This window comes from Tinamus guttatus, unplaced genomic scaffold, assembly GCF_059628265.1.
Source record: "Tinamus guttatus ecotype Peru unplaced genomic scaffold, ASM5962826v1 Tinamus_guttatus_pri_ptg000490l, whole genome shotgun sequence".
NCBI lineage: Eukaryota > Metazoa > Chordata > Aves > Tinamiformes > Tinamidae > Tinamus > Tinamus guttatus.
The window spans coordinates 316,404-460,582 of NW_028289024.1; the positions used below are offsets into that span (position 1 = coordinate 316,404).

Below are 144,179 nucleotides of genomic sequence, written 5' to 3' on the forward strand. Positions count from 1 at the left end.
CATATTCAGTGTGCAAGGCCTGGAAAGACATAGACAGGGAGTAATTTCTGCTTTTAGACTGGAAATCAGGAAGATTTCAGTTGCAGGTGAAGATTTATAAAATGTTCTCCCCAAACCCATACCAATATATGGGAAGACAGAAGTGAGGATGTACAAGAGCAATGTAGGACTCTCTAAACTAAATACAAGAGGGGCAAAACCTCTGACTATCACTGTAATTGGATGAGGGACTAAGGGAAAGGTATATTTTCAGCAAACCTTTTGAAACATGTCAGATGTTTAACTTCTTTTTTTTCTTTCAGATTCAGAATGCAACAAATACATTTTCCTAACCATGCAGATCAGGGTTCTGTGGCACCAGGCTGGCAGATAGAAATCTACCAAAATAATTAGTGCAATGATAAACAAGAATAATCATATTGCATTGGTTCAATCCCTCCAGATTAGACACGTGTCTTCTTTTCTTTAACTTCTTTTCTTTCCAGGAACTCCCCCAGAATAACTCACACTCCCCACCAGAGCACATTGCCAGTTCTTGTAAGTTTATCACAGGTTTCCCAAAAACTGGCTTTTTCCTCTCAGGACTCCACTTCTGAAATCCTGCGGTTACCAGAGAAGCCAGCTTGCTTTCAAAACCAAAATTAAATTTCCAGTCCTCATGGTTGTGGAGAGAAACTAAACATGGCCCAAGTCTAGCCTGAAGTCAAACATAATATAATACAATATTTTTATTCCCATCCTCCCAAAAGTAAAATATTGGGAATATGTTTTACAGACCTGATTCTGGTGTGTCGATTCAAAGTAGTTATCAGGAGCACAGGAAAGCTGTTAAATTTTTGAATAGCATTTGGTGAGTTCGTGAGTGAATTTACATCTACAGCAGCCTTGGACATGCTCTACACTCTCTGTCCCTGTGTTACTATAGGACAATGTTCCCTTTTCCCGGGTTTTTGCACTTCCAGGGCACAATTTGCAGCAGTCGCTACTGCTTTTGTGGTGGTTATCACAGAGTGACACCAGAAACAGCAGCACCCTCTATTTGGGGAAACAGAAGTTTTGCAAGCAAATACAGATTAGGGAAGTAGAGGTATCACTTGTACCCGGACATGGCACAATGTAAGAAGTCAGAATTAAAAAAAAAAATGAATGAAATAAATGAAATGTCAGCTGTTGTTTTAATAAAGCAAAGCATAATGTGCTGCTTTACCTTGCTGCCATAGGACCTCTGATAAGTACATCCAGAAGAAGCGAGGAGTGATGAATGGGAGGGAAAACCCTGCCAAGGTCTGGTGCTTCTTGTGGACCTGTGAGCTTCAGCTATCTGGTGTTTCTTGTGGAGTGTTTTAGCTTGCTTGGCCCACAGGTAAATCTGCCCCATTACAACTTTGGGGCAAAAGAAGGGTTTTGGGGCAGGAAGGCACCTGCTCCGTATTGCAAAATTGTTGCAAAAGCCCCGGAGGTTATGAGGGAGCTGGTGATATGCTGACCATTGCAAAGACAAGTGAAAATGCTTCAGAAGGCTCCACTTAGCCTTTTTTTGCCACGATGACATGCACCAGGAAGGACCCTTGCTTCATGCCACAGACCTTTTACACCTTGTGGTCCTAGTAAATCTTCCTCCTCCTTTTTTTTGAACCATATTCTGGCCAGCAGCCTAAGTGCCTCACTATTAATTGAAGATGTGACACGCTTGTGTAAATCAGTGTCCCTTTAAGCTCAGTGGCGTTGGGTTGATTTACTTGCATGCAGGGCCTGGCCTTGCTGTTGTGTGTGATTTAAACAAGATGTTCCTCAGGCTTAGACATAAGTTAACAAATGACATTCGACATTTTTGGAGCTCATGTTCACCAAAAGGCAATTTCTTGTTCTAACAGACTCATCCTGGTTATTTATTCACTTAGTTCCTCTGCATGCTTTCTCCTGCTCCTCTCCTCAGAGTCTGTGAGTCTCCCAACCAGAGGTTTTATTTTGCAAGGGAGCTAAGTCTTTCTTGGTGCCCTCTCAGATTCCTTCTGCACTTTCTCTGCAAATACCTTCTTCTAACTTAACTCTTAGTGAATCTTTGATTATTTACTGACAGGTAGGACTAAAACCTTCAGGAAGAGCCATCAGGATTGGCATTTGGATAGTGACGCCTCTCCCATTGAGATGTGGCTCCCATCTTTCTATTGGGAAGGCCAATATTTTGTGGACTTTCAGCATCATTTCACCTTCCTACTCAGTGAACCCAAGGGCCTTGTGCAACCAATAGGTGAAATCAACTCACCAATATTGACTGCCAATCACTTGGGTCTAGACTATAGTGTCAAGGTGTAGAAATGAGGCCACAAGATTGGGTTGATTTTGTCTGGTCTAGTGATGTCAGGAGTAAAAAAGAATTCCTACTAAGGGGTAACATTTCCCAGCTATAGCCTAATTCCTGGCCACTTGCCAGCAAAGACCTCTTGCTCCAGATGAGCCCTCCAGCACAAAGGCCCAGATGGTGCAATCCAGCGCCTTAGAGGTACCGTTACTCAAGAGTTTGGCTTTGTACCCAGGGTGATGCCGTGGCTCCTCTACATAGCTTACTCTTGGCATTACGGCAGGTCACTTCAGCTTCTGGTGAGGTGAGATGTCCTCCAAGGGTTGGTTATTCCTCTAGGAGAGGTGGAGGGCCAAAGCAGCATTGAGAGAAACTTGGAAAAGGATCAACACCTTATAAAATCAAGTTTGAAATTTAAAGTTGAAAGGAAACTTCTGTTTAATTTCTTCTGAAACGAATAGGAATTGTGCATCAAATAGGAATGAGCAGCCTTTAAAAATCTGAGTTTCAGGCTCCTACTTTATGATGGTGATTTTGCTACTTTATTCTCTCCTAACCAGTCCATAAAGAACATTCAAGAATTACAGGAGAAATTCCAGCAATGGGATAAGTACATGTGCTCTGGATAGACTCACTGAGTAGCCTAATTGGCTCAGGGCACTGGCTACATCCAACTGCATAGGTGGCCACATTTTACCACTCGCTGAGCCCCCTCGCCCACACACACTTGCACACAGAATACAGTCCGAAACGCAGCTTGCAATGCACCTGCTGCTGCAAATAAATCACCCACCACTGTTGCATCCAGTATTCCTCCTACAGAAAATTTATATAGTAGTGCATATAAAAAACATCTGTTAGCACTTTGGCAGATATCAATCCTTCCTCCTTTCCAAAGGGGTATTGCTTCCAAACAGGCATATTTTGGGTTTAATTTCTTTTTCTTGCTCGAAGTTTGGATGCTTATATGTCCTCTATGTTTCCTTGAGCAGAGCAGAGATACTTCAGCAGAGCTAATATTACTTGTTAATCTTTGTGGCATTCAGGGTAGTGCCGAGAAATGGAAAATTCTTTGCAGTTTTTGTTCTTTGGGACAGGACTGAAGTGATTTGGAACTGCCAATTGCTCAGCCAGCTGCAAACTGAGACTTCTGCTTCTCATGGGAAAAAAATAACGGGGCATGTTTTTATGTCAGTCCAGATCTCTCTTGTCTAGTAACCCTGTCTCCTTTCCAAGGTTCACCTAGATGACATCTAAGGGCACTTGAGATCTAATCTGCCCCAGGCAGATCTAACCATTGGCTCAACGTAAAGAAAAGAGTTAAAGGGTAAAAACCATTTCAACAGTGACGGTTCATCTCATTCTTGGATACATTAGGTGACCACCCCAGGACGGGCAGAGATAAAACTGTTTGCTTTAACCTTACAAGCTCTCCTTGCAAACAGAAGATGTCCAAGCTAGGGACATGGTTAGGTGCTCACTAGGAGAGGGTGACATTTTTGGCTCAGCCCCCTCAAGGCAAATTGCATCTAGGGCCACTTCTAGTCCCTCAGCAAATCCCAGCACCAGTCCTCTCTTGTGGGAAAACTTCCAACTCTGCTGGTTTTCTGTTTCATTGGAAAATCATTCTGGCTATGTAGATATCCTGTATATGATCAACATGGGACATGGACCCACTGACGCATAACATGGGCAATGATTGCCAGTTTAATGCACACAGTTTGTTTGCAGTGGAGGGTCTGATCAGAGGTAAGGCTGCAGAAGGGAAGAGCCACCATTCATTTTAGCATAACATAGTAAAGCAATTTCGTATGTTGCAAAAATTGAGAACTTAGGTGTGGAATTTGCCAAAGCATTTAATTTTGGAATATATAAATAAATAAATACTTTATCTTTCGGAGACAGGAAAAGCAACAGGGGGAATGGTCTGAGGCCCAAAGAGAGCTTGAGAGCACTGAGCTAGAGGGCATGACCTTCAGTGAAGGTCCCCCCAAGTTAGGTTTTATGGTGATTATATTTCACACCCGTGAAGAGCGACATTTGCTCGTGCCCGGCCAAAGACCTTGTGCCCTGTAAGGGCAGCGATGCAGGGAGCCACCCTGCGTTGTGTGTGCTGTGCTCAATGACGGCACCGCATACCTCTGCGTGGAATGAGGTGCCCCCACGGACACTGTGCGAGTGTCAGGTGGCATGAGAGCATCCTCCAAAATAGCCACCGCAAGCGCATTAGGAGAACGACACAGCAAAGGGGCAGCTCTTTCAGGGGACAGGGCTGTGGGCTGGAGAGGAAAGGGTGGTTTGTCCATTTTTGCCTTCCCCAAATGTGCTATTATTATTATTATCATTTTCTGCAATTATCTATTGCATTCTGCTTGACATGTTAGGCCAGGGGTAAGCAGTGCATATGTCATGCGCACTTTTAATCCAATGAAGATTATTGCAAATGAAATTGGAAAAAAAATCAATTGTAATGTGGGAAGGACAGGTTTAGACTTACTGAACTTCAATTCCCAAGCAATTTTAGCTGGTCATTTACCTGCTGATATTGGGGCTCAAAACCTCTGTGCTGTGCTGGGGAAGTACTGAGGCCGGGGCATCCAGAGGTGGGTGGGCTGCAGTGAGCTCAGACTTGCTCCTGTCCATTCAGGTGAAGGAAATCTTGATTGAAAGCAAACATTTGGGCTATACCTGGCCCTATATATATATATATTTATATGCGCCTGACTATACCTATCTCTGGAGAGCTCCAGAGCTCAGATTTAATGAGAGCTGAGCTGATGGTTTACTGCTACTTCTTTGTAAATGGGAGAGCAACTGGGATGAAGTTGGCTGCCCTCAGTTTCTTTCTCCTGGATGCTATCAAGTGGGATCAAGGTGCTCAATGTGTATGGCAACCCATCTCATGCACAGCCAAAACTCACGGAGCTCCGTCTGGAACAAGTGTTTGTGCAACTGCCTTGCTCCCACTTCTTGCTGTTGGGGCTTTCTGGAATCAGGCCAATCACTCAATGTTTATCTATCTAAAAAAAGCAGAAGGAGGTTACTCCCTATTTCCCTCAGCAGTCCCTGGCTGTTTAGGCTGGCCAGGAGCTCTGGCATGCTTGCATGAGCACCACAGTGTTTTTCTGGAGGTATTACTTGAGTGAAATTGCTGCTGGAGTCGTGATAGGCGACTCATACAATATATGCAACATGTTTTTTTTGCCCATTTCTTTCTCCTGGGCAAAGTATAGAGTTTCACCATACCAAATGTCATTGCCCAATCCTTGGCTGCTGGAGCAATGGCCTTAGACTTCAGCTGCTCTAAATCAGCTTAATTCTTTGGAAGCGGTTGGAACTAAACTGTTTTCCAGTAGTGCCCAGCATCTCTATGGAAGCTGCCATCCAGAAGGAGCTAGAGATGTGAAGTAATTGGTTTTGTTCCTAGCTCTCATGACAACTACAATGTTAAGTGGGTTATTTAAGCCATCTTGTACGATGTCTCCCTAAGAGGCTTCTTGAGACATACTAGCAACATGATTCACAACCATCCTTCTGTGTGCTTATTGGTAGGGGAGGATCTCATGAAGCTTCATGGACCCATAAGAATATGCATCCCATGTCCGTCTAGGAGTGTCCCTGAAGGTGTCTGAATGCACTGAGGCAAGGAATGACACACTGAACATTTGCCAGTTTGTTAGAATCAATAAAGGTTTCTTTTTATTTTAATTCCCTTTTTACATACACTTGTGGTTTGTCATTTTCCGCTCATTACTTTGGTCCATACAGAAAGCAGAAGTGGAGGAATGTAAACCAAAAGCCTGCTTGACGACACACACAAGGCAATGTCCCCTTAACACATAGAAAGAAATCACAGTTTTGTCCTTTAGTTTTTCAGTTTTGTCCCTCTTCTGGAGTGAAACGTGATCTTAAAACCACTCATGTGGGAGGGAAAACACACACCCCCAGCTCCCTTCCTCCTGCTCAAACTAGAAAAAAAGGAGCCAATAACCCGAAAGCAGTATGGACACAGCCCAGCACACCACTGAGGATGGCCCGGTGTTTCCTCTAATGCCCAGGCTCCTTCACTTAATGGTGACCACCGTGGCTTGGTCACACTTAAGCTTCTGAGAAGAAGCAACGAATTTTGGTTTTAGCAGCCGGCCTGTTTCTTCGTGCATGTCCCCAGCTCAGGAAAATGGCAGAAGGTTGACATGGTGTCTCCCACTGTGCAGATGGTCTGAGGAGATGGGTTAGAATTACGATGTTTGGCTTTGTCTCTCCTGCCACCAAACAAATGAGCTCTACCTCAGCAAACCTGTCCTTGGAGGCATTTCACCTGTAAGAGCAAGGTACCTCTTGCTCATCCTCTCCTGAAGCCCTCAGAGTGATTCATTTAGATGGAGAAACATTAAAAAATCAAAGCATAGCTTGACAGGGAATATCCAGCTCCATACTTAGAGGGATTCATGCCTGCTGTAATGCTCTCATTTAAATAGCTGCTGCTTCCCTGGTGAAGTCATTATTTTCCCTTTCTGCATTAGGCACCTAATGTTTGCACTGTTTAGAGAATACCCTTCATTTAAGCTTATCTTTTAAGCAGCCTTCCATTGTAGCTCTATTTTGGAAGAGGTAGGCCCAGGAATTTGGAAAGTCAGTGAACCATAACCAATTCCATCCATCCCAAACATCTTAATCCCATGCCTTTTCCTATCTAAATATCTTTCATGTCCTAAATCGCTAGCTTTTGTAGAGACTCCAATATGAAAGTCAGAACTTTGTCACCCATGAAGTAATTCAGACCATTCAAGACCAGAATTACTGCCATTCAGACCACTTTCTCCCTTTTTGTTTCTACTTTCTGCTCCTGTTGGTGCTATTTTTTTCAAAAGCAAAAAGCCGACACGGAAAATACAGGTAGAACATAAGGTATCTGGGTCAGAGGGAAGATCATTATGCTTTTTTCAGCATTTATGGTGAATGCCACTCCAAGGAAATCAACAAACATTTTGGTGTCAATTTTCATGGGGTTAGGATTTCACCCCAAACTCGATGCCAGCACATCTGTGTTTTTGTACTCCCCACCACTAGCCCAGAACGATTAACCCTTGGTCACAGGAAGATAATCAAATGCCACCAAATCCCTCAGTTCATATGCCAGGATAACAGTCACAGAGAGAAGTTGCTCTGTGGGAACCAAGAAAAAAGTATCCGAGTCCCTGGTTCTCATGCTGAGGTTGCTATAATGTGCCCCTTTTATTAATCTGGCAAGAAAAGGAAGGGAAAAAATGCCAATGAGGATGAAGAAGAAGAGAAAGTTGTATAGCTTTGCTAAAACTCTAATTTGCATTTTCAAGACATCCCGTGTTTAGGAAAGAGCATAATTGTGCACAAGAGTCCATCTAGAGGTTCCTTCTAACCTTCAGTATTCTATGATTCTATGATCTCTGTCAAATCTGTACTGGAAAGAGAGGCCTGCATGAAAAGCAGCCAGGTGGTAGGACTCCCTAATTGCTAATATTCACCTGGGGCAGCTATTCCTTAACTTTTCCTTTAGTTCCTGCTCCTTGTGCTCATGGCCAGACCAGGAGCTGACTTCTAGCCCTGCCCTCGCTCCATGGAATATTGCAAATCTATTCTGAGTTCGGACAGAGCCTTTGCACTCTGATCTTGCAAACAACAGCCTTTTGGCCCTCTTACAAAACAACATCACTGTCTGTCATTGGCAAATGATATCGAAAGCTTGTTCAAGCAGGAGACACTCCAGATGGGTGCACACCATAGCTACAAAACACCAAATATGTGTTGGGACACACACATGTGTTGGGACAGTTGTGCCCCCGTGCAGAACTGGGGTATCAACCTAGAGAAAGACACATAAAACCCTTCAGCAGATCGCAGCATCAGACTTTGGCTATTGACATCTGCAGCCCTTGCTCTGGGAACAGGCTATTTAAGAGCAGTGTGTGTACCAGCTCTAATCCCAAGTACCTCTGAAGCCAACAGAAAGTCATTGCTTGAGCTTTGCAGGTCATCCCGAATGACTCATGCTCTTCTATGAGACAAAACACGAACAAGTTCAGTTTGAAGCTGAAGCGCCGTGCCAAGATTTGCAAAACTTCTCCTGGTCTGTGGGAAAGGTTTCACAGGAACCTTGTTTGATTTTTATTTTAATGCTCCCCTGTGGCTCCCATTAGCTTCTCACATGCTTCTTTCCACCTGCCTCCTGAACGCCTGGCAAAATGTTGAGATATTATCTTAAACTTTGCAAATTGTGGGGTTTGCTCAAACCTGGAAGCTGGCATGAAAACTTGGATGATTTTAATTCACGTGCAAAGAGGACAGGGGAAAAATAAGGCTAAAAAAATCCCTACTAATTGATACAGCTGAGTATGGTTTAGTGGCTACAGTGTAGGGCAGTGGGGAAAACAGACTAAGACACCTAAAATGGGATTTTTTTTATGTCATGGATGATGTCTTGGGTGTCCTTCTATTTAATCCCAAACAGCAAGCTCAGTCTCTAATTCTCTGCAGAGCATTTCTGTAGTTAGAGTAAGAAGATTTATTTTCATTCCATTATGCAAATTGTACATGAATCCTGAAGATTCATATCTGTGTTGCCCTGGCATTAGACCTAGTTAACTTGATTAACTTCACTGGCTCTTGCCTTCTGCCAATGAATATAAAATCAGCATCAGGTCTGTTCCTAACTGTCCTGCCCTAGAGAGCAGCTTTGAGTAACTCCATCTGCTTATTATATCTCTTCTGCATATCACAGAGAAGTCCTTCCACTTCAGAGACATCAGAAAGCCAGATAGTAGGCAGAAAACATCAGAGCGCTCAACAGAACCTTATGAAATAAACAAAAAATAACTTATAATTACCGATTGATTGCTTATAATCAATCGCTAGTATGGTTTAAAGGCAACAACTCCTCTTCTTCTTCTCTAAGCCCTTTTCTTGCAGATAGACCAAAGCTCAAGACAGTTTGGGCAAGTGTCTACTAACTCTGAAGTCACCATAATGGGTATGATGTGACCGGAATCTAAGCATATTATGTTCCTTTTCTCAGGCTCTGGATTGCCTTGGCATTGAGGAGTTGAGATTGACTTCTACTAATTGAGCCTTTAGACAGATTTTTTGAGGTTGCTTTGTAGAGCCAAACTAGGGAAAAAGGTAAGTGTAGAGAAAGTAGTCCAACCCCCTTGGGTCTGGGATAGATGTGTGCGTGCGTGTTTGTCCACCCTGCTGGTGTCCTTTTCCTGAACTTCTAATCATGGGGGAGAGAAACCTCAAAGATCACAAATGGTTTCTGGTCTTATCTTGTCCTATGTTCTTCAGGGCTACCACCCAGCCTGGTGCTACAGGTGAGTTAGATGTGCAGGAGGGTCTGTCAGCACTGCAAAAAACAGAATAACAACAATAACTGTAATACAGCTGGTTTGCTACTTCAAACCATAGGACGTTATTTTTGGCCAACAGTCTGTGCTGTCCAGTAGCTTCAACCTATCAAGTCCATGGGCAGAAACAGGAAAACTGTCTTCAAGTCAATGTCCGCAGAGATGGATGCTCTTCCTTTTATTTATACAATTTATGAACCATCATGTTTTCCAGGCAAATCCAGTCAGTCCTGGCCTAACATGATGCAAATTTATTTATAGAGTGAGTCTTTCGCAAACTCATTTCCTTTACAATTTAATATTCTTCTCATTTCAAAATACCCTAGAGGAATGGGATATAAAATCTACTCTGTCTAGAAAATTGCACTGAATGCTTGAAGAGCTCTGTAGCTGGCCAGGGATATCATATATGTCCTCCACTTTGAAGAACATAGCAAGACATCAGGAATAGCAGTAAAATTTAAAAGAAGATCAATCAACAAATCTGTTCCAGCATGAAACTTGCTCAAGAAAGTCTCTTCTTCTAGACAAGCCTTGGGTGCTACATGATTTGTCCCCGTGAAATGCAGATCAAGCCAGAGAGAGTGTTGACATGCGTTAGGAGGGAATATTAACAAAACAGATCAGTTTTGCTTGGTCTCAAAAGGCCCTGGAATCTTCTTCCTTTGGCTCCCTGATTCTGAAACTCAGACACTCAGCCTTCCTTCTGAAGAAAACTCTCTGTCCTGCTCCATCCCCAAAGATGGGCAGAGAACTGAGACCATCAGAAAAAATTGCAGAAACCAGGGCAAAGCAAGCCAACACCTCACAATTTATGTTACTGCAATAAACCTTTTCCTGACAAGGCACAAACTGTTCTTCAACTCAGGTGAAAAAGCCATTGGCCAACTCAGTTGAGTTAAGGGATATAGTGATAATTCCCTCCTCAGTAATCCTGTTTGAAGCTTGTAATGAATTCTAGGCAGAAACTGCGCATAAAAATCAGCCAGTGAAAAGGCAAGAAAATTGAACTTATAACTAGAGTTTCTTAACATTTTGAAATATCATATTCTAAAATTTGAAACCTTTTAAGCCAGTTGTTAAGCTGGTCAAAATAACAAACAGCAATAAAAAAATGGAGGTCTCCACACTTAATTATTTTCAGAGTTTTAAAAATGAAAAATTCCTTCCAGCACTGTAGATGTTCTACATCTTTCAGCCAATTGTCTATAAACAAACAACTTAAAGCAATCCCTGGCTGAAGAGTTTATTTTGGGGGAATTTGGTCAGCTGATTTGGCTTTAATTTGTTTCCAGATGAGAAGAACAAAGTCGAAGGATGGAATAAGAAATGAGAACAGACCTGATCTCATCTAACCAAAACCATCTACAGGAGTTGTAAAAACCCTCATCTGCACACATCCAGGCAAAGCAGAGCCAGCAAAGCTGCCAGAGGCAATCCTCAAGAAACACAAAGCTGAGGAACATCAACAACGCTATGTCTATCCAGAAAAGAGGTAGATAAAAGAGGAAAGGCTCATGGGGATAAGTTGACTGTGTTGTTGCAGATGGGAATAGAAAGGGTGCTTGGTTGGGTACGGGACTTCTTGTCAGAAGCCCTTGAGATGAATCTGCCAGAGAGTGAAATTCTCCTCCCGACCTCGACATCTCAGTGGAGTAGGAGAGGAGACTCCTTCTCAGGTGAGAAGTAGAGAGAATGGTAGGATGGTCTATAGGACTTCTGAGTGTCTCCAGGTGTTTTGGAACTTGGGGGTGGAGGAAAGAGACACAAAGCTGACAGACACCACGGAGGAGGGACAACTTGAAAAATATAGACAACTAACACCTTTAGCCCTTTACCTCCTCCTTGAAGTGAGCTTGAGATTGCCTCTGACCATGGGCTTTTTGTACCCTGATCCCAAAGCCACCTCCTCTCTCTGCTCCTCTGTTCCATCTTGGACCTGAATCAGGACAACTGGCAGTAAAGAGAGCTGTCCCACCTGCAAGGTTTGCAATGGTCACCAGGTGAATCACAGAAGAATTCATCCTCACCTTGTCATTTTCCTGTTTTCTGAAGCCCTCAGCTACCAGTGTCTACACTGGTAAATCAAACAGGACTTAGTCTGGGAGTCCCCCTGGATCCTATCTGATCTGTCCCTGGATCCTGTCTGATCTGTCCTGTCCCCAGGCTGTCCTGTTTTTGTTATTGGCATGTTCCTAATTTTTACATGCAATTTAGTTCATGCATCTGAACACTAACAGAAATAATCTATTATGTATGGTTTGTAATTGAAATATACAAGAAAAGATTTCTTCCCCTGTACATTCCTTGCGCATGTAAAGTTCAGCTATATTTAACCATGAGAACAATTTCGAGGTATCTAGTCTACGCAATCCAGTGATTAATGCAATTCAATTTATGAGGACTGTTTTATTTATTTATAAATAATTTGATGACTCTTGAGCCTCACTAAGTGATTTTTCAACCATGTTATTAATCTTGAGCTCTCTGTAACAAACAGAAGTAAATATTGAGTCACTGGTGGGTTTTTTTCTTTCTTTTTTTCTATCCCTTTATTTATTTATTTTTTTTGCTTCAGACCATTAGGGAAATGATACTGAGAAACTCTTTGAATGAGAAAGTCAGGAGGATCATTGCATCTCCTTGCAGGATCTAAGCATGAGGTACTTCTGAAACCGTGGGAAGCCGGAGCCGGCGTATTTAATGTTCTTCTCTCTCACTGTCTGATCAGCTGCATAAGATGGCAAATAACGCAGCTGTACATGCTCTGATTATCAACTGGTAATAATTCCTTTGATTCCCTCCAGGGGCCATGCCAGCATGTGAGAAGAAAAGGCAAGCAGAAGGCTGACCCGGATTTCTGCAGAGTTGGCTTGCTCTCCACGCCAAACTTTCTCTTGAGCTGACTTCTCTTGTGAGATTGCTTAACTTCCCTATAGCACTGTTGTTATTATTGTCATTATTATTCATAATAACAGCAACAACAACAGTGAGAGCATGGAAAAATATTGTTCTTTGAAAATTGGATGTCTCAATAGCTGCCATGTGGTGGTAAATGATTAAGATGGGTCATGACTAATTCTAACAATGTGTAACAAGGAAACAAACATCACAATTTATGGTTTGTAAAGACTCTTTTGGGTGCAATAAAGTAAAGACTGCCATAGGTGGAGAGGTGCTGGACAGGGGTCTGCCTTTCAGCCACCACTTCCCCTCCCAGGTCTCAATCCAGAACTCGGAGATGGATCCAATGCTCTTCCTCACCTCCTACAGGATCTGGGGGAAATTAGACCTTAATTTGTCCTCAGAAGATGGCAAAGGCGGTTCCTGTGACTGAGTGCATTTCAAGAGTGCAGTCTGTGTACCTACCATCCATCTTTAAAAGATCAGGACAGACTCCAGCTTTTCCCATATACCCCAACCACCTCCTAAAGGATTTCTACAAATTCTCACAAAACCTCTTTCCTATTGCATTTAAAAACAGGCAGGTGGAGTCAAGAATGCTTCAGATGCTAGAAAAAAAGGAAAAGAGCACCATGAACAGCTGGCTTTTAAGCTGAACCAAGGGAATAGTAGTGTTGTGATGGGGGCTCACAAGAGGATTCAGGCTGGCTCACTCAGAGTTCTTCCTCTGTCCATGTAGGACGTTTGGTTGCAGTTCCTAATTGCCTACCCCGGGGCAATTCTGAATCCTGCCTGGGGGCTCACAGAGACACGTCACTAAATGCTCAGCTTGTATGAAATGCCTTCAACGCAGTGTGCTGGGCCAAAGGACCAAACCTCCTTGATGCTACTCAACACAATGTGTATCAGAAAATGACCTTCTGGCACTTCTTCCAAAAAAGTTTTGGCATTTCTACCAAAACTGCCAGATAGGGAAACAAAATATTTCTGGTCTTTCCTTCCCATAGGAAACAGGCATTTCCTTGTGCTCATCCCTTCTGAGACAACCACAGCAGTGGTTCCTCATATGAACATCTTTGGTTGAAGATACATGTTTGCACGAGCTGAGAATCTGGCCCTATGTACACGTGTGCATGTGTGGCTAATTTGAGGATCAAACCACAGAGAAAGATAAAGCTAAAAAGATGTTCAGAAGGTGACCATCCATGAGCAATCCCTGTGCTTTTGTTCAACAGCTTGGCCTTCAGTTCTCATGAAACTGCCTATGAATGTGGCAGATCATGCTTTTGGGTAGAATGGGCACACTTCCAAATAAATCTTTCTCTTTGTGAGGGTTTGGACCAGTGAGAAACAGGAAATTTGAGAGGAGAGTGAAAAGCAATTCAAAGATTTTTTTAAAATGACTGAAGGTTTTTTTTTTTTTTTTTCATGAGCCCTCACAAGAAAGGAGGTCTGAGTTAGTGATCCTGATTTCAGCCACACACACACCCATGCACACACATGCTGAAGGCCGGCTGACTTCCCTCCTTGCCTCAACTGGCTTTGCAGCAAACAGGGTGGGCCCCTCTCCCAACCTGGAAGAATGAAAATGTCACACACTGTGATAACCGCATTTTCCATCCTAAAATTGCACTAGTTTTTGGCTTGCTCCTAGGGCTCTGGTCAGGGCAAGGTGAAGTCAGCTCTCTGCCTGCACACAGCAGCCGCACGCTGTTAATTCTGCCCATCCCAGAGGAGCCTCGTTGTGATAACAAGTGACATCACCCATGGGAAGAACACGCCGCAAGTCATCGGTCCTACTGAGTTGCCCATGACATGTGTGAGGCTGCATGAACAGGCAGCTACAGCCCCCGAGGGTTGAGTGTGCTACCGGACAGACTTTAAAAGGAAAGAGCAAATTGAACCAAAGCGGTGACCATGATGCCCAGGGTGGCTTGTACCCTCTTGAGAAGATGGCATGGACCATCCCCATCAGACTTTTTGCTCTACTGGGTGAGACTCTCCTCCTCCTTGGTCTGCAAAGGGTGAAAGGACCACGTGCTGCTGTGCAGCCCTCCCTTGCAAACTCTCAGTATCTCTGCTGTTCGGCAGGGAGCAAGCAAGGCCCGCCTGGATAGCCCTGCCTCCGTCAACACCAGGGAGACTTGGATCACTGAGTCTATGGATGTGATCAACAGCTGGCCACATTGGTGGCTCACTTTTTTTTTTCTCTCCATATAACTTAACCTCCTGTTCAACAGAACAGAGAAACTGTATGGAAACCCTTGGCATCCGATGCGTGGCCTGATATTCTTTAGCCCACTAAATGCACTCCAGGAACCTTTTTCATCCTTTTTGCTTCTTCTACTCTCCTTCCTCCTCTCTTTACATCACTGTCTCTCTTTCTTCTTCAACAAGTACTGTGGGTCTGTCTCCATCGTAAAGCCCAGAGCCGTTCAGGTACTCCTCATCTTTGTTGTACTGCTCTGGTCCAGAAGAAGGCATGGAGTTTTCAGAAATTGAGCCATTTTTTACATAACCTGGCAAATTCCGGTGTCCATTGAGGGTCCCTGGTATAAGTCTCGTATTGAGGTGGAGGGCAAGTGCCCCTCTCGTGGCTACATTTGTGATGCTGGTGTGGGAAACCATTGGTCCATAACTGTAGGTTGTACTCCCACTTCGTGCTTTCCTTTTAAAGTCAAGTGCTAATGTCCATCTGCTCCATGACTTCTTTATTTCTGCTTGGACCTGGAAGAAGGGAGAGGCAAGAAAAAAGGTGAGTGGGAGGAAAGAAATATAGAGTCATCAGAAGGAAAGACTATCCATAGGCAAAATGGGTGAGGAACTTTCTGAGAATTAAATTGTAAGGAATAGAAAAATCATGTTAGATCCTGGTAAATCCCCTGCTGAAAACTTCACTGGAGACGTTTAGGGAAGAGCAGATTAACAGGAGATTGACATGGATTTCATTTTGGGATTATATTTAAGGGCCTAAGCAATTTGCCTGTAATTACATTTACACTTAAAATGGGCAAGTTAGATCAAACCAGGTTTATTCTGGGCCATAAAAGTAGCTCTACTCTTTCCCAATATGCTTGTACTAACCATCTGTGTTTTTAGTTTGCTACACTGAGACAAATGAAGTAAACAGGTAGCTTGGGAGTTGTGTGAAACCTAAAGCATGTCACTCTTTAAAGTAAAAAGTCAAAAAAGCTTAAACAAACAAAAGAGTTTGTTTGAATAGGCAGTTGCTCTATTCTTACACTTTTCTTCTTGCCACAGATCAGAAATTTAGCAGCACTTAGCAGCACTTGAGCTAGGAAAAATAGAAGATAGCATTTTTTTTCCATCCTTTTTCCAGTAGCTACTTCCAGTAGCTCGTTTAATTGTGGCAGATTGTCCTGGATGTCTCCTATAACCAAAAAAGAACTTGCAGACTTACTACATGAACTGACAGATCATTCAGGGAGTGAAAGACAGGGCTGCTTCTCTGTAATAAGTGGAGTTACACTGTTATGTGTCCACCTAGCCCCCCAAATTTAGAATGAGTCTAGCAAAGAAGGGAAAGAAAGACTCACCTCTCCATTGCAAAAACAGTATATGATGGCAACAAAAAATCCCTGGAAGGAAGAAGAAACAATACATTAATGTCAATCTTATTGCATCTGAGTATCTCTTCCCTGATGCTGCTGCTCAGCATCACTGTGCTCCTGTGAAGTTATCAGCGTTTATAATATGACAAATATTATATGAGTAAGAAATTTCTCAGTGCTCTGTAGTGCAAAAGAGATGGATGGACATAACCATTTGCCTGCAGACTATCTACAAAGTAGATAGATGATATAATAACTTCATTAAAATATCTGCTTGCCCTCCACCCTCAGAGCTTTTGCAAAGGCTCTGGGATGGTGGGTGGGAAGGTGGTGAGTTTATGGATAAAATCAATGGACATTTCCAATGGTTTACACGGAGGTGATTCTGCTGTAGGACTGTAGGCTGGAAAATGGCCCTGATGGGACTCTTCTAGCTCTGCTTGCCACTACAGTACCTGCACACATGGCAGAACCAGTAAGAGAATCCAAGCACGAGTAAATCATACACATCTTCCTGCTGGGCAATATTTTAACATGATTTTGGTGAGGTAACCCATTACTTTATTCCATTGGTACCCAACAGTTTCTCTAAACTTTCATCAGGCCAATCCTACTGTCTGCCTTTTGTCATCCATCCCAAGCATCCACAGTGATAGATAGTGAGCCAAAAGTTAATCTCTCAGGGAAGGGGGTGCAGTAACTACAATGCCCAGCTTGTAGTGAGATGCTAATTCTTCCTGCAGTGTCTTCTATAGGACCAGGCTTGGAACTGAATCACCATTATGCCCAAACCCAGAACTGAGAGATCTATCCACAGGTTTGAAACAGAGCTTACGACAAGCAGGCAGCAAGGTGATATAAAACAGCGTGTCTCTGTGGAGCTCTACCAGACCTACCTTTAACCTTAACCCGAAGGGAATTTATGGGGTAAGTTACCTTTCAACAGGAACAATTTTGTTGGACACATTGCCCCTTTTTTTAATCTTGTGCTTTGTAAATGTAAATCATGTTCAATGCTAGAATAGAGTCAAATCATCTCGTGAATGAAATCTGACATACTGAGAAAAAAAAATCTGCTTCCAAAGAGAACACCTTGCACTCTAATGTCACTCTTTTCTTCATCTAAATTCTTATAGTTTGCTCTCCTTAAATTAACAGTTATAGTTAATTTAACAGTACCTGGAAAGAGTTGAACAGCATTTCATAGTGCATTTGAACTTGCCAAAGAATCCCTGACACATCTGTGTATGGCATAGCCATGAAAACAATATAGTGAACGCCAAACAGAGGCATAAGGACGAGGGTAGATTTCAGCAGCTTCCTGTAAGAACAAGGAGAGAGAGTTAGGGGATGGGATGAACTTCTGAGTCTGGTGGGTCCACCTACACCTTGGGTGTTTGTGGCACATAATTTTGTTCTGAGTACCTCACATTTGCACTGGTGGTGTGGCCGTCCACAGCTTCAAGCTGTTGAACTTGCAGCATGTGGACCGAAGTGGTCCATCCTCCAGTACAGATAGTCTAACCCTCTCCGTGGTTAGAGTGGTGGTAGGTCACTGGTCTTAGGGGCATCTGGAGTTTCAATATTCCCTGGAAAGCCCCTTTTTGAAGGACCTACTCCATCTCAGGATCAGACTACGGCAGGACAGGAAGGGCATGTACAATGTGGCCCCCAGCACTTGACTGACTTTGTCCCTGAGGGAACCTGCCTTGCCTGGAAATGAGCTAATTGAAGGATTAAACCCCTGGCCAAGAGTTACAACAAGTCACTGAGTTCAGGCAATCATTGGGAAGGGTGGACATCACCAGCAGAAAGACCTGGTGCCTCCTCTGTCTGTCAATTGGCAACTACCAAGGGAACCAAAAACATTAAAAGGAGCAGGGCCCATCCAAACCATAATTAATAACAAAGTTGAGCCAGGGAGAAATAAATAAATAGACAAATCAGAGTCCTGACATGGTAGTTAAAAAAAAAAAATTGCTTCTCCAGCCAAATCCCATTCCTGCTTCAAACGAAACTCCTTGTGTTTGGAGAGGGAGATGGTAGCAGTGAGCTCATGGTTGGCAGACAAGCTCCTTCTGCCCTCCTTCATCTCAGACTTGATGTTGATCAGTCCAGTCTGAAAGACTGAGAAGCTGGAGGAACTCTCATGAAGCCAAGGGTCTCAGCAATCTACTTTTTCTCTCCAGTTTTGATTATGCTACAAATATCCTAAATTATCAAGGGAGAAGAGCTGGCAGAATGAAGTAAAATAAAACAAATGAGGAAATGCCAGATTTCCTGTGAAGAGTCAGAGATTTTTTTTTTCATTTCATCAAATACACTGAAACACTAGATGAATGGCATATTTAACAAATACACCAAGTTTTACAAAAATACACCAAGTTTTACAGAGGAAAATAAGTAAATTTGTAAAGGTTTAGTGCTTCAGCAGTATAAGCATGGCTTTTAAATTTTTGCATTGTTGGTTCAAATCTGGCAATGATGAAAAGTCTCTGGGTGGAATGAACATTTTGACACAGCAGTTTAAACAGCTCGAGAAAGGGTCTAGCTGCTGTCTCAGTACAGCTCGTGGTTGATAAATGGACAGAGAGCACCTGAGAAGACAAGGTCAGCCTCATTTTAAATGTCTAGAGTCATTTCATCTGAATGGGTCACCCTGGCTTTGTTGTGCAATCAGTAGGTAGAAACAGGTATTTTTGACATCTCCCAGAGAAGTGGGGAGGAAATGTGGCTCACCTGTACTGTTGTCTTGAATCACACCTCCCTGCATTTGTCTCCCGTAGCTTGGTTGCTAGGACTCTGATAATATTGATAAAAAGAATAAAATTTACCTGGAAGAAAAAAAATAAGATAACTTAAAAAATATCCCATCCAATGCGAAAGTCATCCAGTCAGTTATTTCCCCTTGTCAAGATGAGTCAAGGGAATGTAGGAATCTACTCCTGCTATGTGTCTACCTCCTTCTGGGAGAGTTTCTGCTGTGAGTGATGAACTCTTGGGAAAGACTCAGTGTTTCCCTAGATCAGGCCAGGTTCAACCTGATTCACTCTTCAGTTTGCTCTTCTGCAAAGGAGATAAAGAAGGATTTCTTTCTTTTTCTTCTTCATTTCTTTTCTTTGCTATTCTCCCATAGTCCTCATCCTGTCCTGTCCTGCAGTAGAGTTTGTCATGTTGTAAGCAAAGCCTGTGGAACTAGTTACAGGGAAATTTATTGAGACACCCCATAAAATGATCCCAGCTGCTCATAAGCAGCAAATTACCCTTGGCTAGGGTACTAGAGGGTAGCATCAAGAGCAACTTGATGTTGCTGTGAGCTGGCAATGCCTGAATTTTATTCTTACAGCATTCGCAGCAGCAGCTCATGCAAAAGAGAATTTCTGGGTCTGGGCTAATGCTGATGCCTATGGCTTCTCTGGAGACCTGTGGCTGTCATTTGACTTCACAGTTGCCAATACGGTTTTTGGAGAAAACAAATTATCTTGCTGCACAGACTCGCAGTTTTATGCCAGAAGGAACCATTGTGGACTTCTAGTTTCAGCTCCAGCAAAACACTCCCCATAAGACCTCCTTGTATTCATTTTCATTTGAGCTCCTGGAGACTGGGATTTCAGTATTTCCATGACAGAGATCCTACCACAACCATTGGTAAGTTGTTCCAATGGTTAATTATCCTCACTGGTAAAACAAGCAGTTCCCTGAGCAACTGAATGAACGTGGCCTCATTTGCTATGGCTTTGTCTTCTGCGGTTGGATTCTTTCTCTTTTAACAAGGTGCAAGTTCTTTGGGAACAGCTTCCCCCTGTTTAAAACACAGGGTGAGTTGGCACTACACCCTTTTCCTCAAAGGGGCTTTGGTAGAACTCGTCTCCTGTATCTCTTTGGCTGTTTTCATGAGGTTTGTGGGAATTTAACATCTATGCAACCCTAACCCCTTTGGTTACATTTGGTTGGAATTTACTGACTGACACAACAGTTAGAGGGAGGGATGGATAGATGGACAGGCAAGGAAACCCACAGCCTGGGGGCACATAATTCATTTTGGTTGGAAACCAATCTGAGAGAAAATGCGTGCTTTGTTTCTCAGAGGAGCCTTTCTAGCTTCAAAGCCTTAACAATGGGATCTTGTTCCACATTTGTCTGCTCAATTGAAGGTGTCCAACCTTACCAAAGTCAGGGGAGAAACTCCTTTGACTTTTACTAAAACGAGTACTTAAAAAAAAAAATCCAGACAACCAAATGACATCAAAGTTAGCAGTAGAGTGGAGGGATTTTAAACCCCTCAGATTTCAATTTCTCTGCAAACTCATCCAGAAAATGCATAATTTCATCCAGCAACATATGACCAGCCAGTATGAGAACTGAAAAGGCAGCCAAGTGAACAATATGAACCCACAGAAATTAAACAAAAAACCCACAGAATATTTTTGCATGATAAATAGCTGCATTTGCAAATAGCCAGGGTACAAGCACAACAGAGCCTCATGGAGAAACATTATTTTTACAAGGACAAGCCTCAATTGAGCTCTTTCTCTTCTGCTAATTGGGCTTTAAATTAAACGCAATGAGGTTGCTGGCATTCATCTATTTGAACTATAGGAACTTTCTCTTCTATCCTACTACTCCTTTTCCAATTACCACAATGTGGGCTTGGTGATTTGTTTCTTCCAAGGTGCATACGTAATTGCTAGAGCCAGGTGGAGAAATTCCATCAAAATTAAAATTTGATGAAGAGAAAAAGAACCCTCAAAGTCCAAAGCAGCTTGCCTAATTGTATATAAGAGCACATTCCCCTCAGAACTTCTCCTGATGTTTGTAGGCAAATGGTCTGGTTTTCTTCTCACCCACAGTGATCATCTTCCAAGGCCTCCTGGTTTGCAGGTCAGACCAAGGTTTATGTGACCTGATGCAATGTGACTCTATGTGACTCTAATGGCTACAGAAAGATTCATATTGACTCCACTCAGCTGCTCATGGGTGGATGTGCAAATGGACTAAGACAAGCAGGTGAAAAGCTCTTTCACATGCAATCATGTACCCGTCAGAAGATGGAGTAAAGGGAAATCATAGGGAAAAGACAGAGGGCAGAAACAGGATAATTAACAAAATCTCTTAAGAACAGGTTCCCTAGCGAATTGGCACCCTCCTCAACCAGGTGTGTAACCATCTGCTGAATTTCCCTTGGACGTGTGTATAATGACCTCCCTAGCTTGCGAGAGGTCATTCTTGCATCTGAATAATGTCATTTCCATTCCGTTTTTGACCCCTCTCACTCTCATATGTGGACTGAATTGGTTTTCTGTGAGTGCTCGAGATTGTGCCTGCCAGCGGATCCATGGATCGTGGCTGGGATGGTCTATCTTTTACTTCCTTTGAAAAGCTATCTTTGAGATATATCAAGCTTTTACTGGATCAGGAAAGAGAGTCTGAAATGATCCGATGACACTGAAGCATCCCTAGGGAAAAAAGTTTTTTTTTTTTTTTTTAATGAAGCCCTCATTCTAATTCCAAACTAAAATGTCTCCTTTTAACATATTGTGTTTGCACATTTTACACACCCATTGTTATGAACCAGTACTCACCACGATAGCTGCCAGGATGGGCACCTGAACAATCCATTTTAAATTGCCAGCACTCAAGTCCCAACACCTGAGAAGAGATTGACATCCCATCAGGAAGTCATCAGTTGCACAGGGAAACAGTCTCAGTGTCCTGTTTGCTAAACCCAACCCGGGAAGCTGGGTTCTTCCAAGGTCTGGTGTGTTGGAAGGACCTAGCTCTAATTCTCCCTTCAACCAGCACAGGCACAAAGTCGCCCTCTTTCCGTTGTCATACCATCCCCAACTGAAAGCCATGTTAAGTACATTTAGAACTATGTTCTCCAGATTTCAAGGATCTTCCCTTTCTGCAATAACAATCATCCTCTTATGTAGACATGTTTACCTTGAGCTTATGGCCCAGCAGAATACTTTGGCTGTTGAATTATTGCTCAGCAGCTATGGGGGTAGAAGGGGTGTTTCTCTGTTTGCATAAATTATTCTGAGTTGACTTAAAGGGGTTTGCAGCACACAGCTTATGCTCACAATTGGGCTGGAGAGGTACATTGGGTACATTGACAAACAGTGAGATGTCCTATAAAGATGCAATAACATCTGTCTATGGGCACCATATCAGAAAAAATATAGTGAAAGTAGTCAAATTTGGGGGAAAACCAGAGAAACCATGCTGGGATTTGCTGAACTGGCCTTATATTACCCCTTGAAACAAGCCAGCAGAGATTTGCATGAGGACCAACCCTGACCAACTGCAGGGCATGGTTGAGTGTTTTTACATTCAATTACTGTGATTCTTTCAACTCTGCTCTCATGGTGAGCCCCATCCGTGCCCCAAAGAAGTCTTTACCACCTCTGCATCTTCAGCCCATATCCTCTGCTCCCAACAGCAGCAAGCATGGGGAAGGACAAACTGTTGGTGGGCACGGATGCTTGTCTCTGGCCATCTGGCTGCTGAGTGTGGGCTGAACATTGCTTCCTTGCAGGCTTTTCCAACAGCTATTGAATAAGGTCACTCAGTGTTAATTACTCTGAATTCTCTCCAACCACAGGGAGAGAAGAGTGTCACAGGCCTTTCTTTATCTAAGCCAACCAGCCTCCACATGGCAGCTGCAGTTCTTATATTATGGGCCAAATTCTGCCCAGGCAGTTATTCAAGGAAGGTGAGAGATAGAGGCAGAAAAACCACCGATGCTGACTTAAGGGCTCTGCAAATGTGAACCTTTGCCAACGCAGATGCGTCATACTAAAGTAAAAGGGTTGTGCTACTAGTTTCTTCCAAGCCAGAATTGAAAATTCACTTGGAGAACAGTCTTCTTCCTAGGCAAAGCCATTTGAAATCTTGCCTGGGGAACCCCATGCTCTTGCTGGGAGACCATTAGCAGATTAATGCTGTTGTGAAGTCAATTTTGGGCTTGCTTTACTGAATGATTGTATTGGAGTGTGAAGATTAGGTGCTATGGATGTTTCATTCACCAGAACATGAGAACATGAGGCCATCAGGGTGTCTGTGCTGGGCCAAACCAAAGAATCAGCTAGTACAGTGTCTTGTTTCATACAGTAGCCAAAAAGTGAAGTCTAGAGAGAAAAAGGCAAGCAGGCCGCAATATTTTTTCTGATTATCCTTCCAACTGTCTGCAGTTCAGGAGAACTTTCTGAGCCAGAATACTGTCTTAGTATTTAATACATCTGGAGGAATTTATCTTCAAAGATTTAGTGCAAACGCTTTTTAAACCTAAGCGCATGTTGAAGTCCACAACATCCTACGGCCAGGCATTTGCAACTCAGATTGCTACTCTACCTGACCAGTGACAAATCACTTTCTCTGCACTATGATGAATCTACTGTCTCCCAACTTCATGTCATGCTTTCTAGTTCAACTACTGAAAGAGTCTGTGAACAAGCCAACATCTCTATCCATGATGTACAGGTTATTCAGGATTTTATGGGCCTCCATCCTGTCCCTCCCAGTGACATGATGCCTATACTGTCGGCATTAAACTGCTGGAATTTTACTCTAACCACCCCCTTGGATCTCCAAGGGATACTGGTGTATCAGCTGTGAGCACTCACCTATGCCAAATTCTGTAAAATGGAAGGAAAGCCAAGCAAGTTGCATTCACCCTATCCCTCTCTGCCACACACCCAATAGGTTTGCAAACTTCATACTAGAAGTGGCTTCTGGCCTTGCCTCGTTTCTCTTTTCCTTTCTGTTCATCCGCAAAGTCACCAGTGCTAGAAGCACCCCAAAGGCATCGCATGTGAAAAGAAAAAAAATTCACTGAGACTTACTCTGTGTCGGCTAGAATGGCTCTCACGCTGGCCCACGCTGTAACAAATACAGCAGGGAGTCCTGCAAAGAAATAGAAATCAAATTGAGTGAGTAAGCTGGGGGGCGGAAGGCTCCCTTCTGCACAAACACAAGTGGAGAGGACAAGTGCAAGGGTGAAAGACAGAGTTTTTAAATATTCAAGTATAATTTGGATTTTGGTCCTGCATCTTTTAAGTAATCCAAACATAGTAAACTAGGCTGTGGCAGGAACTGTATTCTGAGGCCAAATGGCATGGATATATCCATCCTCTTCCCAGCTTTCAAAAGAGTCTGTATTCCCTACCTGTCTACCAGGAGCAGGTAGGGCTCATGCTACCTTATGAATCATGCTTAGGTCCAGCTGGCCTGAACCTGAAGTACCTGGTGGACTTGACAGAATAAACCAGCAAGTTCCTGTGCCCTTGCTCTGGGGCTGCTTTATGTATGAATAGAGACATAGCCTGGAGAATGTGGACTTGGGCCAATAATCCCTCCTCCAGCCAACAGGTCCAGCTTGATCCAGAGACGGGTTTCATGCAGCATGTCATTCCCAAGACATTTTTTCCCTTCCAATGACTCCAAGGAAAGATGGATCTGGAGTCAGGTTTGGACCAATATCTCCCAGGGCATAGACTTGAGTACACCGGGAAGCTGTGAGCAGAATCCAGAGCGCTTGGTGGCAGCTCTGTCAGCAAGGGAACAGGGTTATGGCATGGCCTTGGCAACTTCTGATAATCACATGCAGTTTAGGCTGCCAGCCAGGTCCTAACGCACTTAGGACCAGCCATACGTCCCCAGGCATCCTTGAACAACATTCATTCTCCCTCCCTTTTCTTGGGAGAAGAGAGAGGTTGGAGAAATAGTTCGGCTGTAGAGTTGTGAGCTGTGCCATGCCAGCTGGCTTGAAGACTTCAGAGCAAATCCTGACTCATTCAATTTACAGGAAAAGATGCAGCATGTAGGGCAAACACCCTATGGATTAACTGAACTACTATAAGAACTGCACCACACTGTGCACCATGGATTCAGCAAATGTCCTTCATGGGGGCACCACAGTAGAGCCTGAGTGATGTTTTGACTAAGGAAATAAGTGGTAGCAATGATATGAAGGAGAAAGTTTTGAAGGGTGAGGTTGACGGCCAAATATTTTGGAATAAATGGTCAAGGAGCCTTTCACAGATTATAATTCACCTCAGGATTTTCTTGACTCAATTCTGATCTCAGACAGAATGGATTAAGGTAAGAAGGATTCACTGCAGAAAAGATTACTGGTGGAATTCAGGGTAATACTTGCAAAATATTTTAGCCCAAGATTTGCTCCTGAATGAACCATCTTCATTTCAGCACAGCTACATTGGGCATCATCCTTTCCCTGCAGAAAGTAACAGAGTCGCCAATATCCAAATGGAATCTTTTATTTATTTTTTTAGGGTCCAGTTCTGCTTTATTTGTACAACTGAGTCCCCTACTGGCTTCCCTTAAAAGGTAGGATCAAATCCACAGTAGCTTCCACAAATTCGAGAAGAATAGTGCCTTTCAGGTAAAAAAAAATTAAAATTAAAAAATAAATAAAGGCGACATTTATCACCGATGACTGTAAATATGCTGTTCACAGCCTAAGCTCGTTGGAGCTCGGCATGCAAAAGCACACGCTTAACTTTCAGCATGCACTTAAGTCTCATTAGAGTGCTTAAAGCCTTTCCTGACCACGGGCGCTTTCCTGCGCTGGGGTGTGGAGAGGGGACGCCTGTCTCATACACACGTGGACAACGGGGCCGTTATCTTGGTTGGAACCTTTAAATGCCACGGTAATATAAGAAAGCATAAATAATTAAACACAGAGCCTCTCTCAAGGCCAGCGGAGCACCGCTGCCTACAAAGACACATTTATAAGGAATGTGTCCTGCTGTACAATCCCATGCGATAGCTGGCCTTAGAGAGAAAATACTTAACCTATTGCACTGGAAATGTGTGAGCGTGTTGGAGTGATGAGGGGGGATGTGATGATTTCTGTTGCAACATTCGCTGTCTGCTTCCTCCTCAGTGTTAATCACCCATCTATGAAAAATGCATGCGGGGGTTGAACTACTGTCTGCATCAGCAAAGGTTTAAGCTCCTATGACTTTGCTGGTATCGCTGGTGATATTCCAGTTTATACCAGCTGAGAAACTGGCCTTATTCAGAGGTTCGATATTCACTCGCTCTTGTGGGACTCTAATTTTGGAAAACAGGCAGCCTCAGAGATTTTTGAACGTGTTTGACACGTACTTGATCATCCCTAGCTCGTTCTGTACTTTGGAAAAGGGACTGCTCTCATTCCTGCTAATCCTGTGCTGTGTCCGAGGTTCCTAGCAACAATAAAACATACAGGACAAAATGCTTATATCTGGGAAGCTCTATGTGTAGATTTATTGTGTCCTGTATGCTGGTGCTTCACTGCATTCAGGCAAGTTTAGGAAAAGGCTCTTTGACATTTTCTGCACGGAGTGGATTCCTGGCACCAGTTTTATTGCTACGTTTGTCTTTCTGCATGTCCAACACGGTCAAGTTTTAGACTAACTCTACACCAATATAATGTGCACAGTTTGGGCTGTCAGGTAATTTCCAGCATTGACTCCTTCCTTCTCATTCTGGCAAATTAGTCTTAAAACTTGAAGAATATCTAGGCTTAACTTTGCATCCAACATCCCTTTAAATTTTGTCTGGGGGAATAAATTTCAGTGTTCCCACCCAAAAAAATTTGATGCTCTGGGATAGGCAGCCCCTTGTGCTGAATCTACTAAAGGGAGAGCCAGGACATCACCACCGAGATCCTCAAGGTCAGCAATTTCAAGAGACTCATGAAGCAAAGAAGCAGATACCCAGGAGGATGTAGCTCCGCAAGCAGGAAGGTCACCCATGGTGAGACACATTTGGCCAATGCTCTAGGGCATGCAAGTCTCCAAAGAGCTCCCGATCTCCTGGGTACAGGGATGCAGATGTGTGTGGAAGGATGGGTGCACCCTGTGTGCGTGGCCAGTGTGACAAGGGCAGATCGGCGCCGGGCGGCGATGCCGTCAGTGACTTCTACAGAATCCACATTGTATGCGCTGTGCATTTCCAGCTAACACACACAGTGTGTACAATGCAGGTGCTATAAAGTCGGGAGTCTCCACAGCAGCTGGGAAAGGTGCAAACCTCTCAAGCTAAGGCAATGCCTTTTTGACCACCCCAACTTCCCGCTTGCCTTCCACGTGTAATGATAAGAAACAGCAAAGAAGTGCACATAGCTAGTGCACTGTGCATGTGTCTCCAGCACTTGGAAAAGGGGTTTTCATGCATGTGTTGAAGCTATGTGTAAGAGAGGATGTTGTAAAGCTACTGCTAGGAGAAGATTAGACACATCAATCTCGGGGCTCCCTGCTACACTAATTTCCATCTAGCTGAGTGCCAGCACTGCCCATTGAAGGGGTAAATTAATGCAATGTGAAGGAAAAATGCCACTGGAATCAGCTTGGGTTTTCTAGCTACTGGTCATGTTTCTTAGGCTTCCATCATAAAACAGCTGTAGGGAACTTGAAGTTTGCTACAGAATTTGTTGTTGCCCATAATATATTTTTTCACCTTTTTGATAGCTCTTGGCAATAAAAAATGTTCTTTCTGTCACCAGTGAATCCCTTGTGACTACCTGAGTGCCATGGACCTTCAAGGAGCTGTGCTTGGTCATGTCGGTGAGGATATGGCCTAAAAAGGACTGACCAAAATCTTTGGGTCCAATATCAAAGTGTACCTCTGTGCTCTGTTTTTCTCAGCATTCTGGAAATAAGTTTTTATAGAGTGATTTTTGCTTTTCCTTGCCTTGGAAATTTCCAGGCAGGATAAATCCTCAGTTATTTATTGTTACACAAGGAAGACGTCCCAGCTTTTGGGGCAAACATGTCTTTTTTTTTCTGTACCAATGAGGAATGTCGTAATTATTTATCACCGACTCCATGTTGTTCCTTGCTGTGGTATGGGCAGGATCCAGTGCCCACTGCAGGGAACTGGAGTTTTTCCACCGCCTCCAGTGGGTCTTGGATTGGATCACCCTTCCCCGTTCCCAAAAGCTATCAAAGCAATACGTCCGTGCGGGCACGCGTGTGTACATTATCATGCTAATCAAAACAAAGCAAAAACAAATGCAACCGGAGGGATCGTATGTTCTCATTCCAAAGGAATTTAAATGAAGGCAGCCTCAGACTTTTGGAAGCGCATTGATGATTGCTGTTGTGACAGGTGTGACTTGAGCTCTGTGGTTGCCCCGATAAAATGATTACACTCTGGCAATGGTTGGAAGAATTAACGAGAGGAACCCCTGCCCGTTAGACTGTTTTTCTCTGGCGGCAGCATGAGCAGCACCAAGCTGATTTTTTCCCGTTAAACCTTGGGCATCGCTTTTCAGCTGCTTCTCTGTCTCCCAGAATTTGCTCAAGGGAATTGCTTCCTCAAGTCTGCCCTGTACAATTTCATGTTGTTCTCTGGGAAGCAAATTTTACCTGGTGTGAAGGCTTTGAAGAGGGTCTGAAGGGAATTGTTTTTGTGACTTTTATTTTATTTTATTTTATTTTATTTTATTTTATTTTATTTTATTTTATTTAAGGAATAACATTTACAGTCCTCTCTGTCTTGCAGCAGCTGAGGTAAGAAATGAAATGCTTTCTGGAGAGATCCTCCAAAGGATCTCTCTTGATTTATTTATTAATTTCCTTCAAACCCACTGTCTGGTGGGGATTCGGCTTCACCAGCGCTGGGAGATGGGTGCCCGTTCTGGCATTCTTGTTGCACCTTTACCATGTGGAAGCACCAGCAGTTGTGGCTTAGGCACCACATGAACAGGGCATCAGGGATAGAGGGTATTCAGCTTTTGGGATCTTTCTCCTCCATAAGCCCAGTGGGGAAAAAGGGAGGTTGTAGAGAGCTGTCCTGCTGGCTGGGCTGCCTGGACTGGTGAACCACTTGCTAGATGTGATGGCAAAGCAAAACAGTAGCTTGCCATTTATCTCCTGGCACCTTGCCTAATCCTTTTCTTATGCAATATGGCTTGCATTTATTTCTAAGTGATGTCCACAGGCTCTTCCCAAGCTGGGAGTAGCTAAGGCCCTTGTTCTCCAGAGCTTTGATTACGCCATGGTTCACTCAACACCCAAGAGCTCAGGTTTTCTTACTGAAGAAATCAAGTCCTGGAGCAGAGATGGGGCAGTGTATATATTAGTTCTTGCTCTAAAATGCAGCCAGGATGTGGCTTGGTGCATTTTGGACCTGGGAGCTGGGAAATGATCCTGGGCCATCCAGTCTAGATGTAACCACAGGCACCTCTGAAGGAGTGTTCCTGATGTAAACTCCTGTATGGACTTGCACCCTGTTATTCTTAGTTATGTCCTTGAGGATCATCCAATATTTCCCCTTCTCCCTTACGATCCACACACTCTGGACAACCGTTGGTAGTTGTTTTATTGTCCTCAGGCTACCGGCACCTCATTACTCCTTGCAAGCCAAAGCTAATGCCAGGAGTGAACAAAAAGCACATTCTCTTCTGAAATGGCTGTGTTTGCAACACTTCCCTCTAATGAGCACCCTCTCTGCACCCGCATCCCGCCCCTTTCACCTCACTCCAAGAAAAGATGCCGGGATTAAAAGAAGGGTGAAAAAATGTTTTCCCCACAAATTGTAGGGTTCTACCATTGCTCCAACACTTACGAAACCTCAGGGTCTTTTTAAAGCAGTGGAGATCAGAGGTAGAAAACCAGAGTTCAGGCCTGGCACTGGGAACAGATGCCCGCAGCCTCACACAACTTTCCGACCCTTCTAGACCAGCACAGATTTCCCAGCAGGATCTCAGCTGAGCCATGAAACCAGGTCCCTCTTGCCCTTAAATGTAAGGTTTCACAGGACAAAAGTTTCCCTTTATAGGAGCCTTTATAGGTTTCACGGGAGCGCTCACCTTTCCTTGCAAGAGCCACCGTGTCATAGACATGCTTCTCCATATCTACATGCATGCACTATCATCTGCTTCAAAACTACCCTCAACAGGCTTTCTGAAGGCCAGCAACAAGGAGGAACCATGACTTACCCCAGCCAAATAACGTGAATCCCCAAAGATACTTCTTCTCTGAGAAAAATGCCATGAAGATGAGGCTGTGGAGATAGAGCCCTTCTACCAGAATCCAGTAGTAATTGGTTGCCAGGAAGTAGAGGAAGAAGGTGACCGCTACTTTACAGCCCACCTGCAACAACCAAAAGGAAGACAGGGTTATGGTAGAAAGATGATGTGAAATTCTTGTCCCATCTAACAAGCCCAAGAAGATCTCAAAAACAAGATGGAGAAGTGGAAAAAAATGGGAAAACTCTTCTGAAGGGCTTTTATATATGGGAAAAAATAGTTTGAGCATAGAAGCAATTCTCAATTCAGCACAAAGTTGTCCCTAGCCTGACATCATGTCTCCAACAGCAGGTGATTGTGGAGGTTGAGGAGGACCTTGACTGCGGCATAACAATTCCCTGTGCTTCTAGCAGAGCAGCAATGAAAATTACCCTGTTCCAACATTTTTCATCCCAAATAGAAAAAAAAAAGCTTCAAAATGAGGGTGTCATGTGGGCTTGATTGGTACAAAATCGATACAAAATGCCATATCCTGTCAATGTGGGATGGATCCTGCAAGTGCAGACTCTGGGCAGACCCAATTTAATAGAAACTAAATTGTCAAATACATCCTACAGCAGCAGAACGTCTCTGTGTAGCCCCTTACCTTAGAGAAATATAAAATTAACACTGTAGACCTTAAAGCAACACGTATAAAATGTCAGTGATATTCGCCTTGTAAATTAAAATGTTTATTCTGTCCAGCCTTTATGCTAATTCTTCACCAATCAAAATAAATATACATATGTTATACACACCTATTATATACACAGTGGTATATATATAATGTATGCATATATATATTATATACACACACACACATATATTCTTCTATGGACCTAGAAGAGAGACAAAATAGAAAGAAGATGGTTTTAAAAAATCTCATCACTTCTATGCTCACAAAAATCACTGCCTACCCACAGACATGGAGTGAGAGGCAATAATTGCAAAGCTGCCACTTCACTTGGAAACAAAATACATTAATTGTCGCCTTCATTGCTCATTTGCCCTTCAACTCAGCAGAATGGGAAATGCTGTTTAATTGCTAATATTCAAAGAATGCCGTATATTATCCCTTTTATTGCTTATAATATGTCCAGCCCAAAGAAAAACAACAATAAAAAAACCCAACAATGCAGTAAAACATTTTGCGCTTTTTTCAAAAAGAAGTGTTTTGGAGCATACTGAGTGCTCCAAACAAAGGCCTGCCAAAATATTGAAATGGGTCTCTGAAACAGGAGGGGAACATGATAGCAGAGTTGTATTTGGAGGACTTGGACACACAGTAAGAATTTTTGCATATGCTGACTTAATGTTAAGGTATGATCCTTCTCATTTATTACCTGAAATAACCTTTGGGGATGCCACGAAGCAGAACTTAACTGGCCAAGAGGTGAGAAAAGGTGTCTACATAGTAGAAAGTGAGCCAAGTTGTCCAGAGTGGGGTCCTAAACTGATGTGAACTGGTACAGCACATCTAAAATTTTCAGGGTAGAGGTGTTCCCTCCTTCTCCATGAATACATCATCCAATAATATGCGGATGACAAGTCATCATATCTGTGATCCTCCATTGGAAAACTGTGATCAAACCTCTTGTCATTACAAGAGGGGCAGATTGCTTCAGCAGGTGGGGATGGCTCTGAGTCTGGGCTCCATTCCCACAAACACACGGACAATGTGTCTCCATCTGAGCTCTCCATGCAGTGAAGCTGATCATGGCGATGAAGATGATCATTCTGGAGTCAAGCTCGCCTGATCTTACTCCAGTTGTTGCTTTAGGATATGGAGAGTCCTGTCACTGACTCCTCTGTATTGACTAGATCTCTGCTGAGCGCCGAGGGAACCTGAAATGTCTGCCTTAAAGACATCTACTTTCGTTCAGATGAGTCCTGTCCTTTCTGTTTTTGACACAAATTCCTCCACTGTCCCTCCTAAAATGACTTTCACCAGAGATGAGGGATCAAAAACAGTCTGAGCAATCAGCCCTGCGAGATATCTACTGCTGGCCTCCTTCACAAGCTGCCTCTGCTCCAGCTCTGGAGCCAGGACCAAGTGTCTTCCAAGCAATGGCAAGCCAAGGCTTTGCTGTGTCTGGAGCAGCAGCCTGATGGCACTGATGTTGTAGCACAGTAACACCTCCATGGTTCGTTCGGAGAGGAATTCGAGTTGGAAAAAACGACAATTACACACTGAGGTGGGAAAAGTACAACTTGTGAAATGTGAGCACTGATGTGCCTTGCACAGGGATAACCAGTAGTGTTTGCAGAGCCACCAGCTTTATGGAGCACCAGAAGAGTTGTTTAAAATGCCAGCTATAGGTGCAATCCAAAACCTCAGCCGTGTCTTTGCCTTTGATTGCTGCAGGGAAAGATTCTTCCTGTGCATTTCCTCTGGGCCAGTGAATTGAGGGGGACTGGGAAGGGATGGGTAGAAGTAGAGGAGGGCAAAGAAAGGGGCAGAGTGTTGGAGTCCCTCCATAGGGCAGAAAGTACCCACCAAAGAGCTAAAATGATGGACCAAAGGGATGGACAGAAGAGCCCTGGAGGGATGGAGAGCTCTGGCCATACTCACAAATTGCGACTTGTCTGCTGGAGGTGCTTCTGTAATGGACTTCAGGTCTTCTTCTGAGATCCGCTCCATCTCCTCCAGCGCTGATCCGGAGTACAAGACCGCGTCCTTCACAAAGATGCTCATAGCTCTCAGCATGAAGGAAACAAAGAGGTGCATGTGGATGTAGTTTCTAGTGCAGTGCAAACGCCTGGAAGGGACAAAGATTGGAAAGGATGAGACTGCCTGTGGGACAGATTCAGGGTCACCTCTGGCCCCTAGGAGCCCCAGCTTCTCTCGGGGACACTGTCACCATGAGGAAGCCGTGCGGAGAGGAAGCCCGTGAGATTGGCAAGTGAATTAATGCCTGCCCCGGGGTGAGCAGTGAGCATGCAGTGCACACATGAGGAACACACGTGTGGTCTGACGTGCATGTGTGGTGAGCCACCATCACCCGTGCACATGCTTGTGAGCATTGCATGTAGGGCGAGCATCTCCCCAGTGACAAACACATCCCGCTTGCAGAGACAGAACTACACACTTCTTCGCACTTTGGGCAGAGGAATCCAACTATACAGCCTAGAGAACTGGTGGCGTCCAAAAAACCCACTGCTTCAGGTATGATAAATGGCTTGCCTTTGTACCCTCTGCAGATTTCAGCCTGGGGTTGGCAATTGCAGCATGCTGGGCTGTTTTATCTCTTTTCCATCAGATAATATCCCCTGCTTGCTCATACTGAGCACCTGCTGGCCTCCACCCCAGCAATAGCTGCGTTGCAGGTAATATGACCCCACCAATGACGATTGTAAAGCGCTTTAAGATCCTTTTCGGGGAAAAGATGGATGGTAACGTGTATGAACTACACCCACATCTACGAGGTGTGATTTAGGAACAGTGATCCATTTGCCTTTGGAGAGAAGGAATTAACTGGCCTGCCAGGGTCCCTTTCTGCTCGCTTCTGCTGTGACTCTGCAATCTGGTTACCCAAGCATGAACCAAAAAATGAGCCAGTTCTTGGATTTACACCCTTTAAAATCACTAGCTCCAATAATGGAGATAAAAACACATGCACAAAAGAGAAACATGCTTTTTTTGGCTTCTTTGGATGAGCTTGTCACGGTAATAATAGTTGTTTCCTGTTCTATTGCAGTACAAACTGTGCCAAATGGAGCCGCTGAGGTATAAATCAAGATGGGCTTCGTTCCCTGCACGTGAAACGCAGTCAGTGAATCTCTGGCTCGTGCATTACCTGGAACGAGGTCTGGACCAGGCTCTGCGGTTTTTGCAATGTGCTCTGACTACACGAAGAAAGAGCAGGTCTCCCCCCAAAATGGACAGAACTCTTTCTGAAGCCTTTTTATTTTCGGTGAAGAATAAGTGAGGCACATGGAGTTGTACCTGCACGTTCTGGAGCTCGGCCACATACATGTCACAGGTCCAGGGGCTGAGATGCCCTGCTAGCTATGATAACCAACCCGGCCTCCTTCTGCTTGACGCAGAGAGGACTGAGAGCTTTTATAGCACCAGCGGCTACACATTTTATTCCCAGTGGTATGTGTCTGGGGCTTAGCCTGAGTGTGCATGGTGGGAGCTGCTGAGCTCATTTGCAGACACCACGTGGCTCTTTGCTGCATGGAGAATTTATCTCCACAGCTGTTGTCTGGGTCCTGCTGTTTGCTAGGAAATGTGGCTTCTTGCATCTGAAGGGATTATCGCGCTGGACTCTGGAGACCTGGGGTTAATGCCCTGCTCTATCATGGTGGTTCCCCAAACGTCTAACAGAGAACGACGCCATCCCCTCCCGCGGTCACACTGCAGCAGGGAGGTGTGACAGCCAGGGATGTGGGATGGATAATGCAGGTTCATAATGTCATTTAGGGGCCCACATGCCTTGGAGGGGTGGTGGAGAAAGAGGGCAGGAAACCCTTGAGTAGGGAGGGCCAGTGGTGACTTCTGACTCCTGAGGTTGCAGCAAGAGCATGGGGAGATCAGATGAGTCATTCCAGCACTTTGGCTCCTTGCTCCTCCACGATTATTCAGGGTTAGAGTAGAACAACAGGGAGGGACAGAAAAATCTGAATAGAAGAAGGTGACACAAATTTTGGGAGGTACCTCTCTTTCCATTCACTATACAGAGGTTCTAGAAAACTCCATTGCCACTGTGGGGCAGAAGTTCAAACATTCCCCCCCATCATCACCCAAGGACTTCTAAGTGGCACTAACACAGCCCAAAGCACAAACACCACCCTTTGTGGTTTGCTGAAGAAGCACATGCCACCCCAGTTCCATCCTTTAGGAAAGCCCAAGGCTTTTCCGTTCCAGCGACTACTCGCTTAGGTAAAAACAGAGCCGCCTACCTGAAGTATCCCAGGATAAGGACAGCAACTGTGAGGGATCCCAGGGAGATGGAGTATCCAACAGTATAAATCAAATAGAGGCGATCAAAGACCTCCTGCAGTACAAACGATGGAAAAAATAGCGCCACATTAGAACGCATCCTACGGCATCGTCGCACAACCACGGCAGCAGCATATTGATTGGGGTTTTCCTTTCTACGGGGATGTAAAGCTCTGGGCCCAGGAACCCTTAAGTTATCACACCAAATGTCATCTCTTCAACATAAAAACAGCCTGGAAAGTGGCATTCCTCTTTCTTAACGACCTAGGGGACCTGGGACTTTTGCAAGGGAATAGGAGTTGGGTAAATCCCATAGCCCCTGAGTTTTGCAGCATTTTTCATCCCAAAGGAACCCAAAGCGCTTTACAAACTCTCAGCCAATCATTCAGCAGTTTTTGCTCAAGCAAAATGCCCACTGACCTGGGATTTTTGCTGTGACTGTACAATTTGGCAGTTAGATTATGCCATACTATTGCTTGACTGATGTCTAGACTGGGGAGTGCCAACCCACCATAAAAAAACACGGGGACAACATATTTTGGCTAAGGGATGTGTGAAGAAATCACCTATTTTTATTTTCCTTTTTTAAAATCAAAAGTACCCTGTGACTGCGTTTATTTGATCCAGACACAACTTTAGCTTGCCAAAGTCCCATTGGAAAAGGTCCTGTCACCAGAGAGCACTTAGTCATTAATCCCACAAAAAGTCTTGGTTCTCTTGGCCCTCTACATTTTATAAGCTTGGGTTAGAAACTCTGAGACTTCCTTTAAATATTGAGATGCTTTTCTTCATCCTGGAGCTGGGGGAATGGGGCTTAATTCAGGGTTTACCAAATATTTGCTCAAAAAGGGTTAAAACATCTGCCATCATTCCAGCTTGTATGCCTTTCATCATCTGATTTTAGAAATAAACTCTGCAGAAACCAACCAATTCAGCATCTTTCTCCTCCTTCCCTCCTCCTCCTGTTTTCCTCTCCTCACCCGCTGAGTTTCAATAACATTAGTAACGCTGGGCTCTGAATGACAGTTCTGATTTTGATTTGAGGCTAGAAATGCCATTCTGGAATGCGAAACCTCAGCCCTATTACATCAGAATCCCCAGATATGTGAATGTTTCCTTGCGGTTTTCATTGGTAGAGTGGTGTGCTCGCCAATATTAATCTAGTGTGTGTATTTATATATATATACATATATATATATATATGTATGCATATATGTATATCTGTGGGGGAAGTAGGGACTGAAGAGGCGATGTGAGCAGATTGCAGAGCTTTAGGGGAAATAAAGAAAAAAAAACCTATTCCCTTCAAGGCCCAATGCAGCTTTTTCACAGCCAAGCTGGGATCCTCTTTGAATTGAAAAACATTTGCCTCCATGGCAAAAGTTATGTATATATATAAATGAAAATAAAAGCAGCAACAACAAAAAAACTACTCCACACTTGGGATTCTTGATAAATCGTCAATTCTGAAGCATTACTATGCCAAGATGAACAAAAGCATTCCTGAGTCCCATTCAGAATTTTAACCGGAAAGATCCACGTTCCTATTAGACAACGACACCATTGTAGCAGCAACGGTCTTGGGAAGAGCCTGCTGATTGGCTGGCAGGACATTTTAGGAGGCTGTGGTTAATTCCTCTGATTAACCGCAGGGCCCCTTTTTGAAAGGATATTGAGTCAGAACTGCCAAGACATACACATACACACATGCATGCATGCACGCTGGTGTGCCGACTTGCAAATAGAGGTGCTGCAAATCCTTCAATGGAGATTCCTCCGGGAAGGTGTTTTCTTGGAGGGGGTGTAAAGGTCCTCGGGGAAACCCTCAGGAGCCAAAGGATGAGGATCCCCAAGCAGCGGCATGAGGCGGCCTTTGAAAGGGCACCTCACACTTGCTGGTTCCCAGTGGTGTTTGTACTTGGGGATCGTAAGATTTGGAATTACCAAGGGGAAAAAAGACTCGAAGGGCAATTCCAGATCTCGCACATCTCCTAGTCCAGGGGAGGTCCCAGGCCTGTGGAAACCACAGTGCTGAATCAGGAAAGGTCCTCCAGGTAACAAAACATTAAGTCCTCTGCCAGCTGAAACAACCACCTCCATGGCCTAAGAAGCCCTTTTTCGGAGATGAGTTGGAGGGCAGTTTAAATAATTCATAGAAAACTGCACAGGTCATATATGGCTGAAGCATAGGCATGACCTGGCCTCTGGAGTACCAGGACAGTGCATTGCCCACCAGACCATCTGCTACAGAAGAACCTCTACCTGATGTTTGTTATAACCCCACCACGAACACGTGCTGATGGATGCATGATTTTTTTCTCTGAAGTTATACCCTCAGACATCTCAGAGAGCTCTGAGCATAAATACAACCTACATTTAGGTGATAGGATGTGGCCTTGAGGACTTCTGTCTTTGTGAGTCTTAATCTGTGTTTTTATCTAACACACAGATGCCTAGTTCCAAGCTCGTCTGCTTGATTCCCTTGACTGGAAGGCAGTCAGGATGTAACTCTTCTGGATGCTTCTCTTGGACTGAGATAAATCATGCTGTGAAGATGTCTGCTTCTTTCCAGTGCCAAAGAGAAGATGGGGATGACTGTCACAGACTGAGACATTTGTTTTCCAGATATCTGGAAGCAAACCCCATTCTGAGTATCGTTACGATGTGCTTGTAGGACTGGTGAAAAGCGGTGGCTTGGAGCTGGCCTCCCACCAGAGCTGCTCTGATCCCAGTTCCCTTCACGGTGTCACATCCTTGTTACCAGGCCTTCCTTCTACTCACAAGGATGGTCAAGAGGAGACCATTAGGTGCACCCAGGCCACAGGGGATATACGGGAGTCTCACACCCTACTTAAGAGGCCTTGCATGTCTGATGAGAATGCTCCGAAGGCCGATCAGATCATCCCTGGTCCAACATACCCAGAAACTAACGTTTTAAGAAGTGGAAAAGGGATCTCAACATGGGGTCATTTTACTGGATGCTCCATTTAAATGTTTAATCCACGGAAAAATGTGAATATCCCATGCGCTCTCCTGCCTCATCCCAAAATATTTTAACCCCCAGACTCTGGGTGTACGCAAAAGTTTTGGTCCTGGTTTTGGATCCTGGAGACATATGGGGGGGAAGAGCTCCAAGGATGGAGACACAACTCTGCCTGTGGCATTACAATGGCAAAAGTCTCCAACAATTGCATCATGAAACTGAAATGGATCCATTGGGCTTCTGAGGGGTTGGCAGGCAATGCCGATGGGTAAGGTTAGCAGTGCATGATGATAGCAGTGTATGAAAGGCCTTCTAGATCAAGTATCTGCAGAGTTTCTGGAAGCTGCTGATTCAGATGTTGCTAATGACATGTTTGAAATGAGCAGGGGCAGCATTTTGCTGCTCTGAAAGATAAGCAAAGCCAGAAAGCCTCTGGCACTAGCTCTAGTCACTACTTTTCTTTTCTTTTAATGAAAGATGTCACTAAAAACGCTTAATAGCAGGGAGAAGGGTTGTTTTTGAAAGGCACAAAACAGTTGCTGATTTACAAAGGTTAATCTTCCAAACCATTCAGCACTGAGCACTGTTGGGTTGTTCTTTTGCTACGTATCTGCTTTTTTGCTACACAACTCTGTTCCCTTCACTTAAGGAGGCCTTGAGCCAGATTAAAGTGGTTAAAGATGGAGTACAAGGTGGTAGCTCTTATTCTTGCCTAGCCATTCTTGCATTCTCATGGTTAATAAGCATCAGACCTTCTCAGAAGACTCTACGTGTAAACTATTATCAGCAGCACCTTGGTAAAAGATGATTACGGGAAGGTTCTAGACGTTGTAGGCCCGAGATGAGAACTGCGTGACGAAGCTGCTTTCAAGAACGAAGAACACGTCTTGATGAAGCAATTTTTATTCCGGCACGTATATTAAAACATCTGCTGCTGTTTCAAGTTGCAAATGCACAACACTCCGATGGCATTTCATCTGCATCATGCAGCATACTCTGTGTAAACATGTTTTATGCAACAAGTCTGAGGCTATGAAAAGTTGTTGGTTTTTAAGAGGACCCCAGAGAGCTCTAAGAACAAAGTCCAGGCACACAAGATCTTTGGTCTGAACAATGGAGTTTAGATAAAGCAACCCTGGGACATGCTGTGCCTTTCCCATTGTGTTTGGTATGGGATGGGTTCCTGAGGCCTCTCTGATTTCTTTGGGGGCAGTAAAACCACCATGATATAAACAAACAGTAGCGGATGAAGATGGGATTGGTGGGCTGAGGTTAGATCTTTGGATGGTCTAACTCACTAGGCTGGTGGTTTCCAAGCTGGGCTAACCTCCCAAGTTGCTGGCTCCTATTCCTCTTCCCATTGACTTCAGTAGATGTAGGTCACATTTACCCTTAAGCTCGTCCTTGAAAACAGGATGGGTTTGTCCTGCTTTCAAGCAGGATATGCTTGGCATTTAGGCTGTTTTGGGGCAATGGGAATAAAGGAAACTTCTGGTTACTGAACAAAATATACCATTACATCTGCCAACTTCTGAAAGGGTGAATAGAAAAATGACAAGGCTGAAGGTGCTGCTGGCTGTGTGAAACAAAAAGGACACAAAAGTCAAAGTCCTACTGCACTTGATGGAGAGAAATTGCCTAAAAAGCTGCCTGCTAATGCTAGGACCAAATTAAGACTGCCTATAAGTGCCATGTCTTATCCAAAGACTGAGGAGCTCCAGAGACATGCCACATTGCTTCCTATGCCTAAGGGTACTTAAGAAAGTTGCAAGGAGAAAGGCCAATATCGGTGAGACTCAAGGTCCCTTCAGCCCTCTGCCCTATCTTTTACATGTCCAAAAACTCGTGCATAAGGAACAGTGTAGGAACAGGACAAATATACAGTGATGTATACAGAAATGTGTACATATACATATATATATATATACAACTATCCATGCATCATCTAGTAGATACATGGTGGTGCTGAATACACTCTCCTGTCATCAAGCCTGTGGCTCAGTGGCTTAACACATGCAGCAGACATACAGAGAGCTGGTCTTTAACCACACTGCCTGCCTTCGAGGATGAACACTGGCCAATCTATTCCCCTTCCTTCTCTTGTCCTCCCTTCTTGCTAAATGCTGGATGGAAAATTAACAAAATAGGGCTACCTGGTCAGGGGTGGGAAGCCACAGGTCCCTCAGTCAATCTGCTTAGAGGATGGAAGACTTTCTGGGACAGCCAGAGCACAGCTGGAGATGGGGGCTGCCCATGCAAGTCTCCTGGGGAAGGAGTGCGAGAAGGAACCTTTCTGTAGTCTCTGTTGCACCCATGTCTCTTAAAAGCAGAATACGAGAATTCATGGAAGCAGCCAATGGTGTGGTGGTTGTTTTTAGTCCCAAATGCATATATATATCTTCCCTTTGGTGGAAGTTTCATAGACAACTTTCCATGAAACTCCTCCTTCCCTTCTACTAACTGGTTGCCCTCTCTGGACCTGCTGTGTCCAGGAGATGGCTGTTCATGGTGGGATTAATGCTATGCCTGCAAGGTATTTAGGGAAACACGCTCTGAGAGTTGCTACCATTTACCTGCTTCCCTGGCTAAAGAGGGAACATCAGTCTTCAGGGGTGTCAATCCAGCATCCTTCAGCAGGACTAATTTTTCCTTTAGAAAACGGCCTAAAAGCAATTGCTGACTGTGCAGTTATGAGCTGTTAATTCTCCCAGCTCTGATGGTTTCAGCATACTTTGCTGATTTCAAAAAGCAGTTTCCTTACTTCTCCGCATGAAATACTCCTATTTATATGCTTCAGGAAAAGGTAGCGAAAGACACAGACTTTCTCTGGGGCCATCTGTGTGCTGTTTTGGTCAATCTTATAATTATCCCATGGTGGCTAAAAGGAGAAGACTGCACACCCAAGCAAACACACATGAGCATATATATGTGGGTGTGCGTGCATCCACGTGGGTGTTTATTAAAGCGTGTGTATCTGTATGCATAAATATAGCTATTTATAGACATAGGCCTATCTGTAGAGATAGCAATATAGGGATATACATATATATATATGTATATATATATACGTATAAAATCACAGACAAACTTTTTTGTTTAATATTTTCTAATGCATTTAATATTTTTCTAATGCACTTTCTGAAAAGTTTCTCTGGTTACATCCGTTAAGACACTGTCTTACTCAGAATCAGCCCACAACCTCTGTTCAAAATGTTGGTTAAATGCAGCTGCTGTTGGTGACGCAAAGATGTTGTTCCCCAGGGGGGGAAATAATAACAGAAAACAATCTCTCTCTCTAAAGATGACTAGTCTATCTTGCCAAATCCCCTGATTCTGACATCTCTTGACATATTTACTTAGAGAAAAGAAATATCAAAGGGAGGTTTATTAATATTAGTACTTCAGAGCCACTCGTGGGTGCAAAAGACAAGAGGTCTTGATCTTTGAAAGTTGTCACCCAACTGAGAGAAATAAGTTCATTCCTCTTCTCTTTTTTTTCTGCACTGCTTTTCATGCCGCACAGCCCAAGGGACCCGCAGTGGATGTGCATTTGCTCTGTCCCTTGTCACCAAAATGCAGCCACTTCTTCACAGTAAAGCAAGATGACTGCGTGGCAGCATGCAGCATCAGCCTACATGGGGAGGATGGAGAAGGAGAAAGAACCTTGTGCAAATGCAAGGCTGTTAATAATAATGATAATAATTAATAATACATGATGCTGAAAAGCATTTGATTGTCAAAATACACTGTTCCAAGGTTGGCGGAAACTACTGTTTGTTTTGTTTTGTTTTTCTAGTGTTCTTTGCATTGGGCAGTCATTGCTTAAGCAATACCAAGTAGCCCATTTAAACTAATCAAATATGGATTTGTTTTTCATATAACTAAGTATCATTACATTCACCGTTGTATAGCCAGAGCAAAAAAAAAAATGTGGTAGAACATGACTAGGGCATGTCTACAGAAAGATTAGGGTGATGAACTCCAGGTAGAGATGAGAACCGAAATCCAATCTCCTATGCTATGACACCTAATCCAGTGGTCCGCTCCTGAGGAACACTGCCCAAGTTCACCCGGGAATTAACCACCTCTGCACTCAGTGGACACACAAACACATAGACACACACAAAATCCAGGTTAATGGACTTTGCTTTCAGCCTTCCTTGACAGACTGGGGGACAGAAGGTCTCTGTTTCTTCCTTGTGCTGGTAATAAATGGACAACCCTCTTGTTACCCTTCCTCTGATGATTTACCTTGACCAAGTCCCGGCTGGGAACATGGAAGGTTTAAAAGAAAGACACTTTTTTTTTTTTTTTTTTTTTTCCCCTAGGAAATGTATGAGAATTGCTCAGAGGGAGAAATCTTCAGCAGATGACTCTCACCATAGGAAGGTGGGACAGCAGAAAAGACTTAAAAGAGGTCAAGAAGCTGATGTCACTTAGGAAAGTCCTCTTGGCAAAAGACACTGAATAACTCCATGACCTATTCCAGAAGCCTTCCAGAAACCTCTGAGAATAAAGGGGTTCTTTCACCCCGTGTACTTGTTCTAAAAGTGAGCTTCTTGCACCTTGAGATAACACTGGAATAGCTGGAACTGTGCCCAAGCCCTGTAACTGTGTCTGCCCCCTGAGAAGAGGGTAATTGCAGGTGCCCAAACAACCTCTTTCCTCACTAAACCACCTCATTCAAATGTTGCTTCAGCATTGAATGGGGGAAAACAAAAAAGAAACCCCCAAAAACAACAATTATGCTGTGGCTAGATTTAAAATTAGGAACATTAATCCCGATGGGAATGTGTGTCATCTTGTCATTTTCAAGCCTACTCCCCACTGCAAAGTTTGTGGTTAGATATGTGTCTCCAGCCATCTGGAAATAACCATGACTGTAGATGATCAGTCACTGATGCCATTCCCCAATATTCAAGGAGAACATCTTCCAAATACCATTGAGAAATGAGAAGTTGTTGCTAAATACATTGCAAATATAACAACAAACTTGTGTGGGTGGAAATATCATTCTCTGTGAATTAAGAAAGTCACATCCTCTCAGGTGGCTCTGTTGAGAGCAGAATTGCTTCTGCATTAAGGAGTGATGCACTTGGGAGACATTCAGAAGTGCTACAGTCACCCAGCTGGGCTTGAACCCCACAGAGAGGTAAGAACTTTCTGCCTCACTGTATGCCAGCTACTCCTTTGAAAATAATTTAAATTTATGTAAAGATAAGTCTTATAGATCTAGCATATAGATAGACACTTCTTTTTTTTTTTTTCCCAGAAGCATACCAAACCCTCTCCATTTTCAAGGGCTTGTTAATTCCTTTTCTAAATCTTTAGTGTCTTTACCTTGAGAGCGTAATTACACCAGAACTAATTCAAGATCTGCAGTTGTGTGTTAATTTAACTTGTGTGTTATAAACAGAGGTCTTTGTCATCATCTATCTCCAATGAAAAGGCAGCAAAAAAGCTCTGAGTCTGTAGCTTATACCTTTCAATCCAGATGTTCTGTACTTAATATTTACAGAATTATTTCTACTGGCTTGACAGATGTTTTTGCTCTCTGCTTGTGTATACCCTAGCAGAAACAAATGTGTAGGCTCTGAAATAATTAAAAATAACTTGATAGCAAAATTGCTTACTGATGGGGAAGAGGGAGTATCTATGGTATCAAGCACAATCTTCAACAACTTCTAAGCCCTCCTGAGCTCTTTCCAAATTTCTCCCAGCTCTCTATATAACATGGGGTCATGCAGGCTAGAAGAAGACTTTAGACTTTGAGCACAATTTCCCATTCAGTTAATTCCCTGTGAATATGAAGGTATATCGCTGGCAAGCTTGGATGTGGTTTCCAAAAGGAGGTGGCAAGCTAGAGCTCATCAGGGGCTTAGAATGAGACAGTGTTCCTTGGGCTAGCCCCACATGAGACCAATGCTTCATGGTGCAGACACAAATGCACTGCCTACCCTTTCCCTCGTCTCGTTGGTGAGGAACTTGGCACATTCACTGTAGTTTGCCCAGGTACGGTTGTTTCCTGGGACCAGCTCCCAGCTCCCGTTCAAGTCACACCGGCGATAAGCATGGCCTGCAAGGAGAAGAGAGACAGAGTAGAAATAGGAATGGAGGAGTCAATTGGCCCTATTGGGCCAGACCTGGCAGAAAATGAGAAATCTCTTCCAAGAATGGAACCCATGTCTGTGCCATCAACCCTGGTGCCTCCTGCCTGCTTTGAACAGTTTCCATCTCATTAGCAACCTTATCAAATTTCTGAGAAAATCCAGGGAGTTAACAAGTTGCACTTCAGTTTAGGTCAGGATATTGATCTAAAGATCTAAAAATTAAGGATAGAAGTTTTGCAAAGTCCCAAAGAGCAGAGCCAGTTGCGTAGTTGCAGCTCTTCCTATGAAAATAATCTGTGATCTTTATTAGGCTGCTCTTGCTTTACAGATCTAGTGCATCTGAACATAGATTTTTCTGTGGCTACACTCCTCATCATGATGAAGAAAGAGGAGAAATCATGGTTTCATCTTGGGATTTATCTTGCAGATGATAACATCCATGTTCAGATGTCTATGTGTTGGTACCATTACATGAGTTGTGTGTTGAAAGTCCCAGTTAATGGATATTAAATGAGGCAACAGGTCTAGCTGTCTAGTGCCTATAGAAGGAGCCTTTCTGTAGATATCTACACATAAGAGTTTCAGCCTGATTGCCATCCTAGGTGACTTGACCAGTAAATATTAGTGGGGTGGAGAATCTATGCCTTTTTGAGCTATGGAGGAACAAGGGATGGATCATTTGTTCCTCCTGACCTCTAAAGTGAAATGCATGCAGCATCTCTGCAAGATATCACGCTCAGGGGTTATGTTGGCTTGGCTCACAGTGTTTTACAGAGAAGGCAGAACTGAGTGTGTGAAAACAGAACACACTGAAATGTCATTTCTTTCTTCCTTTTTTTTCCTTTTTTTTTTTTTTTTCTGTAAATGGTGACAGAGCTCTGCTGGGAACATTTGGTCTTAATTCTATGCCTTTTTTTTTTTTTTTTTTTGGTGTCTGGGTTCACAGCTTTGCCTGAGAAAAGATAAAGCTCTAGCTTTGAAAATACACCGAGGAGCACGTGGGCTTCAATTCCTTTCAAAAATATGCACAGACTTTGTGGCACCAGAAGCCAGCCAAGAAATGTACGGCCCGAGGGAAAGTGAGATACAGAGGAATGCACATGTTCTGCTACCAGCACCGTTCTCAGATACTCACCATAGGGGGCTGGACAGAGATCAGAGGTTAGAAGGACAATATTAGTCACAAGCTGATTGAGTAAAGAATATAAATTGGAAGAGCGTGCTGCAATTTCTATTGGTACCCAAAGTTTGTTGTGACACACAAATTGGGGTTTCTAACCATACAAGACCAGGGAGTTGCAAGCTTGCTATCGGTGCCTATAAAGCCTAGTTATGTTCTGGGTGCTGGAGGTGGAATATACATGACTGCTGGGGTAAAAACAGAGTTTTCTTTTCTCTCATCATGTAATACATAGCACAGGACCAGTGAATGGAGCGGGAAGGCCATGAGCAGAGCAAAGTCCATTTATGAGCTGAGGAAAAGTGAAAAAGTTGTCATAAAACAAAAATAATGGCTGCTGCTTTACTTCCTTTTCCCTAACTCTTCACCTGGATTGGACGGGAATCACAATGTGAGGACAAAAAAGGGATGCTAATCAGGAATTTTGATCCTTCTAGACTCTCAGCTCCCTCCTCACTGCAGCTCACAGGCTTTTCTGGCATTCAGGACAGGGCCTTACCTTTGTGATTGAAGTCGTAGATGTACTCTGGACATGGCATGGCCACCACTTTTCCTGGCACACCTTCAGGCCAGCAGACAATCCCATCCCACTCAGGAAGACAAAAGCCATCTGTGGAAGAGACACAAATGCAAAAAGGAGTCACCTGATCTACAAAGGTAAAAACCTGACAGTTAATGCCTCTGCCCCACCGCTATGAGAGGGATCTCCATGAAAAAGCCAATGACTCCATTACTTAAATTAAGAGAGCTGTTCTTGGGCATCATTGAAATTTGTATCTTAATGCATGGCTCTGGACAGCTCTGGTGCTTTTGGAGAAGGTGTAGCTTCTATCAAGTTTTATTTTGAAAAGATATTGTTGAACACAGCGTAACAGTTGAATGCCCTCTGACAGAAGCCAGTGTTTCTGGAAAGGTACTTTCACCTGTGGGAAGGAAGGAACAGAAAAGGAGCAGGAGCAAGAGCAGGAGGACCTGAACAGTGCAGGGCTCCAGACTTGGCAGGCAAGACTATGGACTATAGAGCAACTTCATCTTCATACCCAAGGAGGACTTGACTGGTAGAGCCTAGATGCTGCAACACGAGTTTAAGACTGGGTAAAATGAGGCAAACCATATAACCCTCAAATTTTTGTGTTCTTTCTAATCCTAAGTTCTACTTCTTTTCTGCTACAACTGTGATAGTTCCAGCTCTACTCTTCCCTTTGATGCCATCCTTTGCCAGATGTGAGCCATGTGTTGACTCAAAGCCAAGTCAACAAGCTAGTACAAGCTAGTCGCCTGGATCTGGACAGTTCTCTGTCTGTTGTACCACTTTTCTTGGCCAACCATTACCTCCTACTGCTTCCAAAACTGAGTGATTGGATGTGTTTTAAAGGATTTCCTTTAAATCATCCTTGCTCTCCCTTTTTCTTCATCCATTAAAGCTTAAATACCTCTGAATGAGAAATGCTGTGCTCCCTCACACCCACTCTGTGATGTGTCTTGTGCAAGGAAAAGCCAGAGAGAAAAACTAAGAAAAAATACCTTTCCCTCCTTTTTGCTTCTTCTCCCCTCCAAAATTTCTTTGAAAGTCAATGAATAGATAAATATGCATGTGAAGTTCTTCAATTTTCACTTTGCATTTCTTCAGAATTTGGAAAGCAATTAACCTTAGGTCTTGCTATCAGCTCTTAGCTATGCAAAGTTCCACCTCTTTCTTGCAAAAAAAGTGTTAGAAGGGCTCATGTCTCCTGCCCTATGCAAGCAGAGGGGCTAATAGCGATCTGGAACGAGTAGCCTTGTTTTCAAGACCACTTTAGAAAGAGGGAAGGTAAGCCCCATCCCCCACCTTGTATATCCTCCCAGCTTGTCAATAGACAAATTTTTGCAGTTTTTGATGTAGAAGCTCACAGCTGTTTGAAGAGAGCACAGTCGTGTTCATACTTGCATATTCAACACTGTGTTTCCCATTCTTGAAGAGTTCAGTGAGTGCCATCTACCTCATTTTAACTGTTTGCCTATATACACCTTCAAATTGGGTTGCACTAAGTGCATCCATCTTCAATACTGTGTTTGATTGAAAAACAAATACTACTGAAACTACCCCAACTCCATTTTCACATTTTTTTCCCCGCTGTGCTGATCACCTCCTGTCAGGGAGTTTATCAGCAGGGTCTGATGGAGAGAAATTGCATGGGAATCAAAACAAAATGGAACCACCTGCTCTTATCTGCAAGAGCTGCATCATTAAAACAGTGGTAAATACTGCCAAGATCTCAGGGTGTTTCATTAATATCAAAGCCAGTGATGGAGCACTCTTTCAAAGGAGTTGTCATTTATCCTTTATAATGCATATGCTTTCACAAGATTAAATAACACCCTAGGTCAGTGCTCAATTCAGTCTGCTGGAATTCTAAAACATTAAAAACAGTGGAAAAGCCCATCATTTATCAGCTGATTTCTTTAATTTCATGTTGATGAAAAGGACCAGGCTAATCTATTTTCTAACGTGTCTTCTAAAGCATTAACTGGGAATGGGTGAAGAGGGGCTAAAAATCCCTGGCAGTGGTGCAATAGCGAGGAGGAAAAAGTTTATTGTGTGTTCCCTGTTTTGAGTCGCATCAGGGGAAAAATGGTAATAAAATCCCTATTCATGAAGGCAATGTAACTCCTGTACTTTGGCTCATTATCTTGCAGGATAACTTATACCCTGAAAAACAATTTATTTATTTGTTTATTTTTAGCTGTTTTGAAAGATGAAAAGAGAAAGAAGAGATACTCCCACTAGACTTAGACTGGTACAAAAAATGTCATTGTCTCTGAGCAACTTTTGCAGAGAAGAAAATAAAGATTTAATTAAGTACCCTCTTCCTTAAAATAAAATCATTTATTTTTAATATATAAATAGATAAACTTAGGAGGAAAATGAAGGCTGCTTTGAAACAACACTGAGAAAACAAATCTTTGAAAGGCCATGCTCTGAAAATACTGAGATAAAATCTTCCAGTTTTCTAAGATTTTCAGGATGGCTCTCAAAGTGTCTTCATTTTTAAGTAGTTTCATTCAACATAGTGGTGCATATTTTGTCCACAAAATCTTATTTTCAAACCATATCTCCTGGTACTTCCTCCCCATGCTGTACGCCCACACCCCACACACTGCACACATATTCCATGTATTCACTCAAAAGAAAATTGATGCATACTGGATAACAGAGTAGGGAATCATTTCATTTTGGACACCTTAACCAAAAAAAAAAAAAAAAAAAAAAAAGGAAAAAAATCCCCAAACAAACAAAACAAAGGAAACAAAGAGCTGAAGACACTGAGAAGGGAACACAGTGAAAACCAGAACTCCTGCATTTTCTCATGAGCAATCCCGGGAGTCATCAGCTGCCCTGGAAATCTGAGAAAGATCCTCTTTACCACCTTTTGCTGCATCTAAAATCTTGCAGTTTCCCAGTCTGTCCACCGATTGACTAAGGCCATATGAGGATCTGGGTGGGATTCAATCTCCAGAGAACATCAGAGCCTCCCCAGAGAAAGCAAAAGTGGATCTGTCACCATCGCCATGAACCGTTGACTAGAGAATCTGTTCAACCTGATTTCCATGTCTTCTTCATCCCCTACTTTCCTCTCCTTTCTACATGCCTTGTAGAACTATTGCCCCATTTCAGACAGTTTTGGGACAGTTTTTGGGACAGTTTTGAGTAGAAATCCCAGTCATCCTTTCTCTCCTGCAAATTTCATTGAGGTTTGTGGTACAGGGGGATATTGAAGAGCCATCGAGGGGCTTCCACTTGGCTGCCAGCCTTTGCAGACCAGGTCATGCGCTGGCACATGCAGAGCAGAAAATTGGGCACTGGAAGGCATTTTCTTGCCCAGGTAGGGCAGCCCAAGAGGAAATGCACCTGGAAAAGTGTTTTTAGGCTATGGGGAGGGAGCAGGGAGATGTGTGTGGAGGAAGCCAGGTGCCCCTGGAGCTGCTGGTGGCAGAGCGGCTTGTGGAGCTCTTGCTCTGGCTGCAGCCCCAAGACACTTGGAAAACATTTTTCAAATGGAAATATTCACTGAAGCCAGGACCAGCCACACTCGCTGATGGCTGGAGCCACATTCCTCCTTTTTTTCTCGCAGCCAAAAGCTGTTCCTTCCTCTGCATCCCGCATGTTGTCACAGACACCAGCCCCACTCTTCTCCTACCTTTAGGATGCCCGTTCTCCGGGCCTCAAAACCCTAGACCTTCTCCACATCTATTCCTTCCCATCTCACCCCACCATCCCCTCTAATCTGCACAGCCACGTGTCACCTCTATCATCACTTTCTTTAAACTAAGACCACAGATCTGACACTTGGGAAATAATTCTGCATCTTCTCCCTTCCACATTCTCCCAATTTACTCACTGTAGAAATGATTTAAAAGTAGAGTTGGTGAGAAAAAGAAAAGAAAAATTTAGGGGAGGAGGAAAAATACCATATATTTCATTGGTATTGTGTTGGAATCAAAACAAGACTTTTTGTTTTTTTGTTTTCCCAAATATCTCCTCCAAACTTTTTTTTTTTTTTTTCTTCCCTTGGTTTATAATAATATTAACAGTACTAACAACTTGGCTTCGCTCTGCTATTTTCCTTTCCTCCTGGACAGTTCTCAAAAGAGATCTGCACTCAGTTACAAGAAGAAATCTGAAAAATGGTGGAGAGTTTCAGGAAAACAATAAAAATATCCACAAGCTGACAGCTTTTCCTGATGGAGTTGCTTTAAAAAAACATAAGGAAAGAATCCTCTTTTACAGTCTTTTTTATAACTTGCCATAAAAGAAAAAATCCACCACCTGCAAGCACCATGCTTCTGGCATGCTAAATATAAATAAGTCTCTCCTGGGACACTGTTAATGATATTTAATAAGCACAGAAAACCAGAAGGGGTCTATTTTATTGTAAATGCTGACTGAAAAGTTTTTGAACACTTTTTTTTTAGTGAAAAGTAGTTTGAAGGTTCAAATATGCTGCTTGGATTGATGCAGGTGGGCAGGTTTGGGATGTGAGGTGCTGTGTTCCAAGAGAGCTGGAAATGCTAAAAATTTCTTTCTTTGGAAGGAAACAGTAGAAATCACTGAAGATATAACACAAAAGGAATGCATAAACTTTAAGAAAACAAGGAAATCTCATACATATTCCGCATCCTAAGTGTATATTGGATTGCCCAGCAGGTATCAGTTATTTGGGCAACATTAAACTGTGAATATGAATATGGTCTGTGTCTCAAGGTAGAGTCCCTGAGTTCAGACCCGTAGCTGTGGACACTTAGAGATGGGGCTGGGAATTGCTGGGGCTTCTCATGTTGAGAGGATGTCCCTTAAGAAGAGTGTTGTGAAATGACCAGGGCATAACCCAACTGGGGATCCTGGAGGAGACGAAGGAGTTTGGTTTGCTTTCCAAAAAGAACGAATGAGAAAGGTCTCTCTCATCCTACTGGTAAACATTATCAATGGAAATGAGCTAAAAAATGCAGGAGGTTGTAAAAATAAACTGTTGTAAACTCTGGTTTCTTGATGCATTTCCTAGAAGGCTGTTTCTTTTCTTCCCTTCCCAGCTCGCTCAAGGCCTCATGTTTGTAAACCCTGTTTCAACCAGGGTCTTCCTGGAAAACCTGACACCCAAACAACACCCTTGAGTTCATCATTACTTCTTGGTCTTAATTCATGGATGTTGGTTTTCTGGAGAGCAAAGGTGGCATCTAGTGCTACATACTTCTTATGCCTTTATGTGTATAAAACCTTCAACCAAAGCACCAGCTGAAGTCAGTCATGAGTTTGTTGCCTAACCGGAAGCTATGAGCATCTCAGCGAAATGCACTGAATTACGTGGTTATCCACTTCTGGTTGCAATGCACTGGGCAGGGATAACGCTTTAATTTAAAAATCTGCTTTATTTTTCTGCATCTGCATATCATTTTACTCCAGTTGATCTTTGCCCATTTTCTCTGGCTAGACTATAAGCTCTTCCTGAGCCTCAGTACCTAGGAACCTTCAGAGGTGTCTGGAGGTTACTATTATAGTGTGTCCATTCATCTGACAGTGGCCAGGGCTGCCATGAATACTCCCTTACAGTAGTGCAGTCCTACGGAGTAGTTAGAGCAGTACAGATTACTGTGGTTTTAGAACATATGCACCTACCAACCCTCTTTACTCCTTCAAGACTGCAATCTCCATGCATGGAAATTGTAGCCAATATAGTATGAAAATTATAGCCATGATTACAAGCCAATATTCAGGAAAGAATAAGCAAACACTCTGTTTGATGTTGCTCCTGTGGGACTCTTTTTCTGAAGGCAGAAAGGCCAGACACAGGGTGTTTTGCGAAAGGACTGCTTCATCACATGCATATCATATTTTGCACTACACAGGCCCTTTCTTCATATCTACTTGCCCACCTGAGCCTGGTTAGAAAACCCAGCATGTTGCATATTCAGCAGAGAGGAAGACAGAAGCACTTTTGGGTCATACTGGATCATTGCTGGATCTGCAACCCCAGAGTGCAATGAGGGCTATTCCCTCCCCTCCTGCTATGTTTCTCATGCCTCCTCCCTCCTTTCCTTCCCCCGAGTTGCAATTCCAATTTCTATGCAAGCAGTGCATGTATGTGGAGAACACATTAAAACCATCTGCGAGGCTGCTTGGCAGCTGGATAAATGCAAACATGGTCTCGAGGTGTTTATCTAGGGGTATGGAATATAAATCAGCCCAACTTATTCTGGCACCATGCGAGGACCAGGGAGACCACATTTGGAATACGGTGTGCAATTGTGGTCACTCTATTACGGGAAGGACATTTGGTGGATTGGAAACAGGCAGGGAGGAGCAACCAAAAAAAATGACCTAGGATTTTGGGGAAGAAGAAGGGGAAAAAGAGAGGACTCAGTGGATTATGCCTCTGCATAAGGGTGTTTTTCTAGAGCAGCCCATGTATTCCAAGCCTGGCTGTCAGAGCCTGTGTGTGTGTCTGCAGGTATAGATCTGTAGGTGGGGAAATGTGTAGGAAGGAGAATACATTTGCTGGTCTGTATCGTGTAATGCAGGTGGAGGGCAAGCCTGTTTTGGGGAAAGATGTTCTGTGTGGGTCCCAGGGTGTTCAGGGGGGTAGCTGAGGACACAGAGCTGCAGCACCTTTGGGTGGACTTGCGTGTGCATGGTCCACCCTGCTTTTCTCATTCCAGTATTCCCAATTCCTTCAAAACCCGCTAGGGTTCCCTCTTGGAGGTGGTAGCACTTGTCATACCGGTCAATAAAAGAAAATATAGAAATAAGCATGCTAAGTGGTACTGCAAAGCGGATGCTCCTGCATACAGTTCATTCATTCTTTCTCTATATTATTACACATTTTACACACAGTCCATTTACAGCTACTGTAACTCAAGACCTGCCCCTTCTGTGCATTGCAAGACCTGTATATATGCTCAGCAGACAAAAAACCCCCACAACCTGAGCAAGACTCCCTAATTACATCTATAGCAATTAATAAAATAGACCATAACCTGTTCTCAGGCCCTGCAGGTTGTGTGTGCATGGTGCACACTCATAGTGGCATAGCTTGACTCACATCCACATGCCCAAGATCTCTCTTATGCGTGTCCTAACAGGGCAGTCTTGACTGTCCTGCCATTGAAAAGGACTCCTGGTCTGGTTTGGCCCCCAAGAAGTATCCACGGGGGCAGAGACAGCTGCCCTAAGCCAAAACCATGCCAGGAACGTGCTAACTAGAGGCAGCTCAATGAACTGCAGGACAATATCTGAGCCCATGCCTTGGCCATATCTCCCTAAGACAGTTGGACTGAGAGTAGAAACAGGAAGAAGTTGGGATAGAGGGAGGAGATATGAGGATCTTCCAAATCTGGAGTCTGTAGGACAAATCCTGAAAGCCCTACATGCTTTATTCTCCCCTTGACTTCCAAGGCACCTGAGCTCAGTCACATCTCCTGAGGCAACCCTGGTAGACTGGATATCAGGGGAGGGTGCTTGAGCCTCTGGAGAAAAAATCAGGGCAGGCCTTGAACTTCTGCAAGGCCAAAGGGAGCCTGGACTTGGGGACGGGTCCTTTAGGGACAATGGAACCATAAACTCAGGAAACTCGCATGCCTTGGGTAAATATGCATGGCTTCTTAACTAAAAATAACCCCTTCCCCTAGCAAATAAGAGGTTTATTTATTAAAAAAACAAGCCATTTCAAGGCAAGCTGCAACACCTAGGACTCTGAGAAAGGACTGCCGATGGCCTTCGCTAATAACAAGTTTGTGTAAAAATCTCTCTTCCCCCACAAAATGTCCCATCTCCTTTTCCAAACCAGGGTAAGACAGGCGTTTAATTCATGGGTGAAAAAAAAAAAAAAAAAAAAAAGAGATCAGGTCTGATGGCTTATGGCTGGGAATTTTACTTCATCCCCTTCCAGGTTTAACTTTGGGGTGGCATCAGGCTGCCCACCATGGCTGAAATGTAATATTTATGTACGTAGAAGAGAAATTTTAGGGTTTCCTGTTCTTTCTGAAAGGCTTTCATCTGGAGACTAAATTTAAAAGAAAAGGGGAAAAAAAGAGAAAGGAAGAAAGGAAGCCAAATGTTTGTGGAGACAGTTGTATGTGTGAGGATTCTTTTCTTTTTTTCGTCTTTCTTTTTTTGTGGGGGTCTCCCTCCCTCAATGCTTTAGCCAAAAATCACAGATGAAGAACGTATCTTGAAGTGGGGCTGTGAGGAAATACACTGGACCGGAGGGCAGTCGTGCTCAGCCTAGACCCTTCATGGACAGGTCCACCTGGAGCTGCCTCCATGTCATCCCAGTTCAGCTTGGATTAAAGCCAATGGCAGGTCCTCAGGCTCAGAAATGCACCTGGGAGGGATTTATGAGTAGATGGCAAAGTCTGTAGAGTCTCTTCTAGGCAGACTGCAAGGTTCTCATCCTGTATTAGCCAGCATTGATAACTAACGAAAGATAATGTTCTTAAGGGGGAAAAAAAAGAAGAGGGAATTTAAAGTTTTTACTCACAAATAGTTCTCATTATTCTGAAGGAATCTTAAATTTATACCTTTTTTTTTACCTTTTTTAACTTTTTTTTTTCAGGTTGGACTTTCCTTTGGGCTATCTAAATGGTAGCAATCACATATCTAGTTGCCACAGGCTCCTCATGCTCCAGAAGTGCTTGGTGAGCCCATGCTTCCATCTTGGCAAGAACTGGAGGAAACGACATTGCCCCATCCCCGAGACCTTTCTCAGAACAGAACTTAGGTTTGGCTCTAGCTAAATCACATTTGGCTTGTTTCAGCTGACCAAGCTATTGCTGATCCCTGGTAGACTACTATATTGAGTGTAGAAGGTAATATACCTGAATATGCCAACTCATGGCTCTTTGCCTGGTCTCGCAGAGGCTGAATCAAGGATAAAAGGGAAGTTAAACCCAAGAAAGACAAGTCCTCCTCTCTATGGGAAGGGTGGATACTGGTACTCTCCATGCTCCCATCAACCCTTTCCTTTTAATTCCCAACATCAAGTCTACTAGCCAATTTCAAAGGCCATTTTTAATAGCTGCTATTACGCTTAAATCAGTCCTGGCAGAAAGATGAAGCTGGTGTTGGCCAGGCTTATGAGGATACAGGTGGATTGGGAGCACTGGCTGTGTTCTGGCTCTGCATATGACCCCACAGGTGTGGGACCAGGAGGAGCACAACAAGAGGAGCAACACTGGAGACTATTGACATTTGGCATTGCATTAAAAGGCCCATGACGCTTGCAAAAAAAGCCTAATCACCCGAGCTGAAGAAATCTGTGGGTTTAATAAAACTGAGGCAGTAAAACCAGCAAAGAGGATAAGTTAATGCCAAAAAGAACAGACCAGAGCCTGCTTCAAGAGGATGGTGGAGCTTGATTTGAGATACTTATCTCCACTCGGCTGGCTGCTTCCTAGGGAAGAGCTAACGAAGTCCATGCATAGGCAGGATCACATTTTCCAGTCAAAGAGCCAGGGCTGGTGTGTGAGTATCCTTTGCAAATCCAAGCCTGTGCTGGAATGGTGAAGCACAAAGCCCTGCTCCTGGAAAACTTTTTCTTGTTCAGGTTTCTCAAGGGCCAAACAGTAGTGCTGGGCTCACGGATCTCTCCCATAGCTCATCTTCTTTTCTTGTTCTTTTTTTTTTCTTTCATGTAGCTGTTTCAAGCCTTTGGTTAGCAGGCAAACTCATTAGGAGAGGGTAGCTGCAAGGTGAGATATGGAACAGCAGAGACCAGCCCAAAATGAAGGTTCTTCACTGACCCAGGTTACCTCCCATCTCATTCACCTGAATTTCTGATTTTCCTTGGTGCCTGCTAATACACATTAATCTAAATGAATATTAGACTGGGAAAAAAAGCCAGTCAGTGTGCTGGGGGAGAAATCAATTAATCTAAGATAAATTACAAGACTGAATGGAATTCTGCCAGTTTGTACTTGACAAATAGCTGGTCCATGAAGTGCACTCAATGATGAAATGGGGGAAAAGGCAGGGAAGACACTGGACTGCAAGAAATTTTAAATGCATTTTCCTCATTTCAAAACAAAACCTTAGGAGACTTTAAAGATGTGATGACAAAAGTTTTGGCTTTCAGTCAAGTGGGGTTTGTCCATCTGTTTCTATCCACCTGGACTTGAATTTGTGGAGCCTCACCTTGAATTCCAGGACAAAAGGAAATGTGGTTTGTGGTCTGTGCCCTGGATGAAGAGTAAGGAGATGAGAACCCAAATCTTGGCTCTGCCACAGACTCTCCTTTGAGATCGGAGGTGAGGCGTTGAATATCCCTGTGCGTCAACTCTCAAGAATGAGCCCTACCAAGCCTTCATGCCAGGTTACGTGATATTCCTTTCTATCTTAAAAAAAAAAAGTCAGGAAAATTAAGGTGTCCCAAATTCCCTCACTGCTTCTGAAAACACAGATCATTGACTGTTATGGAGTGGAGTAAATCCCAGCACTATGGTGTAATCACACCCAAACAGAGACAGGATCCAAACCGCCCTCTGCCGGGTGGTAATTGGCACCTTCTGTTGAAAGGAAGGCATCAAGAATGATCACAGAAGAGACCTGACAGCAGCGAGTGGTTGTATATATCCTTTGACATGAAGTTGGCTGGGAGCAAGGAGATAAAGCAATGGAAGAGAGGTCAGATGGGGTTTCCATCTGCAGTTTGCGTTCAATGCAGTGCTGCTTACATCAGCTCCTCTCCTTCCTAGATTTGCTCCTTTCCCTCTAATGTTCTTGGGTGTTTGTGTGTCTGCAGATGAACACAGATCATCATATGGCTGCAGATCAGGAAGCTGACTGAGCTGAAAAATAAACCTTCTTCAGAGACTCTCAGGTAGAACAGACCTTCCTTTTGGTTTGCCATTTGGCCCTGTCCATACCTGCACACACAGGGGAATCTGCAATAGCAAATGAAGAGGTACTTTCTCTGCATGCACACAGGTCCTTTACATCTCTGTCACCATGATCCACATCCGTTCATCCCTTGCTATCCAAGTTGGCTGATCAAGGACATAGGCTTGTGCTGAAATCATCTGTTCCCCTGACTGTAGACATGCCCTGTAGGACCTGCTTCCAGGCAGACCATGCAGTTAGAGCCTATAGGACTTCATCTAATTTCTCCTTGAGTGAGAGATGAGATCTTACTGCTGCTCACAAAGAACCTTCTAACTAGAAGTCAATCAGCTGCCTCTGAGCTGATCGAGACAATAGTGAAATAATCGAAAAAAATCCAGCCTGATTCAAGTTTGGGTATGAAATCAAAGTGTTGAGGAGGGCAGGTGTGCATGAAGAGGTCGCAGGTGTTTCTTGGAGAAGCAGAGCCTGTCCGCAGAGATTCGTGTCCCTCTTCCCATGGCTATGAGAGGGAAGTATCCACGCATGCCCGTGAAAACGTGTACATCTTGTAAAGTCCTCTTCTGGGACCATCCCACTCTGACATTGAATGTTCCAGGCTGCAGGATTAAACTCCACTGCAGAGATGTGCAAGACAGCCATCAGGCAAAGCAGATTGTCGACAGCCACGGGGTGGAAGGTCCTAATTCCTGCAGCCTCGGTGGGAAATAATTTCTCTGGAGATAACAGAAGTCTCAGGTCCAAAACCAATCATGGTTGATTCAGGCCAGGGATTTTAAGCAGGATGGGTCTCCTCTCCCAAGCATCCTATACCCACTGCTCTACCCAGCCTTTCCACCTGGGATGTCCCCGCAGTTAGAACTGCTCCCTGCTGGAAGGACAGCTACAGTGGTCACAGGGTGATACTGGCCCTACAACCAGGTCATAAATTGAGCAGTTGAGATGCAGTTTTTGCTCCAGGGACATTTTTTATGCTTTTAGACAAAAGTGAAGCAGAACTAATGGAAGAGATTTCAATCTCTTTTTTCAGGGCTAATCCCAGAATCAGGCATTCTGGCTAGCAGGGATCTCCGGACATCTCTTGTACAGATTTCCACTCAAAGCTAGCACCAGATCAGGTCAGGCACAGCTTAATCTAAGCAAGTCTTATCTGTCCAGGTAACTTATTTCAGTGCTGCGTTGCTCTCCTGGTGAAGAGTAATCAAGTCATACTGCTACCTAAGTGATAAGTGGTTCATCTAAAGAACAATCCTAGACTCAATCTGTGATCAATGACTGGAGACAGGTGGGAGGCAGATGTCACCGCAGAAGGTGTCCTTCTCTGTTGACTGACTCTAGAGGAACCCAGATGTTTGAACTCTAAATTTTAGATGACTGGGTACAGATGAAAAGATTCTATCCATAAGTGTTTCAAAAATCCCAGCTGAATTTTAAAGAGCGTCTCAAATGATGCAAGATGAGCAAACATTGCATATGGGCTATAGAATCTGATTCTATATAGGAATTATTGTGCTTCTGGGGTGTTGTGGAAAGTTGTTGTGTAACCATACACAGCAACACCATCCAACAGTATAAATTACAGCAAAAAAGGCAGGAACGCTGAATGTGCTCAAAAGCACAGGAGGATTTGCAGAGGCCAGAGGCAATCATTCTAGATGAATCATGGTCAATCCATTAGTAATCCACCTCTCCTTCACAACTCCGTCATCCACACCACGACTTCCTCAGCTTCAATTTTTATTTTGTTTTGTGCTTGTTCTCTTCAGCTCTTTGAATACCAAATGGATTAATAAATTGATCCAGGCCGAGGGGTACTCTGCTCCTTGTGATCTGCAAACACGATTCTCAGCTAATCTTACCCCAATTTAAAGATAAAAGTGAACCCTTGGTTGCTCCATCATAAGAAACCTTGGGTGTGCTTGGGGCCCCTTCATTATACTAATGAAAAGAAATGAAAACCAGAGGCTTGGACCCAGCTTCCAAGCCCGATGTTCAGAAGGTGATCACAGCTGTCAGGGCAGGAAGCAGTGGGGCTGGTTACCCCATGGGAGATCTCACAAGAGAAGAGGACCCTTCACATGTCTGAAGTGGCGACCATTCATTTGCGTTGACGGAAGCTTGGCTCAGGAATGCGCCTGGTATGGAAATAGTTCCACGTAGCTGCCATGGGCTGGCATTATCTCAAAAACAGAGGATCAGATGGGCATGGGCACAGTTTTCTACCTGCCTGCATCATCATTCTTGGACTCTGCTTCCAGGCTTTGTAGAGTCAAAATACAAAGTCGTTGAGATAGACAAAATCTGCCCTGTGCTGCTGAAAATCCATAGACAGGACAGAGAAGAGACCTGGAGGGGTGGCAATGCAACCCACAAACTTCCTGACAGTTAGAAGAGAAAGTTCTCCTGCCACTTATGCAAGTGCTCTTCATAAATGCTCCATGAAGTATCAGGGGAGTCAGCCTGAAGGTTTGGGGTGGCCACCCAGGGTTCATGTTGTCCAAATCAGGGCCACTGTCCTCCCATAAATTCTGTCTGCAAGTAGGGGCAAGTGCTTTTTATGCACATAAAAATGAGTTGCCTTCCTCAGGCCTTTTTTACTGGTATGTCGGTGAGGGAAGAGGCAATGGGGTTAGGTCCGTTTGGCAGAGAAGGGCACAGCTCTACATATCCTCGGGTGATTAGCACAAAGAGAAACCAGGCCCCAGTTTCCATATCATCAAAGAAGTGACAGATTTAAATGCTTTTTAACCCTGGTTTCTGAAGCCTGTGCACAGAGACTAAGCTTATACGTCTTTAGGCAAGCAATTAGTTGCATTAAAGCTAATTCGGTGCAGATTACAGCCTTTTGTTCCGTCAGCCCTCACCTCACAAGAGCATCTAAAACCATCCATCTCCTGGTGTTCCGGGAGCATGAGGGAATGGCCATACCACAAAGCTGGGAATCAGTTAGCCTGTTCACATCCCTTGGCTTTGTCATGCCAAGGGTGCATCTATGGCCTAAAATCACTGGATGGAGGCTCTTTTGCAAGGTGGGAAGATCTTTTCTGCACTGCGAAGTCTGCAAGCGACAACTCTTTCACAGATCGGAGACATTCTGCAACTTTCTGCTTTGCTTCTGATGTGCTAGTCTGAATAGCCTTGGGCTCATAGGCTGGGGTCACTGGAGGTACTTTAAGAACATGTTAAGAAGATGTTTCTTGGAGAAAGTCTGATTAGGACCCATTCTGCCTTTAGATAAGGGGATCTTTTGCTGATTAATTGGATCTATTTACCTATTGCTAATGATTCCTGTGATTCGTTACAGCCTTGAATATACTGCTGTGCGTACCAATACTAAGATAATAATGATTCCCCCTTTTAGCTGTACTATTTGAGATTAAAGAGATATTTGCTATATGGGATGGAGAATATAGTCTCAATTTTATCGCGCAAGCAGCTCTGAAAAGTACTTCCCAATGCCAAAGATATCTAAGTGATAATGAATTTATATTCCTTTCTATGCAGCCAGTGGAAGAGCTAATGCTGGCCTTGTAATTGCTGGACCAGGTCTCAAAACAGGGCCAAGGGAATGTTTTCAAAGCCCTGTGGTTTTGTTCCTTTGTTCTTCTAAACTTACTGTGATGAAGGGTCCAGTGTCCGCTCATTTGTTCCTATGCAATCACCATGGCTCCTCAGGCCAATACACACCATTGCTGGTAATCAGACCCATCACTGCTAAATACAAGACTGACTGGTTGATATCACAAAATTCCAAGGTAGGCTGTTGGTCTAAAGTACAACAGAAGGACATGTCTTTGCACATGTGTTTTTTAATGAGGTGTTAATTGAGCATTGGGTGAAGAGGACAAAGAAGCACAGAGGATGTGGCTTGAGGTTTTGGCTGGTGTCAAGTTGGAGTCTTGGAAGAAAATGAAAGCTGGGTTTTTACTGCCCCTTGCTGTGATCTCCAGCAATAGAGAGATACCAGGTGGACAGGCACTCTGCTTTGGGGAGCTCTCCTTTGGATGGAGAAGTGGTCTCCAAATAGGGCGGTGATAGTTATGGGAAGGGAGAATCACTGAGATGCAAGAGTGAAGATGGGAGACGGTCTGGCTTGTTCCCTCCTCTCAGACAAAAGGAGAGAGGGGAGACTGCCCACCCAGAAGTTGCTGGGTCTGTGCAGGATGCTTGAGTTTACATCCCAGTCATTAACAGCTGTAAAACTGATGAAAGAAGCTGAGGAGGGGTGATTGCTTTGCTACCCACATAAGAGCTTTCTCGCCATCTTCTCTCCCCACCCTCACATCTGGTAATGATTCAGCAGCTCAGAATAGAAAGGAAGTGGAAGAGAAGGACTAAATCAAGCTCTGACCCATTCAAGGAGAATGTATTAGAGGGAAAACAGGAGGGCTTTTGGAGGATTACTTTGCCTCCTGTACCACCAGGGTCTTGCTGAAAGGATCCTGGGGAGAACAGATGATTGATGGCATCTCCCACACAACGCCCAGTGCCTGGACAGTGCATATAGGGCTGTAAGCATATGATTATGGCTGTTACATCCTCTTGACCTCCTGAATGCAGTAACTGGAGTTTTGCAGCAGCAAAAAGAGGCCATGAAAATGTTGCTTTGCAGCAGCTTGTGCTGTAAAGTCCTAGTAATACTTCAAAACTGAAGCACAAGTCCCTTTGCCCCTTGTATGCTCTGCATGCTGCACTAACAGAAGGACTAAGGGGGGGTCCCCGCTCAGAGGGTCTCTGTAGGAACACTCACCATGCACCTTGGGCACCTTGGCTTTCAGGTGTCGTTCACACTTGGCCTTGGCTTTTAGCAGTAGGAAGATCTGCTCCTCTTTGGTGATGACATCATCAGCATCCACCTGTAGTGATGAGAAATGCCATTAAACCTCAGCACAGGGAGAGCAACAGTAGCAAACTTCTTAGATAATCCTTTCCATTAGTGGTGTGGTCCATCAGCGTTGCTTTCTGTATCTCAGTTTGCTCATCCATTAGTGTCCCACGCAGGACCCTTTCTAGATGTCACATGGAAATGTCTGTGTATGTGGCAGAAGGACACAGTGCAATTGCTCACATCACAGATACATGCAATGCACACGGTGAGGGAGATTCCTAAAGCAGCATTGCAGGACTGCAGTTTGGAGGAATTAAGCTATTATCTGCCAGAGGTTACAAGTACCAAGGCCTCCTCATCCTATAGGAATCTCAATCTGCTATCATGAAGACAGTGCTATTTCCAGTCTCTCATGCAGGCCCTCGGCCACATGGTATCCAGCTCTATCAGCATCCCATCTGCATCCAAGAACATAGACAGGGCTGCCCAAGACAGGGCTATGACCTGACCGCATCTCCCCTCCACCAGAGTCTGAGGGTTCAGGAAAATGAGGCCACAAACATCAAGCCAGGGGGAATATGTTCCTCCTCCAGTGTGTGCTAGGCCTAAGGTCTCCAGAGGACAAAGGAAATGAGGAGTGGGGACAGGAAAGGGGACAGAGTCATGCAGGGGAGAAGTCTTGGAGTGGAAATACCGTGGGATGTTTTTCATGCTCCTAGGTTTTTGCTCGCCTTCCTCAACAAACACACGGACAAAAATGCTAATAGAATGTGACAAAAAAAAAAAAAAACAAAAGTATTTCTGCTTTTCAGATGGTTTCCTATGTCACAACATCCCAGCAGGATGCAACACCCCAGATTTACACTCCTCCATTTGCTGCTTGCTGGCACATGATGGTAAAAGGTCCCCAAAGACACTTGCTGATATAAAGGCAAAAAAGAAAAAAAATCGATTTACTTCACAAGGCTGGCACTGCCAGCCTTGGAAAGCTGGGGATAAAACTGAGAGGAAGGCTAGTTCCATAAATCCTTTGGTTCTTACACTGCATAGACCGTTGATCTTGAGCGGTGGCAGCTGTTCATCCTTTCTGATGTGTCTCTTGGGTGCTTGGCCTGTGCATCCCGCTCTGATATTCAGGGACAATCACACTTGCTGGATAAGGTTTGAAACCAGGAGAAACTTTCCCCCAGGTCGGTTTGGCAGGAATGGGTGGAAATTTCACCATACCAATCCCAGCTACCTTGGAAGCACACTGACTTTGTCCCTTCATGCTTTTTATTTTCTTGTTTATTTCCTAAAAGCATATTATACTTAGCCATTTTATATAGCCTGTAAATTCCTATTTCTGTCCAGATTTGGATGGGTGATGCGGATCCTACCCTCTGGGAGCTCTCTGATTTGCAATGTACAAGGACATGAAGAGCAGATGTGGAGCTTTCTGTGCTCTACCCAGCTGCTGGCAAGGCTTAGTGTCACATGTGCAATGTGACAACCCTAGTGAACCCCAGGAGGTTTACATCCCTCATCGCTATTTTGCCACTCAGGGCTAGGAGGATTCTTCATTCACCAAATCACACCAAAGCTGGTTCAAAGCCCAGAAAAGGCACGTTTTGTGCCTCAAAGAGCTCCTGAATTCAGGCTGTTGGTTGAGGCACCAGCCTGAAAGCAATAGGTGATGTTTTACCCTGGGTTAAATCTTTCCTGCTCTACTTGCCTCTGTTTCCTTACTATTTATTTGGCTGATTAATCAGATTATAAAGGCCATAGCGGCTGCCTTTCTCTGGATTTGTACGGCACTTATTACTCACTTGTAATAATGTAAGACAGGCTGCAGTGCTCTTTTATAGAAAACAGCATCCTTTTATTTTTTTCTTGCTTGTATTGACTGTGCTGGTGAGTCTAAGCACAGTTAATTTGTCATGCAAAATCCAGGGCATCACATCACATCTGGATAGACAGAGCTGGACCAAGCACCAATGTTCAGCACTGGCAGGCAAAGAATAGGAAAATCCGTGGGGCCAGCAGTGAGACCTTAGCATGAGAAGGAAACCTGGATATAGGTTGTAAATCCTGCACTGCTTGTCTGCATCCCTCTGAAGCACAGACTGTAGCAGGATAATGGCATTTAATTGCACTTATAAAACACTACCATTTGGAATTAAGGTTCCTTTGCTCATTACAGCTTAATTCACTTGGGAAAACAAGTAAAATGAATCAACCAGAGGCCAATGAGTTTCTGAGTAAGGGTTGCTGAAAGTGACATATTGAGGGTTAAGGAAATCCAGCTTGGAAGTAAATTCAGGTTAATTTTCCCTTATGTTCCTATGGAGAAAAACAGTGGATGAGCAGCTGATGTGCTAATAGACACGTAAGATCTGATAAGGGGGATCTGAATGAAACAGAAGTTAGTTTTTCTAGTCCCTGGAAGAAATCCACACTAAAATCCTCCTTCAGAAGTGAGAGATGGTTTCAAAACCGCGTTAACGTTAATGCAAAATAAAGCCATCCCTTTCCAGATGTTTGGCCAGTCCACATTTAGGGCAACATCCAACATTTCGACTCTTTCACTGGAAACATAAAACTCCAGGGTCAGATCCTGCTGTCATTTATAGCTGCACAAATCCTGAGTGATTCTACCAGAGCTGGAGGAGTTAGTGCGGATTTATGCTGGCCAGAGGGAGCAGAACCTGACCTCAGGCATTTCAAATGATTCATGCCTTGTGTGCTTCTTCGTCTGGCTCTGTTGGCCACACTTGGAAAGGGGGCAGCAAGAACCAGCTCCTGGCCAGCAGGATGTATGGTCTCCCAGCCAGGCACAGAAAAGGTGCTTTATTTTCCAGATCTGGGCAAGATGGCCTGGGCAGAGCTCTGAAATGAACCCAGATTTTCTGATTCCTTGTTCCAAACTTATCCCGATCCTTAAAAAGTCTCCCCATTCTCTCCCTTCTCCCTCAAAAACTGATATAAATATTGAGAGATATTATTAGATCAATTTTTTAGTGTTTCTCCTTGGTCAAGGAGGCAAAAACAGATATGAAGACATACGTATGAGTAAGAAGGAAGGTTCTTGTGCAGTTCCATGGTTTGAATCAGATATCAATTCTCAAGAGGCTCAAGGGAAAATTATGCAGACCAACACCGCTGCTTCCTTATTGCTGAATCACCCAAGAAGGAAAACTGAAGCTATTCCAGGACACCCTAATTCCATCTAATTGCAGGTGGCTCTGAGCCTCTTTTGCCCTTTGATCTGCAGTGCTCATTCCCAGGTGTCTTCACCCTTCACCTCCAACCCTCATCGTCCAACTCTTTAGGGAGATATTTCAGGTGTCTGCATGGCTGAAAGCTCACTGGGGACAAAGGAGAAAACGGCTTATACTATCCCAGGGCACTGAAACAGCTCAGTCTTGGCATCAAAGGCTGCTGTGTGGGATGGGGCAGATGCCCACAGCTGGAAACACCAGATGTTGGACCATTTTTAGCTGATCAATTCTCCCTCTGCTTGTGTGCGTGGTTTTCATGCTCTGTATCTTTTGTTCTCAAGACAATACTGTAGGACTCGTCCTTCCAGTTTAGCTGTCTAAGCCCAAAAGAAATCGATAGGAATGTTTTTTGCAGTGTTGGTGCATTAGACATATTTGGATCAGGCTTGACAAAACTTCCACTTTGACAAGCCATCTTGATAGCTGATTGCAAAATACCATGGAATGGCCTTGCTAAAACCATTAGCAGATGCTTAGGCCAACTATTTTTGAATATGAATATTCCTAGGCAACTAAATAAATGGCTTTATTTTCAGAGGTATGGGCTGCAGAAATTCTTAACGATTGAGAGCTGCTGCAGGCAAAACAGTGGATTTGGGTCCCTGAGGTTGGGAGAAACACAGGGCTGGAAATATGGGTATGAAAGGGGTCTGTTGAATACTGACTGGTGCAGAGAGAGGGGAGTAATTCAGCAGTTTTGCAAAATTTGCAACCTACCTAGAGCTCTCCCATTTGCAAACACATACCTCTCCTCATTCCCTGGAAACCCATCAGCAAACAGAGAGCAGCAATTGCCACATGCTCTTGCCAATACAACATTTGCCTTTTCAGCCAGCTGGGGACATCCAGGGTGGGATTTACCCATGCGACTGTGGCTTTTTGATGTTGTTTTGTTTTGTTTTTCTCCAATGACTATAAAGGGAAATGAATCAGATAGAGATATAGACATTTTATGAGTCTGATATTAAAAAAGAAATTCCATCCCAGAGCCCATTCAACTGAGTTTTAGTATCCTCTTGTCTCCCGGTGCCTAGTATCAGCCATAGGTTGTTTACATTACTGCTCTTCTCTAAAAATATCAATAAAGCAATATGGTCTTGGTAAAAGATCTTCACTGCAGGAAAATTTTGCATGAGGAGAGAGAATTTTAGAATTACTCACAGTTCTACTAGGTTAGTAAGAAATGGAGCCTTAATTAAAGGACTGGAGGCTGAGTGCTCTGAATGCCAGCAGGTCAACTCATGTCTTAGGGTCCTCTACTCCAAAGCAAGCCATGCAATAGGAGCAACCATAACTGTTTCTCTCTGAAATCCCTGGAAACTGCTTAAGAAGCCTGAAGGAAACTCTGCCTGTTGTTCACAGGAACTTCATTGAAGACATGCTGCCCCAAGCTCCCATTACCTCTATCATATAATGGTGAAACGCAAGTTAGAAAGACCCAAACAAGGCCAACTGTTGGATCAAGGTTAAAGTCAAGTATGGAAACCAGGGCTCTCCCATCCCTGTCTGACTCATTCAGCAGCACACACAATTGCAACCCTAGATGAGGGATTAGGCTGAGCTGTGTAGAAATAGTGTCACAGACAGGTATGCCTCCCAAATGCAACTCTTTGAAAGGGAGAGGTTATCATGCTCCTGTAAAAGGTAATCACTCTTAAGAAACCTGACAGCAAATCCCTTTCCATGGCTTGTTTCAGCATAAACCCTTATGCTGACCTTATTGGCATTAAATTTGTACAAGTCCAAGGGCTACAAAAAGGTGTTGCACAGGTAGGTTTAGAAAGGCAGCTTTGCCCTTCACTCTCACCATTATGACCTGGGTACAGCTGGCCTGGGATGGCACCCGGGTTCCTCCTTGGCCTCCCCAAATCTGTAACCAAAACACATCTGCTACTCTTTCTCAGTAGTTCCTACCTCTTGGTTTCCCAGCACTGATTTCTGCCAGAAAATGTTCCTTGTGGGGAAAGGTTCTAGGAATGTTTTTTATTCTCCCCCGTGCTAAGAAAAAGCAGAAATGCAGAGCCAGGAGCCAGGCCGAGCAGAGACTGGTGAAGGGACAATGCTATCCAGAGCCTGTTAAATCCTTTTTTTTTTTTTTTTTTCCCCTTCTCCTTGCCCCTAGAGGAGGCCATGGGGTAATTATGATAATGTTTTCTGGTATTTCCATTTCATTGGCTGATCTCCCAGCCACTAAAGTAAACCCCAAATCTCAACGGGGAGGTCATATTCATCCTTGTTTATGGGACTCATTTTCAGAAATAACACTATCCTTTTTGTGAAACTTCCCTGGCAGCGGCTCAAAAAACAGCTAAAGGCAAACAGATTCCTTGGTCGGGGTTGAGAACATCAGAGCCGCTCAGCAGGCCCAATACAAGGGACTGCTGGTGATGACCATCTTGGAAGGCAGTAGACTGGGTAATTGCTGGTGTCAAGGAGCGAGGGGCTGCAGGCAGGAGTAACGGCTGTGAGAAAGATGAGGAGAAGGTAAGTATGAGAATTAAAGCACTAGTGATAGCGATCCGGAGGAAAAAGGGAGGTGGATGGCAGGAATGAGTGAATCAGGTGGTGCCAAGGAGCCAGGCAGGAATTATGTGGGAGCCAAACTGTGCAGATCCTTCCTCAAAACAGCCCTGCTGCTTTGGGACATTTTCTGTCAGTACTTCCTCTGGAAAGGTTTTAATAGTGCTTTGCTTTTGCAAGGAGCAAATACAGGTGCTGGTGGGTTGGAGAGGGATGCTGAGACCATCAGTTAATCTGCTCTGCTGAGCGTGACAGAATATTTCTAAGATTTGCCTTAATGGATGCTTCAGGAGACCTGGGTCTCATGGAAACATCCTTTTCTTCAACAGAGATTGTAATTGGGCTGAGGGCATGAATGGGATGCAATGAAAGTTAGAATTAGAGAGCAGTTCCAGCATTACTGGCAGAGCAGGCTGCTCTCCTAAGCTCTGTAAAGGCCAGGATAGCTCTTAGGGTTAGGAATGCATCACTCTTTGCTCAGAGAGACAGAGACAACCTTCCTGGAGAGCTTTATGTTTCCTAAGCAGCTTTGCTCAGGCCTAATCTGAGGCCAGGGCTGTGCTTGCTGCATATGAGCAGGTGCCTCTGCTGAGACTGGAGCATCAGGTCGGACCGATAGCAATAGGGTGATGAAGCCAGGCAGGGCCAACACCTGATGAGAGCCTCAGAGTAGAGTTTCAGCTACCTTTTGCAGGAGCCAGTACAGCCTTCAAGAAGGGAGTGAGGCAAAACAGGGTTGGTCAAAAGTTCCTGACAATGTGTAGTAGTATGAAGCAGGTGTTGGTGTGGAAATAGTTGGGAGCACCAGGAATTACATGGCAACAGGTGCAAAAAATAAGGTCCTGATACTCGTGTGTTATAAATAGAGTTGTCCTCCTGTAGATGAGAGGAAATGTGTTCTTTTGGTTATTTTGCAGTTTGGCTTAGCTTTCTGGTCTCCGTTTTACTACACTTCTGCACGCCTTTGCTTGGGCCACTGCAGTCTGCTGGTTTACTCAGGTCTGAATGAACCCTGGCAGGTATGGAAGGGCCAGGGATTTGTATGTGCTGTCTTGGACAAAATGTACCCTGTGCAGTCTCTGTTCCTGGGGATGCTGCCAGCCCTATGGCAAGACCGGATCTGCCAGACTGTAGCTGAACCAGTGCTGAGCACCAGCCCATGTCCAGCTGCCCTTCACACGAGATGTTAACGCTGGAGAAATAGAGGTATGTCTGTGATTTGTTGGGGGTTTGTGCCAGCTTTTGCAGTCACTTAAGGCTCATGTTTCCTGGCAAGCAAAACCCTGTGTGGGGTTCAGGAGGAATGCTGAAGCTGTGACCCAATCACTTGACTCTGGAAGTTTAGCACTTCAAGCCAAACAGGTCCCTTACCCCCTGGAAACTACTCTAGAGTTGTGCATGGACCACTGGGGTCTGGCGCTTCATATTTCAATGGCAGCTTACAGCATCTTCCTTCTGGAGAGACAGACCAGAGTAAATACAGATAAACTGAGTCTAATTAGGGCAAAACAAGCTTTGCCTGCTGCCCAGGCAATTTAATTCCCTTTACTTATTGCTACCCTGTGCTTCTTCCCCTCTTCCTCCCCACATGTCATGAGCATCCTAGCACAAAATCTATGCAGAAAAAAAAAGAAATAATCCACTGGGGGCAATTTGTTGCAAATGGGAGCTAGCCTGGAGAGAGAGCAGGGAGTGGGATTTGTTCTGCCCTGAGGGATTTAGTTTTAACTGAATAGACATTATTTCCAACATTAGGAAAAAAAAAAGTGGTTTGCAACTTATTTCCTGTCAGGTTAATGCTGGAAAGATTTAAAAATAAATAAAGCCAGAGTGCCAATTGGCCCTGCCAGAGATACAGTAGCAAAAGCAGCAGAGGCATGATCCACTGCCAGGAGCTAATGGCAAAAACTATAGGAGCAGAGCTGTGGTTTGCTTAGGACACAGCAGTGGTGGGAAGGATGGCGGGAGGAAGGTCGGATAATGGCTTGGTACCCCGGGCTCCTGGATGGGTCACATCCAGACGCTGCAGCTTGCACAAGTGGGTGCACTGGGCTTGTTGGCTCTACCCCGTGGCCATCTGCAACTGTTCAGCTCATTGCATGTAAAAGGGAGGCCAGTGGGATGCAGCAGCAAGGGGGTGAATGTCTCAGGTGGGGTTGAACATCAAGCTGAGCCTGTTGCAGGGCCAGGACTAGAGCAGGACCTCCCACAAGCACCTATCTCGCTCTCCCCTTGCCAAATCTCACATGCAGTGGTTTTGCAATGACAGTAGGACTTCGGGTTTGAGAGATCTGGGTGCTGAGCTGAGCTTTCTGCATTGCTCAGATGTGTCCCTCAACCTGCTTGCAGGAGATAAAGCAACTTAGCAAGGTGCATTCTTTAGCCTTAGTCCTTTCAAAGGCTGAGATTATAAAGGCAGGACTGGGACAACAAAGTCAAGAGGGAGAGAAGGGTGAAAGGGAAGGAGAGAGACAAGTCAGAAGCAAGGCCCAACTGAAAAAGAGTTTTTTGGGGAAGGGAGATGGTTTGAGTGGGAAAGAAAGACTTGTTGAATCCTGACAAAACAGAGTGCTGGGCAGGAGCAGAGGAAGCTCCGAGAGGTTAGTGCACAAGCTGTTCTGCCCACTACCTGGTTTTCCCAGTCTCTCAGAGGGTAAATGAAGTTGTTGTTTTCGTCTTAGCCCCTTGACCACATCACCCAAACCACTACCTGCTTCCGAACAGCAGGAGGTCTCTGCTCCAGCTGACTGGGCACAGGGACCCTGCGCTGCAGCTGCAGAAAGTCCAACAGCCTCATGCTGTGCTCAGAGGTGTCGCGGTCCACAAGCAGTCCAAGGAAAAGAAGCCCTCACCAAAAAGACACTGGATGGACATCTTGGGAGCCCTTGGGCCCAGCAAGGGCAGAGATTGTGGGGAGGATACGGTGCTGGGGGAGCCGCTTTGCACAGGGACAGTTCTCCTTGCAGGGACAGTTCTCCTTGAGTTTAATCTACTGAGTGTAGGCTCGGGAGGTCTTGGCTTAGCATCCATCGAGTCCTCACCCTTTCTAGGCAATACTGCACAAGACTCATTCTCAGATCTCCCATGGCTAGGACATGCCTGTACACTTTCTGAGGAGATCATCTTCCTATCTCTCCATGCCTTGGTACCTTGCCAAGAGAAGAAGGGTATGTTCCCCCTCTAGATCATCTTATTACAGATCTGTAATAGGAAAGAGAAAGCTTGGGCAAGGAAACCTGCTGAGCAGAATTGGGAACATTTCATCCTAAGAACAAAAGTGGTTTAAAGATGTGTAATATCTAACAAAGACATGACCAAGCCACAAATTCTTGAGTTTCCCCCGAGAAAGGGAACTCACCACATGAGAATCCATTGCTCACGCCATACTGTGCGCATACCGTGCACCATCAGCACAGATCAGTGGGCACCACTTGTGCGTGCTACATGGGCATGTGAAATTTGTCATCACTGGGATGAACTGAAGACACGCGTGTTCTTACAGAAAATGAGCATGTCTGATGGAACTGACATTCCCTGGGGAACGGTTCAGGCTGAGCTGGTCTCATCATTCAAGTAGCATGAACAGAGTGAGAAGAAAACCTGCTTGGACAAAACACAACTTATTGACTCATGAGAACTAAAGTCAAAGGCAATTAGCTGATCCCAAAAAGGCAAATAGCTGATCCTAACATGTATGACCACTGTGCTTATGATCATCATGCTGAAAGATATCTTTGGATGGGGTGGTAGCATGACAGCAATAGAAGAATACCTATGCAACTCCTGTCATCTTAAAACTCTTGAAGATGATGAATTGTGTAGATCACCTTATTTAGCTATTCTGCCATGCAGGTGATTCTCTTACTAAATGGTCTTGTGTTTTACATTTAGCACATGTCATTTATCAAGGGGAACTGACATTTATGGTACATTTTCAGGACCTGGAGCTGTAGGAGAACATTAATCTCTCCAAAATGATTGCCTGCCTTCCTGCAGGCAGGAATGATCCTGAGGATCATCTGAATACACACCTGGGGGCCCAAAGAATCATTCCTATGACCTTTGTTTTTTTTGGACCCCAGGACCGCTGTGATCCTGAAGTCACCTAAGGAAAATCTGTTAGAGTTGCAAGCAGTGGATAATGTCACTTTGGATAGTGAAATCAACAATGAATTTCCTTGGTTCTTCATGGCAAGGTCTAGTTTCGTCCTCTTTGTCTGCCAATTCCCTTGCACCTGTCAAAAATTACTCTTTTTCTTGCTTTTCTCTCCTGTTTCTCAAAGATGTAGGCTCTGTCTTTTTAAAGACTTTCTAAGACTATCCTCCCCAAGCAAGAGAGGTGGAATTCAGTCCTTCTGCACAAGCATTTGGAGGTGTCCCCAGACAAGGCAGATGGTTGTAGTCCACTGGGCTAAGGATCCAAATAGAGCTGTCTTAATATGCTCCGACATTTACTCCCTTGCTATCCTGCCTTACCTATAAGAACTGCAGGAGAAATATCTATATTAAACTATGAAATTAGATCTTTAGGAAAAGAACACTTTTTATTTTCTCACAACACTGGCAGGGAAAGCAGGGGTTATAAAGCACAATATGCCCTCTGGGAGTGTGTTTGGAAGAAGGATGCCAACAACCCTTACTTAATTCTCCCAGTAGCACAGAAATCCCTTCCTTTCCATTTCACAACTAACTGCTGTTTCTTGTCTGAATTCAGGTCAACGTCATCACTGCCTAAGAATGAAAGATGCCCCGTAGTGCCTACCTGAAAGCCATTTAAGAAAACAATTAAAAATAACGCCTAGGAGGAAACACCTGCCTTTTCAACAGTAATAGTAGCAAGTCACATTCGGGTGGCTTTGATCCACCAGTGATAATAACAGGAGCCCTGCTGCAGTAATACCTCATCAGCCTCTAGGGTGTTAATTGCTCAAAATGAGAGTGGGCCAAAATAGCAGTTCATGCAAATAAATATAAAACAATGGCATATGCTCAATCCAACTGTGTATACACACACAGTATATATATTTTCTCTCAAATGAAGATAAAATCAACCTTTTCATACATTGCCTGTGAAATACTAGCTCAAAAATTGACTGTAACATCATAAAATGTGAAAGCGCACCTGGGGTGGGAAAAATGACGTTCTTTCTACTATTTGCACAAAAGTGATGGGAATTCAAGCTTTGCGGAGCAGCTCAGAGGTAAGAAAACCAGGCATGCCCTGCTTTGCAGGGCTCCTCTCTGCTTTCCTCTGCTGAAGGCAAGAGCAGGACACTGCTCTTCTGATTTCTTCTGCACTCGTGTCACGAAAAGAAAGGGAAGCACTTGTCTTTCCGTGACTTCCAGACTTGCAGAGCCCCTCTAGCAGTCAGATACCTCTGCTTATGTTGAATGCCTTTAAATACAGGAGTGAGCAGATATAACAGCTCATTCCAAGTGATTTGGGCTTCTCCATCCTCTGTCTTCCACCTAAGTGACTGCATTGCCACAGCAGGAGTTAGATGGGCAGACTGCTCTGGTGGAAAGGTCTCATTTTGGGGGAAGGGTAAACCAGGCCCTTCTGACCTTGGATGCACTTTGGGATAGTCCTTCTCCCTCCCTCTGAGTGCCTCCTGTTTGATGATACCAATCAGCTCTATGGGATCTTAAAGAATTCCACACCTCGTAAATACAATATTGAATGTATGTTTGATTAAAATCCTCTCCCAAAAGCAGGGTGCAGAGCTGCCATGTCTGAGTAACATCATCAAGGCTGTCAGCTGGAGCTGAGCAGGAGGCAAAGTAAAGAGCCAGTCTCTGAGCTAGCCCCTTCCTCCTCTCGCTTGAGGTTTTTTTTCATATTTATTACACCCTGTCTGACATTCTTCTTGCTTTTTTGCAGTCATGCCTTGCCATGGCATCAGGAGGCAAAAAATGTTAACATGTCACTTTTTTCCTATTTTACAGCCATAAAAAGTGATGTCTTTTTATTACGACAAGACCTTTTATTCCTTTCCTCTGAGATGAGCAAGAAACTGTCCTGGATTTCATCAAGAAGACCATATTGCAGCATCCTGTCCCGACCCAGGCAATATAGACAAGATTTCAGCAGTTGTCCAAGCCCCCTAGAGTTGTTATCTGACAAAGAAAACTCTGTGTGTAGACCTACAAAAAAAAAAAAAAAAATCTCTAGAGCTAATGAAAATGAAAATCCTCCCTCACACCTGAGCCACATCTGGACCAGTGCTTACATCTACTTGAGATGTGGGTTTTACAAACAAATCATTAGGAAAACAAACAAACAAACAGAAAAACTAATATTGAATGGACATGATGCCTCATTCCTCTCCACTTGACCAGCACTTTCGCTGCTGTCCCCCTGTCACCTCCCAGGATGGCCCAGCAGCTTGACCCAAGACCCCATTGAGGGAGGTCCCAGTGCTGCATGTCCAGGAAACCAAGCAAAGCCATGGAATTTGTCTCTCTAGGATAAAAACTTCTGATTTCCAGAATAAATGTCCCTTTCACAGGAAATGCTGAGGCAAGTCCCAGAAGGAGCTAGAAATTAGACCCCCTGTTTGCTATTGCTGGTCAGAAATGACCCCAAACTGCTTTCATTTTGCTGGCCTGCGTGCAAAGTTAGAAGGAATATACGTGAAGCACAAGGATGGGATTGGAGCCTATCACCAGCACGTTGCCCATGGTGCCAGCCCTGGCTCACAGCGCTCCTGCTAACAACGGTTGCTGGATCCCAAGGCCGATGCCAACTGGAGTCTCCTCTTTGACATGTGCGATTTGAGCCATGGAGCTATTTTAGCCAAGGGGTCAGGTGCTGGTTCAAAGACAGCCCTGGCAACCCAAATCCCTCTCATTTCTGAACACATTCATCAAACAGACTTCTCATGAGCAGACATTTCAAGGCCCAGCTGCTAGTGACTGCTGGGCTTGACTTTCAGGTGGAGGCCAGAGAGTGGTGCATCAGCTGCCTCTGTCTTTTACAGATTCCCAGACATGGGGAACAACACCACTGGGTCTCCACAATGCTATTATGTCCCCAGAATACTACTGGGTCTCCACAATATTATTGAGTTTCTACCATATTTTGGGGTCTCCACAATACTACTGGGATGCCACTTCAACATCTCCCTAGCTGCAGATTTCAGCTCTGAGAGGCCTTTCTCAGCACAAACCATGTCTGTGCAAAGCAGCTAGAAAGTGTGCAAGGCAGCTCACTTTTCGTGGGGTTATTTCTGGGCTGCATTTGATGGGAGAAACGTGGATTCTAGCTGTTGTTTGTCTGGGAGCAACATGCTACCAACTTGCAGGTTGGGAGGTTCAGCTCTTGTTTCTGTCTCAGCCACTGGGAAACTTGAAATCCTGACCACTGTTGCAGCAACTTCAGGCTGCAGAGGACCTCAGGCTCTGGGAGTGCGGTTAAGTGCCCCACTTAGGGCTTTGGTTTTGCCAGCCCTAAGTTTCAGCCAAACTCAACTGGAAAGACTTTTCCATTTGTGCTGTACAGCACCCAGCCTCCCAGATTTGGAGATACTTTTGTCTTTTACCATCTCAAATTTCAATTCACAGAGCAAACTGAGGAGTTCTTCTAGAGAGATCTGTGAGGACTTCTCAAGAGGTGATTTTTTTATGGAGGCTGCTGCTCAAGAAGGGGAAGGCCCAGCTGGAGATGCTTTTGTGTCACACAGCCCTTGGCACCCCTGAAGCAGGGCATCACCTTTGAGCCATTGAGCAACTCAAGGTAGAGCTGAGGGCATCTTGGAAAGTGGGATGTTGCTTTGAGCAAGAGAAGCAATAATGGGGCTGGAATGGAAGAGGTGGGTGAGATAGATAAAGATATCTAAGTACCTACAGGCATTTGTTTCACTGAGAGTTAATGCCTTTCAAAAAGGAGTGCAGGTGAAAGCTTTTTAATGCCTCATTTTCCCCTGAACACAACAAAAACCTTCTCACCTATCCTTGCCTCATCTGCTCTGACTATTTCTAATTTTTTGTCCATATGTCTCACTGGGACAGGGAACAGTCGGAGGAAAGAAAGCTACAGATTTTGGAGCAGACTCTCATAAAGAACAGTAATATGATACAGAAGCATTCAGATTTCTCCTGTTGATGTCAGGAAGAGCTCTGCTTGCAAGGGTAACAGAGAAGAAGTTATTTCTGCAGGCCTGGATTGGGATTGCTGCTCGGTGGCCTCCATGTGGGCAAATCAACAGCCTTTCTGCTAAATTTCCAATGCAGCTGCTCCAGACCACATTATGATTACTTTTTTTTAATCTTTGCCTTTTTAATGCCTTTTTTTTTTCCTTTCCAGCACATCACCTCTCCTCACAGAAGCAGGCAGCTGAATCCTGCTCAGGATCACACAACGGCCCCAAGCAGCCCACAGCTTCTGCAAGGGAAGCAAAGTCTTGGCATATCTCCCCTACCGCAGCTTGGAGAGCTGGGACACTAAAGCCTCCAGGTCAGGCCAACCTGCTCTTTTCCAGAGCCCTGTGTGCATTTTTGCTCTCTCAGTGCCAGACATCCAGATGTGTCCAACCTCCAGTCCTAGTAGCTCGCCAGCCAGAAGACACACACAGATGTAGCAGAGACACAACACTGAGGCAGCTTGGTCCAACCCATAGTTCTTCTGCCTGGGCTGGGGGAGAAGTCAGCTTGAAGGTAAATTCATTCCTCCCATCTTCTGTGTCCATAAAGAGGGTTGGTGGATGCTTCTGAGTTGCTTCTGCTACAAATGGTCACTCTCAAGTATCTCAGCCTGCTGCCTTTACAGGGCTCGAGACCCAGTAATTACAGAGGTTGCTGAACGAGGGCCCTTCTGAGCAGGACACATCTGCTGGTGTCATGCCACCACGTGTGGGCTGAAGAGACCTGTGGATATGGGTCAGGTAAGCGTGGGCTCAGTGCCAGTTCCCCCTCTGCCCTGCGTGTGCCAGGAGCCACAAGGCAGAACAGCTTCCATGGCTCAGAGAGCTCACAGGGCAGAGGCAACGTGTGCCTTAATGAGGTGCATCCCTGCTTTCACATGTGTGGGACATGCGAAGGATTAGGACCAATAGCTGGGGTAATGTCAGCACGGGTGGGTATGAGTGATGGGCTGCAACATGGAGGTAGGCGGCAGAAAAGGCAGATGTCAACATGGGTTTTGTTGGGCAAATAGTCCCTCAGAGGGGATAGCTACTGTGGCAGGGATCAGACCATGGTGACTATGCAGTGGCCACAAAAGTGTTTCGGTAGGATTCGTATCTCCTAAATGTAGAGATCAGCATAGGGAAACAGACATTTACAGGGTGCAAATGATCTCCTCCTGAAGTAGATATCACCTGAATAAAATCTACAAGTGCCTGCTTGTCTTCACTGGCTGTTGGCTACTCGTCTATGTCTGAGCATCTCTGCAACCACAGGAAGGATGTTGGTCATGAATGTTGGCTGGAGCAGAAGGTGTTGTCTCAGCCAAGTAGCAGAGACTCACACTTGGCCAAGATGCCATGGGCCTGCATGGGGGAACCAAATGTGTCTGTGACTGTCCTCTGCACCCGAGGCCTACTAGCATGGGACAATCCACATCCACTCTGTTAAACTCATTCTCTCTGAAAAAAGGTGGTTGCATCCGAATTGCCTCTTGAGAATGGTCCCTGATGTCAGACAACTCACAAGCTGTACCTGGGAGAGGGCTAGAAGGCCCAAGTAAGAAGAATGTGGTGGCTGCTTAATGTTAGACCTAGTTGTGAACTCAGAGCCAGGAACTTTTCCTGTGTAACTTGTAGAGTTAGTCAGGGGGGTCTCAGAGTTATTGCTTTTCCAGGGCTGAAATCGGAACTGGAGGGTCCGTAAGCAGGAAACCATAAAAGAGCTAGACTGTGCTGGTCTCTGTTGGAAACCATCCTTGGTATGGATGAGTTAGAGTAAGACATGGGGACTTACTCTTCATTTGGGAATTTTTTTTTTTGCGAGAACATGCGGACCCAGATCCCCAGTGGAATCAAAAATCTACATGGGACCTAGATAAGATCTGGGAATCTAAATACCTTTGTGGATCTAGGCCCTGGTAGTTAAATGGATTTGGGAAGAGCCTCTGCAGTCTACAGGCTCCTGGCAGGAGAGGCCATATGATGTACTGTGGCTCACACAGTGTGTTTGGGGTGGCCAGCCCACCAAGACAGGCTGTAGCCCCATTGCTTCAACACTACTAAGTCTGAGTTTCTTTGGTACATACAGGCAATCCAAGCTGGTTTTCAGAGCAGAAAAGGGAAGTGGATGAGGGGGTGACTAGTGTTGGAGAAGATCTGAATTTTGGCTTGTCAGAACCATCCAACCCCACAACCAAGACCCAGAGCGTGGGTCTGGTTGGATGGAGCACCTGCCACTCTGCTCTGCAGTGGGAAGAGTGGGGCCTGGGGGCATCTCCGGGTTGGCTGTGAGCTGCCCCGGCGCGCGGGCAGAGCAGGACAGTGTCCGTATTCTCTGCAGCGCCGGAGCGTGCGGCACCGTTAATAGCTCCAGAGGTGCCGTCGTGCCAGCATTCCTCAGCCGGTGCCAGGAAAGCCACGCCGAGTACACAGGGAGTTGGCTCCCCTCCGTAATTACATTAAAGGCACTCTCAGGCCTTTCCAGCTTTCACTGGGATGCGCTGCGGTAATACGTCATCGTTGTCCGAGGGAGGCATCGTGGATCGCGGGAGAAAAGGCAGAAGGCTCCAATTGAGGCCAGTGCAGACAACTTTATACCCCTAGGGGAATCAACCCCTGCTCCAGGTCAGTGCATCAGCCCACTGCACCCTCCCTGGCTGCTGCCAAGAGCATCTGAGTTGATTGCACTGGGTGCATGAGGCCCATCGACTCAGAGACATCCCACGTTAGCCCACCAGAGATGTGGTTTCCATTCCTTGTTGTACTGGGTGACATTCTGCAATTTTTCCCAACTGCACAGTGGGGATTATGAAATCAGTCTGAGGGTGCTGAGTAAAGCCTGCAAGTCCCTACTGGACTTGAGAAAATTATTTTTTTTTTCAGTAATTTCAGTAGTTATTTTAAACTTATCTGGTCTATACCTCCTCTCCCACCTAAGATGGGCCAGACAGACCATCTACTATGATGGAAAAGGAGATCTTTTTACTATGCATTACTATGCATGCCAGAGCTTGATCTAGATGATTAAATACATCTCCACTGTGGCACAGATTTCTTTAGGATTCAAGACGGTCCTGGGACAATGGACCTGGATAGTTGGTGGATGGTGGGAGAAAGACCATGAAGAGGGTGTGTGTCCCCAGCATCCTGCCTCTTGTACTGTCTGGTACCCGCTGTCCAGGGACCACGTACAAGAACAGGTTTTGCTAATGACAGTGTATGTGTGCACTGTATTAAGAGATCATGGGGAGAGCAAAACACTACAAATCAAGGCAGTTTCTAGCAGTAAGGAAAAAAAATCCTCTCTAAAACCCGCGAATACTCAAACTTGTTTTTATTTTGAAAGCGTTGTCTCCCCATATGTTGTTAAAAGCAATATCAACAAAAACTTGTCGCGTTGGCAGCAGTCTAACAAGCCAGGACAATGGCAGTACTTGGTGGGTATATCCAAGCTGAGTTTAAAGAACATGCCTCTACCTAACCCCACAAACATCTGAAAGAACAGAACAAGGACACTCAGCAAATCCTGCACTGTAAAGGCCACCCAAACTTGGCCTATCTAAAGAATTATCCTATAACAATTAATTTTCAGAAAAGAAAAAAAGTCAGCTGATTCACCAGCTTCTTGAGAGCTTATGCTGGGATACAAAGTGCATGGGATGCAAAAGCTTATGGTGGTTCTTATGGCTATTTCTATCTCGTGGAGCAAAGAGCAAACACATGAGCATGTGGTTGTACTATCCCAAGCATTGTCTGGCTGTCATCCCCACCACGGCTTCACCTCAGAAGGTCCATGTTACATGGTCCATGCTATGCTGACATGCAGAAGAGCTTAGGACTTCTACCAACAGATTGGACTATGGCATAGTGGGCCCAACCAGTGTCCCAGGTGTATGTGGAGAGCTTTGGGCTTGTGCTGGGAGGGACATAAAAGCACCATGATGATTTCCACGTGTCTAAGCCTTCTGGACTCTTCTACCCTCTTTCTCAGCCTTGCTGCAGCTCCAACACATGAGTTCTCCTCTGAAAGGTTGCCATGCTCCTGCCTACCTGAGGATGGCAAGAGCAGGCGGAGGATGTGGCCGAAGGCCCTGTCAGCACCAAGCTGCTGCAGGCATAGAGCCAACAGGCCATCAGGCCTGTTTTTGTTGAACGGAGTCCTAAATCAGGGTCTCGGCAAGGCCTGGGCTTGTGTACCCTTCTTTATTGGGCGAGAACGTGACGCTGTTTATTTGACCATAATGATTTGTGACAGTCGGACGGTTGCTTGGCTTGCTGCCCTCTGGGGAAGGGAGAGAGTTTCTCCTCTCCCTCTTCTGGGGCCAGAAAGCTCTTTTTTTTTTCTTTTTTTTTTTTTTTTTTTGCACTTTGTCAAATAGATTAAAGAAGTCAGACCAGATGGGCTGGTTCAGAGGAGCAAGCTGGAAGTGATAGAACTTGGCTATCACAAACGGCCCATCAACAGCAGCTTCAAATCTAGCCTCCAGAACCCAAATAAAGTGCAAGTTAAAGCTACTGGTGAAAAGTTTATTGCTTGGAAAAACACAGGAGAATCATTTTCTTAGTCCTGCCCTCATTGTTATTGTCTTCAGGGCTGGGATGAAGAAGCCTTTTAGTGTGAAGTGATTTGTAAAAATCGAAACAGCAATAACAAGGATAGGCAACAGCAGCCGATGGGAGACATCACGAAAAGAAAAGTGGATTTTCTGAATCTAGGTCTCTATAGGACACTACAGGACAGATTCAGACCATTCAGCTTAGCCCAACTACCAGCTCAGATGTCCAAATTCACACTGTGCATTCCCTTTCCAGCCAATGAGGAAAAGCAGACATTTTATGGCCATGATTGATGAGCTTAATTTAAAATGCCTTGAGGTGAGATGAACCTAATTAATATCTCTCCTACACTGACAGAATTAGCTAGATCTCCACGATCTGGAAGGATCCAGAAATATTTACGCACTGTGGGTGTCTGTGTTGAGTCTCTTTGCATCCTCAGGCTCTTTTCTGCACAAAAATGTCAATAACAATATTAACATTGGCAAGATTTTTTTTTGCATTCATCAGCAATTCTGTGTGCTTGAAGACAACAGCTTTGCCAATAGACTCCCAAGAGAAAACCCAGTCAGAAGGATGCCAAAGTATTATGTCACTCTTAGGAATCACAAAGCCAGAATTAGGGAACCACTTGTTTGGGTCTAAGTGTAATACTTTACAACTTTAACACATAGGACTCTTGATCCTCCTTTCTTTTTTTTGCTAGTGGGGTTGTGCTTTTTGGCTTTAGAGAAAAAGGCACAGAACTGGTTGAAAAAACAATTTGTTCTGCAGTAAAATAAATTGGCACCTTCAGGAATGTTGCTATTTCTTTGTACTTTTGGAAGCTTTCATTACAAAAATATGTATACATATACACATATTGGACAGGGAAATGTGTTTGCTGTGAGCTGTTGATTTGCTTTATGCTTCAATTTCCTTTCTGTGCAAAGAAGAAGAAGAAGGTTTTCACGCTTTAACAGAAAAAAAAAGAGAGGAAAAAAAGCCAAATCTTTTCAATGAAAACAATCTTTCAATGAACATTCCCATTTCATCAAGAAGCCATTTTCCATTGGGAAAGAAAGAACTGAGGGAAATGTTCTGACCAGCTGTTACAATACACTTGCCTCCTCAGCAGGGTGCTTCCAGTTTTAATTAGTGGTTAGTACAGAAATATGCTCATGTGAAATGCTAGTAAATGGTTATCCAGCTGCTGGTTGGATCCTAGCTTTTCTTCTCTTTCTTTTAAATTGTGCAGGGGCTTAGCAGTCTCTTGAGGTCTTTAATCATGGTGACCAGAGATGAGCTTTTGATCAAGAGCAAAGCAGTACTATTGCGTGAAGATGCAATTAATTAGCAGATTGCTTTCTTCTTGCCTGTTCTACCTAGGGGAGCTTCTGAAAAGGGTATACAGCATAAGCATCTCAACATGGTAGAGAAAAATACTAGTGAAGGATCATTGCTCTCCTTAATTCACTGCCAGCCTTTGCCATTGACCTTGTTGGCTTCTGCTGTGTTTTGTTGCATCTGGGTTTGGATCTCACTCATCCATAGCTGAGCACCATGGTCTCTTCCTGCTATGTGATCACTGTGTGCCACAGCTGTCAGGTCACTGTGACCCGCAACTGGCCAACTGGTTGCATCTCACAACCCAGAGCAGAAATGAGGCTATACTGAGTTTGGCATGAACTGATGCACAAAAGCTTCAGAAGGTAAATCAGGAATAGATGTATTAGCCAGGCAAGAAACACCTGTGCAAAAGGGGCTGAGTCACATTGGAAGGAATAAACCATAACCATATGAAAGGTATAAAGAAAGGAGCATGAGAAGAAATACGGAACTGTTGCAGGATGAGACCCTGAATGCAAGGAAATTCAGCTAAATGACCCACTTCCCAGCTATAGCCTACATTTCAGTCTGACCCCTGCCATATATCCCAGAATACTGGGAGGTTCCAAGAGGTGCTTGTTCAAATGCAACAAAGAATCTTGGAATTGCTCGTGCTCCACAAGAGGCAACCTGTGCATTTTTCACATAGTAATAGATCAACGGTCCAGTATCATGAGATCATGAATCATGCAATCTTGCCCCTGAAATCAAGATTAGGGCTCAGATTACTCTGTGCCAGTCTAAATGCCTAACAATTCTCTCACAAATCTTTTCCAAAGCAGCCCTCTCTTCACCAGCACAAGAAAATTTTGGAAATATTTCATCTACATTTCTTTGCATTACTGCTTAACAGAAACGATCACAGTGAAATCCGGGATTTCACCAGAAATCAACCTAGTGATTCTAAATGTGTTTGACTTCCAACTTCAGCCATAATAATAATAAAAAAGACAAAAGAATCTCAGCAAAAATCAATCTCTTCTTGTCAAAAATGTTAAGCTCTGACGGCTCCCATCATCACAGTTGCACAGAACTGACTCAGTTCCTCAGGTTGGGTGGGATGGGATGGTCATAAAAAGCTCCTTCCCTCCAGCTCAGTGCACACATTGCAAGCCTTGCTGGGGCATCAGGAGGCTCCTTCTTCTGGGCTGATGTCCAGCTTTCAGAAGAAAGTCACTCTCCTTTTGCCAGCTCTAAAACAAACCGTGCAAGGACAGAAATAGAATTGCCCTAATCGAGTCAGCTTTTCTCCTAGTTCCCTGCAGTCCAGGGACACTAGCTCTTCGCTCGCTACTAAATGTTTCCTCCTCTTCTGATTTTCCCCAGTTGTTCCCCATTTTGCTTTCTAAGGGTGATTACCGCTGGTCTACAAAAGATAATTGGTGATCTGAAGTTGGAGGAGAGCAACCAGCCTTCTCTTCCTCATCTCAGTGCAAGGTGGAAGGCAGAGTCCAACTCAGCTGAGGAAATGCTCTCCTGGGCATCTCTACACTGTGGAAAGAGAAGGGATGCCAGGGCCTCTGCTGCAATAAAGCCTGATGCATCTGGCCTGATATATTTTTTAAAAAGTCTACCTCGAAATGCCTTTGAGGGTGCACAAACCATAGGAGAATGTGTGTGTGGGTGAGTGCATGTGTGTATTATTTTCCTCTATTGCCTTCACACTTGTCTTCACAGTTGTTACTGTGTTTTGGAAAAAAATCAGACAAATATAAATTGCCAGCAGCCTTTTAAAAATAACATTTAGAAAGGATCTGTCTGACTAAATGCAGATGTCGCTATTGGAACTAGTCACCTTGGGCTCTCTTCAGAAGGAGAGCTGGTCAAAACAGCCTGTATCTTCATTAATCAAAATAAGCATCACCTGCCTCATTATTCCCAGAGAACCTCCTCTCTGTGGGCATTGGGGTGCTATTGTGTATACTGATCACAGTATATACCTTTGGATTGGGTCTTATCCAAGAGCTTTTGGGTATGAATTAAGAGATAGCCATAGGACAGACCTCATTCCCAGTATCCTACTGGGATGTGGCCACCCTATTCTGGAAGCCAAGAGAAGTTGAGCGCTATGGGAAGTCCCAGCTGGTGTCACAGCTAGAGCAGGAGCCCTGGCAGTGTGTAGCTTACTGGGAGAGCTGCCTTCCTATTCGTGGAGTGCCAGGCATGATTTATCTCTTTCTCAATTAGACTCGTAAACTGGGCACATGAATCATGCCTTAAAAGTGCCTGTTTTTCCTCAAAGGCTATAAAGGGAGCCTGGGATATGAGCTCAGAGGGAGCGGTTCCCCCTGTTGTCATCCAGAGCACGGTGGGTGAATTTCTCTCCTCCTTCCTGCACCTCTGCATCTTCTTTACGTGTCTCTCAGAACAGCTGTTAAAAATAGCATTTTTTTTCTTTCTTTAACCACCGCTGTCAGCATTTATAAAATCAACTGGCCAGGTTTATGCAGGGACAGATGTTCCTGATAAGCCATAGCCTTGTTAACAAATGTTTCAACAATGTCCTCATTCCAGCACTGTTACTGCTGGAGCCAGAGCCGTGCGGTGGGGAATAACAGGTCACCTGGCTAGACCTGCTGTTTATTAAGGCTGCTGCTTTCCCGGTGCAAAAATCATTTTTGCTAATCGCCATGTTCCGCAATGCAACATCCACTTTGCTAATCACTATGTTCTCCTGGAAGTGACAGTTATCCCAGGAAAAGTGACTCGCTGATCTTTAATCACAGCCAAACCTCCCTGCTCCACTGTCATCTCCCTGAGATCCTTTCAGCATGTACATAGGCAGATTACTGTTATTTATGAGAAAATAAAGAAAAGCCCTAAAAATATCCCCATGTATTTAACTGCACACCAGTTCTTGACATTTGAAAGTTTGGCCAGAAGTTCGTGCTGGGTTCAGAAACAAATGAACAATCAACATGCATCAACGCGCCTGTGAATCAGCTAATGCGTTTGTGCCTGTCTGAAAATAGATTTTTTACGGGTTGAGGTTGGTGGACAGATGATGACGAACCTGATTTTGGACGCTGCATTGGTGAGTCAACTAGAAAAAAAAATGAAAGGATTTTATTTAAGCTGGGATACTGCAGAGCTGTGAAAAAGCACAGGTGAAGTGAGACTGAAGCAGGATGCTGGGGTAATGCTTATTTTTGAATGGAAAACAGACCTGAGAAGGGAAAACTGAAGATGAATGTTTTAACCTTATTTATACCCACCAGGTCTAGTGCCATTGTCTGGGGATAAGACAAGAGAGGGAAAAACTGGCTATTTGAGATGAAAGATATATGTTTTTCTGACTCTGGAACTCCTCCACCTCTGCCATAAGGGAATATTCCTGATCTTGATTTTTTGACATTTCTTTAAGAATATTGCCAAAAGCTCTGGATTCAATATTGCACAGAAACAGGCCATCACTCCTTTTAATTTTTTAATTTTTTGAATACACGATATACATATCACCATTGGTCTAAGACCTTTTCCTCTCTATCCTTGGCTTCACTGACTAAATGCCCTACATTTAGCTACTCTTAGGTGTTTCTTCCACGAGAAACATGAGGTGATTCACACTATTTGTGTGTTTGAGCTCCTTCTTTCACTTCTCTGCATGGGCCATGTGCAATCTAATGCAGATTTTGTCTAGGAGAAATATTCCCCAATAGGATAACCAGGAACCTCATTTCAACAAGATAATCCCCTAAATTGATTCCATCATTTGGCAGAGGGTCTTTCCAGTGAACCGTCTACCCAAGATCTGGAGATTCCCTCAATCCATTGGTCATACCCATGGTGTAGAGTACACGGGGCCCCAGTTTAGTCACCTCAGACACACCTGAACTTGGCTATTGGCCACACACCAGGGCAAAAATATACTTATCCACTGCATTCACAGGGCTTACAGAGCCACCCAAACCTTAGCCCATGTAAGAACACATTGTCCATTTAAACCTTCTCTTGGCTGTTTCTGATCCCAAACCTGGGAAAATGGTGCTGCATTTCTTTGGGTCCTTTGCACTGTTTTTAAGTGCCTGCTGTTGAGCTGAATTGCTCGAATTCTTCCATTGCTGGTTTATTGCTAATGAAAAAAAAAAAAAGAGAGAGAGAGAGAGACAGCAAACAGACCCAGAATTTCAGCTGATGTAAATCGAGCCATCCCACTGACGTCAGCCAATCTATGCTGGAACAGGATCTCTCACTGAAAGATTCATTCAGAATACCAGTGCTGCCACAATCACAACACACGATTTGTGTCCACTAATATCTAGGCAGATATGGATATCAGCACACGTGAGTATCAAATTACTGTCTCCACAGTAAGAAATACTCCAAGGACGACTGTGCATTTTAGCGCACACCCCGACCTGGTGGCTTTTTGCATACAAAAGTGTCCGGGTCTTAAATTTAGTATCAGGCACAGATGATTCTCCATCTGAAAACCCAGACTGCATGCCTTTTGAAAAAGATATAACCCAGCTCAGCCATGAGAAATGGGCTTTATGATGGGATAACTGAGTGAAATTCTCTGTCTCGTGTTATACAGGAAAGCTTTCTGGCTTTTGCATCTAGGAATAGCTCATGCTAACAGATCATCAGGTGGATGGTGGATTTGGGAAGTCTAGTTGCTATTGGTCTGACATCCAAGGGGATTTGAATGTCTGCTGCTCAATACGGCTGAATCCGCATTTCAGACTTCCTTTTGCAGGATTTAGCAGGGGTCTATGACTTTCCTCGAATGGATGGCCCATTTTCACAAAGTCTTTAGACACTGGCTGGCTCAGGATGTCAGTGGAAAGTCGGATTTGTTTAAAATGTTCTAAAAAAACCCAAAGGTGTCTGGGGAGAGATGAGAGTTATAGATGCACAGGGAAATACATGTATTCACGCACATATACAAACATCGTGCAAGAGTAAATAAACCTTATTTCCTTAGAGAATCAAATAAAAAAAGGGCATTTTTGAAAGGCTTAAGCACGCCTTATGGTTCAGGCCTTTATTTGGGAACTTAGGTTGCAAAAATATAAAAAGGCCTGGGTGTGGGGAGAGATTACACCACATATATTTACAATGGTGTTTCTTCTAGCGCTTCTGAAATGTCTGGTGTTGGCTGCTTTGGAGACAGAGATTCGGGCAGAGGAACCCCAGCTGGATTCAGTTTCAGGATCCCTCTGAGAGCCACATAGCAAGAACGAGGACCTCCCACGACTACCCCTGCAAGATGGTCAGTGCTGAAGCCTCCTGTCTCCCTGTTCAGTTCCACCGATGGCCAATGAGTCCTAACGAGCAGGGAGCAAGAAAGAAAGCAGATCTCGGAAGGAGAGGAGGGAAAACGCAGCCTCTGCCATCTGGAAAGCTAGTCACTCAAAAACAAAGACCTGCAACAGGAAACTTCTTCTATCAACAAGGTCGGCAGCCTGAGATGGAAGCCAAAAGTTTTTACTTATAAGCAAGGTCAAACTCAGTAAAGCGGATGGAAGAGGGATGAAATCAAAACTGAGCAGCTTTCAGTCTTCGTGCTGGAGAGGAATCAGCTAAAGTTTCTAGGAAATAGGAGGCACCTGGTAAACGTTTACTTGGAATCTCATTATGTTTGCATAGTACCTGAGTGGAAAATGTCCATGTTTCCTGTCCCACTTATCTCCCCCCTGGCCCCTTCACCCATCCTGTGCTGTGGAGAACAGCTTATTCTTCTCAGCAGCGGTGGAGAGCGGAAAGTGAGAACAAGCCTTTTCACTTCAGGCAGAGGTCCAAGGGTATTTGCATCTCCAAGCTAAATGTGATGGTGATTCTATCCATGCTGAGGGATTTAGGCTTTTCTAGAAGCCTCAGATGAAGATCGCGGCTATGAGATGATAGCTCCTGGTGGTCTCATCATACCTGACTGCTGTGCACCATGATAATGAGAAGGATCCTGCCCTGCAAGCTGTTTTCACCCGAGGCACTTGGCAAGATTTTCCGAACAATTTGCTGCGGATCAAGACTGGTATCATGAGGATGCTGCTGTGTGGGGGAAATCTGGGACTGTGGTGTACAGCAGATAGCACAGGAGATAAGAAAGAGTGATCCAAGACCTTGGGGGAACTTAGGAAGGCTTTGCTGGTGGGTGATATAATTCTCCTGAATAGTCTTAGCCTTTTGGCTTATATATGACTTTAATGACAAACCATCAAGATCTAGGGTTTGTGCTTCCTTTTATAAACACCAATGGCATAATCCAGACTCTTTTCATCTAACTTTACCCACCACAACATCAAAATTAGGAACACACTTTTGAGGCAACCCCCATCCATGGCCAATGGGAAGAGACAGGCATCTCTGGAGGGTGATTCAGCCCATTCTAAGGCACGACTTTTTCCAGAGGAGCCTGCACTTACTATTGGAAAAGATAGAGCTGACTAGATCCTCACTTAAACCTCTTGGGTTCCTTTCTACATTGCAGGGTAACATGTCTTTATGTCTAGAAATGCCCTTAAAGCGGCTTGCTTAAATAGAACAAGCCTTCTTTAGTAACACCACTAACATTCTTGGGGTATCCCAATGCCTCCAGTTTAGGAGATAGGCCAGCTGGAGGACAAACCACTTGAGGTCATGATGATGCAGACCCATGTCAGGGAAGGCGGCAGTCCAAAAACCACAAGTGACATCTTCTCAGAATCTCCCCTCAAGAAAGCGTGCTTGTGAACATCTCCCACTAATGGCTGTCCTTGCAAACCAACAACTTGTTCAGCCTTTTTGCAGCTAAAGAAGTGTTCTGAGGACTATAATGTTCATCAGTGTGGGTTTATGTGCATGCAGTAATATAAGCTAACAGAAACCCAGAATCCAGAAGAGACACATGCAATTTTCATTCCAGAAATTCTGAGCTGAAAATAAACCAATCATCTCTTGTCTTTTCCCACATCCCTGCCTGCAGAAAGGACAGACCATTCTTTATATGTTCCTGACTAGTGCTGAGAAGAAACAACCCCAAATATTGCCTGCAATGGGGCAACTGAGATAGACAGCCCCATTTGAATCCCAATGGGTTTTCTCCCCAGGGGTGGGTATGAGCTTCCCTCTTCACCTTTGGACCTTCTGTTGGCATTTGGGTGAAAACAAAGTTAAGAGCTTAAAGTCAAACAAAAGCAACCTGAGCTGGGTTGTGGGGATTCAGTTCAAATCATCACCACTGGAGTGAGGGGAACCAGCCTGGAGATGATGAGCTCATGTCTTGCCTGGATTAGGGAGGAATCCTCCAGGAGACGCTGAGTTTTGAATGGCATCCACCCATTTTTGTCTTTTGCTCTTTCCATTACAGAAATAACATGAAGCAACTGCACAGACTCCTCTGGGCCCCAAATAGACTTGCTTGCTAACTCTGCACCAACCTGCCAGGCCCAGACATGCACACTGCTTTTCCACCCTGTTCTCCAGTGGCTTCTAAAACAGAGCATGACAAGTGCCATTACAAGCTATTTAAAAAAATAGTTACAAGCCATTTTAAAAAAAAAGATGCTACCCATTCTCTGTCCCCCCACATGTTGTCTCCTCGTAAGCTCGAAAGGTTAAGGTAACTTGGAAAATTCATTGAACCTGGATAGAGTTTAGAGTTTGCAACAGAACCTGAAGACGAGTGAGCTGCCCAGGTTGGATTTTTTTTCCAGCCTGCTGCATATGGTTCCTCTGTGCTGTGTCATGACACCAAGTGTCTCGTCTGATTCTGGGAAGATGTCCTGCTGAGCTGGAGGCATTTCAGGACAAAGCTGATTCTTGTGCTTTAAAGGGCAACATCTTAGTCTGAGCTACGACCTCAGAGCTTTCAGCCCTGGCATGCATGAGTCTTAGTCCCCTGCAAACAGACCCAGGGGCTGAGGTATACCAATGGCCAGATACCCAAAGGCAAAAATCAAGCTGAGACAAACACACCACTGTTTTGTGGCAGGGCCAGGCCAGTTTTGGGGCCCAGCATTTTCAACCCTCCCTGAGCTATCTATGCCATGTGTTAGTCACAGAGATGCTCATGGTCCCGTAAAGAAAAGCAATGCCAACACAAAACACAAACACAAAATACAAAACACAGTTGGAGGTCTGTGGCCAGCGGTGTCCCCAGGGGTCAGTACTGGGTCCAGTGCTCTTCAACTTGTTCATCAGTGACTTGGACAAGGGGACAGAGGGAACCCTCAGCAAGTTTGCGGATGATACAAAACTAGGAGGAGAGGCCGACGCTCCCGAGGGCTGTGCTGCCATTCAGAGTGACCTGGACAAGTTGGAGAGCTGGGCAGAGAGGACCCTTACGAGGGTCAACAAGGACAAGTGCAGGGCACTGCACCTGGGCAGGAATAACCCCAGGGACCCGCACGGATTAGGGGTTGACCTGCTGGAAAGCAGCTCCACAGAGAGGGATTTGGGAGTCCTGGTTGAAAACAAGTTAAGTATGAGTTAGCAATGTGCCCTCGTGGCCAAGAAGGCCAAAGGGCTCCTGGCTGCAGCAGGAGTGTTGCCAGCGGATGAGGGAGGGATCCTGCCCCTCTGCTCAGCCCTGGGGAGGCACCTGGAGCACTGGGGGCAGCTCTGGGCTCCCCAGGACAAGAGGGACGTGGAGCTGCTAGAGAGGGGCCAGCACAGGGCCACGAAGATGGTTAAGGGACTGGAGCATCTGTCGGATGAGGAAAGACTAAGTGAGTTAGAGCTGCCTAGCCTGGCAAAGAGAAGATTGAGAGGGGGTCTTATTAATATGTACAATCACTGAGGGGACAGTGTAAAGAGGATGAGCCTCAATGGTGGCCAGTGACAGAACAAGGGGTAAGGAGTACAAATTGAAACCCAGACAGTTCCATCTCTATGTGAAGAAGAAGTTCTTTCCTGTGAGGGTGCCCGAGCCCTGGCACAGGCTGCCCAGAGAGGCTGTGGAGGCTCCTGCTCTGGAGATCTCCAACCCGCCTGGATGCGCCCGGGTGCCCCGTGCTCTGGGTGTCCCTGCTGGAGCAGGGAGGATGGACTAGATGATCTCTAGAGGTCCCTTCCAACCTCAAGCATTCTTTGTGAAACAGGGGTAGAATCTCCTGGTAGTGTAAAGGGACTGTTCAGCCCCTGAATATAGCTGGGTACAGAAAAAGGACAGAAAGGAAAAAAATGGTGGGAGAGAGGATGAGGATGATGAAGAGCACTGGGAGAAGGGAGGAAAGTGGTGAATTAAAAGAAGATAGAGGAAAGGGAAGAACTGTTCTAAATAGTCCTGCAGCTCCGAAAACACCTAGGAGCCAGAATTGCTCCTGTCCTCTGACACAGACCCACTGTGTGGCCTTGTGCACTTCCCTTCTTCTCCCTGGAGTTTCTTTCCCGCTCTTTCATCTGCCCTAGTTTTCATTTCTGTAAACCTTCCAGAGTAAAAAAAAAAATGACATGGAAAATTAGCCAACTCTGTGGAGCTCAGCCTCCTCTGGAAATGCTAATCTGGAGAAGATGTGGAGGAGGAAAATAAGTAAATAAATAAATGGAGTAGCTGAACAAAGAGGAATGAGGCAGAGATGGTTTGATCTGAGTCTTGGCACTGTGCCCTGAGCCCTTGGTACCTCTCTTTGCATGCTGAGAAGACGATGGCTTTGTCATGGCTGTATATCCACGGCTCCCTCCTGGTTTTGCTGAGCCGTGAGTGAATATGTGTGTGTGCATGCAAGAGGTGGAGCTGCAGACCAAACTTAACCCTGTACTTTTCTCGATTGGAAACAAATGGAAGGTCTCTGTTTTCCATTCACTGGTTTTATAACAGTTTGAAATTAGGCTGATGAGGTGTTTCCTTGCCAGCACGGTCTATCTTGGGCTAATTACAGAGGCGGTGCTAATTGCAGGAGCCAACCTATACAACCGCAGCATTCCTCTTCTGTGCTTCTAGGGGGAAATGTAGCGGGGAACTCCTGCTCCTGCTCACTCCATTTCTCCCTCTCTGTCTCTCTCTCTCTCTGGGTGATTATGATCCCAAAATGATAATTAAAGGATTGGGAAGAGAAGGGGACCTGGCAGAGAAAGAGCATTCCAGGTTCTGGAAAAGAGCCATGGATCTGGAGCTTGGCTAAAAAAGCACAGAATAAAATAAAGCTGGAGGGAAAGAGAGAGAAAAGCAACCCAGTGAAATCACTGCAAAGTGAGAAGCAGCAGGTCTTGCAATGCCTTCTCCTCAGTGGTGAAGCGACTGTGAAGGCATTCATTCCTCTAATGTAGCTTGAAACACTAGGGGCCGTGAGAGACACAATATATCCAGCTTTGTCAAAGATGTCTTGGGATCCAAAGCAGGGTTAGTGCCCCCCTCTTGCAGTAAAGCTATAGAGGTGCAGAGGGAGCCTAAGGGCCACCAAGCCTGCCCAGAAAGGGCACCTGGATGGGGGAATCTTAGTCCCCATCTAAACCTGAAGCTCATGCTGGGACCCAGTCACCTCCCTCCTTCCCAGCTATTCCCATGCCCTCATGGGGTGCAGGAGGACAGACAGACAGGCTTCAGCTGTGTCCTTACTTCCCTTCTGGAGAATGCAGTGGGGGAATAGAGGCTGCAGCATATGCAACCCAAAGGAAAAGGATCTGCTCCATAAATGATAACCGAATGGAGGAATGGCTGTGGAACACTATGAGACTTCACACAGCCTCCAGAGTCATGGGTCCTAAAATGGCAGATGACTCGTAATGTAGGCAAGAAAAGAGGGAAGGATCATTCCTCTAAATTTCATTTTTTATTCATTTTCCTATGCATCTGCTCTTACCCACCATTAGAAAAAGCCCTGGGGCTACATAGACTTTTGGTCTGATCCTGATTGGCTTTTCTTAGGCTCCTCTATAGCCAAAGTGATTGTGGTCTCCCAGCTGACAAACCAGTTTAGTAGAATCAAAGCTGCTTAATAAAAGGCTGGGTATATAGATCTACAGGAGGGAAGCCTTCAGTTCTGTGTCTGGACTCAATAGCTCCATTTACACAGGCAACATGAAGCCACCCAGGGTCCTTCTTCTGACCCTGTTTCTTCTGCTTTGTCTCAGGACCTTCCTTATTCCAGGATTGTGATGCCCCCCCAGCAGAGTGTTGGGTGCTCATTCCAGTCCTGTGAGCTCCCTCTGAGACAGGGCGCATCTCTGGACCATTCCCAGAGAGAAATATGGAGCAGACCACCAGACCTCACTCCTTCCAGTCCCTCATTTTATCCCAGCATCTCACTGGGGCCTAGAGGAGATCCAGGGCAAGTCTGTTGGTGGCCACAGTCCCAAAGCCATTAGTCCTGCTCTGCTGAAGACAGCTAGCCTTAGTTGGGAGCCAGTCAGTGCTCCCACCTCATCAGACCTCTTTTCCTTCAGAGAATAGGCCATGGCCATATGGCAAAGGGATGGAGGGATCTTCCTGGCTTGTGCATCTGCTCTTGGTGGCAGCCAGCCAACATAGCGAGATGGATCGAGATGTTTGCTGCCATCTATGGCCAATAATAAATAATGCAAAGGCAGGTAGAGAGATGGGGCCTGGCTGTAGCCTGGACTTTCCTCAGAGCAGGGTCTCTCCTGTGGTGTTCTCCTTCCATGAGGTCAAAGCCAGGCAGGGAGAAGGCTACAGAGGGCAAAAGGAGATGCTGTGCAAAACAGATAGCGATGCTTCTCTCATCACAGTGGCTTCACAAAGGGGAGAACAACTTTGGTCCTGGGTTTCACGTGAGACCAGCACTCTGGCAGCCCACTAGTGACAGCCACTAAATGCAGAGGCTGCAGGAACTCGTTGTGACTGCCCAGCTATTGGGCATGATGCTGCACAGCTTCCCCACATCCAGGCATTTCCTTCAGCTGAGAGGAGCAGGACATGCACGTGCCTACATGTATACACATACCTCCTTCCCATTTCAGAAAGCCTTAGATTGACATTTCTGGTATCTCCTGGTGCCTTTTCTGGCACCTTTTTTCACCCTGCTATCTCCAGAGTGGATGTTTGGAGAATAGCTGATGCCAGTTCTGGGGACTGCCACTGCCTCAGCAACCCAGAAGCCTTGGAGAGATGTTTCAAACATCTGTGCAAGGTTTTAAGATAGTGATTTTTGCCCTGGCAGGCTTGACACCCAATCACATACTAGGTCTATGCCCCTCCCTGTGCTCCTTCTCCAACTGCAATCAATATTTTGCCATCACCCACCATTTTCTGTGTTCTGGCTAGTGCAGAAGTGCAGGGGCTTGGTCCTCCTTGGCTGCTTTGGGATGTTGAAGGTCACAGCATAAGGATTAATGATTTTGGCATGACTGGGAGAAACCAGGCTGTTCAAAATAGCTTGCATGTCTGCAAATTCGGCAAGTGTTGCTTTGATCTTTCAACCCGTGCAAAGGAGGTGCCCTCTTCTCAGGGAGTTTTCCTTGCCAGCATGCTGGGCACATCCAGATGCTGACCCTTAGAGCATGGGATGTACATCTGGCTTAGAAATGGGAACTGCTGAAGATCTGGATCTTCTAGGATCTTCTAGCAAGACCCTTTTGAACACTAGATCATATATCCCCAGTTAAAGCACGGTATAGAAATGCCGTGACCCCATATGTCAAATGCATCTGACTGAAGGTTTTCTGTCCTTTCAAATTCAGATGCAAGTGATCCTGACAGTGCTGTGGATCTGCTCAAGATTCCACAGACAACTTCTGGCAAAGCAATAACGCTAAGAAAATAAAGGCTTCTCCAGGCCTTTAGCATCCAGGACAAGCTCCTGTTCTAAATTGCAGGACAAAGTAGAGATCTTGTTAGCCCCCATGTTGTATCCCACTATCCATGCCCTACCTTACTGATAAGGCCTTATTGCAGTTTATTTTTCCCAGTACAGAGTATTAAACCCCATCAGGTCTCACACTGGCACCAATGCACTCCCTGGGATGGTGTATCACCTGGAAGACAGCACATGGCACCAGGACAGAAGGGACACATACTGAGTGAGGATCTTCATAAGACTGCATGGAGATAATCAGATGAGGAAACAGGCACCTTTAGAACAGAATTCCTCTGATTTACTTTCTATGACTCCTTTAAATTAGACTGGTGATGTCTCCATGTATAAGGGGAGTTTAACTGATGCAAGTGGAGGTATCTGCAGTTTAGACACATGGGGGTGTGAGACCAAGGCACCTCTGCTCAGAAATACATTATATCAAGCCAGCAAGGCTAATACAAAATCCAGTGGCTGTGCCAATGAGCTGGTGACCATTTCTCAGGCACGTCCTTTAAGTGGTCCTGCAACCAGAAGACTCCTGAACTGCCTCACGTCAGCAGCTTTCACTGGAGAAAAAACTTTGGAGACTGAGTTTCTATATATCCCTTCTGCCTTGTTGTTCAACTGACCCCGTCTGACTACTCAAAAAGACCCCTGGGCCAGAAGGGTTGGCAACCAGGTGAAACAAGCACTTCTGTCCGAGCATCATTTTCCTTAGACAGTACAGCAAAGAGGTGACAGATAACAGAGAGGACCAAACCCTGTTAGGGACTCTGGACAAACCATGGGATAGCCTGGGACTCTGAGGGAAAGATAAATGCTTTAGATAGGGAAGGACAGATCACAGGGGACCAGGGACACCTTTGGGTAGCTTCTGAGAGCCTGTGGCTCATCCTTTGCTTGGGCTGGGATTGTCCTTGTGGTTAACAGAACAGTCTGTGCTACCAACACCTACAGATTGGCTGCTCCAGGGAAAATGGAAATAGAAAAATTAGTATCTCAGTTTGTTCTAGGCATCTGCAATGAAGATGTGACCAGCCTAGATGGTCTCTCTGGGCTCCTCTAGAGCTCGTGGTGGGAACAAGTGCATCCTGTGCTGTTTTCAGTGCTGAGATTAGACCGAACTGAGCAACATGCTGGAATCTACTGTCTCTACTGACTACATCTTTGTTGTCTCTGGAAGGCACCAGGTCTCATGCAGATGTCTTCATAGAGTCAGATGACTCCTACTCTTGCAGCTCTGTCTACACAGCAACTAAACAGCCCTGAGACAACTATATCTTGCCTGTTTATCAGTACTAGGCTAACCACAATTTCCAGGTCCATTTCTCTTTTCCTGTCATTTGATTGCTTTCTCCTGCTTCTGTGATTGGCGCTTACTGGATCACATGCTAGGCTCATCAACAGGATCCAGGCATTCTTTAAGACTATGAGCTCCTTTTGCTTTTGGTCTCCACCGTCTTTCCTTCCCTTTGTCCAAAAGCCATTGGATGAACCCAACAACATGAACTAATCCAACCAGAATGCATCCCTGTTGTACTTTAGAGGCAAAGTGATAAACAGAGGTGCTGGAGGCTGTTCCTGCCTTCTTTTGGATGAGAAAGAGAAGGTTGCGATGAGTCAGGACTGACCTGATGTGGAAATGAAGCTGGGGTGATTGCATTGGCCTCTAAGTTCTCTGTTTTTCCTGATTTAGTTGATTCTATGATGGAGTTTAAGCTTGATTCAACCTACGAGGGGTGCTGTGGTCTTTCTCCACTGCTGACTCTCTCTTCGATCCTAGCCAGATCATGCAGTCTGATGATGTTTGAGATACGGCTCTGTCCTGCCTGTTGGGAAGGAGGGACCCAGAAGACAGAGTTGCAGGAGGTGGCACGGCCCCATTTGCTGGCCTGGAGCAGCTGTCTTGATCCCAAGATGACAAACCAGCTGATGTGAGGGTATCTTTGAGAAACCCATGTATCCACAGGGAATCAGACCCTGGGATCTGGTTAGGGCTCTCTGGTTTTTCAGATGGCTGTGGGTTAGGAGGCCCCATGCGAAGGGATGGAAGCACTGGGCTGCACAAACTGCCCTTGGCTTCATTATTGCCAACTGGGATTTCTCTACTTCCCTGTGTGAACACACTAAATATATCCAAGCAACTATAAGCCCAGCCCTTCTAGGATGCGTTCATGCTAACATCTCAGGGCTCTACAACACAGCAACAATATACTGTGGTTTTGACTGTACAGGCTATGGACCTCTGTGGGGTTTAGGCATATGCCTTGGGGAGAGAGAGAAAATGTTCATTTTGTATCAGACATCTAAGAACTCAGTGAGATTTAATAAAAGCAAAAAGTTGACCTGCACACCATTTCCATGAGCCATAGTGAGACACAGAGCTCCTTGCACAGATGTTTCTGACTTATCCTGTGATGTATGATGTATGATGATCAGGGGCCTGACAGAAAGTCAGCCTAAAGCCTGGCTGCTGCTGAAAGTTAGAGGCCAGATACCTCTGCATCTTCAGCTGCCTTGGATATGACACTTCTGACAAGTCAGTTCAGCTCATGGACCCAGCAGAAACACAGTCTCTCTTTTGCTGTCTTTAATAAGGAAGGTTTATTTTTAAATCAATGGATTGGCTGCTAGTGCAGTTCTTCTGCCTGCAACATTAGGCCTGAGGAGGAGGTTAATAGGGAGAGAAGAGTGGCAAGTCACACTCTGGACATATTTTGTTTTCTGAGCCTTTAAGATCAGATTCGAACCAGTATAGACACTTTCCCTCTGATCACTAGGTTGCAGCACGAAGAGGTGACAGCATTGCACTCAGAACAATAATGTCAAACTCTGTCCTCAAGTTCTTCTTCACTTTCTGAAAGGTGAACATTTCTTCATCTTTTCATTTATGCAGGAAATAAATAGGTGGAAGTGGCATGCCTGGTGGAAGAATGGAAGCATGGCTGTGTTGGGTCCACTAAACTCACTAACATCCTCCAAACCATAGCCAATAGTGGATGCTTGAAAAAGCCTGCGAGAACAGGGTGATTGTACTTTAATCCTAAACTTATTCCTAAAACTCTTCAGGCCTCCACTGTTCTGCAGCCAAGGGACTTCCTGAACCAGACTCAGTTACTAAGTATTTACCAACACTCCATGCGTTGTTCTTCCAAGAACTTCCTCAGTCTCCCCTTAAACCCATGTAAACTTCTAGTATGCACAAAATCTTGCAGAAAGGAGTTCCACTGATCAAGAACACACTGGTTGAGGAGTGTAGCTTTTTAATTTCTTTCCTAATTTCATTTTGTTCTTCTACTGTGAGACAATGAAGACCCCTGAGCCATACAGAACTTCATGGACTTCATTTCTGCAGCCCAGTCTCATGCCAGTGATGCCCACATCTTGCTCCAGTCCTGTATCTCAGAGCTGTTACCTCTCTGTGTTGCCTCCTGTCCCAAACTACTTAGGGCAGCTAAGTCAGAGGATCCCTGGGACAGTCTGGGTTCAACTAGCAGAGTTCAACCCATAGACCCATGGAATGAGAGAGAAGTCACAGCACTGTGATATGGACACAGGGCCTTGGGGAAGGGTGGAGGTCTCTCCAGAAGACACTTCTCCCCTCATAGCACCCATATAATATGTCTTTTTCCCACATATGAAAAATGGCTTCCTCCTGACTGCCTCAAACACTGACAAAGGAGATCTGGATCAGACTTGGCTTTTCACACCCCAGGGGCTTGCCAAAGCTGTGTCCCCAGGCTATGAGCGTGGGGTCCAAGGACGGTTTGGATGTCCCGATCTGTCGGTGCACAGTGTCTGAACGAGTGTCTGCCATGTCCATACATTGCTCAGGGTATCTGCATTCCCCTGTGTCTGAAATGCAGGCCTGGATGGAGTGCCCATGTGCTGGGGAGTGCATGCATGAGCGCTGGGCTGCCCGCGAGCATCGGGAAACCGAGCGGACGAGCGCAGACTGCCTCCCTCCCTCCTTCCGCGTAAGGCAGGAGAAAGCATTCCCAGTGTGGACGGCCACTGCTAATGGCCCAGGAATCCTCAATGCAGCTGTTTGTTCTGGCACGGGCGCAGCGAGGTCCTGAAGTCAGTTGAACCGCATCGACTTCCCTGCCAGGGTCAGATTTCAGAGGTATGCGATTGGGGATGCCCCCGCTGAATGGTTCCAGCACCTGGCCTCCGCCCCCTTCCCCAGGCTGCAGTCCTTTCGGAGTGAGGGAAACCTAAGCCTTTTCAACACGGGAGGGAGAGCACGGCCGCCAGACAAGTGATTTACAGCCCTGTGAAATCCCATCATCCAGCCAGCCCACAAGGCAACAGTGCTCCTATTGTGATAGCCAGCTTGGTGATACCAAAGAACCACGGGGCTAGTCCCACTTCCTCCGCGCCCTTCCTCCATGTCCCCTCTTCAAACCTGGGTCCCATGGCCCTGTGACCCTCTGACAGCTGCAGGACTTCTGCCACAAAGCACATCAATGAGGTCCCCAAGGAGATGCCATGGTCCAGGCATGGATCTCCCAGAGCCAACTCCGAAGTGTGTGTGTTGCAGAACATGCTGTTTCTCCCCAGAAATCAGAGAAATTCTGCATACTGAGCTTCAAATAGTGGCATCCACCCCTACCTTCAACCTTAGAAGAGCTGAAAGATCATCTGATGGTGCCCTGCTCTCTGGTCTTAAGTGCTAAGGTACCCTGGTGTGCTCCAGTTCTAATCAGCACTCCCATTCTTCTGTCCAGGTGCAATGAATTTGGTCTCTTTAATTCCCAAAGTCAAATGAGGCTTAATGACAAGATGGGGCACAGCAGGGAACATGCTGATAAAAATGAAACATCTTGTCTATATGTAGGATAGCCAGTGTGCTTCTAGAGCTCACATACATACACGGCTTGGAACAGAGATGCTCTTGCTGCCTAGGGAAGAAAAACACATAATGAAGAGTCCACAGTAGATCTGAGGCCAAGTTATATACCCCCTAAGTTGACTTGATGCTTGACATGCAAAGCTTTGCATGAGGTATAGTAAAGCTGGTGAAGTTCTCAATGGAAAACGTTATGGAAGCTACAAGATGATGGGAAGGCTGGGTAGATGAAAAGACAAACAAAATCCAGTCAGGTTCATTGAGGACATGAAAACTAAGTCTTGCTCGAAAAGGCCTTGTACTGTGTGTGGTTGGGGATGCAGGGAAGCATCATATTATGATTTCTCTGTTGTGTTTCAAAAGTCATCTACCCTTGGCTAGCTGCAGACAGAAGGCAAAGGAAGCTTGGCTCTGAGCCTTAGGGTTCCTCTTCATAGAGAAATTAGGCTGGTTAGTCTTCTTAAAGCTGCTCTCTAGGGCATGGATTTTCCCTCTCCAGAAACCTGAGGCTGAAGTAACAAGGGTGTTGCACTGAGCAGAGCAAGTAATTGTGATTTCTGTGTGCTTTGGGAGGACCCTGTGATGGACCTGTGGGGGAATGCAGTAAGGAGTTGTGAGTGAGGTCCTTCTGTGATACAGACAGCATCAAAAAGTTTGGAGACTCAGTCTGAGCTAGTCTCTTCAGGCTCCTTTTGGTCATCAAGGAAAAATGAATGCCTGCTGAGGGCAACTCAGTTCAAGAGAAGTTTTGATAGCTGGATGCACGGCATATGGATGCATGGGTTGGGGCAACTGGCTCAGATGGAGAGAATCTCTTTTTGATATCTGAAGTCAGAGAAGTGTCTTAACTTAAAAAAATAAAATAAAATAACATAGCATAGAGAGTAATAGGAAACCTCTGGTATTTCAGGGGTGGTACACTGGATTGCAGGGTGATCAAAGAATAACAACAACAAGACCCAGATAATTTTTCACTACTAAGAGAGATGGAACTCCCACCATACACAAGCCAAGGGTAGGTCCTTGTGGTCGGACAAGCTCTCCCTTGCATCTCACCTGCTAAGGGCTGCTGGGCTGCCCTGCTCTGCTGGGCTGCTGCTCTAGGTCCCCACACTGCTGTTTGGGGTCATTACGGAAATAGATACTTCTTATTTAACCACATACCAGGTGCACAGTGAATCCATCCTCTGAGCCGGGTTTGGTTCGCACCATTAAGTTTTCTCTAGTGTCTGGGCTGGCCACGTGCATGCGGGAGCTTTTCTGTTCACAAGAAAACAGTTCATGGAGGGTCTGAAGGTGTATTTTGGTCAAAAACTGCAGCAGCCTCCATAGTTTTACTGCTCCCTCTCCCTCCTTCTCCTCCCCTGCCCTCCCTGCCCTCATGCTGGATGCTCTTTATGGGCCTCAGAAGGCCAAATGGATTTGTCCTGCTTCATAAGTATTTTACTGGCTATTTAAATACATCCCAAAGAGACTCTTGTCAGCAGATCAGAACTTAATGCCAGACAGTGTTGTAGGGCATCACTGAGAGCGATGCTCAAAGCTTCTGAGATGCTGCCCATGGAGCAGGACACAGCCTTTCTGCAGTGGTGACTTGGTGTCTGTTTACTACAAGGCAGAGGGAGGCAAAGTGAGGTGACCTGTGGCAAAGGGGAACTGCAGCCAACCAGGATGGTTTCTCTCCTGCCATCACTGCTGTCCTTCACTGCAAAACCAGGGCTTTTCACTCTTCCTCAGTTGGTTTAACCCATCTCACTGTCCATAAGGAAAAGGCTGAAAGGGTGAGAAGGTCCTGGTGAAGGGTGCAACAAGGCTTCGAGTACAGCTGACACTATATCCTACACATTTTGTTACTTGAGAGGGGCGTAAGAGACTCACAGCATCATCTTCTCACCCGGCCCTCCCTAGTTCCTCCTCCAGAAAGATATGGAACTTCTGAGAGTGACGAGTTTGAACGGAGAGGGTAAGATCCATGAGAGGGATTGCAATTCCAGGCTGGGGGGGATTGAATCTCACTTAGGGCTTCATGTTCAACATGAACTCTGCTCTATAGAGAGGGCTGATGCCCTAGACATGCCCCATCCTCAGACTGTTCTTATCATCTGATGCATGGGACATCTCTGTGTGGGAGAGGAGCTTGCATGGCTACATCTCCCAATTTCCAGTCATGTCTCATAACCACAGAACAAATTTTTCTTCTACCTCTGGCCTGCTGGAGGGCAGTCTAATCTCTCATTAAGAGCAATTGTGTTTTTTTTAATTAGTTCTCAACTGTAAGATGAAGAAAGACTTTTTGCAGGCCATTCCTCCAGCCTTCTGAATGACCCAGGAGAGACAGTGTCCCTAGATGCCATTGCCTTTGTCTTTGGAGCAGGCCCCAGGCATCATCCTCCCTGTTACCTCCAGGATGAGAAGGAAAAGATCCAGCCTGAAATGCAACCACTGGAAAACTAAGCCTTTCCTGATGAACCTAAGCCCTTGGTGAGACAGTAGGAAATCCTGAGGGTTGTTGAGTGACCATGGGTTTTAGATGGCTGCAGATCCACCATCAGGGAAGTGTTTGCCCCGCTCCTTCCTGTAGCTGACAAAACCTGCTTCCAGAGTTGGCAATGGTCTGAATTTTAAAGCATGTGACAAAAAATATCACTACAGCACAAAAAGATGTGACTTTATTGCTCCATCTCTGCTACAGAGCCAAATCCATTTACCAACTTGGTGACTTTTGAAGAAAATTATACGATCCTTTCCTGCAAGGCAGATATAGATAGAAAAATGTGGTATCAGGCCTGTCGTTATTTCCTTCCCTTCCGGGTATTAGCAAATGAGTCTGTCTCTTTCCAGTCCTCTGCCTCTTTTAGATTTACACTATTAGATAAACAAAGGGTTGAAGGAAAGGAAATTGAATTAAAAAATTGATCTGTTCTTCCTCCTGGGAGCTCTATGAAAGGCTGAGTCCCAACATTTCTGGGCTAGAACAGGAGGAAGGAGAAATAATAATTCTTAAAAGGGAGGAAAGAGAGGTGGGAACATTAACAGGGCTGTAAAGATACACAGGTGACACTACCTATGTACTGTTCAGTTGATAACAAGACAAGCAGCGCATAAGACTACCCAGAAACATGAGAGGCAATCTTTCCAAAAGTTACTAGTGACTGAGGCAGCAGAACTGGAATTATTTTAGAAGGGGCTGATTTTGAGGGGTCAAGTGGCTCCATCACATAGATTCAGACATAGGTAATGATGGACCACATTTAAAAAAATAGTATTTTGGGATCTTATCTTACACCACTTTTAGAAGGCCCAAGTCTCTGAGGATTTGAAGGATGCAGATCAGCATATTTTAGAAAAAAGGTTCGAATTCAGAGAACATGAGTGCCCAAGCTGTCCTCTCCTGACCAGAATTCAGCCTCTAGTGCAAGCTGAGGTTGAACCCAGCTGTTGCCGTGTTCACACATCTGGTTCCCACAGGCCATCCTCTGCAGTGATAGCATGTGCCGGCACAGAAATTCTGAACGTGGAGCGTATATAAACACGCTGTAAAACACTAGCAGTACAGTAAACACAGGGGAGATCATAGCGGGCAATTGGGTTGGCCTGTGTTGGCTGCTTCGCAGCGCTCCTGTGATGCAAAGCAGCTGTCAGCTCAGTTTAATCCTGTGAACAACTGTCTCCTATTAGCCCAGCGTTGCCTTTGGGTCTGCGCATACTCAGGAATCCGCTCCGTTGAGCTCCATTGATGCGCCTATAGGTACCCAAGACACTGAAGGATGTCTTCAAGATACAGACCTGCTGTGCAAGTGCCTGGGAGCTGCAGGCTGTGAATGGGGAACCTGTTGAGCTGAAGCCAGCTGTGGGAAATGTAATTACACAGTTAAACTCGGAGGCTGCTGACGGTTACATAACAAAGGAAGCCCAGCCTTGCTGGAGGCCAATTGCTTTTGTTCTGCTTGAGAAAAGAAAGGTTGTTGTGGACAGCTTGGATATCTTCTTGTAGACAGGAACACTCCAACTAAAGGACTGAAGCACCCGGGTAAATAATAACAACATCTTACTCCACTAGGTTGCTCCTTCCAGAATGAAGGCTTCCCCTGTCCTACAGGACTGCCATTCTGGGCTGGGCTGTCAAAACAAGTCATCTTCTCCTAGCCCCAAATCATCACCATCACTGGCAGAAAAAACTTCCAGGAGGAGCACATTAAAAATGCAGTAGTTCATTTAGGACATGCTGTTGTTTTCTTCCTCTCCTTCCTGGAAGGAGAAGTGGGTGCAACAGCACTGACGGATTTAGAGTTTCTGAACAGCCTGACAATCAGGTTCATTTAATTTACCCTCTGTTGGGAAGTTGTTTTATGGAAGGCAGCTAAAATTAAGAAAGGACTGGGGTACAGAAAGGAGGGTGGGGATGGTGGACTGGATCATCTTTGGGAGGCCCAGTCCATCACAGAACTCTTAGAAAAAAGGTAGGAAAGTCTGCTGAAAGAGCCCTGTTTGTTTTCTTACTCAAATGTAGAATTAAGTCTGTTGATAGAGCTCAGGAGAGGTGTTCTCTGAACTGGTTTAACAACTCTTAGTGACAGAGAATGTCTCCTTTTCAGTGACAGCTTATTCCACTGCCTTGTTGCCCTTAGGTCAGAAAGCTTCTGCTGATGTTTAATGTGATCTACTTTGCTGTAGTTTAAGGTCATAACCTCCAATCCCTGTGGGACACGAGGAACACATTTTTTCCCTTCCTCTGTGCAGAAGCCTTTCATGTTTTGGAAGACTGTAATCATGTGTCCCCTTGATCTTCTCCAGACTAGACGCCTTCTCTCCTTCTGTCTTGTCTCATTGATCATGTGTCCTCAGTTACCATTAAACCAGCCTGGGACAGAGCTGTCTGTCTGCTCTGATGACCTTTGCACTTGATAGAAGGAGTTTTACAGAAGCTAACAAATGTTGTTATTATTAAGGTCTTCAAACTTAGATTTCTCAAATCCTGGGCTGAGGCAGTGGAGCCTCCAGGAGATCTCAAGGTCTTGAATTTGAATCCAGACAGCATAAAAAGCAGAGGACCTGTGGAGGACTCACGTAAACTCAGAGGACCTGCACAAACTCAGTCCATCCTCCTCAACCAACCGAGAGCCTCAGACAACATCCACGAGCATTCAGGTACATGGGCAGAGGGAAGCTAATTGTTTCAGAGATGCTACTGAAACCACAAATCCGTCAGACACATTTCCTGTTTCAATAATGTCTCGAATCCATTAAGTGAGATTCTCTCACCCCCCTGCAAGGTTGATTTGCCACAGAGACAATGAGAAAGCAGAAAGCTTCTCTGGCCAGGCTCCATGCTCTACAGGGGTGAGCAGACAGTGGAGCATACCAGCCCCCATCCTCACTGCTCTCCAAGGCCTCTGCTGATTCCCAACTCCTTTGAATGGGAGCTGGCATAGCCACAGTGCCTGTGAGATGCCCATCCCTATATATGAGTTTCCCTCTACCAAATTCCAAGATCCTAAAAATAAACAAGCCCCCCCTGCCCCTCTGAAATGACACCAGGAGAAATGTCTTCACACAATAGATTTTGGAGAGGGAGGACAGGAAGATGTTATTTTTGGCTGCTTGCCTATTGCAAAACCAGCCACCACTCTAAAGCCAATAGATCCATATTAGTGAATCCCTTGGGAGTCACAGGCTGCAGATCTACATCTACATTATTAGTAGGACAATCACATTTTGAGGCCACAGATAAGAGGTTGTTACTGTTAGGCTTAACATTATGCAAGCTTGCGGCAAAATGCATCTCTCCTCTGAGGAACATATGGCCCAGGGCCCAGAACTCAGAGTGTAAAGTTGTTTTGGTGATAACTCCCTCAGATCTCACTTGGATTGGGTTCCTCGACACCTTCAGAGCCAAGCCTAAACAAGTGGGATTGATAAAGGAGAGGAGAGGAACCAAAAAAAAGGAGTAATTTCTCGAAGTCACTCCTTGGCAGAGCCAGAGACAGCACACGGGTTATCCCACTGTGAAGCCATATCCATCTAATGGATAATCTTCCAACTTAGTGTGTTGGTCAAGGCTCTTTCTACAGGCCATGGGGAAAAAAGCAGGAATAACGAACAGGGAGCAAGTATCACCTTAAATGGCATGAGAAGAGCATGAGAAGAAGCATAAATAAACCATTTTTAAAGTCTAGGCAAGGTGAGATTGATCCTACCCATTGGTCTGCAGTTCAGCAGAGGCCAGCAGCACACTAGCTCTCCTTCTAGGCTGTTGTTTCTGTACTACATCCTACAGCTGACAAGATCTTGGTGAGTCATCCTCAGCTTCTTTACATAACCGTGATAAACAGCAGTATTTTTAACCTAAAGTCAAATGATTCCAACCATGGTGGTCCAAAGGAAGTATTGATGGTGAATAGTGCTCCCTTGGCCAACAAAATGTGGAAACTGTGGAGTCACCTCTGGTTTTCAACTCGTTTTTGTCATTTGTGAGTCCTTCACCTTTTCTAGGTGATGTGGACCCTGTATTGGCAGTGTTAACACTCCTAGATTTCAGCAGTTTTATCTCTCTTTTGCAAACTTCCCAGGAGCGCCTGTGACTGCCAGCTGAGCTGGGGACTGCAGACTGGAAATCAGGGAGGAACAGCCTGAACCAGTGGGTATTATTTGTGATTTAACATGTTTTTGAGAACATTGAAGTCTGAGATGTAACTGTACTACTACTAGTGTTATTCCTTATTACATGAAAATTCAGAGAAGAGATGGCATGGACAGGGACTTTTCATGATTTCCTCAGAAATCCCTGCTCAAGAGGATATTTTCCTTCTGGCAGTTGAAATCTGTAAGTTTATTTGCAGTCATTGAAACAAAAAACTGCTTTCTGGCCTTTTTTTTTCAGCTAAAAGCAGTTTTAATTTTATTTAAAACATGCAATTTGATTTGAAGCCTAATATTCTGGATAGAAAGCATGAAATTTCTCAGCCTCCCTGCTGTTCTGGAGAGATTTTTATTACTGATAACTACTTTACAGCATCTTTACTAACTGCATTACTACAGCAGCTGCAGATTTTCCCTGGAAATGGGAACTGTCCAGAAATTGCTACAGTATAATAACATAGGCCAAAATCCACCCCGTCTCCTGGAGCCATGCTGGGATGGGTCCCTGCAGCTCAGGCAGCAGAGAAGGATGTATCTGTGCATGTGATTTAATTTATGCCTCTATGGATTTTTTTTTCCTCTTTCCAAAGATGCGTTTCCCAAATTAAAATGTACAAATTTCTGCTTTAAGACTTGTTAGTTCTGCATATCACAGATGTAACAAAACCTCAAATGCTGAACAAATGCAACCAATTTTCTTTCAAAGAGTTTGCAGGACAGCACCTATTCCCATATAAGCAAAGCAAGCAGAAGATTCACATACAAACATCAGAGGACTAAAAACACAAGGGATTATTATTTTCTTTTAATTTCCCCTGGCACTTTCCTCCATCACTCAGCGACTGGCTAGATGATGAACATGAAAACTATCAAAGGAGCTTTTTTTTTGAAGCTCCATAATTCCTTAGATGTCTCCTTTCTCCCACATTAACAACTCCCTCCATGGGATGACTTGCTGAAGGACATGTGGGGAGGACGTGATAGTATTTTCTTATTTGTTCCTCCCTATCCTTCAAGGAGATGTGTAGCTGGCCATGCAAGAGGACTAGCACTTCTCATGCATTTCTCTGGTGTTTTGATAAATCTGGTTTTCTTTGCACCTTAGAGGTCATGCATTGGGGGATCCTCAACTTGCATTTAGGATAAAAGCAAGTGTTTAACTTTCTTTTTCTTTTTTTTTTTTCTTTTTTCTTTTCTTTTCTTTTCTTTTTTTTTTCTTTTTCTTTTTCTTTTTCTTTTTTTTTTTAGCAGTAGAGAGAAGCTGGAGCTCATCATTTTTAGAGTTTCGGAGCAAGAGAGGGAAAGAGCAGAAAGAGGAGAAATCCAAAGGGCTGCTTTTTGAGGAACCCCTGATATTTTAAGCAGCTCCCATGATTTTGGAAATATATCTGTAATCGCTCCAATGGGCTGGCAAGGCAGGGTCTGGCATCAGCTGGGAACCTAACGTCTGAGCAGGTGTTCACAGAAGACGGGAAGCCTCTCAGATCCTCCTGCTGATGCCTCCAACTGTGATTCTGTAAACACTGTATTAGTGGTTTTTTGCTGTTGCTTTTTTTTTGTTGTTGTTGTTTGTTTGTTTTGTTGTTTTTTTTTTTTTCAATAAATGTTGGCCTTGAGTCCACGTTGGCTAAAGCATGCACAAATAAAACTACAGAAGCAGGTAAAGAATGGGCAAAATGAGGGAGAAGCTGGTTTTTAGGAAGACATGATGCTGAGCTCAGATGCGTGCAGTGATCGCATGTGGAAGTGGCTTGATGGTGCCTGGCAAATCACCTCCTGAGGGCTGTTCTGCTTCTGCCCAACATCGAGGTTCAGCTCCTCTCTTTGTGGGTGTCCTCAGTATCATCATCTTTCCTGATCTCCCCCCCTGCCAAAGACTAGTGGGGAAAAAAAGCAACTTTAGGGTGCAAATTTCTGCTCTCCTGTAGGTGCCTTGGGGACTGGGTTTGCTGCCTGCACAGGGAACAGGAGCCCATGGAGATGCTGCACCCTCCAAAGATGAGACACATCTCACCTGGCTCCCAGGGGAGTTTGGGTCCCCTGCCCTGTGCTCCAAGCAGCAGTGGGAAGGGAAGCTCTGATCTTCATGGAGCTACCACTGGCCCTGCCCTGTCCTTAGAGGACCTGCCTCCCTTAGCATTCTGCAGATGCAACAATGTCCTTCTGCAACACCTGGACAGAACATTGTAACAGCCACAGGTGCGACAATGTAACAGCTGTGACCACAGGTGGGCTTCTTCCTTCCTTTCTACTCCCACCCCTCTTCCCACTGCCTTTCCTATCCTCCCCTGCAGGGACCCCAGCCCGTTCTCCCAGGAGAGACCTGATCCAAGGCAACTGCATGGGAGATGCCAGCAGGACCGGGAGCCGGTGGTGAGGGCGCTTACAACAAGAGCAGCTCCATAGACGGTGTCATGACACATTAAACCTCAGTGAAGCCAGTGATGGGGCATGACGTGCTCCTCTGTGCAGCCAGTTGGCTCAGGCATCCCCCTCCTGCTCCCCCTTCTCCTCTTGCAGCCCCTCTTGCAGCCCCATCTCAGCACGGTTGACACTTCAGATGCTTCTGCAGCGGGGATGGAGGTGACCATCCATGGGGGAGGACCTGCTGCATAGGACAGCTGTTCCTGTTCCTTATCCCCTTGACTGCTTGCATCCAAATGGATATTTCCCAAAGCAGTGTGACCTCGTTCACTCTGCCTCCTGTGGGACACAGCACCCCTAAGCATGGACTGGGGTCATGCAAGCTGGCAAGGGCGAAAAATATGCCAGGGAGCACATTGGACACTATGGACAACTGTAGGACACTGCTTCAGCCCACGATGTGGTTATTTTTACTCACTAGTGAAGGCGAAGGCTCATGGATGGGGGTATCTTTAGGCAGTGCTAAAGTGTTGTCCATCCCGTGCACCAGGGTCTGGGATGGGTTTGAAGAGGGCATGGAAGTGCCCCAGGGAGCCTGCCCAGAGCTTGGGGTCACTCTCTACATGGTGTTAACTCTGAATTTATCTGTAGGATATTCAGTAGTCAATCAGGGTCCTCACATGGGACTCATTCTGCTTATCTGACTATACTTAGAATGCTTTTTGTCCCAGCAAATGCTGTGCCAAGTGGGCCAGTCCCAAGCCAAGCACATGCCCACAGAAGCCCTATGGAGATCCTCTTGCTCAAACCCATCAACCTAGAACCTGGACCAAATCCTTGCCAGTTTGCTATATATGTGCGTGTGTGTATATATATGTATACATGTATATGTACAAAAGGGAACTGGCTTCAACTTCACCAGCTGCAACACTCCTCCCTTCCCCCTACTCCTCCAGAAACCTCAGTCAACTTTCTCTGATGACCGTATAATTCAGGAATATAAGTATTATTTATTTATTTATTATTTATTTTGTGAGAGGCTTGATTTCCTGTTTACAACCCTGCAAATATGTGCAAAACGCATCTCAAGTTCAATGCATTGGTCACACTGATACTGTCAATGACACCAAGGAACGCTATGGCAAAGTCTGTCTAAAAAATGGAATAGGAGAAAAGCAAAAAAAAGAAGATCTCTTGCCAAATCTACTTGAAACATAGATGCTAAATTTCCTCAGACCTCTTAGGCTCAGACATCATCCATCATCATGATTTGGACTCAAATCCAGAGTTGAACTCATCTCTGTCCTGTGGTTTGAAGCCTCCTGCTGCCAGCAAGCTCATCTTCCTTCCCACCACCACCATAGCCAGAAACACGAGAAACTGCCCCCTGCTTCATCCTCCCTGCTCCAGACTGCTCATGTTTAAGTGTTTTCAAGAAGATATTCATGGAACAAGGCAGGCAGCCACAAGAGAAGCTACTGAACCATGGTTGAACATGGCTTGGAGAAGCATCTGGATACTGGGGAATTATCATTCTAAACATCTAAACCTGCAGAATCTTCTCCCTCTCCTGCCCTGTGCGATCCACGGCCAGGAGGCCAATACTAGGATTGCCAACTGGGCTACTCCAGGGTGCCCCTTGGTTCTTTCCTTATTTCCCTTCTATGACACTGATTGACATCAGATGAGATGCTCCTGGCTCTTCTGCACTTCACAGGAACAGCAAAGATTCACACCAGAAGAAGGCTCTGGCCCCTTGAGCTTTGTGGTTTCTTTGATGAGGTTAAAGCAAATAACAGATAAAAATCAGATCCTAGGAATGCAAGAAAGAAAAAAAAAAAGGAAAAAAAAAAAAAAAAAAAAAAGCTTCACTGTGGTGGTGAAAGACTGAAAGAAGAAACACTAATTATGTTAGGAAACAAACTGGAGCTGAAGCTGGTACTCCGCAGTGGAATCTGATGGTGGGATGCTCCAAGTCTGCTCAGTGAAGCTGTGGTGTGAGTCAGAGCAGTACCATGTACAGCTGTGTCCACCTGTTCACATATGTGTACATAGGCAACATATGTATACAACAGTTTTGGACCAACCCTGTGCCTTTTGCCAGCTGAGGAAATGAGGAGAGACCTTCAGGGGCACCTCGTGTCTCTGGAGAGCTGTCTCAGAGGAACTGATGCTCTGCAGCTGAGCAGGTTCCTGGACGATATGGGGCAACTTTGAGATGCAGGAATATATGTTGTTACCTACAGCCAGTGGTTAGGCTGGGTAAATATTTCTAGGTCTGCCACAGTCATGGGAATTTAGCACAAGCAAAAACAAGACACATCTGCATTAGACGTGGTGCATCAGACCCTCTGACCACCCTCAAGCCCATGCTTTCTTACCATGGCTATTCAGACTTGGAAAACATTTCCACTCCAATGCCTACAGAACCACCTCTTTCCTTCACCCTTCTCCAGAAAGAACAATAAAAACAACCTACATTTCCAGATGCACAGATTCCACCTTCACCCCTTGAGCACTCAGAGCAACAGATGCTGGAGAACATGCAGATGCTCAACGGAGGGGCTAAATCTCAACTCCTGGTCTCCATAAGTGAAAAGGCCATTTTAGAGTAAGAAATTCAGTGACTGTAACCTAGAACGCATGCGAAGAGATTACAAGCTTTGAGAAAATCTTGGGGAAACCAACTCTAGGAGGCAGGAAGGCTTTGGACGCTGAAGAGTCCTGATAATCCTAGTTTTTGAAGTGGTCTGTGCTGGTCTTCTCTTACCAGACACTTCTATTACCAGCTCCCTTCCCACTTCATATTTTAACTGAACTCAGTGAAATTACAAACTCTGGAGTAGACAGGCTAGGCAACATCATTTTGATGATCTTACTTTTTGAATATAGCCAGGAGAAAAAAGTCATTTACTTGCATCCGCTACCCTTAGTACTAAAGCTACTTTAATTCTGGTTGCTGGTTGCTCAGAGCCTGGAAGGAGAAGCAGCTTGTGATGTTGGAATTGAGAAGAAAATGCAGGTTTCTGAGGGAAAGCTCAGATTTTGGACATTAAAGTGGGATGGATGGGAATAGCATGCAAGGCTGTGTAAAGTAGACCAGTGGTTTCACTGAGCTTTGGGATTTGATTCATATCCTTGAGTTGCAAAAGGGCATTTGCTTTCTAGAGATGAACAAATTTCCTAAAGAGCTTTAAATGAAGGATCCTTGAATGAAGCAGGGCTGAGGTGCCCCCAGCTTCTGAAACCCTCCTTTTCCTCCTCTTCCTCCTAAGAAACGTTCCCCAACTTGTCTGCTTCTGCTGCCTCCGCTTCAGTGCCTGGCGTGTAGGATGGGCCTTAGCCTCGCCTGGTGTTTTGGATAGGAGAAGGCAATGAGAATACGACTAAGTGACCAGTTGCAAGTCCTCCAAACTCCCCACCAGCCCTCAGTTCTCTGATCATTTGCCCTCTGCTTTATGCCCACCAGCCATACTTCCCAACCATCCGTTCCTCCTTCCAGACTCGCTCTTCCCTTAGCCTTTGGCAAGCATTACCTGGATTTCACCTTTCAGTTCTAATATACAGCAATATACAGCAAACATAAAAATAAAAATATCAGGTTTTCCAAGGATTCCCGGTGCCTTTTAAAACCTGCCTTTACAGGTGCAATTAAGGTTTGCCTGCAGTGTGACAAGACCAAGCAAATAAACAAATACACTGAACCACTTGGAGAGAGGAGGGTACTAAAGGAAAGATAACATCGAGGAACCCTGATCAGCAATGGAGCAGCCATGTGAAAAGTGAGATAACCATCCTGCCGGGGTGCTGAGCCAGCAGCTCCTACTGCCCGCCCTGGCCCCAGACGCTGATTTGGGAGTGGATCTTTTCCAAAGAGGCCACGTCTCCTTTTGAAGAACTGCCCTTATCTGCCAGACGGTTGATATCAGAGGTTGTTACAGTGGAAAGCCTGGAAGACACCAAACACCTTTGGACTTTAAAGGCTCATTTATTCTGCACTTTGGTAGGGTCGGAGAGGTTAGCATGGGCAGGACGGCTGTGCAGCTGAGTCCTGCCTGGTGCAACCTACCTCAATATCATGTAGTTGGAATGGTTTGACCCGACCTCTTCACTGTCCCCGTGAGCTGCGGTCCCTGAAGCAGGTAAATACGTGCCATTTGTGTTGTTCCTCAGCTCCTCCATGCCTCTACTGAATCTTGCGGGCACTTACTCACCTCTATATTGCTAAGTAAGGGCTCCAAGTCCTGCTCTCTGGCCCTGAAGCCAAGCTGACACAGGATACCTCACATCTATGAGCCTAAACCCTCTTGTCCCTCAAAGCAAGGTGGCTGTGTCCAGTCTCACCAGCCTGTGCTATCCAGAACACTGACGTAGGCATTGCTTGAAGTGTTCTTATCTGCTCAGACAAAAACGCTGCCAATGAGGGTGCTAATGACTGAAGATGTCTGAGTGGAAGTTCAGAGGCAGTGGTGGAGCCAACACTGTGGTCACACGCAGGACCCATGATTCACATTGCCATTCACACGTGTATTTCTTAGCAGCAGGAGGTAGGGTTGAAACGTGGAGGAGCATATATGGTCAGGAGTGCAGTGGGAAGGGGGAGAGATAAGACTAAGTGGGACTGCACTTTTCCGAGCTGTTGTATTGGCTAACTTTTAATGTGCTACAGCAGCAGCAACCAGGAGCAACAGTACTGCTCACTGTCCCCAGGTGGAGGGTTGTTCCAGCAGGGAAATGTTCCACTGACCTTCTCTCCTTGATGTCCCCTTACCTCAGCTACAAGGCAGTGGCAGCTTAAACATTTAGCCCATTTTCTGCTGGCTTTGCTGATCCTATCCACATCAGAGGGAGCAGAGTTCAAAAGGCTGGAGTGAGCCTGGGAATAGTCATGGGAAAGGGAGGACTGCTGCCTTTGGACTCCATGCCAATTTATGGTTTTGGGACCCCCTTCCAAGAAAATATCACTTCTATACTCTGCTCAAGGGTCAGTGGGAAGGAGGGTGAGTTTTACCTTGGACCAGGTCATGAAATAGGTGATTCCTTCTCCTTTTAGCCTACTGGTTTGCATGACGAGTGTGTGCCCCTGCTTTCTACCCAAAAAAAACTTCAGACATAGCCCCAAACAGCACTGGAAACCAGGGCCTGACTGCAAGTGAATTTCCTTAAGGGAAATTCGTGCTCATGCCCAAGGGAGCTGGAGATGGCAGGATGGGGGCAGCAGCTGTCTCGTCTGAGCTGTCTGAACCAGGACTGCCCCTCAAACCCGGATCATGCTGCTGATTTCAAAGCATCACTTAGAGGCTATTTCTGGGCATCTCAAACCCAAACAACAACTGTTTGGACCTAAAAAGCACCTCAGATTTTATTTCCTCCAGCTTTGACCCTCTGTGCGTGCAGTTGATCCGTCGCTGTCCCTGTTCCTGGGGCATCGAGCAGTGGCTTGCACTGGACCCAGAGCGCTCAGGTCAGATTTGCCACCAGGGATGAAATCACAGCCCCTGCATTAGGCTGACACAGAGGCTTGTTTGCTTTATATTTTGTGGTTGAGTATTTTATAGTCCAGGGATATCTGCTAATCCCAAAGTACAATAACAAAAATCGTATCCTTCCTAAATACACGGGGCAGCGATGGGCACTCTCCCAAGCGTGTGCGGCGAGAGGAACATTTCAGACATTGCTTTCCTGTGCTGGGAGTCTGCCTTTATTTACTGAAAGCAGACAGCTCGTCAGGCTTTGCAGGATCTCTATGCGGAATTATTTTATTGTTATTACTCTTTTTATTATTGGCCCGTGCTTTGAGACAGAATATGATTATCTTTCCCTTCCAGCTATAAATTATTCAACTTTAAATCCTTCCCATTTCCAGATCCATTAAAGAGGTGATTCTGGCCAGGGAAGCGACGAGACACAAATCGGAGAACAAGACGCAGACCGTCTCCTCCTTCACACATCTCCTTCACCCCCGTCCAATGCAAGGGTCCTGGATGGACCCCACAGCCTCTTGGAAGGGCTCATTGCTCTCCTGCTTGGCAAAATGCCCCTGAAGACACAGATGAGCACCCTTAAAAAGCAAAATCAAAGAGGGGAACTAACCCAAATCAGGTCCAGGACAGTGGAGGTGGGGTCTGTTCTCTATTTCATGCCCACACATGGACCTCCGCACCAAGGCTGGTTAGACCATGAAGAGCTCAGCCTGTTACCCGTGTCTCAAAATGGAGTTATTCCGACCCAAAGCCCTGCCGCACCACTCCAGGGAGCTGCTGGATTGTTTCTCCCCCCTAATTTGTGTCTCCTCTGGTGACAACCTGTTTGGGAGCTGCCAGGTTTAGAGCGGCAAAGCAGGGAACAAGCCATGGCTTTTGGGGTTCGAAGGTGGGACATGGAGAGGTCTTTCCAGAGCCAAAGTGTTCCAGAAGTTTTGGCAGAGCTTCTCAGATAAAACTGTAGTGCCTGCACCTTAACTACTGCTGAGGTTGATTCCCATTTCTAAATTTCTTTGAGCATGCACCATATTTTTAAGCCCGTGCAGGGCTTTCTGACTCAGGCTGGTCATGCTTCTTTGGTCCTTGGACCCGGCAGGAGAAGTAACTCAAATTTGCCCCCTTACACAGCCAAATTTCAGCAGGAAAATGCTCAGCAGGCTGAAGTGTCCTCTGTGTTCAGGCAGGTGTTAAATTGGGAATACTCCCATGGAAAATGGGGATTGCCCGGGAGTTGAAGGTACCTGGATCATCACCCAAGTCCTTCATCCCATGTCAAAGAACCCTCGGTCCCTCTCAGCTGCCACCTGAAAGCCCAGGGACTGGGCACAGATCTTGTCATGGGGCTTTGGTGATGCTACAACCTCACGAGGGGCACAACATCCTCACAGAACCCCTGAGAAATGAAGGTCCTGATGGACCACAGCACAAAACGCAAGTGAGAGGGACGCAATTGCCCCCAAGAAGACTCACTCCCAGGGCATTTTACTGGGTGCTGAATTTTTTTGTGGTCTCACAACTAAAAGCAGGACTGTGCAGCCTGTACTGCTGTTCAAAGAGTAATTCATCTCGCAACTGATATACCCCACAATGTACGAAGATTTCTGAGACACCATTTCCCACCCCCACTTCAACACTCGTTGCATGCAGTACCTTTATCAGCATTCTTAGCAAAGCATAAAATAGAAATAAGGGAAAAGATCAGCACGGGGCGTCTCAGCGGTGACGCATCATGTGCTGGTTGATTGCTGCGGTCACCGTTATTGGGTGCAAAGCAACCTCGTTGCAAGCAGCATGGCAATTATTGCAAGAAAAGGGGCATTTATGGTTGACAACAGCCCCTAAAACCCATTCAGACCTGCTGGCCAAACATCAAGCTTGGAAACAACCCTTCTCACAAAGCAAGTAAGAAGCTGTGGTGCTCAAACACGCAGCCAACTTAAAGTTAATTTTTAAAATCAAGTTAATTTAGGGGGGAGGGAAGCAAACAGGCTCTAGACTCCCTGAAATATGTTGTCTGCCTTGCAAGTCGTTATACAGCAGGATGATATGGGTGTCTCCTCCGGACTGAGGGTATGCCAGAGAGGGCAAATGGTATCTTTGGAGCCCTTGGATTTTGAGGGTAACATTTCAGACTGCCTGGGATGTTCCTTGGCTCTTCCTAACCTGCAAACCCAGCAGCAGGTTTGAAAAGCAAGAGAGGTCTCAAAAAGTGCCCTTTAGGCCTGAATAAATGAAATGGTGTGTCTGTTATAATGGGGGATTATTGCTCTTTCCCTTAGCTCTGGAGAGTGCGCAGGTTAAAAAAAATAATGTTTAAATGCTGCATACACCTGACAGCTGAGACTTGGCACCAACTCTAATTCTCTGCACCTTCTAGACGCACCAGCACAAGAATAAGGAAACAGATGCACAAGAATAAGGAAACAAGTAGGTGTTGATAAGGCTGGAGATAAGCGGTATCCCACTTTTCCTGTCTTTTGAAGTTTGCCCAGCTCTGGTTTTGGCTGTCCCAAATCCCTGATTTTCTCTGGCACTCACAGGGACATTGAAACTAACCGGGATTTTGCTGACGACTTCAGCACCAGCAGGTCTGCGAAGGAGGGAGCCAGCAGGTGACATGTCCCCATGAACTGCATGATGACATGGCCCCAAAGCTGACTGCAGGCAGAGGAGATGCTGATCCAAATCCAGAACCTCGACCTCAACCATCATTGAACCCTTAGAGACCCTACAGTTGACCTCACCAGTATCTCCGGATTTTCTTTGAGCTTTCAAAGGTTTATCCATGCTTGGAGCTGGACAGTGGTAGGGATGGACCACAACAGCAACACTTTCCACTGCCGCTTCTTGTTTTATCAATAAGATGCTTTCCTCCAACATGATGCGGGAGCTCTTGGGGGAAGCACCCATGTTGGAGCTGCACAAAGTCCCCAACAATTCCTACCAAACCCAGGGGAATGAGCCAAATCTGATGGACCCTGCAGCATCAGGGAAGACCTACCCGGAGCTGGGACTGCAGCTAACCTGCTCCCTTCCAAACATATCTCCATCCTTTGCGGACAGCAGGCACTATCCCAGGTAGTGCTCATGCCACTTGTTTTGTCAGAGGGTACTGCAAAAGTGCAGCGATGCCGCTGATATCAAGGATGGAAAAAGAAACTGAGGGACATGTCAAAGTGATGTGCGCATCAGGGGTTCAAACCTAAGGGCTGGCTTTGGGTGACATTTACCTTCCCTTTTGCAAAAGGGCTTGAGAAACCACTCAAAGCTGCTGAGAGCTTAATGCATTCCCCATCCCTGCCATCAAGACAGTTTTAACAGAGTTTAGCCCCTTTGGCAACACTTGTCTCCCTCTGTAAGGAAAAAAATCCTCCATAAGGATGTGCAAGAACAGGTGAAAACAGCCACGAGGAGCGAGGGGTTAATACTAGTCTCATTCTCCTGAGTGTAAACTGCCATCCCCACACTGAGGTCTGCACTCCGAGGTCCTCTCCGAAGCCAGTCCCGGAGAGAAAGACACTATTTTGCTGAGGTTAAGCAGATTAAAGAGATTAAATTAAAATGAAGTTGCTTATGCTGGTGGGAAGACCATAAAAAAAGAGAAAGAAAAGAAGAAGAAGAAAAAAAAAAGCAAAAAAGTTTCCCTATACTCGCTGCTAGGTGTCTCTTGCACTGCTTGCTTTTTGCCTCCTTGCCCTGTCAAACTGCATGTGTTTCTCTCTGGAGGGTTTTAAAAGTAATTCAAACTCCCTTGGGGGGGACGCAGGCATTTTAATTTCAGCTGGTGCGGCAGCTCTGGGAGCAACGCTATCTGCCAGCTAAATGAAGCCTTTGGTCTGGGTGAAAAAAAAAGAAAGAAAGAAAAAAGGGATAAATAAATAAATAAATAAATGCCCAACACTCTTCTAAACCCCTGATACAGTAAGTTACTCATCAAGAAAACAGCCAAGCAGCTTGTTCAAGAACGTGAAGGGAAAAAGATTCGGCGACTCACCAGCGCGTAGACGGAACTCAGGACGGAGCAGCAGAGGATCAAACCCAGACTGTGATAAACCAGATATGATCCCATATCCAAGAGGCTTCTTCCAGCATCCGAGATCTCTCGGGGAAGTAGGAGGACGAGAGGTCTTGCGGCGCGCCACTTGCAGATGATTTCGCCTTCCCTCCCGCCCCCCCCACCACCCCCACCACCGTCCCCCCCCCTTCCAGAATTGGTGCTTGTTTGCTTGTTTGCTTGTTTTCCACAGTTTTAGCCGGAAAGGCACATGACGAGCAAGCCCGGTCCTTTGCTCCGCTTTCTCATGGCTGGAGATGTGGCCGCAGGACCCGTGCGACGCGGAGCCACCTCGGCCGCTCAGCGCCGCGGCCCCCGCTGCTGCTCGCGCTCCGCGTGCATCTGTCCCAGGGCAGAAAAAATCACATCCATATGTCAAAACTGCTACTCTGCTTCCTTTTTTTTTTTTTATGAGGCAGTGGGAAGTTCAAATAATTTCTTTGTCAAACGCAAACACACAGAGAGAGGCAGGGAGAGAAGGAGGGAGGGAGAAGGAGCGAGAGAGGGGTGGAAGGGGTGGGAGATCGGAGAGGGTGGGGGAGGCTTTTAACCACGGCTTTATTTTTAGATCCAGTAATTTTATCTTTTAGGATTCAGAAGGGTTTGGAGGAAAAAAAATAACTTTTTTTTTCCCTCTTTTTTTTTTTTTCCGGCATGCAGACAAATCGCAAAGTTGAAAGTTAAAAAAAAAAAGAAAAAAAGTGAAATCTTGGAAATATTTTCACTTAGTCTTTACCTTTTTACAACCGGCGGGACTCTTGGGGCTGCCTGCTTGTATATCCCAGTGCATTTCAGCGCTCCACAAGAGGTTTATTCTGCCGGCCCGCCGGCCTGCCGCGTTTCGGAGGGACAAGCGGCGCTTTTCGCTCCTCTCCGCCGCTCCCTCTCCAAGGATCTGCAGTTTCAAGAAGCCAATTGAGCGCGGCGCGAGCGCGCGGGGCTGCAAGATCGCGCCCACCGCCACCCCCCCGCTCCCGCCGCCCGATTTCAGGAGTTTAGTTTCTCGCTTTTTTTTTTTTTTTTTTTTAAAGGAAAACTATATTTTTTAAAAAGCTCTTTTCACTTACTCCGCGGAATTTTGCGAAATCCTGGCGTTTCCATTCGCCCTTAAACGCGCGCACACACAGACGCGGTCCTTGTCCCCAGCGTCAGTGTCAGCGAAACCCGCGGAGGGAAAGCGCCGCTTACAGAAAGGAGGTAGCAGCATGGCTTGATTTTGGGGAGGGGGAAACCTGGAAGGGGGGGGGTAATATATACATATATATATATATATAAAACACTCCCCGGGCGGAGTGTGTAAGGGAGTTTGGGGGGGGCTGGTTGCCGGTTTTGGGGGAGCGCAGCATCAAGGCTACCCCCCCCCCCCCAAAAAAAATAATTAAAAAAAACCCAAACCTCCTGAAATTGACTAGCTTGTCAGTTTCACGGCCGCGCTGTTACTCCGGTTTCATTCATAAAGAAAATGCAAAGCAAAAGAAAAAGACAAGACCCCCCCCGCTTCAACCTCCCACCTCCAGCCAGGCTTTCTACGAGGGCGGTGGAAGTGGGAAGTCGGCGGGGTCTCTAGAAGACGCGAGCTGCTCCATCGTGGCTTATCTTATCTTATTTTATTTATTTATTATTATTCTTACTATTTTTTTGGCGTGGGAGGAGTGTTGCGGGGGGGCTGAGAATCGTGACAGCGGCGCGACACGCGCGCAAAGCCGCAGCCTCCGCGCTGGGCTGAGCTCTGACTCATGGGGGAACTCTGCGAATCAAACCCTGCGCTCGCCTCGGGTTTCTCCTGCTTCTTCTTCCTCTTTTTTTTTTTTTTTTTTTTTTTTTCCTCTCTGTTTTTCTTGCAGAAGCAGAGGATTTCTGCCGAGTGGTTGTGATTTAGAAGGAGACGAACGGGCCGTAAGTAGGGGGGAAATGATAATAAGAATAAAAATAACTCAAAAACAAGCAGGCAAACAAAAATAGCAAAGAAAAAAATAAACCAAAACAAAGCCCCCATCTCTACGCCTGTTGGACAGCAGGCGGTAAAAACATCGAGTTTTCGCGGAGTGGAGCTGTGCGCATTTCTTTCTTTTTTTCTTTCTTTTTTTTTTTCAGCTAAGGAAAAAAAAGAGAGAAAGAAAGAGAGAAAAACTCAACAGTCGGTTTGTTGCCTTTTTTTTTTTTTTTTTCACAGCCCCGTGGCTGTGAATAGGTGCCTTCAGCTAATTTTATGAAAAGGGGCTCTTTCCAAGGCTAAGGTAGAGTAGGGCTTCCTGTAAGAGAGAGAGGAAAAAAAAAAAAAAAGGGAAGAAAAAAAAGAAAGTTCAGCTCTTGATGCAATCTTTTCCTCCTCCTCCTCCTCTTCCTCCTCCTCCTCTGGGGGGTGGGGTAGGTATAACCCCCCACCCCGGGCAAGACCCCATTGGTTTCCCCTATCCATCCTGTGACGGGTGGGCTGGGGAACCACGGGACAAGCGCTCCCACCCCCTTTCCCACCCCTTTTTTCCCATCCCTTTTTCCTTCCCACCCTCGACCCTATCCATGAGCAGGACATGCGGCTCCCAAATGGGCTTGGAGTGCCCCACCACTGAGGATGGGGGGCAGCATTTTTTTTTTTTGTAGAGCTCCTGGCCCCCCTCCCCATACATGGAATATTTCTGCACTGTGGATTCAAGCATTTGCACCGGAGCTCTTTACTGGGGAGGGGGCAAAAAGGAGGATGGGCTATTTTATTTTAAGAGTGATTCCTCAGGGGACCCTGACACGGGTGTTTCTACCTCTGTTTGGGTTTTGTTTTGGGGGGCCTGTGTCCCTTCTGTACTCGCCTGGGGGGTATCAGGGGTGGGGGATCCTGTGTCCCTTGGGGAAGCCCCCACATCTGCCTGCGTTTAAATAGGCTATGGATGGAGCAAATATTTTCTCAGGGCTCTATAGTCTTTCTGAAAAATATAAGTGTATATATATATATATATATATATACACGCACCATGTGCAGGGTGCGGGACAGGATCAGGGATGCCCCTAGGCTGGTCTTTCTCCCCTCTCCTCTAGATCTTTTAATGATTAAAGGCAGATACCACCAAACTGCTGAAGCTGCACAAGAAAGAAATTGTTCCGTGCTTCCTGCTCTGGTTTAAAGGCTGCCCAAGAAGCCTGACAAGGAAATCTGACTCTGGCCGTTTCTCGCTTTCATAGTCACCGTGACTGTGGGGCATGTTTTCCTCCATCCCTATTATCCACAAGCAAAACAAACCCACGCCTTGGGAGGCCCCAGAGCCAATGTTGGCCTCTGGCCAGATGTAGTAGTCAGGGCTCAATCCCTTTCTCTCTGACTATTCTCTTCTTGGCTATCCTAGGAGGATGGAAAGGGCAAGAGCTATGACTTTTCTTTGGAGGGATGAGACTCAGACACATTGTGGAAGAACCTAAAGGTGACTGTAAATATAGAGGGCCATACCCCATTGTGATAAACCCTCTGGTCCTCATCCCTCTTTCACCTGCATCCTTGGAAGTCCGTGATGTTCACAAGGACATACCAGAAGAAAAGGGGGTAATTGGTTTGCAATTACATGGAATTTAAATATTTAAGACAAGCTGCACCACTGTGAGCAGAGCAGAAGGAATGCAAGAGCATTTTTAAGGGCTCATTAAGGTTATGGAGTCATCCAGTTTAGTGACAGTGTGTGGTAGTGCATGCTTTGGGAAGAAGATAAAGTTATGGACATGCGTCTGCCACCTCCTCTAGACTGCCCAAGGGATCTGCAGCTCAGGGTCTTCCTCTGAGAATCCCCCAGACACAGGTATTCCACGGCATAACCATGTGCTAATGAGGAGCTGCCTCCTTTCATTTGTGCTGGACTTGCAAGCTGCCAACTTACATGATAACTTTCTAGTTCCTGTGCTGGAATAAAAAGCACAAGGAGCAACCAGTCTCTTATCACCCTAGACTGCTGCTGCGTTGCTCCTCCATCATCTTCCATCCTCGTGAAAGTCCAGCTTGCTTCACTGTTGCTAATACAGAAGTTATTCCCTTCTCTTAGATCACACTTTCTCTCTTCTTTCTCTAAGAACCTGGACAGAAGGAGACTGAACACGCTACTATCCCCAGTCCTCCCCTCCATGTCCCCATGCCACATCCAACCTTTCCACCTCTGCCTTTGGTGGCTGCCTCTGTGAGTGGAGAACATGTCCTGGGCTGTGGCTCTGCTGCTGTAGTTCATTTTGGAGGAGATCAGCACCAGGTACCCAGGAAAATGGTTTTGTCATCCTCTTCATTCGCAGATGCTGTGTGTTTTCTTCACCCTGCTTATGAGCAGGTCCTTCCCCTCTCTAAAGACTTTTGAAGGGGAGATGATTTATTCTGCCTCCTTTTTTTTTGGGGGGGGATAACAAATGACAGTTTGCGAGCCCTCTGCTTGGACCGTGAAGGATGGCCTATTCTACCATAGGAAACAGGACTCCTTTCTCCTTGCTAGGTGTTTTACAGATTGGTAGTCCTGCCAAGGCAAAGGTAATTTAGACATCTACACTTTGTTTAGTTTTTCTTTTAGATTATATCCATGAACCAATATATAATGAACTAGGAAGGAGTGCAGCACTAAACTAATCCCATGTAATGCAGCTACTTTAAGGAGACATTGGGGATGATGGAGGTTGAATTCAGTTTCTGTCTTGCACCAAACTCCCTAAAATTTTAGATCCTTCTACTGATAATTCCAGACATCTTATTTATATATTTCATTTTAAAATGGTCAAGAATTTGGCCAGAAATGATTCCTATTGTGAAGAGATCCTATGTTGTAGCGAAAGTTTGCACAATTTGATAGTAAAATTTTTGTCTCCCTGGGTTGTTTTTTTCACAGCTGGGTGAATGCTTCCTCTCTGCGTGAGCTCAAGTGCCATCCTAGATCAAAAACATCCTGCCCCTTCTCCCTCGGGTCACCCAGGTTAGGGGAAATACGCACTGCTGACATCAGCAAAAGTCACTGATCACAGGAGGGGAAAGTCTGACAAAAATGGGGTTGGCAGGAACTCTTCAGAAACCCCATGTTGTGTAAGAAGCCCGTCCACTGATGGAATGTCACTGAAAGGGACCTGGCCTTTCCTGTTCTGTTTCCATTTGCTATTGCTGCTGTTTTGTATGTAAAGTCAATGCCAAAGAAGACAGGAGTGAGCTTTGGCCAAGTCAGGTTTTTGCAAGGGGACAAATGATATGCATGGATTTGTGGCCATAATCATCATATGTGTTGCAAAAAAAGAGTTTTGGTGTCAATGCTTTTCTTTGACATGGGCAAAGAAGAGATGGAGGAAAATGAAATGAATACCTCAGGGCTTCCACTGTTTGTGCAAAGCTGGACTCCTACCTCTTGGTTGAGATGAAGGTGAAAATATTGTGTGGTGTCTTCTTTGCTGTCTCTCAAAGGAAACATCTAGTGTGTGTCTTATGGATAAAATCCAAGGTGAAAAGCTCAATCAAAGCAAAGTGAAAAGCCCTATGAAGAGCCTGAGGGTAAGTCCTGGGCCACTCCTCTGATTTTGTTTTTGGTGCCTTGGATCAACCGCAGTGCAAGACTGAAGGAGTTTGACCATATTATTTTTTATCATAAAGGAGTTTTGCAATAGTAGACAGTCCATGCTGGTATAGCCAGTGATGACCATGGCTGGGACCTCAACATCCTTGCCATAGAGCAGCTCTGTGATCTGGATGAGTGGAGTGGATGAAGTTGTGGAGAATGAGTTATATCACAGAGATGGTTCAAGACAAGGTGCACCCAAGAGGTGAATGTATTGAGAACATTATCAGAGATGTTCTCCCTCAGTAGGTCCTAGATAAAGACAGACTCAATATGCTCAACTGAAGAGAGAATTGCTTTTTTTATCTAGCACTTTCCGCTGCAGATGCAGTACTTGGCTTTGCACCAGGCCGGACATGCATTTGCCCCTCGTTATCACTAGAGTGAATGACGCAGTTAGACGAAGCGTGATGAGCTTTTATTGCATGGTGCATCAAGCAGAAAGGAATCCCTCTGAATATCAGGACTGGGAGATTGTAAGGCCTAAATGGGCCTTTATGTCATCTGTTCTGCTCTCTGCTGTCACTCTACTCACAGTCTTTCAGAGAGTCACCAGTACTCTGAGCCTTCTAAGGGGACCTTTCCAAGGGATTTAATTCAGAAAACCATCCCATCTTCAAGGCTTCAAGGGATAGCAGACTACCTTCTCATTGCTTTCCTTGAAATGTTCCACTGATCAATGTTTAGTCACTGAAAACACTAGACAAATAAACAAACAAACAAAAACCCCCCCAAACCAGACTTTTTATTTTTCTAAGGGGTTTGAGGGTCACATGGCTTGAATGCACTACCACTGGTTCTTGCATTGACTTTCTCCCACAGCATCCCTCACTCAAGGAAAAGGAATGCCCCTTTCCTTGGACGAGTGGCAGGACCTCCCCTCTTGCAGGCAGCCTGGGAATACTAGACTTTGGGTAACTGATGAGCAGGTGAGGCAGATATGCTCCCCTTGCTGTTTGCTCTTCTTGACATAGGACTGACCCGAGCTCATGATGTGAGCCTGGACTGACACTGTTGAACTGACATCTGAACCTGGACTCTGTAGAATGATTGACCAGTTCCCAGAGCTCCCAGCTTTGTTGCTGAAAACACCATCCCTCTGTACTGGAGTGCAGGAGTCACAAGCGCCAACGTCAGCTGAAGACTTGCTGGTTGGCAGTAGTGCTGGACTAGGGTCCATAGGACAGCATGGGGAAATGAAGCTCCTACTTATACTGGTCTACACTGATGCCTCAACATCTGTGCTGGGTAGAAATCACCAGCCTGTCTTCTCCTGGTCCTTCACAGTTTGGCTGTAGGACGAAGTGGTGGGTAGGTGAGCCTGGCTTCAGAAACAGGACAAGCATAGCAAGCCCATCTCTTCACCAGGTGGGGTTCCCACTGTGCTGGGACTGATCTCCGGTTCATCTACCATGGCTTTCTCTTCCTTGCAGAGTAGCAACTGATATCACAGTGGGCTTGTTCTCTTTTCATCCTTCCTACAAAGGGTCTTTTGTGGTTTACCTTCTTTTGAAATAACATCCTGAGTTGCGAGAGGTGTTTCCGTAGACTTTACATGTGGTTGACCCGCCTGTTGCTCATCACACTTTAGCTGTTTCAACAATTTCTGCGCATCACTGAAGAACCTCATTCCCATACTAGGGCAGAAGTGCAGGTCTCAAGCCTGTATGCTTTCCTCTGCATGTTTTACCTAATTTTTTTTCCCCCAGTTTTGCCTCCTCCTCCAGGTGTATGGCAGATTCATGATGTCTCTGGCTGCATATCTGTGTTGGAATCATTTTATCCTTTCCCTCCCCTCTGCTACATTGCCATCCAAAGCATGGTCAGAATCAAGGAAAACCTCAGTCCAGAGGCAAGCAAGAAAAACCCCACTAAGAGTGCCAAGGGTCGAAACAATTTGGCAAGCTTTACAGAAACAAACTGCTAGCGTGGAATGACGAGATGGGAGCATTACTTCAACAGGAGAAGCTCTGATTAGCAGATTATCGCTTAAGTGATGTTGATCCCAGCCACGCTGCCTTCCAAATGAGCCCTTTTACAGCTGCCAGCTGCACCATGGAGTCATGCATGTAAATAAGTGGGGCCAGATCCTTTGCTGGCATCGCTCGAGGCTGCTTGGATGGACCGTCCTTGAGCTACAGCAGCTGGAGAAGTCTGGCTATAATGGGAGCCTCACTCATTTCTCAGGCTCTTTCAAGAACTCCTGGGTGAGATGTCTTAAAACAGTCTGTGCATTGCAAGGGGTAACAGCTTCTCACAACCCAATGGCATTAAAACCATAGCATGCCACAGCTGCAGGGACTCTGCCAAATTTAGTTGTGTTCAGTTGCCACGGGACAAGGCTGGCTTTGTGTGCAATAGTCAGGTTTTATTCCAGAGATGAGTCTGAGCTCTCAGACTCTGCAGTGGGCACTGTAATGTGCTCCAAGACAGTGGAAACCAGTGTGCAAAAGGGTAGCAGAACCTGCTGTCAATTTATCATTAGCCTCAGGAAAGAGCCTTGCTGAGCCAGATAGGGGAATGATGAGGGATATATATATGTATTTACTGTTGCTGAGTTTGTAACCTGCTTCCTGGGACCATAAACCAGTATATAGCATCCTGCCCTCATAAAGCTCTATTTATCTCTGTGGAGCTTGTTAGGCTGAGCGCGTCCGGGGAGCACGTGGCATGAGCCCATCTCGCAATCTCAGCACCAGGATGAGCTTTCCCCGGAGTTCACAGTCCGTTTCAGCCCTGATAAGCGTCCAAAGGTGATGGCTTGAAACCTGCAGTGCCAGTGGTGAGGAGGGGATGACAAGTGTCTCTTTGTGAAGCTTTGCTAGGTGGTTGCTGCTTGCTAGAAGCAACACAAACCTATGACTCACCTGGATGCAGGTGCTGAAGTATGTGTGTAAATGCATGCAGGGTGTGTGTTTTCAGCAGTAAAAAAGGCCTGCGTGATTCCACCTCAATGACGGTGCATTCTGTAGATAGAAGGTAGTTTGTGGAGAAGGGTCAAGGAAGTCACATAGCTACTTGATGCATGACTTAGAACACGTGGCACACAAGGAATTTCTCCAAGGGACTGGGGGTGGCTACATTTCTCTAAAATCCACTGTTAAATCCAGCTCTGCCTTAATGTAAGTGTATTGTGGGGAATTTAGGGAACTAGAATTTGAAGTTCAACCAAAGCTCCAGCTTTCTCCTAGTTTTTTTCTCTCCATGGTAGATCTCTCTCCTTCTCCTCCTCTAGGAAGGGTGGATACAGGCTCAGCTGCAGGCACTGACATCTCTTGGAGATTATGTTGTCTCTGTGTTCAGTGCATTGAATTAAATACGTCATTCAGTTCCCCAGGCGATGTAGGAAGGTCTTCAACCTTTATCCTGCATGGGATTGCAGCCCGTTTGGGGAGAACTCTGACCACACATCAGTGACTTCAAGGCCTGGTAATTTTGAGGCTATCGGATGAATGCTGGTTTGTCAGCATAACCTTGACGTAGACTTGGACTTTTCAACCTAGAAAAGAGGTTACTGAAGAAGAAAAAGGTAACAAATAGGATATAGGTCTGTGCAAATCATGGAGAAGGTAGTTGGAAAGTGGTTCTTCAGTACCCTTCGGAATAGAGCACTTGGGAGCAAAGGAGAATTGGAGGGCAAGTTCAATATAAAGAAGATCTTGTGATAAAGTTGTGAAACTCCTTGCAGGAGCTTTTTTCATGGATTCAAAATGTGTGTAGATGAATTCATGGAAGGAAAGCAGCAGGACTTTTAAATACTGATACAACCCCTTTGCTTGATCTGTTCTCCGAGTTAGGGATCAGTGAGAGCTGGGAAGTTATATGGGAAAACACAGTAAATATTCAGGCTGTTCTTATAGTAGTTATCAATAAGAACAGTATTGTTAGTAGTTATCAGTACAGTACTGACTTCAGCAGTCATCCAGAATGAGCACTGGATATTATGGGGAGTGGACTTTTCATCTGAGCTGGGTCAGTCTTTCTGGGGTTAAAACAAGGGAAATGTGAGCTTTCAGTTGCTCAGGCAGCAAATTCAGCCCCTGGCCAAGTACATCCCACTCTGAGATACTGGTCCTTGGAGATGTGTAAGCAATGACATGCTCCAGAATCTCCCTACCTCTTATTTACTTGCATTGCTTCTGCTCTAGGTGATAGTGGCTGCTGACATGGGCCATCCAGGGGACGATTGCCCTGAGCAGGCTGCAGCAGTGAGCCAGGGGATGGGATAGTGGTGATGTAGTCACTATGGAAAAGTTGGAAAACCTGGAGGTGGAGAGCTTTTCCAGCAGCAGTCTACAGGACATGTCTTCCTGTGATAGAAACACAAGCTTTACCTTTCTCCTCTTTCCATGTATTTTGGTAGGATCGTTTTCAGCATTCAACTCACTTGGCTTTTGTTTCCAGCTTTACGCCTCTTTTCATGCATAGAGAAAAGGCTTGGCTGGTCTTCCAATCCATACAAGCCCTCCTATATCAAAATTAATAGCTTTTAAAAGTCACCTCTAGCAGATGCTTCCAGCCTACAACAGGTAAATTTCAAAAAAAAAATCCCAGCATTTTAGTTATCAATCACTACAGATTCAACGAAATATGTGATCATGGGCTATTTTCCTACTGTCTTGCAATATGAACCCCGGAAAGAAAACATCCTGGGTAGTATCCTGGTAGTACCAGCAATTATGTATTAGAAGAAATACAAGAAAATCCAGGCTGTCCCTGCAGAAGTGAACATAAATTCCTTCTTTCTTTGTGATTTATTAGTGCTCCGTATCCCTATTTTATTTTTAATTGGAAATGAGAAACTAAAACACAGAAGAAACCAGATGTTGGGGATCACTTTTTTAAGCATAATTTACACAGTAAAATTGTTGTAAGTTTTAATGACAAGTTTCATATATATATATGTTGTGTGTGTATATATATGTATATATACACATATATTTGTCCTGGGGAATGGGAGGGAGTGAAATACAGTCTCATTTCCCCTTTCAGTGTAGGGGTGAATCGTGCCGACTTTGCCTTGCGGGTAGGACTTGCCGCAGGATTTGGTTGGGGAGGCAAGCCGGGGAATGGGAAACGAGCTGAAATCATTTCATGCTGTGTATTCCCAGTTCTCACAGCTTCCTTGGAGCTGTTGGAGTTTGCTCAAAGCTAGAATGTATCCAAGTTCCCCTTATCATCACAGCGTGCGGAGGATGACTCTCCAATCTGGCTCGGGAAGGATGCTCCAGCCTGACAACCTATCTGGCTCCATGAGGTTGCCATGTCCTAGCTCATAAGATCTGGTGATATCTCAAGGTTGGAGACGAGGAAGAGGCTCGGTTGACTGTGGCCCCTTCAGGAACATGGTTTCTGCTGGTTGGGCTTTCACTCCTAGATTTTCTTATTAGCCTCCTGTTAATCAAAATAACCTCATTCCCACCTACTTTTCACCACATCTCCCACCCCAGCTCCGTCGTTATCCACACATACAGAGTTCCCAATGAGAAACCAGTTTCACCTGTGAGGGTAAATTTTGTACAGGCCTGATACAACAGCTGTGATCCAAAGTTATAAACAAGGCAGATTTGCAGAGAGGCACGATCTCTTTCCTTAGGCCATAGAAACATAGGACAACATATGAATATTCCAGCCTAAGTCTTGAAAGTGGTGCTGGAAAAGCAGTGAAAGCAGCACTTGTGGACAGAAAACCTTTGTCTATTCCCTGTGTATTATATATTTTCCTAAAAGAGATCTCTTTTTCTGCAATCCTCACATTTATCAGAAATGATAACTGATGTTTTTGAGAGATTGTGATGACAGTTTCTCTGAAGCAGGAAACTAGAGAGTCTGTTTAGGGACAGACACTTCCTGCCATCTCTTACATGTTGCCTTGCATTGAGCCTCCTTCTGTTGAAAGATTCTGGTTAGATCATCATTTTGATCATTTTATCATCATAAGATACCTCTGGTTGTATTCTTAGCTAATGAACTAAAATGATTTTTTTTTTTATTCTAGTGAGATCGATGCAGAGAAAGATGTTAAAAGCAACCCAACACTAACTCCGTCCATCTGTTTTTCTTCTAAATAGAAATAAGGAGACTTGAAAATCATTAGTTGCCAAAGAAGAGGAAGATTGACAGTTTTCTCAAGGAAAGCTTCCTTCTCTTGAGGAAGCTGACCAGAGCAGAAGTAGTTTAAAACTGTAGTTTTTGAGAAAATGATGGACTCAAAGAGAGACCTTCATAGCTGGAATGAGATACTTGTGTTTTTACTTTCTCCTATGAAAGTTTTGAGTGTGGGAAATAAATTGTCTCCAGAGATGCTCAAAGTGGGGACAAAGGTATGTGATTAAACATAATAGAGCAATGCAAGTATTTTAGGATATAAGTGGAAAACTGCAGCTGAGAAGTGAGTTAATACTGATTTGGGTCCCAATGCTCCTCTTTTCAAAACAAAAAACTCTATCAGTTAGAAAAGAATCTCTGAACAAGTGAGAAATAAAAAATAAGAATTTAGGATAAATTCAGTATAGGTGAGCTTACAGAAGACAAATAATCTGAAACTTCTTTTACCTCTATGAAAAGTGTTCTTCTTTTTCTGTAATTAGATACTTAAAATCATAAATTTTACCTAGAAGAGTGGGAAAGAGCACAACGAAAGAAGACAGGTAAAAAAAATAGGCCAATAAATTAGAAATGGTCAATCAGTTGGCCATGACATGATTGCCCATTGCATACTAATAAATCAGCTAAACCACTTCATTTACTGTAAATAATTCTAGTTATGAGAACTTGGAGAAGGAAAGAAAATCTCCAGCAAGAGCAGGGATGCAGAGTTATACCACCTATCTTCATACAGAGATAGAAAGGAGGATCAGGACAATTATAGATGAAGTGGCCTGCCTTCATTTCCTTGTCAGATATTGGAATTAGGTATTTACCTATAAATCCGTAGATACCTGGAAGCACTATGATGGTGATGAAGAAGAATGCTTGTCAAGAACAAATCATGTTAAAACACTGTCTTCTAAGTTTTAATTTGGGGATAAGGAAGCAGTCAGAGAATGTGTTATGCCTTGGTTTTGACAAACCATTTGGCATTGTCTCATAAACTGTCTTAAGAAAATATACGTTACAATTGATCTTCTGTACATTAGATGCATGTTAGGTACTATATCTGAGACACTCATTCTGATGAAATTAAGATATTTCCATAGGGTAATTCCTCTCACCCATCTTAGATACCTATCTTATAATTGGGCAAATTAAGTCCTGCAGATGCCCATTTCTCTTCTCTGACTGTAACGAAAGACTTAAGTTTACTACCTCAGGATTTTTCACATCTTTTAGACATCTGACCTAGGGCATATGAATCTTACTCAAGATTCTAAATCAGTGGTAGATCTTTAATTTATGCTTCCCAAATATTGCACTCTGGAAGAAGACAAGGATGAAGAATAAATAGTCTTCTTGTGTTGTGGAGTATTTAACATTCTCCTTCAACAGAAGGAGAACTCTTCTAACTTCAACATTTAAGAAATAAGTATAACACCAAGTTTGGAAACGGAGGACTGGAAAGAGAATTCAGAATAATATTGATGTTGTAAAAGGACTGTCCCTGAGCAACAGGAACAGTTTAGGTAGTGGTAAATGAGAAAAAGAAGTACATAGCAATAACGAATTAGGGTCATCTCATGTACGTTGCAATAAAACAATATGGGCACATGAGAAAGGAAGGAAAAAAAATAACAATCTCTTTCAAGAGGCCAGGAATCTGTCAAATATCAGGTAAGAGGTTGCAGCCAAGTAAAGGACTGAACCTCAGATTTGTGACTCTCAGCTTTGTGCTTTGGTCTGAACACTGTCTTTGTTCTTTGCAATAGCAACTTCCACTAGCTGGGTCCTAAAACTGTGCAGGATTATATACTTTAAGCTTTCAGGAAATAGCTCTTTTTACTCTTTTCCTCCCCTCCTCCTCTCCCTTCCTTCCTTTCATGTACCTTATTATATCTTATTCTTACTAAAACAACGTCCCTGTGTCCCTTCGTTCTGTGCTGGAACCTGATGAGACCCTGTAATGTCTAAGACAGCATCATTGCTTCACTCTTCAGTTCCTGGTCTAGGAGGCTATATAGAAATAAAATTTTGCTTCATGGAGGAACTTAGAGAATAGCTAGACCCAGACACTCACTGTATCTTTGGGATTCTTTCTTTCTTTCTTTCTTTTATTTTTTGGCTTTTTTTAATTCAAAATGCTGCTACTAAATGTTAAAGCATGGTAAGAGATTCCCTGTGGAACTTATATTAAATTGCTTAAGGTGGAATGCATCCTGTTCTACTTGAGCTTCATGAAAGTCTGCTATGTAGTTCAGATGTCCAAGCTTGTCTTAGACACACAGGAGCTTCCCAAGGACAATTCTGAGACACTTAAGATGCTTATATCAGCCTGTGACAGCTCTGATATTGTTCCAAGGATTGAAAACAGAAGTTAAGTCTATGATTTGACTGGCTTATTTTACTTGACAGCTTGTGAATATGAGAAAAAAATGGACTAACAGAAATCAGATCTGCGATGACTACGGAGGGAGACCTGAATGACCAGCTCAGATGTAGACAACTGTGCTATAAAAGTTCATGCTTAGTCCATGGATCCCTGCTCCTTGGAAAGGCGGGAGTTTGGGTGACCTAGTCAAACTAGTGACAGCTCATCCTGCACTGAGATGAATCACCTTTTGGAGATACCTTTGGCCCATCTTCCGTTGAACCAAGAACTGAGATGGCTCAGTTAAACTATACCAGTTACCCAAGAACAGGCGGTGGGGCAGATCAGGAATGGAAATCTAGTCTTCTGGGTTTCCACAGAGTAAATGGACTAGACAAAGCTCTGCATGATCAGTTCTGTTAAAGCTACAATCTCCAGCTGAAAAGTCCTTCACCTTGTGGCTTTCTGTTGGTTTAGCATTTATAGAATCACAGAATCACAGAATAGTTAAGGTTGGAAGGGACCTCTAGAGATCATCTAGTCCAACCCCCCTGTATAAGCAGGGACACCCAGAGCACGGGGCACAGGGTGGTGTCTAAGCAGGTTTTGAAGATCTCCAGAGCAGGAGACTCCACAACCTCTCTGGGCATTCTGTGCCAGGGCTCTGGCACTCTCACAGTAAAGAAGTTGTTCCTCATATGGAGGTGGAACTTCCTGTGTTTCAACTTACACCCATTATCCCTTGTCCTGTCACCGGCCACGACGGAGAAGAGCCTAGCCCCATTCACTCTATAATCACCTCTCAGATACTTGAATGTGTTGATCAAGTCTCCTCTCAGCCTTCTCTTCTCCAGACTAAATAGGCCCAGCTCGCTTAGTCTTCCCTCATTAGATAGATGCTCCAGACCCTTAATCATCTTCCTGACTCTCTGCTAGACCCTCTCTAGGAGCTCAATGTCCTTCTTGTCCTGGGGAGCCCAGAACTGCACCCAGTGCTCCAGGTGCTGCCTTCCCAGAGCTGAATAGAGGGGCAGGATCCCCTCCCTCGACCTGCTGGCAACTCTCCTCCTCATGCAGGCCAGGAGCCCATTGGCCTTCTTGGCCACGAGGGCACATTGCTGACTCATGGGTAACCTGTTGTCACCCGGGACTCCCAAATCTCAATCTGCAGAGTTGTTTTCCAGCAGGTCAACCCCTAATCTGTGCTGGTGCCTGGGGTTATTCCTCCCCAGGCACAGGACCCTGCACTTGTCCTTACTGAACCTAGTCTTTTTAGGGCACTATTTCTCTGTCTTTTTACAATTAAAGATCTACCTATTCTTCAAGATAGAAAGACAGACAGAAAATTGGTTCAACTCACACTCTTTCATTGTCTTCTAATTGGGAAAGTAAGAACTGTGGTGGATGAACAAGTTACTGACCTTCTTTAGCCAAAATAAATATTAACATTACAAAATCATTATGTTACACATTACTTGGAAATATTTTAATTGAAAAAGCTGGCAGTCCAAAAGTGTGGACATCTTTCTGCATGTATTGACACACACCTATGAGCTGGGTAGGAATTTCCAAGGGAGAAATTTCATGTGTTTCCTAGAACCTATTTGATCTTTCCAGGGCTACAAACGGCTTGGAAAGTATCGGCTGGACAGCTCTGCAGGCATTTTTTTTTTTTCACTTATTGAGACGACAGCTTATTTCTCAGCTGAATCACTACATCCGAACATCCTGATACATCTGTCTATTATGTCTTTTAGTTGTTCTTATTGTTTCAAGTCAAGCTTAGTAAAAATGAGTTGCCCTGAAAGCAAGCAGAATCTCTGAAACCCCATCCCTACCCCCAATATGTTATTTTTTTTTCATTTATAGCTTTTCCATTTGTGCCTGAGGAGTCATTTTCACAGCACTCCTAATATTGCTGAAGGAAGAAACCCAAGGGGGGGACCTGTTAGCACTTAATGCACAGAAACAGGGGGAAATACATTGTAAAAGCTTGTGGAGAATGTACGGTCTTTCTCACGACCTGCATTACTAATCCAAGCTTCTTTCCTCCAGTGGAAATAACTCTCTGTGTGTCTGTGTGTGTCTGTGTGTGCCTGTGCACTTACCTGTGCACTTTTTCATGTTTTTATTGTACTTTTTAAAATATATTTTATTATATATATTATATATATATTCACATATATATATATGTATATATATATACAGGTTCTGCACAAGAAGAAGGCAAAGATGAGTTACAGTTTTTTGTAAGAATCAAGGAAAACTCTGTTTCCCACAATAAATGACAGCCTGGAGAGGACTGTATGTTAAATCCTTGTTCTTTCCTCTGTTAAAACATAGATTTGGACTATAAGGAGCTCAGCTCACTGATAGATTTGGACATACAAGGAGCTCAGCTCACTGATTCTGGACAGAAATGTCCTCTCCATCCAGCAGAACCTTCCCCAAATAAAATTCCATTAACACATTTGCATCAGCTTTTTCCATTTCAAAAGTGTAACTTTTTTTTTTTTTTTAAACAAAGAAACTCTAAATGCTTTACTAGAAAAGTTCCAAAATGGTTGGAACTTCCAGTCTTCCAGGAACAATTCCAGTCATCTGCCCATGGTAGCCTACAAGCTTTAAAAGTATCATCCGTACCATAAAAGAATACAAGAATCCTTTCTTCTTCAGTGGATATAAGAAATAGTTAATTATCAGGTATGAGGATAAGATTTTACCAATAAATTATGTTTGCTGGCAAAAGGATTTTCTTTAAAATGGGATTCTGATAGTTAACCACCACTTCTTATTGTCCTTTACCCCTTTTTTAAAAAAAGTTTCTCACTACTTTTAAAAGCCTAAAAATAATCAAGTTTCAGAATAATTTCTGCATATGTTTGTAGGTTGAAAACACACTTTGATAAAGATGTAGGCTTTTTTCTTCCATTCAAAGGAAATGGAAGCACTACAAGATAACTCATGTGAAATAGAAAATAGGTTTTCCACTGCCTGTTAAATGCAAGCATCTTTAATATTTCTCTCAAAGCTTTTCTGTCTTTTTGCAGCTATAGCTAACTGTATAATGGGAATGCATTTAATCTTACTTTCTGCAGACGATATTGACAGACATTGTCATGTCCCTTCAGCTAAAGCTCCGCTTCCACGAACTGAATTCCTTAAGACTATCTATGAAATACACCAAAAATTACTGCATGGTTACACCCCATAAATGTCTTTTTTTTTTCAGCGTGAGGAAACGGTGGAAGTTGGCTCTCGCACATTTCAACAACGTTACTCAGCCAAGCATAAGAATAAGGGAGCAGAATGGAAAAATGGAAGAAAAGAAAAGAAACACACCAGTCTTTGGAACATTTACTTTTTGCCAAGATTTGAGGTACTTTCAGTTTAGGAACATTTTCCAGCTTGCCTATTAAAAACCTTTTTTTAGTTACAAATAGTGCTAGCTAAGCAGCAGACAGTGGCAAGTAAAATTTCATTTGATAATAACGTTTCCAAATCAGAGATCCTTGCTCTTTCAACACATATACAGACATGAAAAATGAGGTTCCATCTCTCGAGGAGATGAGAGCTTTGAATTGAAATATTTATCAAGGAAATATCTTTGGTAGCAGGTTCTTCTGATTTCAGTGTATAGGAATTGTGTAAAAATAAAGTTGTTCATTGCATCGGAAGGACTGGACTCTTGCTGTTGTATCTGAGCATGTGGAGGATAGTGGGGAATTATTCCTTCGCTTTTTTATTTATCTGCAATTTTCTTTCTGCAGTCCTAGTTGAGAGACAATGTTTGAGATTCTCAGCTTTAGAAATGTATCTGCTGTGGCCTCAGGAATAAGTAGTATTCACATTTTTGCTTGTTATGGAGAAAGACCAAATAAAAATGTTTAGGGTAGCTGAAGCAGGGTTATTCTCAATTTGAGGCAAGGAAGTAGAACAGGTGATGTCTTGAGGTCTCTTTGTACATATATCTATGTATCTATATCTATACAGCAGTCCAGTCTGCTCATTTCTTGGCTGCCAGATTGGATTTTACAGTATATTTTGAGTTAAAATTATCCTTTTCCTCCACAGCAGCAGAAGACCATTTCCATAACAATCTTATCCACAGGGTTTTCACTTCATTGATTACTTCTTCATATTTTACACTTGTCCATTTGCAGATTCAGATTATGTTTTTCTTCCATTCCAGGACTTCAGTAAGTCATCAAAGTTTCCCAGTTTTCCTTGGGGTGTCCATCTGAGTCTATAAAAAGACAAATAGGTTGTTTGCTGGAGAAGTATGATGAAGAAGGGGACTAGCACAACCAATTTATGCAGTGGCAGTGGAGATCATTATTTTTTGTCACCTCTAAATCAAATTTTCTCCATAATTGTTTAGAACAGGTCTTGTTCATTGACTCTTCTCAATATCCCTTCATACTAGCAGCTGGATTGACTTTTCAAAATGTAGGCATTTAGTGCTTTTTGAGGTATCTTGTACTATCCGACATACCCACTTGCGGCTAGCAGACAGGACAAAGGATCTAAGGACCCATGCCCTTCTGTAGTGGCAGCTGGAAGCCAGGGAGATCCCTCAAGGCACTGCAGTTGCAGATGTCCATGATCAAACAGCGGAATCCCTCTGACAGTGGGATGTTGGTCCTCCTGTGAGATGGCAGCTGCTATTAACAGAAGGACTTAGATGGTCAGAGTCAGGGAAGGAGCCAGTACTGAATCCCTTTTTAATAAACATCAAGTCACAGAGAATTTCAAATCATATTGGCAGCTCAGTTCTATTGTTTGAGCTCAGGCCATTTGGAGCAAGAAAGAAAGAAAAGGAAAAAATGCTATGCATCGTTGCAGAAGGAGTCCTGCCAAAGAGCTGGGTCCACAGGGATCATGGCAGAAAGCGAGACCCAGAATGACATCTTCCATGTGGTGTTAGCTTGACTCAGTGGATAACGTTAAATGAAAGGGAAGCATTTCATCGGTCTCCTGTTGATGTCAGTCTCGTGTGTTGAGATGAAAAGTTGACCTTTCTAAACTGAAATGCTTCCCTCCAGGAAAGTTTAAATATTTTGACTTTGTTCCAGTTTGAGAGGAAAACAAATGTCAAAATATCAGAGACTCCTTGTGCAAGAGCAATGTCATTGCCCCGTGTGCTGTGCAGTTGCATTTATTGCTTTGTTTATTCATCTGATCTGATATTTTTCAGTGGAAAATTTTAAATGGAGAGGTTTGGGATTGGTTTTGAAGACTGGAGTAAGACTGAACAGATTTATTTGGGACTTCTTCTCTCTTTCTTCTCCTTTCCGAAATATGATAAATTGAATCATGTCTAGATTCCACATATGTATAGACTTCATGTGCACATATGCAGCAGCACATACATGGCATATCGTTAGCTGCTAGCTAAGAGACTTTCTGGAGTACACTAAAAACATAATGAATATTCAACACTTACCAATTTAAAGGCTATCTCTGATACATATCATTGGGTGGCCATAAAATCCAGTGTTGTCTTCTTTCTCTAATAGCTCTACAGGGAACTTAGAGAACTGGTTTAAGCTGTACAATTCACTTTCAGATTGCTAAAGTCAGGTGAAATTAATCCCATTTTTGCTGTTCATCCCCTGCTGCTCCTCAGTCTCCAGTTGAGACACTGCATACTCATTACCTCCAGGACAGCTTCTGGTGAGCTAATAAAGGAAGGAATTCATGATTTCAGAAGAGGATAAACATCAAGGTTTTTACTCTTGACAAATGCCCTTGAAAAAAAAATAATAATAATAAAAAAGAGAAGGCAGGCCGCGGGGGAGATGCTATGTAGACAGAAGAGTCTTGAAATAGAAAGTTGGTCCAGTATTTCTGTGAGATGTCAGCAATACTTAACTGAGCTTTGCCTGCAGATATTCAACCAGTTGGAACTAATCCATTTCCAAAAGAGGTGAATCAGTGTCTAGCAATTCAGTAAGCCAGTTGCCCAAGCTCTGGTTGCTAGAAATCTGTATTTCATCGCCTTCATGAGGGCAGAGTCCACTGGCATGCACAAGAGAATCCAAGGAGGCAGCCCCAAGGTCTTGCCTGAGCTGCTGGGAACAGAAACCGTGGCTGTCAGGCAGAACATCTCAGGGTGGGCCCTAAAATTTTATCAGTCTGGGGTGAGACACCAGGAGCGGTAAGAGGGAGGGAAGGGAAAATGCTAAAGCTTTTCTAAGCTAAAGAATAACGTTGTTACTGAGATAGTGAGTAAAAAATAGCCCTGAGTATGTTCAGGCTGCAAAGGAAAAGATGGTCTCTGCCCATACAAGGGTTGAGATTCCCAGATAAACCCTCGTAGCACAGGCAGAAGCTAAGATAGTTATTTGAATATAGAGGTGGATACATTTCCTTGAGTATCCAAAATGAACTAAAAATCTCTTCCTATGGGACTTCCTGAAGGACAGTCACTTCAGGTGACATTTAACTTCCATATTAAGACAGCTAAAATTAGAACTGAGATTCAACCTGAGATTCAGAATTTTAAGAGTGCTGTTGTAGTCACTGCATGAATTTTTTAATTTACGTAGGATCAACTAGAAACAAAAATCTCCTTTTGAAAGGATCCTGGTGAGATCTTTGTCATGCTGTGGCATTCCTGAAGGCAGAAGACAAGGCATTATGTTTAGCATTAAAGACAACATCGTGAGGAATCTTACAGTCTTCATTCATTAACGAGACACTACTCAAACACAGAGAGCAGGCTATCTCACCTAAGGGTACGTATCAAAAACTCAATGTCTGGTCAGAGTGGACTAGGCTCCCGCTGGAGTCAGTAGAGAGAGGCAGACATTTCTGGGAGATGAACTGGAGATCGCCTTTTGGAAGTGCCTCTGGTTGGGTGCCCTGCATGTCTTGTAGAGAGGAAACGCTCGCATCTCTATTAGCCAATGTTTGTTTTGATGAATTCCATGTAGCAGCCTCTGTGAAACTTGCTATGTTTTATGCCAGCTCTTATCTGCCTTTCCTTCGAGCCTGCTTCTCAAAGCAATGCCTCTGATCTGGAAAACTCCACTACAAACCCCATCGTTCCCTAATATCCATGTTGATCATCCCAGCACAACTCCTAATTTTTTCCTTTGGTATCCAGTGAGATGATAGTGTATGGGAATCTGTCTCTTAGCTGAGGGTACTGTGTGCTAGTTGACAAAAATTCATTTTCCTTCCCAAAATCTACTCAGGGAAGGTTCTTAGTGCTGGAGACTCTGGACAGTTCCTTCAGATGGACTGTGACTCCTGACAAACTGACACGACACCTCTCTAAGGTCTGTCTGAGAAGAGGACCTATGGGCAAGTTCCAAAGGTGACTTGCAATTGCAAAGATGAAATACACTGGCAGGGTTGAGTAAGGCAGGAACATTATCCTGATGTCCCTCTTAATCTATTCCTTAAATACATAAATGCATCTGACCCTGCAGTTTTATGACCTCTAAGGAATTGTCTATAATTCCTAGTTTTCCTGAGGATAGACTGTTTTGTGATTAAGCCACTGGGCTGAATCCAGAAAACACTCCAGACTGATCACTGAGAATCATATTTGGACTGGCTACTCAAATACTCACTGTAGATGTCCCGGCCATTTCTCTACCCTTTTCTGGGTCCCATAAGCATGGATAGTGGGTGGGCTGAATCACTCATTGATTTCCTGACCTTTGGTTTTCATTATATTTGTGGTACACCAGTTTTATATGGTTTAAATATAGACTTTTCTCGTAGTAAGGGGGATTCAATGCACTTAAATTTAGGCATTTAAACATTGTATCCAGTCTAAATTAGTTGTGTAGGTGTCGTACATTTATTCACCTCTCCTAGTGCAGGCTAAGCTGCTCTCTGGAGAAGCTGATCTCTCTTCGTGGACTCTAGAGGGAGCCTGGATGACTGCTTTAAAGTAGATATGCAATTTCTAGATAGCTAAAATGAGGTGATCTAAAGCCTGACATCTCTGTTTCTCATCTAGCATTTTTTTTCACTACCTCAGCAAAATACAATGTTCAGTCTTGGACTCTGCATTGTTCCAGTCATCTCATATGTATACTTGAATGAGACACTGCTAGGAAGCAATCTACGTACTATGAAGAAAAACAAATGTGGCTGAGAAATTTAAGTGCTGATGAAAGACTCTTACTTCCATTAATTTTTTGGTGGGCAGAAGAAAAAAGATAGAAAATCATTGCAGTTCTGCATAAATTAGGAAAAATCCTTAATCAACAAAGAATGCAAGAAAGTTATATGCATCAGTCACACTTAATTCTATCCCTTCTCATCAGCAGGATGAAATTTATCACAATTATTTTACAGCTTTGCACCTACTTATTGTTTTGCAGACTTTTTTTTCTTATCTGCCTATCTCAGTCTATATCTCGATAACTTTAGAACCTGTTGCTCAATTTTAAATAAATTTAACAGATGGTTGAAAGCCCTGTAAATATGAAGTTATTGCAAGCTTTGTGAAAATACGTTGATGGGTGAAGAAGAAAAATTCCAGAAAGGAAGTACCCTCCAAGGGAGAGACTGCAGTGTGAACTCCGACACCGGAGAGACTGTAGGTTGGAGCCACAGGAAATGGATTTGTAAGCTCTGCTGTTCACAGAACTGCTTCTCTTTTTCTTCTTCTCTTGGCTACCGCAGAAACTGTTTCCTTACATCCTTCCCAAAGTTAAATAAAATTCATTTATTTTGAAGGATGAGTAAGCTGTAATCATGCCATGACATTGCGGTCTGCTGAGTATAAGTGGACAAAGCCTAATTTAGAACTCTGTTATAAAAAGAAAACTAGAGATAAAATAGCTTCTCCCCTAAATCCAAGCCATATATTAGAGCTCTCTTGAGCACATTTTTAGTGTTTTTCTTAAGTGGCCACCTACTTTTGCAATGATGATTTCAGCAACACAAGTTCACCCGGAGAGGTTGCAGACAAAGCTTCTCACAGTGTTATTGGAAGTGTCGCCAGAAAATCTAGTTGTAAAAGGTTTTCAAAAGATAGAAAAGGAAAAGGGTAAATAAGCAAAAAGGGAAATAGGAAAAAGGGGAAAAGGAGAAAAGGAGAAAAGGGGAAAAGGGAAAGGAAAGAGTAATGGTTACATGAATGGTAACATAAATGGCTCCTACCCCAAGACTTTATTTTCTCAGCAGATGACTCAGGAAATAAAGTCCTGCTCACAGACAGTGATCGGAATCATGGAGAATTCAGTGACTTGAGGGATCTCGTAAAACTAGATCAGAATCAAGTTGGGAATTGCACCAAAACACATTGAATTCTTGCTATATAACTTAAAATAATGCTGTCAGTGAATTGTAGTCATGGGCATGCAGGTTGACAAGTTTAAGAGAGTTGTCTGGATCCTTGTTTCCCATAATAGTGTGTAACTAGCAGCTCCAGGTGTTTTGTTCCACCTAAGTCTCAGTCATCTGTCTTAAGGAAGCATTATCAACATTGGACGCATTCTGCTTTCACAGAATCACAGAATGGTTGAGGTTGAAAGGGACCTCTAGAAGTCATCTAGCCCAACCCCCTCCACACGCAGGGTCACCTAGAGCTTTGGCACCTATTTGGAAAAATACAGGCCAAAGATTTGGACAATATTCCACAATGCAAAAACAAACTAGTAACTTTGCCTTGTAGTGACTTCTTGATGTGGTGTGGCCCATCATATTAGAGCTTTGGTTTTGCAGTAATTTTAAGTTCGCTTTGGTTGCCAGCACAGATGAACCACACTGAGCTCCAAGTCTTTCTCTGCCACCTTTTTTGCTGATCCATCACATTCATCCTGCTTTCTTGAACCAGGCTATGGAGCTGATCCAGGCTAAATTTAAGCATATTTTTGGTTGGGTTAGTTTTAATCCAAGCGGTTCCTTGAACCAGCCCCTTTGATGTGGCCAAAGGGGTTCCTGTGGCATTACTTGGAAGGATGTGGCATGGGAGGACAGCACTGAGCAGGCAGGTGAGCAGAGGGGCTGAGACCCCCTTTTTGGCTGCAGTGAAATTTATGTAGTCTTCAAAATATTGGGGAGCGAAGGCTCAAGAGATACTCATGTATGTGCTGATAGAGTCCAAGTGTTCTGTGACCTTCAAAGAAGATTTCTCCTTGTGTTGCACCCCCAAGTGCAAATATTTGCTTAATTCTCCATGACAAAGTTTAATCAAAGTGCAAACAAAGAAGTGGTGTTAGACTGAATAATAATTTTTGTTTTGGTTTGTTTTTTGAGGGGGAGAGTGGGTGGGTCTCTACATTCCACTGTCCTCACTCTTAGCATCAAGTTGTCAGGAAAAGTAAACTTTCCATTTCTGTGTGCTCCAAGTGACCCAACCAGTGGGAGCTGCAGAGCTAGATCTACACGACTTGTATAAAATCAGAATTGTTTGCTGAATACAATTGCTCATGGGCAAATTGTTTGGAGGCAGGGAAAAGGCACAGAAATCACCATTGCCTAACTGTAATGCAAACATGATGTAACGAAGAGTGAGGAAAGGGCTAGTTTAGGGAATCTTTCTCCATTCGGTGCTTTTCTATAGGGCTCTAATAGGCCTTCAGCAAATGATTTATCTAACTTAAGCTGTTGAAAAAAAGAGCATTTATTCAGGAAAGTTCCTTCATCTGTTAGGGGAAAGATAGAATATTCTAGAATGTAATTCATCTCAAATATCCTGGGATTTATCCTCTGACACTATTGATCTGCTTCTACATTTATGGAGAGTGTAGCTATACCGGGTCACATTTAGCTTTTAGATGAGCCAAGGTAAGTGAGACAAATTACGCTCATGACTGTTAATATCCAAGTATTTTCCCTGGTAAAAAAAAAAAGGCATTTTAGGAGGTGTAACCAAACTGCTTCTTAAGGATATGTGGTGGCTTGCTGGCATTAATCCACATCACCTATGACATTCCCACTAAGAAACAGCCAATCTGTGCTGGGTTAATCCAGATCTATTCCCGTGATGAATGGTTTCTCTGCATGGGTTGGACAGGCTAAATATGAGGGAATTTAGCCTGTCAAAAATCTTGCTTTTAGTATGAGGCTTCTTTTCCATCAAATATCCCATCTTGTTTCCTAAAAAATAAGTTTAGAAAGGACTCTCACAAATCCCATAGTCAAAAGAAGACCAGTCTGTGAAGTCTTTTCTTTTTCCCTTTGCTCAGCTACTGATTTTCATGACTCTTGTAAAAAATTTTAATATCTTTGAGACTCTCAACCCCCCCACAATTGAAACTGGCCAGAGACTTCCAAAATTATTACAGGAGGAACTTGCAGCCAAATGGGAAAACAGCTCAGAAGCACAAGCTTTATTTCTTCAGGAAATTAAGCTAATAATGTAGCCTTTTCCTTTGCAGTTTGGAGAAAAAAAGAAAAAAAAAACAAAAAAGAAAAATAGAAGAAAATCCAAAACAAACCAAAACTGAAGTGTATTTTGAAGTGAGCTTTACCTTATCTGGAAATACATTTTACACATAAATAAATATTTACTGCTTATATGACTAATGGACAGAGTTCAGCCTGCTTAGGGGATATAATTTAACATGCTATATATTAACAGATTATTTTTAGAGTTTTTAGAGTTTAACCCTAAAGCACCAGAAGTCACTAGGTTGATACTATCTGTTTTTGTAATAAATACAGTATTGCTGTGATTTGTTTTGCATTAAAGCACTTCAGTGAACTTTTGGCCTGAGCAAGCTTTTCTCTGAGTCTTAATTTTGGTTGAAAACAGAGGAAAATGTAAATATTTAAATGATGTGTTTGAAATGATGTCATCACTATGTTTCTCAACAGAAAAAAAAGGGAATTCAATTGAAGTAAAGTGAAATTGAGTTTGGCGCTAGGAAAGCTTTCTAATAAGAAGTATAATGAAATGCCAAAAATCATTGCATGAAGAGGAGCTCATGATTTCTTTTACTGGGGGTTTTAAGAACAAACATACGTATAACAGGAAAGGCTTCACAGAGTTGGTCTCCATTTGGAAGGTCTCTCTATCTTTCTTTTCTAGAAAACAGGATTGGCTATCTCATGGGGGAAAAAAATAATCTTGTCAACACAAACTGGTAGCGTGTCGAAGTCAAAGATCTGTGGTGTGAGAAAGATACACATTCCCAGTCACAAAACAGTCATTTTTTTTTCATAAGTTTATTATGAAGCATAATTAAATTAATTGTGCTTTTCAGACTTTTGGAAATGATGTCTAAGACCTTTGAGAGACGAAGGATAAACTTTTGATGCCCAGGGTCAGAAGGGATGAGCTGGGCTCGCGAGACTCAGCTCCACGTCCTTTTGGATAGGGTAGACATGGCTCGGTGGGTCTTTACATGCAAAGATTTATTGAAGCATCTGCGAAGACCAATTGCTCCATCTTCCTTTAATCCGTGGTACAGGCATGAGCGATTCTTGGAGTAAGCTAACGTAAAGGTGAATCTAGTACCTGCAATGCAGATGAGGACTCTTCCTGGGAGTGCTTGGAGATTGAGTATAGAGGCAGTAGAGAGGCATGGCCAGTCAACTTAGCCTTGCATCCCCTCCTCATTCCATGATTCCTGCTACCCTTGCTTTCTACATTACTTAGGAACATAGGCCTCTCTACATAAAGCCATTATGGGATCTATACTTGCCTCAAACTTCTTTCTCAAAGACATGTCAGGATGCCAAACACCTTGCCATTCATCA

General features: G+C 44.5%; 1 protein-coding gene and 1 long non-coding RNA gene across 4 annotated transcripts; both read right to left on the minus strand.

Annotated features, from left to right (window-relative positions):
• Window positions 1-14,602: 14,602 nt before the first annotated feature.
• On the minus strand, window positions 14,603-117,617 carry PTH1R (parathyroid hormone 1 receptor). Of its 2 annotated transcripts, XM_088533284.1 has the most exons (14): window positions 117,429-117,617; window positions 100,113-100,208; window positions 61,514-61,619; window positions 45,895-46,005; window positions 44,063-44,181; window positions 35,083-35,177; window positions 32,750-32,936; window positions 30,109-30,262; window positions 24,002-24,062; window positions 21,740-21,806; window positions 18,897-18,991; window positions 17,337-17,478; window positions 16,143-16,184; window positions 14,603-15,312 (listed from the first exon to the last, which is right to left on the minus strand). In XM_088533284.1, exons 1-14 carry the CDS (start codon window positions 117,501-117,503, stop codon window positions 14,950-14,952), a joined length of 1,713 nt encoding a protein of 570 aa, XP_088389410.1. In that variant the 5' UTR covers window positions 117,504-117,617; the 3' UTR covers window positions 14,603-14,949. The 2 variants fall into 2 exon arrangements, with proteins under 2 accessions (XP_088389410.1, XP_088389411.1); XM_088533285.1 differs by lacking the exon at window positions 100,113-100,208.
• Window positions 117,618-117,652: 35 nt separating this feature from the next.
• LOC148592887 (uncharacterized) lies at window positions 117,653-118,679 on the minus strand. Of its 2 annotated transcripts, XR_015913863.1 has the most exons (3): window positions 118,556-118,679; window positions 118,225-118,383; window positions 117,653-117,830 (listed from the first exon to the last, which is right to left on the minus strand). It is a non-coding gene; the product is annotated as an uncharacterized LOC148592887 (long non-coding RNA). The 2 variants fall into 2 exon arrangements; XR_015913862.1 differs by lacking the exon at window positions 118,556-118,679 and having other exon boundaries at window positions 118,225-118,451.
• Between the last annotated feature and the right edge of the window lie 25,500 nt (window positions 118,680-144,179).

Excerpts from the sequence above, each read along its gene's own strand:
- PTH1R (XM_088533284.1), bottom strand. The coding sequence starts at position 117,503 with ATGGGATCATATCTGGTTTATCACAGTCTGGGTTTGATCCTCTGCTGC. Across the intron at positions 100,209-117,428 it reads TGAGTTCCGTCTACGCGCTG|AAAAGCTCCCGCATGCACGT; the intron begins GTGAGTCGCCGA and ends TCTTGTGAACAG. Across the intron at positions 61,620-100,112 it reads ATGGATTCACTGTGCACCTG|GTGGATGCTGATGATGTCAT; the intron begins GTATGTGGTTAA and ends TCATCACTACAG.